General features: G+C 39.1%; 1 protein-coding gene and 1 pseudogene across 2 annotated transcripts; both read left to right on the forward strand.

Moving 5' to 3' along the window:
• The first annotated feature begins 19,074 nt into the window (after positions 1–19,074).
• Positions 19,075–93,457, forward strand: CUL3 (cullin 3). Of its 2 annotated transcripts, none has more exons than XM_029933696.1 (15): positions 19,075–19,272; positions 39,527–39,640; positions 60,237–60,397; positions 61,360–61,474; positions 63,973–64,201; positions 68,554–68,699; positions 69,441–69,617; positions 70,803–70,973; positions 71,576–71,683; positions 74,835–74,959; positions 75,326–75,422; positions 76,825–76,959; positions 84,255–84,441; positions 88,199–88,344; positions 90,919–93,457. In XM_029933696.1, the coding sequence occupies exons 1-15, from the start codon at positions 19,075–19,077 to the stop codon at positions 91,048–91,050; spliced, it is 2,241 nt and encodes a 746-aa protein (XP_029789556.1). In that variant the 3' UTR covers positions 91,051–93,457. The 2 variants fall into 2 exon arrangements, with proteins under 2 accessions (XP_029789556.1, XP_029789557.1); XM_029933697.1 differs by lacking the exon at positions 19,075–19,272 and adding an exon at positions 20,513–20,594.
• LOC115287368 lies at positions 58,307–58,944 on the forward strand (annotated as a pseudogene).
• Positions 93,458–123,375: the final 29,918 nt, after the last annotated feature.

Raw genomic sequence — 123,375 nt, forward strand, 5'->3', positions numbered from 1 at the left:
GCCGCCCTCCCGAGCCGTTCCCCGCGCCCGGCGCCCCGCACCCGACGGGGGACTGCTCCTCCAGCCGACCCCGCGGCCGGCGGGGCGGGGGTGGGCGGAGGCCCTTGGCCGGCCCCAGCACCTTCCCACGTTCCTGGGGTGTAGGCCCGGCCCCTGGCACTCCTCTCCCGGCTCGCTTCCCGGGACCACCGGACCCGCGGGGGCAGGGGACTGAGGAAGTCCTTGGGGTGTGTGTAACTTTTCACGTGCGGTCTCGCTGCGGTTTCACAAATCCCCCCTAGCCTCAAAGATGGCCAGCCAGACCTGTCGGATGATGAAGGGGACTGTCTTCTCCCTCTCGCTGTCCCTGGGAAGGGCTCTGCCACCGACCTGTCCCCGCCGCACTGACAGTGCTTCCACGCCGCGCGCGCTAGTTCTGCACTAACAACATCAGGTGTATTTCTGGCGTCTTTCATCCACAGGCTCCCGACTCACTTTACAAGACTCACTTTACAAACTCTCTTGTGCAGGAATTGCCTCGCCACTCGTGGGAGGGTCGAGGGGAAGCCAGAGAAAACGCACGAGACAATTGTTGCCCCCTTTCTTATTAGCCTCGGAAGCCCCAAAGAACGGGCCATCACCGCCCCGGGTCGCTCGACTCTGTAGGTTTTAGTGACAGCAATCGTGTTCTGTTTAGAAACTTTCTTTTTGAGCATTACGTTGAGTCATACACGCGGTGTATTCAGTGTACAGGGTATAAGCCTGGATGTCAGATCTGATTCAGATAGCCAATGGCGAGCAATTAAAATGTAAAATGTGTTGTAACAGAGAAACTGGACATACTTGCTCATGTCGCTACAGTAACAGGTATACGTCAAGGTAGACAAACTATCAGTTGGCCAGAAGACGTTAAAACCCCAAAACTGGAGAAAGATCTTCAGGGTCTTAGAATCCTAAACACGTATCTTGGGAAGGGGGGGTAGATGTGGTTTGTATTTATTGTTTAAAGCGTGCTGTTTCTAAAGTGTAATTCGAAATGAGGGAGGACTTTCTAACACAGAGGTCCCAGGGGAGTAAGAAGTCCACCCAGAGAATTGGAGGACTTCCCTGAACTCTTAAAAACGTTAAAGAAAGAACAAAATGCCCCTGGTGTAGAGTTCTGAATCTGTAGTAACTTGAATGGTAATGTTGATGTGTAGAGACTTCTGGCTTTATGTAAATGTAGGATACTCTCAGGAACATTAAGTGTTTGATACACTCATTCAAGGGATTTTGAGTTTTTGTTTTTTTCCCAAGGAAATATGAGAAACAACAAGGAAACAAATGTTGACAGAAGAGAACTAATGAAGTCTATGAGCATGTTTTTACCTCATAATGAAGTGGGCTGGGTTTGTAATGGGTCCAGTAATGTTAATTTTGCCACTAAATCAGTTGTGAACATTTTTAGCAGGACATAGAATTAATAAGAATCTTAAATAGTTTTATACAGTATATTTTCCAGGAAATTTTGCTCTTGAAGTCCTAGTTTTTCTAAATCAGATTTGTTAGTAAAATGGGTAATAACTCACATTTGACATTAACTCACTTCTGTTAATACTGTGATTCATCACATGTACTTTTAAGTGTGGTCAACTTTTTCATCTCTTTAGGTTTACTTGTTCCTACCTGGACTTCATTTCATCACTCATTGAGTAAATACTACCGTAGGCCATACACTGTTCTAGGGGCTTGGAGGATGTCAGTGCAGCTTGAAGAATCCAGGGCCCTTCTTGCTGGATGTGGTGTTACTGGAAGAGGCAAAGGAGAATTTCATTATCCCTTTAGCAGAGGACTGTAGTGTAAGATACGTTAGCACATCGTACTAAAACCGATTTTTTCTGACATTGTATTATGGTTGTGATCTCATATGCGCCTTTTCTGTCCATAACTTGTTGCCAACTAAGATTTTTTAAAATCTTTTAATGAAGTTTGTAAATGACAGGTGTTTGAGATTCAGTAGTTTTGTTTATTTCATGAGTCTTCATACTCCTAAGTAGTTTTCATTGAAAAGAATAATTTTTTTAGTATATAAATTTTTAAGTCATAGTTCTTTGAGTCTTCATTAAGATGTATGTGTGAGTGGTAAGGTATTTCACTGACTTATCCATTGGTGAATGTTTGAGTATTAAATTTCTGTTTTCTTTCAGGTTTGCAGTCTTCTAGTAGTAAATACATAGTATTCCTTAAAAAGTAGTATTTATGTGTATACATATGAACAGTACTTACAGATACTGTATTTTGCATTATTTGGACATGCACCATAGGGACTGCAGTTTAAGAAAATTGTAGTTTACCAGAGGTCTCAACTGCTCATTTCAGATCCTGTTTTAAAAATTGATGTGGAAAATGTAAAATGTGTATTGAGATAGTTTTGTTATCATTGCAGAATAGAGTGGTAGGTGGGCTTACAGGTATTTAATAGATGGGGAAGCCTCCTGCTACAGTCCCATCAGTGAAATCAGGTTCTTTTTAGTGTTTTGAGTGCATACTGTAAGTGCCTTCATCGTTGTTCACAGGAGTAAAAGTTGTGCCCTACCACAGTTTTATACACAGTTTACATTTTAAGTAGAGCTTTTCATGAGATTTTAAGAGAAGGTATTAGTTTTTTAAGATGGAAAACAATAAAGGACTTTCTGGATTTATAAATTGTTGATGGAGTTAAAGTTTATCCCAGTTCATTAGCTTTCCTGCAGTGCACAAAAATATTTGCCATTTCACACTTTTTTTTTTTTTTTTTTTGGTACCCTAAATAACAGCAAGGGCCACAGATCTTTTTTAAGGAGGGAGGCTGGAGTGGATTTGGATCGCTGTGCTGCCCCAGGAAGTTGCTGCTCTTCTTTCCTGGCCCTGGCCATGCGTCTCCTGAGCTTTTGTTCCGCTCTGTAGGATTAGTTGCTGTCAGGTGAACCTTTTGTTCTTCTCTCCAAAAAGCCATTCCTCACCATCTGTACTTTCTACATGGGTTTTGTCCAAATGGGCTTGAAAAGTTAGATTGGATTGGAGAAGATCTGTTTGAATGAAAATACTGGCCTCTCTTCTCGTAGGTTTTTTTTTTTTTTTAGCTTAGCCTTCAGAGTAGGAATCATGTTTGGAAAGTGATGGTCTTTAGAATGTGATCTGGAAATGGTTTCAATTATTAGTTTATAGATGCATGCTAAATCATGATGAAGAATCTCTGGTTGTGCTGTCCACACCATAATTCTAGATGAGCTTCGCAGGGCTCTATCTGTGGCGTGAATAGTGAGTGATGTGGAGGTTATTGTTAGATGAAAAGCACAGAGTGACATGAGAGATGAGTTTTAAGATCATTTGTGATGTACTTAAGAGCACAAGAGTTAAGTGCAATTGGGGACAGTTAAAGTTTTTGTTTTTCCTAGCTATAGTAAAATTGGCTAGATTTGGCGAACAGCTTGATTGATGTTCAAAATAGATTTCCCTTCCTTAGAGAAAGTGGTCATTTTCTAGGACTACAGGACTTTATATACAGGAAAGCTGAATGACGGTCTTGCAGATCGCACAGGATGGGGAATTAAATTAACTACATTTATTTTTCATTCTCTAGTATAGAGAAATTATGGAGTAAGGTGTAACAGATTTGTTGAAGTATCACTTACACTGATTCTTTCTGTTTAAAGTTTTAGGACAGCCAGCCGTGTTGTATGTTAGTACCACTCCGACTTTAGAAATTAAAAAACAAAAGCATAGAGTAGATATCTACAAGTGCTTCTATGTGCATTATCTTCCTAGATAGCCCGTCACAGGATCCTGGAAAATTATTAGTATCAATATTGAATTTGACACTATTTTCGAGTGTAGAAAACAATGTAGAAATTGGCCTTTTAAATAATACTTTAGTCACAAGGTTCATTCGTTGAGACAAAATAGAGAAGGCTTCGTTTTTTTGTACATCATTCATTCATTAAATGTAGCTAAGTAATAACAGCATGTCTCCAGTTCACGAGGATTGTATAATTAAGACCAGAAAAAGTAGTATGCCTTCCCTTTGTACTCTAAGTTCCTCCCAACTGTCCCCTTTTGAGATAACTTTTTGCTGTTACTTTCATTCGAGGTCATCTGATGTTCATCAGCAGTTTTGTTAAATTTTTGTAAAGGTTACTCAACAATTTGTAGTTTCAAATAATGCAATTTTGAAAGTTCTCATTTGTTCAAATGAGTAAATGTGACAGAAAAGTAAAGGTATTACTAGTAAGCACAAATCCTTGAGCTATAATAGGAATCGCAGTTAGTGTCTATCAGTGTATTGGAAAACCAGTCAATATCTGTCAAAGCAGTGAATTCATTTTTGTAGACTTTCTAATTATAAAAGTGATGCATAATCATGACAAAACATTAAGTATCTAAATTTATAAATAAGGAAGTAAAAATCACCTCTAGCTCTACTGCTTGGACATAAGCAATGTTCACATTTTGATGTGTTTTCTTTTAATTTTTCATATACCTATGAACACCTGGTAAAATTGAGGTACTCCAACATTTTATAAACTTTTTTAAAAAAATGTAATATTTTCATGTTAAATATATTTGTATGATTTGTAAAGAGTAATACTCTATGGTACTTCAGTTTGCTTAACCATTTCCCTACTGCCAGGTATTTTGATTAATTCCAGTTAGTTCATATTTTCTCTGTTATAGATAATGCAACTGTGATTATTTAGGCACATAAATATTTGAGCCTATCGATGATTATGGAATTACTGAGCCAAACAGAATTGGTATATGTTGTCAAATTGACCTACAGTAAGGTAGGAATTAATAATAGCTAACACGTAGTGAATGCTTAACATGGTGCCACACGCACTATTTTGTATTTTTTACTGTGCTTTTTATGTGTAAACTCATTTCATTTGCACAACTGTACGGAGTACTATCATCATCTGTTTTACAAAAGAAGCCTTGAGAACCTAAGAAATATGCTTAAGGTCACTGTACTTGTAAGTGGCAGAAGTAGGATCCTAATGCAGACTGTCTGGCTCAAAAGTGAATGTTCTTCAGAATTAATTATACAAGTCAAGGTTGTAGCACTGTTTTTCTACTGTGTAGCAGTACGTTAGCTAACATTTTATCTTTAATTTCATAGGTGGAAAAAAAATAATACTTTAATGCTTTAATTTGCATTTCTTTGACGACTCCTCAGAATAAAACTATGGATGGTCTGTAGGGAATTTTCCTTTGGTTTTACTTTATTCGACGTGTGTGTTAGGAGTCTGACTAAAAGACCGGGAGCTTACTAGAGTATGGGCTTTGGACTACCACATTTTGAGCATCGTTTCTACCTTATTCTAGCCGCATCATCTTTAACAAGTTACTTAACCCCTTCTAGCTTCAGTTTCCTTTTCTGAAATGAAAATACTAATAGGACCTACATTGTAGGGTTGTCGTGAGACAGAATAAAGCATTAGGGCACTACCTAGCTCACAGATGTGGTAGTGGTATACCACTATTTAGCCGTGATTATGCTACGGTTTAAATGTTAAGATTGAATGTTATTTTTACGGGTAGTTATACTGTAATACTAAATGCTCATTTTTGTGATGCTGCCATTTTTTGGGTACAGTTTTTAAAACTTATATTTTGAAAAGCCTGCATGGCCAGTTTGAACCACACTAAAAGTCAGTCCCAAAGAATAGGAGTTTGGTACGGTTGGGGCACTTGCAAAGAGTGCTACTGGCTTTTGGTGTAGATTTGGAAAAGAAGTTGTGGTAATGATTCTCATATAATCATTGGAATAAGTGCGGCACCTCTTAGATAACTTTATTGAAGGAATATTTAATGTACATATTAGAAAGTACACACCAAATGTTGAAAGATACATTTTGCTTCTCTTCATTTCTTCCCTTTCTTTTCCATTCCCTTGTTTTTTTGTTTCACTAATGAACTAGATTGTGGTCCCTGCCCAAAGCTTATATGTACAGACACCCTTTCGAACTACGAAGCGCTTAGCATAGTGTTAGACACTGTGTGTGAATGGTTAGGGAATGATTGATTAAATGAGAAACTAGTCCTTTAAGTTAAACCATAGTAATTGATTAATTAGGTAAGTTGGAAGTACTACTCTGAAATGTTTGAACTCTCTTTTCGACTAAAAGTCTTAAGATATAGTTGGTCATTCATGATTTTGTGGCACTTCCTTTGAAGGGTAGTCAGCCTAGTCCCCTGAAACAATAATGACTTGAAAGCAGTGGTAGTATCATGCGCTGGTAGTAACCTTGGCGTGAGCTTTCGAAGACCAAACCTGTAGTCCCGTCTTCTCTTCTCTGTTTGCCAGCTATACTGTGCGGTTTACTCCCACCTGCACGAGTTTTTCTTCTCAGCCTCTTAGCTTTCCACTGTGATCCCCCACTTTCATTGCAGGCGGACTCTTCTGTATCCTCAGTCTGTTCTCAGAATTCTTTGCCTTCTTTATATCTGAAGCCTGGCTTTGCCCTGAGAGTCCAGGCTTATCTCCATGTCTATTTTCCTTGTAGTCCTTAAGTCGTTGGGCCCAAAGACCATTTATTAACCACATCTATCAATCATCCTTTTGTGGCTCGGGCCCTTGTGAACTGTTCTTTTTTGTACTACCTTTGACTGTCTCCTAACTTCTTAAACATGTTCCTTTGGTCACTGAAGACTTTCATACCTTCCTCACATCTTTCCATTCAGATCTTAATTGTATCCAATACATGTGGCATAGTCATTCATTTATTCCATTTAAAATCATTTATTACGGTTCCTCCTGGGTAGGGGTCAGGATCAAACTGGATGATCAGACAGACCTGGCCTCTTCTTATTACAGTGGTCTTCACTGTGTCTTAGAGCTTGTTATTTTGTTGCTTTAGAAGTCTTAAACTCTGATATTACATTCCATCCTGGCTTCTCCATTGGTTAGATGTAGTAAGTGAGCAAATCACTTAACTTGTTTCCTCTTTTGTAAGAAGGAGAAAACAGTACCTACTTTGTAAGAATAGTTCACGCATGTAGACCTCTTAGGATAGTTGTCTGGCACAAAGTAAGCGTTATGAATAAGTGCAAGTTGTTATTGTTTAATTATTCTGTGGTACTTGTTGCTTGTTTTCCATCTGACATTAATGTGCTCTTGGATCTCAAGAAGACCCCTTTCATTCTTCTAAGCCATGGTGCCTACTTACTAGTTGCTAGACCAGCTGCCACTTCTTTCCTACTACCCCTCCAGAGCAAGGGCATAAATAGCACACAGTGTCTTGAATCATTCCACCCATCTTTAAAATCCATCTGCCTTCACTGCTTATAATTTTTAGGCTGTGTGTACTCCTGGGGAAAATTGGAACATAGTGATACCTAAGCTGGACTCCCAGGGCCTCTGGGCAGATTTTTTTTGTGTCCCTGGTAAGCTCCCGCTCCCTTTTTTTGCTTGAGCTATTCCAGACTTTAATCACCGTCCTTAAGCTCTTTATTGAGAATTCTCTTATCTGTCTTCTTCCAGAAATTTAACTACTGCTTCACTGTGAAAACTAATGTTATCTTGTATAAGTTCCTTCAGCTTTCTTTCCTTTCAGTTATAGCCTTTAACCTCTGTCTTTACTCATTCTGTGCACCTTCCCTCGGGGCTCAGAGAAGGAAGTTCTTTTCCGGTCTTCCCTATCATGGTAACTAGCTATCATACAGTTTTTCTTTATTTTTAGAAGTCTGCAAAGTATAGTCCCTATCTTCTTTATTAGAACATGGTTTTCTTTAGAGGAGGGATCAAGTCTTTTTATATTGATCTTTGTCAGTGAAGCACCATAGTATACAACAATGTTGAATGACTGAATGCACTCTTGGTTTTTTTTTTTTTATTATCTTTAAGATGGGAAACTATAACGGTCTTTCTCATATTAGTTGTGAGAAAGTGCTTTCTAAGAAACAGTGGTGTCACTGAGACATTTAAAAGAATTGCTTAATCATAAAGTCAGAGTTTTCAACTGAAAGTAATTCATTTCATGTAGGACAGTCATTTTCACATTTTTATAGGGTCTCCAAGACGTAGGAGGTATAGGAGGAGTGGAGTAGGTGTATCTTCAAAAGCCTCCTTCTCTTATTTAAAGCCGTCTGTCGTTGCCATTTGTATAAAAGATTTCATTTTAAGAAGTTCTATTAACCACTGCTTTAAAATCACTAGTCATTTATTCCAGCCTTTTTAAAGTCAAGGAGAACCCTACTACCCCAAGTTGAGACAATTAGTAACAAATTGAGAACTGAGCCCTTTAGTTGGCCATAACCCCTTATCTGGAGCTTTTGCTACTAGAAAGCATTCCTTCTTTATTTTTTTAAGCCAAGTCAAAAATGTAGTTTAGTAAAACTTGTTAATTTGACTTTCATTCATTTAGTACTTGTAATCATTGAGAGAGGAATGGACCCAAATTTACTCTGTAAGTAACAAAAGTTACTGCTAAGCAAATGAAAAAGACTTCAAAGTAATGTCTTTAACTACTTTAAGAAAATACAGGCCTCTTTGGAGATCTTTTTCTATAAAAGCAATCCTTCATTGCTAAAAGGAATTCTTTTAACACAGTGATTGCAAGTCATTCTTTTCTGAAGCGACCCTTGGTCTCTTCTCTTTGTCCTATCCTCTTGAAAGTAATCATGATAAATTCTTTTCCTTTTTTTATTTGAAGTTTATAGATAGTATGAGAAATTGCTTTATAAGATTAGTTACTACAACGTGTTGAATGTCTGCTTTGTTAGGCTATGTTTTAGGTACTTGGAACTATAATTATCTCAAATCCTTTAGATGTTGTTACTGTTTTAAATCTGTTTAGGTCTGAGAGATACCTGGTAAGGTATGTATGATAGTACATGTACATCTAAGAAAGGGCAGAGCCAGGATTGAGATCCCAGATCTGATACAGAGATTCATATTCTTCCCACTGTACTACATTGCCTGGTTGTATTCTTTTAAGCATTTGGTAGATTCTGAAATATGTACCTTTTCAATAGGAATATATTGGAAAATTACTTCTAAGATTGCTGTTCAAATTATTAACCAGGGGCAGGTCCAGCGGCCTTAAAGTTTATACAGTGCAGTACCCATATGAAAAAAAATTAAGGAGCGCCTGGGTGGCTCAGTTGGTTAAGCATCCAACTTCGGCTCGGTCATGATCTTGCATTTGTGGGTTCAAACCCTGCGTCAGGCTCTGTGCTGACAGCTCAGAGCATGGAGCCTGCTTCAGATTCTGTGTCTTCCTCTCTCTTCCTCTTCCCTGCTCATGCTCTGTCTTTCTCTGTCTCTCAACAATAAATAAATGTCAAAGAAATAAAAAATAAAAAGAAATCAAAGTCAGTTTTTGGCCATTGGAAGGAGACTTTGCAAGTATAAGCCTCCCTGGATTCCAGGTAAATGCACCTCTCCTCATAAGAGAATAAAAGTTACTAAAAAACTTTAAATCAGTGGAAATACATATTCAACAAAATTTGTGTAGATAAATTGTTTGAGGGTATCCTTGTGTGTATTGACTTGAATTAAGCAAAGTCCTAACCTATAAGAAAGACATTAGTTGACACATTTGTGAGTTAGCACTTTCCTTTTTAAACTAGAAGGCTGATAGCACAACTTTTTTTAATACCCTTTTTTCAAATTACTGGACATTTATCTTGTTAAGTATATGTTTAAAAAAAAGGGATTCTTTGAAGTTAGCATGTTATAATACTTCAATATAGTCCTTAATTTTTTTTCTTTGAGAATATACTAAGAAGTAGGTTAAACAGTAACATGAATTTTGAAGCACAAAGAGCAGGTACTTTAATTCACTTTTCCTCATGGTATATGCAAATGAGACATGAAAGAAGTGGGTATTTTTTTTTTTGATGAACGCTATCCCTAGCCAACTAAACAAGTCATTTATTTGTTCCTGTTTTTATCCACTGTAACCACAGAGAAGCAGGTTAAACAAACATCAACCTCAACTTTACATTCAAGTTTAAGTCATTAACTAAGGCTGTACGTTCGTTTTGTGTAGTAAAGAGAGAAACCAATGTATTAAGTGCTCTGTGCCAGCTGCTTTCACAGACTTCTTTGCCACACAACACACCACCTCCCATTTCTCTTGCCACATGCATGTAAGGAAAGTAAATTCTGGAAAGTTAAAGAACTTGTCCAAAATTTGAATGTATACCATTGTACTGTTTTCCTTAATACTTGAGTTTTTGATTGTAGTTTTGATGGTTGAGGTTGCTTAAAGATTAACTGATGGATAAATGGGATTATTGCAGACGTCATAAATCACCGTGTAGTCACTGGTCATCAGATAAGACTCATCATCATCAATAACTGTAACTGGACTAAATTCAAGTCATATTTTTTGAAAGTCACCTAGGCATTATGCCATGTATTATATAAAGGATACAATAAAGTAAAGGGGAGAGACTTTATATTACTCTAAGGTGCTTATACTCTGGGAGGCAGCTTCCTTACATAATTTATGGCTTAGTTGGGTCTGACTAGCATATTCCTCAGATGCTTGTACCAGAGCAACTTTTTTTGAGGCTGAAGCTCAAAATTAAGATTAAGCATTTTTCCTTGTTTATTTTTTTCTAGCTGTGTCATTCTGAATTGCCTGGAATTTCAAATTCTCACCCTTTCCCCCACCCACCCTGTTCTAAATTTCTTGTCAAAAATAATTCACAGGGGACTAAAGACTTCTTGTGCTTTGTATACAGTGGATGTGAAGAATACAGTTCTCTTCATTTTAGTTTTAATTGGCTCATGCTGTAGTTCTCTCGAGCTCTTGGTAATTACAGAACCTTCAAGATGTGTAAGTATATAATAGACCGACATCCTTTCAAATTTGGACATTTTAAAGATTATGTTTTTACATCATTTGAAATCGTGTAGAACAATAACCAAAGATGTTTGTGAAAGAAAATAAAGACTGTTAGGGTTATATCTGTTACTGATACTTACTAATGAGAGAATTGTAATGCTGGATTAGGAATATGCAAGGGGGTGGAGGTCATTTTTAAAAATTAAAGTCTTGATTTGTTTTTTAAGTCTCATTAAACCATAGCATTTAAGAATACTTAATTATACCTTTCCTTTTAAAAAGAGCCTTTGTTTCTTTTCTTGATAAATGAATTTACCTTCCTTGCTGATCTCTTTATAACTTGAACTTGTTGGAGAATACTGTATATGCCTAATAATTAGCAAACGTTAGATTTGTGTGTGTGCATTTCATTATTTTAGTGTTTCGTTGAGGCATTGTTAACATTCCCTCCTGAGTGTATTTGCAATTAATGGATCCTAAGTAAATCAGTTTTATCAATGAGATCAAAATTCTGCTCGAATAAGTTAGAGTATTACTTTAAAAGAATGTTATTGTTCTTTTTAAAAAAGTACACAGTGTTAAGGCCTTTAAGTTTTTTATTTAAAAAATTTTTTTTTAAATGTTTTATTTATTTTTGATACAGACAGAGACAGAGCATGAGAGGGGGAAGGGCAGAGAGAGAAGGAGACACAGAACCGGAAACAGGCTCCAGGCTCCGAGCTAGCTGTCAGCACAGAGCCTGATGCGAGGCTTGAACCCACGAATGTGAGATCTGACCTGAGCCGAATTCGGAGGCGTAACCAACTGAGCCACCCAGACGCCCCAAGGCCTTTAAGTTTTATGACTCTGAGTAAAGTATAGATGGATGTTTTTATGGTTAACATATTGATGAGATTTGGGATGCCTGGGTGGCTCAGTTGGTTAAGCATATGATTTCACCTGAGATCATGATCTCGCAGTTTGCAAGTTCGAGCCCTGAGTGGGGCTCTGTACTGACAGCTCGGAGCCTGGAGCTTGTTTCAGATTCTTTGTCTCCTGTTCTGTCTGCCTCTTCCTTGCTCACACTCTGTCTCTCAAAAATAAATAAACATTAAAAAAAGAAACCCCACACAATATATTGATGAGATTAGAGGTTAACATTTAGTCCTTTTAACTTTCATTGGCAGTTAATATTGTATTCTTTACCAAGGATGAGTGAGAAATTGAAGTTCTTCAGTAACATAATTATTTTGCCACTATTACTGACATGTTCATTAGATTCCAAGACTAAAAGCATGCATAGATAAGAATCTGCTCTTGAAGCCCATTTCCTTTTGTTTTCAGAGTTTCTTGATTTAAGGGAAAAATTGTAGCTTCTGTGTCCTCTCCTGAAGGGTCTTTTCTACCAATGATTTTCCTCCTAGTTAATATTTATTAATAAAATTAATGATTAAGTAAAGTGAATAGGAAAATTTGAAAATACTACCTGATAAGTGAAATTTGAGAGTTTATTGCTTGCATATGGTTATACTTTACTTGAAAAGGACATTTGATTAAAGTTACATTAATTGCAGTAGATAAGCGCATTAAAATATTTTTTCGTATCTTTATGCTTACTAATTCAGATGTTCATGTTTTCAGAATTGCATTAGTACAATATAGGTAAATCAAAATTCCTTCATCAGGCATTTGTTTATGGCCTTCTAAGTGACATTGAAAAAATATATAACCCCTTAAGTATCTCATAGTCTAGTGGAGGAAAAAGATGCATAGATAGTTATGTAGCAGTATGAAGTTTGGTGACAGGTATGACCTGAGTATTATGAAAGAGCTGAGAAGGAGTCAGCTCTGCTGGAGAAGGTCAGGGAAGGTTTCCTGGGATATAGAGGACATCAGAGCTGCGTTCAGAAGCTGTGTTCAGCTATGTAAAGAATCAGATATAGAAAAGGTAGAGGAGGGGGCTTTAAAGAAGACATTGGGAGGGTAGGGTGCCTGGGTGGCTCAGTCGATTGAGTGTGTGACTCTTGGGTTTTGCTCAGGTCATGATCTCGCGATTCATGAGTTCAGGCCCCACACTGGGCTCTGCATCTGGCAGTGTAGAGCCTGCTTGGGATTCTCATATTCTTTCTCTCTTTCTTTCTCTCTCTCTCTCTCTCCCTCTCCCTCTCCCTCTCTTTCTCTCTCTCTTGGGATTCTCATATTCTCTCTCTCTCTTTCTCTCTCTCTCTCCCCCCCCTCCCCTGCTCAAGCTGTCTCTGTCTCTCTCAAAAACAAACATAAAAAAATCTTTTTTAAATTAAAAAACGACGTCATGGGAGGGTGGTGAATGAGGGGGAGGTGTGTCGCTGGGTGGGAGTAACCAATGACTTAATGTTGTTAGAAATAAATGTAGAATAGCTAGTAGTGAGTGAAAGATGGAGTTAGAAAAGTAGGCACAGACTAGATTTTGAATAGTATTAAAGTATACTTTTAAAGTACATCCTTTCTCCCTGTTATTAATGAGAACTAGGTTTTGAACAGGGACATGATGCTCATGTTTGTTTTTTAAATGGGTATTGGAGTTCATGATAGTTGGAAGGCTGTCACAGTGATCTAGAGGGAAGTTTTAGAACAGTGGTATGCAGGCTGAAAGAGTGGGAGCATTTTGGAGAAATATCGTGGGCCTACTGTTAGCGGCACCTGATGGTTGGATGAAAAGGGGATGAGAGTAAAGAAGAAAAGTTACACGTATTTAATTCACAAACCAGCTAGTTATAGGGGCGTCTAAACGAGCTGGTTTGTGAATTAAAGAATATAGGAGGAGGGTAGGTGTGTGTTTGGAGGGTCAGTTCAACAGAGATTTTGGACATGGTAAGTTTGATCCATGTCTGGAGCATTTGGTTTGAGGTGTCCAGCAGGCTGTTGAATACGGTAGTTTTAGGCTTTGGAGGGACATCTGGGCTGGCAGTACAGATTTGGGAGCAATTAGCATATAAGCCAGTAACTTATTCTTTGAGATGTGGGCCAGACTTCTTGGGAAATCAGAAAGAGCTCAAGACTTTCATCCAGAAAAAGAAAATGCATACAACAGTGTATTTGCAAAATTTTGCATACACTTTGAGGAAGCTCATGAATTCCTTGCTAATCTGGTGTCTTATAAATTTTTGAACTCTAATGTATTGGTGGTGATTGTAACCATATCGGATGGAAATGCATAGTGACCCAGTGTAGAAATGAAAAGAGCTAAGGACAGAACCCTGGGGATTAAAATGCCATTTAAAAATGGCACTGGAAGAATAGGAAACTTCAAGTAGGGAGTACTGTTTCTTAAAGAACGCTAATAAGTTATACTGATTTGCATTTAGCATAGTTGTATGGTTAAGGTGTTATTGTTTTGGCTCCTCTTTTTTTTAATTAAGCTTGAAAAGTTTTTTTTATTTCCGACTGTTAATCCCATAGATGAGGAAACTCTATTCCCATAGAGTTGAAGAGATTTTATCACTGGAAACTTTTGAGGGATTGTGCTGTGTCCTCTGCTGGGCTAAACTCTTCTGACATTCTTCAGTCTTCATGATAGTCCTTTGAGATAGATACTGTCACTAAACCTTCTTAACAAGTGAGGAAATGAAGATTTTGAAGCGCTAAGTAATTTTCCCAACGTCGCATGGGTTGTTAATTTAGCAAAACCATGACACAAATCGAGGCCTTTTGGACTGCAGAACTTAACGTTCTTTACTAATACACTACACTGTGTTTACCAGGATAATCAGTGACTCAAACTGTGGTATTACAGTACTGTGTTAGCACAATGGAATGTCACGTGAGTCCAGTAGTTTGGACTGGATTTGGGGATATATAAGTTCTAATCTCTGTGTTTTGGGGTAAGTCATTTAGTCTCTCTGGGTCTGTTTTCTTTTCATTTACATGAAAATTTCTATACCTAAGCATTGTTATCCTTTGGCTCCATCTCTACTCTGTCTATAAAACATGAATACTGAAGAAAGTACTACATACAGTCTTGGATTATAAAATATCTCTTGGTTTGTATATGTGAGACATTATTTGTTATAACACAAAGTACATTTCTACAGTATTTGAAGTCTCTGATTTGTGTTTTTAAAAATTCTTTAGTTTTTTTTTTAAACTTTTTTTTAATGTTTTATTTATTTTTGATACAGAGAGAGACAGAGCATGAGAGGGGGAGGGGCAGAGAGAGAAGGAGACACAGAACTGGAAGCAGGCTACAGGCTCTGAGCTGGCTGTCAGCACAGAGCCCGACGCAGGGCTCGAACCCACGAATGTGAGCTCTGACCTGAGCCGAAGCCGGAGGCTTAACCGACTGAGCCACCCAGGCGCCCCAAAAATTCTTTAGTTTCTAATAACAAATGTTGTAATTCATGATGGGTAGAGATATTTTTGTTTGTTTTCTAGCTTTCATGGGATCCTATTTTTTTTAGAGCCTGAAAAGAGCATTTGAAGTTTTGCTCAACTATTAGCGGTATAGTTCTCTCTGGAGTTTATAGTTTACATTAACTTTGGTCTTTTTCTGGAATTGTTCTGAATGTTCTGCTTTACTGGTTGGTTATTTAATGTCAAGAGATACTGTCTTAGTCTGCTTTTTAATAATCTCTGTATATGCTGGCAGCAAACTAAAACCACATTGTACATGCATGGAGTACTTGAGGCCATCATTATCACTTGGGTGTTATGGACTTGGGTCTTTTATTTGTGGGAACTTATGACCAGCTACATCTTATTTAAAATATTTTATATGGATGGCATCCTGTGTATCAGGATATGTGATAAAAAATAGATAGTTTTGATGTAGCAGTAAATTCTCTTAAGGCCATTTTGGAAAAGTTTCCACTAGACCTGGGATTTGAGTAAGATTTTTTTTTTAATGTTTTATTTGTTTTTGATACAGAGAGAGACAGAGCATGAGAGGGGGAGGGGCAGAGAGAGAAGGAGACACAGAACTGGAAGCAGGCTCCAGGCTCTGAGCTAGCTGTCAGCACAGAGCCCGACGTGGGGCTCGAACCCACAAACGTGAGATCTGACCTGAGCCGAACTCGGAGGTTTAACCGACTGAGCCACCCAGGCACCCCTGGACTAAGATTTTGAGTAATAAAAAAGAAGTTGTTCTGGTAAAGAGTTCCTTTTTAAGCACTCCAGAAAAGATTAGAAAACTAAAACTCAGTTTGAGTCCTCTGCTTGAGAATCCTCTGTGATTGAGGGTTGAGCTGATATTTTATTGCTAGAGTGACAGAAGGAACTGTTTTGCCTACCTGGGTTCCTTACTCTTCCACGTTCGTACCCATTGGACACAGCTTGGAAAGGATTGTGTTTTTTTCCTTAAACCACTTTATTGAGGTGTGCCCCTTGAATTTGTAGGTAAGTATTCACCTGTGAAGCCTTCACCATAATCTGTGCAATAAACATATGTATCATCTCTGAAAGTTTCTTCCTACCTTCTTTGGAGAGGATTCCATTAGCTCAGTAATTTCTGTCCAGTTCAGGTCAGAAATATGTGTGAAGCGGATGAGTAATTGTTGCCCTGTTTCCCAGGTTGTGAATGCAGAACATGTGGGTTATTTGTGGCGTAATAACAGTTCCTTAGAGATTAGTAGAGAATCATTCTGTCAACAATTATGAATGTCTGTTGTATGCCACGCATTGCTTTAGTTGGTGAGGGATTCTACAGTGAAAAAAATCCCTGCCTTCATGGAGTGGACATTTGTCTGGGAAGAAGGAGGCCAGGAAAAGAAGTAAGGAATGTGGTATTGGAATTGGGGGTCACTAGTAAGAGAAGACTGCTATTTTAAATGGAGTGAACAGTTAAAGCTTCTTTTTATGGTGATGAGCAGTGTTTTGAGGTTGATAAAGTAATTGAGCCATGGAGATACCCAAGGAAAGGACATTTGAGAGACAGTAGAAAGTAGCAAATACAAACACCTCAAAGTGAACTTGTTTGACACATTCTGAAGAATAGCAGAGTGAGTGAGGAGGAAATAGATGAAGTCCGATGATCAGCTTGAATAATATTTTGTAGTTTGTATAAGGACTTTCACTATAACTCCAAGTGAAATGAAAAGTCACTTGAAGATTGTGAGCAAAAGAGTGATATGATAATGTTTTTTAGGGGGTCACTCTGGTTGCCCTGTGATGGTGGGCCAACCAGTTAGGGGGCTACTGGAATAATCTGAGAGATGATGGTGATTTGGATAAGGCCAGTCGTAGTGGAAGAGGTGAGCGGGAGTTAGATTCTGGGTACATCTTGGAGGTAGAAACAACAGGATTTCCTGTTGGATTAGAATCAAGGTAAGGGAATAAAGGGATTATAAGCTTTTTGGCCTTGGCAACCAGAAGGATGGAATGGACATTTGCTCATTTGGAGAATACTGCAGGGGAAGCAGACTTCGGGGCTAAGAGCAGGATTTCTGTTTTGGACATGGTTAATTTGAGATGTTTAGTAGGTTTTCACGTGGAAGCATTGAAAAGGCTGAATGTAGGACTCTGGCATCAAGGGGAGAAGGCTAACCAGAATATATAAATTTGACATTAACTTACAGCCGTGAGTATAGATGAGACCAGCTTCCCCTGAAAACTGAGTTGTGGCTAGACAGAGCAGTTCAGGGTTAGAGGTTGCTGTGAGGAAGAAGGACCAGTAAGCAGACTGACAAATAGAAGCTAGAGGAATAGGAAGAAAAACAAGAGATTGTAATGCTTGGAAGGCAAAGTGAGGACTTGGTTTCAAGGAGGAGACATGATCAGCTGTTTCATTACCTGCCAGATGGGTCAAGTTTGATGAGAATGAAGACTCTTACCATTTAGATTTAGCAGGATGGAAGTCTCTGGTGACCTTCTCAGATGGTTTCAGTAAAACAGTAGAGATAAAAGCCTTATTGGAGTAGCGTCAAGATAAAGGGGGAGATGGGGCTTGGAGACAGTGAATGTAGAAATCTCCCATGTCTTGTGATTTTGCTATAAATGGAAAAGAGAAATTAGATGGTACTGGAGAAGTACAAGGGGTTGTGAGGATTTCTTTTTAAGATTGGCAAACTGATGATTTTGAATGTAGATGGAAATTATCTGGCAGAGAGGAATGAATGTGATGATGAGGAGCAGGGAGATTGATAAAGGGGTTTTTTTTAATAGGTGAGTTGGCATGGAACTAAAACTTTGTTCTGCATAGGTATCACCTGGGTTCAAAATGCTGATTATGGTTCTGTAGGTCTGGGATGGAGCCTGAAATTCTGTATTCCTAGTAAGTCTTTTTGATGATGCCTGTTTCTAATCCCTGTGCTATAATTTGAGTATAAGAACATGGTACTTTGAGCACCAGAACTAGCAGAGTATATTGAGACATAATTCTATAGATTGGTGGATATGGTTGGGGACTGTACGTTGTTTCTTCACATTGTTTCTGTTTTCTCAGTAGAACAGGAAGTCATCATCCTAGAGTGAGGATTAAGGAGATGGTGTAAAATTATCTACTTGGTAGAGTTAGTAGTGTAAATGTAGGATGGTGAGGTTTTACTCTGGGCCCACTTGGAGATAGTGGTTATGAATGTAAACTGAGACACATTGAATATGGGTGTGTGTGTATATGTTACTCATTTACTTTCAGCTACACACATGGGTGCTTGTGAGGAGTAGGGGTGAGTAGATGGGGTTTAGAATGGTAAGTATTTTGGAGGGGAGAGGGGCAAGTGATTCATGGGTATATACAGGTACCTACAAATGATGGACTGTGGAATCTGAACTGGGAAAGGAAGAAAATAAGAGAATGCTAGGTTAAACAGAAAATGTGGGGTTTTTTTGTTTGTTTGTTTTGTTTTTAATTGCAGGTCTTCTTCCAATCTTTAATTTGCAAAGGAGCTCTGTAAATCTTCAGGAGAGGAAAATAGTGTTCATGTCCTCAGTTTTGTTTTTAATCAGGGAACACTTTCTGTCTCAGCATCTCTCTGAGCTTCTATTCCACCAAATAAACTAAGGAAAAGATGTCTTACACCTTTGGGTAAAGCCAAGTAATTAACATTGGGGATTATGATTTCATTTAAATTGGAGGGTTTTGATGCGTATAGGAAAAGAGGGAAGTCTTAAAGGATTTTTTTAAAAAATTGACTTCTGTCAGCTCTAAAAACTATTCTTATGTGTATTTTTTTATTTTTGTTAAAACAGACTGTTAACATCCTTATTAAATAATGCAGATTTATAATCATAGCCATATAATAAAATAATTACTCTGTGGGCAAATACAGAAAGATTTTCAACCATTGGTATTTTTTTTTGTCTCTTTTCTCTCTCTCGGATATTACAGATGACCATGGATGAAAAATATGTAAACAGCATTTGGGACCTTCTGAAAAATGCAATTCAAGAAATCCAGCGTAAGAATAACAGTGGTCTTAGTTTTGAGGAGCTCTATAGAAATGCTTATACAATGGTTTTGCATAAACACGGAGAAAAGCTCTACACTGGACTAAGAGAAGTTGTTACCGAACATCTCATAAATAAGGTATCCAACCTTAAAGGACTATTGCTAATTCTATGGAATCTAGAAAATCCTTTATATACTATATAGTACTCTGACTAGAAGTGTTAGTTTTAAAGGCTCTAGGAAGCCTAGAGCAATAATAATTAGTAGCCGTATTATAAAACCTCACTCAGAATTTTTAATCCACTAAGTCACAATTTTTGATAATTGAGGGAAGATGAAATTTGTGATTTATGATAAATACATTCTTTGTAATCATTAAGGAAACAAACTTTGATTAATTTATAAATGCTTGTTTATTAATGATGATTATTTTTTTCTTGAAATGCTTATCAGTCAGCCCATTTTAGCTTTCTCTACTTTCTCTGTATACTTGCAAGTAATAAAGCTACATTGTTTAAAAAATATTGTCTAAGACTTTTCACCAGTTGAAATTGACTATATTTTAACCAAGTTCTATAGTAAACATGAATTTAAAAAAATGTAAATTAGTGTTGGGCTATTAAAATCAGAAAATTTTTCTTTGGTTCTAAAAAGATATTTTTGTTTTTTTAGAATACATCTTTATATAGAACAAACTTTTCTATTGCAAGTATGTCTTGCTTTAAGATTGTCAGATGAAATGTAAAATACCACAGATAAATAAAAACTTCTCAAAGTTTTTGTGTGGTAGTAGGGTGTTCATTTTTTAAATACTATTTTGAAAAGAAATGGAAAAGTTGCACCACATAGTACAGTGATCTCTTGTAGATTCACCAGTCAACATTTTGCCACATTTTTGCCAATCTTTCTATTGATACTTCTTGTTATTACTCTTATTGTTATTATTATTATTGCTGAACAATTAGAGAATAAGTTTTAAATTCATTTACCCTTAAATACTTTGGGATGTTTCTCCTAAGAACAAGGAATTCTCTCTCTTAACCAAAGAGCATGTTTAAAATTAGGCAGTTTAACCTTCCTACAATACTGTTACCTGATATAGTCCATGTTCAAATTCATCAGTTGTCCTGTGTAGCAGCGATGTCCTTAGAGAAGTTTGTTGTCTGATCCAGGATCCAATCCAGGATCACAAACTCAGTTCCTCAGCTTTTTGTCTTTCAGCACATTGACATTTTTGACTATTATAGGCCAGTTGTTTTGTAGATTGTCCCTCGGTTTTTGGTTTGTCTGATTGTTTCCTCATGACTAGTTTCAGGTTATGCATTTTTGGCAGGAATAATACATAAGTGATGTTGTGTCCTCAGTGCATCACATCAGGAGGCACATGATGTCAGTTAATCCCATTATTGGTGATGTTAACTTTGATCACTTGGTGTCCGCCAGATTTCTCCACTGTGAAGGTACCTTTTTTCCCTTTGTAATTCATAAGTAATTTGTTCAGATATATTTTGAGACTGTATAAATATCCTGTTCCCCAAGAAACTTTCATGTGATGGTTTTAGCATCCATTGATGATTCTTGCATGAATCATTATAACTGTGGTGGTTACAAAATAGTCACTTTCTATTTCTACTATTCCTTCCATAATTTCTTTCTCTTATGTGGGATTATATAAGCAGGTAGCTAGTATTTCAAGAAGCACAGTGATTGTGTTCTTCATGCAATGAACCGGTTTTTTTAGTGCCTGCTCTGCACAGCTTTCTAGGAAAATGCAGTGGATACAGAGGGGTATGATACCCTTGTCTTTACTGTGATGTGAGAGATGATGCAAACATTTGGATAACAGTGTAAGGCATTATATAATTAAGTGGCAAGTGAGTTGAATGGGCAATAAATGGCTTAGGAATTCATATGAAGGAGAGATTATTTTGGGCTGTCAGATTTCATGGGAAGCTATCAAATTGAACTGAGCCATGAAAAATTTGGGATATAAATGAACAATGTGGAAGGCATTCCAGGATGGCAGACGTCACGCAATTGATTATACAGAAATAAATTTGGTATACTTATTGTGTACTAAAGGTGGTAAATAAGAGTTTGAGGTATATAATAATTTATGGGGATTGGTAGATTATAATGTTGCGAAAAGGTCGTTTGGGAACAGATTGGAGAAGGATTTGAATATCAAGCTAAGGAATTTGGACTTAACAATGGAGGTTTATTGGAAGTTTTTAAGTGGATGATAATGTGACAGAATATTTTAAGAAGATTTGGATGAAGATGATATATAAATGTAGAATTGGGAGGTGGTTTGCTAGACGCAGGGGAGGGCCTGGAAAGTTTTGAGTAAAGTGATAGGCTAGGAATGAATGGCTAGGGGAGATGACAAATTTTTCGATAATATTAGAGATTGTTATAGTTAGAAGCAACCTTAGAAATCATTTCCCATGTGAGAAAATGGAGCGTGAGATCATCACAAAACTATTTAGAGATATATAGGCTTAGAGCCTGAGCAGGAACTCAGAACAAGAGATCAAGATTGGACGTGTGGTAGCATGTACTGAGGATTAAGAGTTGGAGTCCAGAAAACAAAAATCTTAGAGCCAAAGGACAAGTCTTCAAAAGCAAACTATGGTACGTAGGTGTGGGAAAAGAAGAAGACTAATTTAAGAAACCTGGAATCAAAAGAAAGAAGAAATGTGGAGTGGGAGAGTTTTGCTTCAAGCTATTGAGGTGGGGAAGACTGGAACACGGAGTTCTTGGATATGGAGAGCGTGTGGAATTGAGAACAACAGAGAATTAACGGTAGAGCAGAGGCATGTTCTCAGTCGCCAGAGATTCCGTAGTGAACGATGACTGGGTGCTGCGTGCAGTTCTGGAGCATTGACATGTGTTAGATCTTGGTCACAAACCAGTGAGCCAGATACAGTTCTCTCTGTTTTACAAGTGGGGAAACCAAGGCCCAGAGACTTAGTAATTTGACCAGATGCACATAGCTAGTAAGTGGCCAAGCTGGAACAGTGTTCAGGCAGTGTGGCTTTGGGCCGAGCCCTTGACTTCTCTGTAGATCTGCTCTTGAGGCATAATGAATGCATCAAGGTGCAGTGAACACACTGAAGTTGAGGGTGACAGAGGGGGGTTCAAGTAATTGCCTCAGTGTTTGCAAAGCTGTAGTCCTTTAAATTCTAGCTCTTGATTCATTTATAATTAAAATGGAGCTAACAGTAATATCTCCTGAGATTCTTTAGTTCTAAAACTATTACAAATCTAATAATTAAACCATGCATCTTCTGAAAATGAGGTGAAGAGACTTGGAGTAGCCCTTTTTGGGAATATACTAAGGATTTGCCAAGTGAGGGAAAAAGATCGCTCAGGAAGAGTTGACCTGAATGTACGATTTGCTGATTTTGTGAAGCACTGCTTTGCAGCTTGGGCACAGATGCAGAAAAAACATCTGTAGTTATGTGCTGTGTTGAGAATTGGCTCATCCAAAAAGTAAGGGGGTGGGGGACCAGAGTGGGAAATTGTGTTTAAGTGATTTTTTGACTCTGAAACATGGTTAGGTAGAAATTGAAGTCATGTGAACATTACTCTGTGCTAACTGTAAGAGCTTCCGCATGTTTGTGAGTTGCTTAAAGTGGTCGCCTACCTAATTAATTAATTAATTAATTGAAATAACAATTGTTAATTGTTATTTCAAAATATAGGCAGTTAGTTCCCTGTATTATGTTCCAGAGAACATGTAGTCAAGTTAATTGTGCTGAAGAAATTACATATGCTAAGTTCTTTTTATTTCTCTTACATAGGCATTAATGATACATTACAGCATCTGAAAATGTTCTTCAATTTTTTTTTCCTTGACACTCATTTGACAGGTTTAAACTAGGCAATTTCTGACTAGGAAATGAACCAATACCAGTTTATCTCGGTATTCATTTCTTGATTTCAGCTGAATTAAGTCTTTTGACCTTTGCTAATATCTATGCTTTCGTTTTTGGGTTTCTTATTTGTCTCCTTTCATTATTACTCTTAACCATACAAATATAGTCCTACTGCGTGGAAGGGACACAAGCAGGGCCATTATACTGTAGCCTAAATGTGCCCTGATGCAGGAAGTCGCAGTTTTTCCTACTAAATGGGGCTTACGCATGTTCCTAACATAGTGTGCAAAAGTGTAGCTTGCACGAAAATTGGTACTACGTGTTTGTACCTTGCACTTTCTGACAGGAAGGTGAGGGAGTGGTGTAGGGTTCTGTGGCCGCAGAGTGACCATCTTCAGGCTCACAGAATGTATTTCTTTCTGTGGTTCTAAAAGTCTTACTGTGTGGTCTAGTCCTCAGGGGTTTTTTGCTCACTGTGCTTTTAGCAGATTGCTGAACTGCGTAAGCAATAATATTTTTTTTTAAAAGCAAAGTTATTATCTGCTCAAGTGAGCATTTCAGTGCTATGGTACAGGCAGCCAGAACCTATTTTTTTCCCGTTGAAGGATGCAGATGAAATACATTTTGAAGGAGAATCAGGGCTGGTTTGTCATAGTTGCTAGGACCATGGTTTTAAGATGAGAACAGTAAATATCTGAGCAGTATCTTTGGTAAACCAGAGAGGCATAAGTATACTCTCAGGGCACATGAATGGAGGTACTTCCTTGAGATGAAAGTAACTGATTCTTGGCTTTAGAAGCAAGTTCACAAAATTGAAGCAGACATAGAAAAGTTACGTGCTTTTCTCTTACTTGGTTAGTATATACTTCCTAGCTCCGGAAGAACGGTCTCTGAGGAAACGGAGATCCAGAGGAATTCAGTAGATTTCTCTAGACCATGTAGCAAAACTTTGAGTGTGAAAGGGCTCTTGTGCCTTGCCATGAGAAAAAAATCTGGTCTTATTTTAGAAAATATGAAAACATTTCAGAATTCACAGATTGGCTTTTCCTTAACATTTATTTCTAAATAAAACATCTTTAAATGCATTATACTGGAGACAAACTGGAGGGGAAAAAAAGTTCTGCTCCTTTCTAACTTAAGGATTTTTAAGTTGTAGATCATTTTGTAAAAGCCTCAAAAAGAGCCACATGAGACTTACCATTACAGAATTCAACATTCCAAACTGTGTTACTTGCTAGCCGCTGACTTAGGTGTAAAAAATAAGTTGGGATGCATTTGATCCCTGCACACGTAGAATAGATGAACAAGTGAACAAATATTTAGTTATAAAACATAGTGAAGAAAACGGGCTATGGTGAAAAAGAAAAATGGTGAGGGTAACTACGGAGGCCAAGAAAGGGGTCTCTGTGTAAGTGATACTTGTAATGATATTTAAACTTGGACTTGAAGAATGAGAAGGTGCTCGTGACAGAAGTGGGTTGAAGAGTATTCCAGGCAGAGGGGATGGCTGTGGAATATTTTTTCTTGAGGACCAGATCGTCCATATTTTCAGCTTCTTGAACCATGCGTTTCCTGTCGGCAGTTCCTCAGCCCTCCCCCGTCGGAGCTCCTGAGGAGCAGGAGACCGAATGCAGTGAATGGATGCGGCAGTGTTCCAATACAGCTGTATTTTAGGAAGACAGCAGGCCATCCTTTGCCAGTCCCTGGAATAGAGAAATTGAAAACAAAGCCTGTTGTGAATAGGGAATTAAGTGTTGGCAGTGGGAAAGAATGGGACAAGATGAGTTTTGGAGAAAGGCATTGAAGCTGCGGTGTAAGGGTCATGCTTAATTAAATGTGCATTAGGAAGTCATTGAAGAATTTTAAGCAAGACAGAGACGTGATCCGATGCAGATTTTTAAAATATTACTCTGGTTGCTGTGTGGTTACTAAATCTGAGGGCCCAAGAGTTGAAGTCGGGGGCGGGGGGTGGGGGGGCGGGTAGGAAGGAGTAATCAATCCAGTAATTCAGGTGAGCGATTAGTGGTGATTTGCACCAGCGTAGTGACAGTGGGTACAGAGAGATTTCAGATTCAGGATACTGTGACTGTAGAAAGATTGTTACTTCTGAATAGATTTCGTAGGGAATGAGAAAGAGGAATTCAAGATGACTTCTAGGTTTTTGGCTCTTGAACAACAAGGTGTTTCCATTTTTTAACATATGTTTGGGGTAGAAAAAGGAGTTTCATTTGAATATTCTAATTTTAAGATGCCGATGAAATTAGATATGCAAGTCTAGTTCTCTGAAAAATTTTGACTGGAAATGTAAATTTGGGAATTGTGGGCATGCAGATGCTACATAAAGCTTCGGAAGTAGGTGAATTCACACAGAAAACGAATGGTGACTTCAGATTTAACCCTGAAGAATTTAAATATTTCATGTAGATGTGAGGATTGCAGTGGAAAATGAAAAGTGACCAGGTAGTGGTTCTTTAAGACTCAGCTCTAACCTTAAGTTATAAAATCATTTTACATCAACATTTACTTAGCAGTTTTGGTTTTCATAATCATTTTGTGTGTGTGTGTGTGTATATTTACTGACTGATAACTTTTAAATTTAAACATAGTGCCAATCAGTTTTGTTACTTGTGTGCAGGGTTAGGTAAGGTTAGGGCCATCTTTTTTTTTTTTTTTCTCCTTCAGCTTTATTGAGGTGTAAACAAAATTGTAAGATATCAATATGTTTGGGTTTTTTGGGAGTCATTTTTACAAGATTGTTGTTTGGGACTTAAACTTGACAGAATGTCTTTAAGCTTAAAGTAACTGAGGACTTCCTTTTTCTTCTTCTACGCATTATTAAACATTCTATATTTAATAATACATAACTTAGAAGTAGCTGCAGTGGAAAAAGTACTGGCTGGAAAGAAAGGAGAACTGGACTTTAGTCCTAATTCTACCACTGACAGTCTTGAACAAATTACTAGACTTTCCTGGACTTCAGATTATTAATTTATAAAATGAAATTGAGATTGTTTTTGTTAACCTGAAAGAGCTTTAAAATTATGTAATGACTGTGTGCCTTGATAATTTTGGTTTATTAACACTTAGGAAGATTATAGTTTTAAAGTTTACCATTGTCCTTAACTGTGCCAAAATAAGTATATAGAATGGGGCGCCTGGATGGCTTAGTCGGTTAAATGTCTGACTTTGGCTCAGATCATGATCTTACAGTCATGAGTTCAAGTCCCACATTGGGCTCTGTATTGACAGCTCAGAGCCTGGAGCCTGCTTCAGATTCTATGTCTCCCTCTCTCTGTCTGCCCCTCCCTCTCTCACGTGCACTATTTCTTTCTCTCTCTCTCTCTCTCTCTCTCTCAAAAATAAACATTCAAAAAATTAAGAACAAAATAATTTTATTTAGAATAAAAACATTTCCTTTAAAAATTTTTTATTTATATTTGAGAGGGAGAGAGAAAATCCTAAGCAGGATTGGCACTGTCAGCACAGAGTTGAACATGGGGCTCGAACTCAAAAACCATGAGATCCTGACCTGAGCTGAAATCAAGAGTCGACACGTAACCGACCAAGCCACCCAGGTGCCCCCCTCCTTTTAAAAATGTTTATTTTTGAGAGAGAGAGAGATAAACATTTCCATTTTTAATTGTTTCTTAAAATCGGAGAAACTTTGATTTTAATGTGGCAAGAATTTTATTCTAATTTGTAATGTTAATAGTTCCTTATGCTTAATTTCCCCTTCTCTCAAATTATTAACTCTGTAGTAAGAATTGAGTAATGTGATAACCTCATAAATGAGCTAATTCTTGTGCTTTGAAAGTTTGAACAAAGAAGATGTTGACTTTTTAGCTCTACTAGAAACAACTTCCTGTTGCTTTTAAAAGGACATTTATTTCAGTGGTTTTTAAAGGCTTTCTGTGAGCACTGAGTGTTGTATGTAAGTGATGAGTTACTAAATACTCCTGAAGCTAATATTACACTCTGTGTTAACTAACTGGAATTTAAATAAAAGCGAAAGAATAAGAAAAAAAGGATTTGTCCTGTAGATATATCTAAATAATGTATATAAATTATAAAGTATAATCTAGCATTGTATTTAAGTGCTAAAAAGGCTGAAAACTATTTCAATGTTCACAGTAGACTGTTCAATAAAATGGAATTATATCCACACGATGGGAAAAAAAAAAAGTATATCCATATAACCTGTTCTTCACATAATATCTTACTTCGGAAGGAAGGCAGAATTCGGGAGCTGCATACCGCTCACTTTTCATTCATTTAGAAAACTCCCTGCTGAGGACTTCCCATGTGCCAGGCACTACTCTGATAAGCATTTGCGTCATATCAAAGGTCCTTGCCTTTGGGGAACTTAAGTTTTGGACTTAAGCACTTGAAAAACCAAAGCTTGAAGAATAGTTTTAATTTAAAAAAAATTTTTTTAATGTTTATTTTTGACAGAGAAGAGAGACAGAGCATGAGTTGAGGGGCAGAGAGAAAGGAAAACAGAATCCGAAGCAGGCTCCAAACTCTGAACTGTCAACACAGAGCCTGATGTGGGGCTTGAACTCATGAACTGTGAGATCATGATCTGAGCTAAAGTCAGACACTTAACTGACTGAGCCACCCAGGCACCCCTAGTTTCAATTTTTAAATAGCTTTCTTGTTTGAGGGTTTTTTTTGTTTTGTTTGTAGGTTTGGTAAATTGGAAAGTCTTTTTGTAAAGTAACACACTGCTGTTTATTTTTTGTATGTAGGATTTCCTTTCCTGAAAATGGTGTCTCTATGTAAACTACTCTTTGAGTATATTGATTTTTCTCCCCATTTTTAAAGGGAGAATGAGAAGAGCTAGAATTTTAAATATTATGCTTATTCACCAGTAAATTAAATGTTTCTGTGAGGATACTAACTGCATGTGAAATTGAGGTTGGTATTTCCTGGTAAGCTCTGGACTATTTTATAAGTCCATTATTTAAAGAGACTTGGCTTTTTATAAGAAAGCTGTTTTAGTGCTTTTCTTTCTAGGCGAATGTTTTTTATTTTTAAATGGCATTTATGTACAAAATATAAATGCAACGATTACAGTGATTTACAAGAGGACATTGATAGGAATAAGATTTTCGTTAGCACAGACATTCATTTCGGAGGCCCACAGATACTGAGTCTCTTGTGTTTCATCTACCAAAAAAATAATTAAGACACTATGCCTGTCAGCAAGAATCTCCCAGTTTTAGTGAGGTAATCAGATTTGAAGGAGAATTATTTTGCCTGGGGAATTCAGAGCAAAGTAGAAAGAGGAGGTCATTTTTGATGAGCCTTAAAGGATTATTAAAGATTCATCATGTGAACAAAGGCAAAAGATAGTGCAGAAAATGGTTTGAGTTAAAAAAGGCAGGTAGGTATAAGCACAGTCAGGTAAGATCAGTGTAGATGGAATATAAAAGGTTTCAGATGCATTTTTTGGGGAATGAGAGTGGTAAAGTTTGGACTAGGTTTTGGAAAACATTGTAGGGGACTTGGTTTTATCCTGTGGGTGGTAGGAGTCCTTGGTTTTAGTCTTCCTAAAGAGACTGACGAAAGTGAAGACAGAGTGAAAGGTTTAGGAGGCGTGCCTTCTTCAGTGCTTCATTGCTGCCTATTTCGTTCGCCTGCCATCTTGTCCTTTTTTCTAACTGAAAAGTTGTTGAAAGAAACCCATTACATTGAATTTTGCTTACGGTGATGACAAGGAGGAAGGCTCTGCCTGAGCCAGAGGTACAAAACCCTTAATGAATATGATTTGGAAGAGTGGCTTGAATATGAATAGAGTAATCCCCAAAGAGGAAGAGATTATTGGAGATAGCACAGAGAACACTGGGGAGTCCGGAGGGTGGCAACCATGGGATATGAGGGGCATAGGACATTGAGTAGCTACTACTTTGAAAGGATTGGCAGAAAAATGATATTGGGGGAGAGCCAAGCTTAAAGCTTGGCCAAGGTTATTTGGTAAATTCATCCATGTGTTAAATACCAGCTATTTCCACTTAAATTGGGAAGTAGCCTGTAAGCACTGTGAGGGCAGGTGCCCTTTTCTACTTTTTTTCTCCTGTTATATTGTCTAGTGATGTTTTTTAAACGATTTATAAAATAAGCGAATGAGCAAGCGTAGGGCCTGTTGTATTCATCTTCATGTCCCTTCTCCTCCCTACAGTTGGCTCTCAGTAATTGTCGATTGAAATGAATCCCTGAGAATACTAGCAGTCAAATGGAAACCCTGGTTTAGATCCACGAACTGCCAAATTCTGTTTTGTCTTCCGCGTATGCAGTGATACTTCGCACCTACCCAGCTTAATTGTTGAACCCGAACCCTGTTTAAGCAGTGTATCTCACCATTTAAAAGCACAGTGTGATTTCTAGGCCGTCTCTCTCTCATTTAGAGATGGTTCCGCTGACAGCCAGCCGGATCGCGTGATCCTGTGGAACCATGGACTTTTTCCTCAGTGTTACTCAGTAGAACAGAAAGACTGATGGCCACATTGCCATGCTTTGTATATGTCTTACTACTACCTCTGTGAGTGGCCTTGTTGTTCAGAGTTTAATTATGGTACTAATGCTATAATGGTTTTTAATGTATATCTTCTGTCTTAACCATTGTCAAGAGAGTACTTTACAAATGTGTGATACTTCATGTCCTTCTGTGGTAAACTGTTTAGGTGCCATTAGGTAAAACAGCTACTAGTTTTCATGGTACTACTTTATACCCAAAGAGAAATCAGGATTTTTCTAAGGTGTATTTTTTTTTTTTAGTTAATAATATTCGGACTATGAATGTGTTTTTTGAAAATGAAGCCAAATTTAGACACTTTTTTACTTAACATGTAGCAAATATTCTTCATGCTTGAAATTAAAAAAATACATTGTCCTAATTCCCACTCTGTGCCCCTGCTTTGAGCCTCATGATTCTCTAGTGCTTCCCATTGTGCTCTGCTTTGTATTAAGGTCATATGAATGCTGATGTTAGGCTTCTCTTTTCTTCCTTCCCCCATAGAGATTGTGAAGTGGCCGAGTGCATTTTGTATCCCCCATAGTGGCTTGCACCCTGGTTTGCCTGTTGGAAGTAATCATTAAGTATTTGAATTGATAGTTTGAAGAAAGATGCTTAGGTATTCTTTTGAATTAAGAGTTTCATTTTGACTTACAGAGTAAGTGAGGGAATATTGCTGCTAGGAATGAGTTTTATGTTGAAATTACAAGTAATGTGCTCTTTGTAAAACGGTTAAACTTACATTACTATGTATACATTAGTAAAATTACTTGTAGAAAAACCTTCTGATAGCGGTCAAGACACAAGTTTTCCCTGTAGTTAGCTTTCTTATTGTTTTTGTCAGTGATACTGGTATGCTTCCTCTGATCGAGGCTGCCACTTTCATTCTAAAAGTTAGTGAAAATAATGAGAAACAACACTGTCAGGCTAGGAAATAATGAAAGGTCAGTGAAGTTTTAGATCATTCAGGAATTTCTTGTTATTAGTGAGTTCTTGGAAAGTTTAAGATCTCTATAAAAGTTAAGATTAATTCTCCTAACCTTGATAGAAGTTTGCTTTGAAGTATAAAACCTTAGATTGTTATATGTATTATGAGAGAACATCTATTCACCAGCCTCATACTGAATATATAAATAGTAGGATACTAGCTGCATCACAAAATCCTCAACCTGTAAAAGGAAACCTTCTTGTTACAGAGAAATAACTGTATTTTACAAGAAAGGAAAGCAAGAATTGAGTGGAAATTGAGGTTTAGGAAATAAAAGTATTTAAACATATGTATGTATATATGTTTTATGTTCCGCGCTTTCAAAATTCAGAGCACTTACGAATGCAGATTCTGATTCAGTAGGGCTGACATAGGACCTGAGATTGTGCATTTCTTTTTTTTTCTGTTTTTAATTTTTTAATGTTTATTTATTTTGAGAGACAGAGCAGAGGAGGGACAGAGAGAGAAGGAGAGAGAGAATCCCAGGCAGGCTCCATGCTGTCAGCACAAGCCCGATGCAGGGCTTGAACTCGTGAACCGTGAGATCATGACCTGAGCCAAAACCAAGAGTCAGGTGCTTCACCCCTGAGATTGTGAATTTCTAATAAGCGCATAAGTGACGATGGTAATGATGAATCTTGACCATGATACTGCTCTGTGGACACTTACAGAGTAGCCAGGTCAAATATCTATGCAAATAATATTATGAATATGTGATATAAGTAGTACTGTGATAGTAGCAAATGCTTATATGGTATTTACTGTGGGATGGCCCCTGTCTTAAGCATTATTTGTATATTAATTGATTTTATCCACATAATAGTTTTTGCAGGTGCTGTTACTATTCCTCGTTTGTAAAAACTTGATGCACAAAGAAATTAAGTTGCTTGAAGCCACATATCTTTTAAGTGTTGGATCTGTAATTTGCATCAGGCAGGCAGGCTTTCCAGCCTCTGCACCCCTGTGTTGCTACTATTCACTCTCTGAAACTGTTCCATAAAAATAGCAAAACGTTACACTATGTCTTTTTAATCTTTTAATTCAGGAATTCTCAGGAGAAAGGAAAGAGCTGTGGAGCTTTTTAAAAAGCTGTTTGTGTCAGATTAAGAGAGATGTCTTCTGTGCTCCATGGTTTGGCTTCTATGGAGATCACTTCTGTGGGTGCCACTTTTATTGTAGGCTTATGTCACATCACTCTGGTGCGATTGAAAGGTTTTTGAGATCTTCAAGACTACCTCTTTAATGACATCCACTGGAAAAATAGGGTTTACATAACAAGTAAGATTTGTAAAGTGACAAGCCCCCACATCACATATGTGGGACCCTGGAAAAGTTTGAATGTTGTAAGTGGTAACTTAAATGCTATTTTTTGATCCTCTAAGCGATGCACATTTATGTAAATAGTTCAGTCAGATTAGATAAGCAGTATTTGTTTTAGAATTTAGAGCCAGAGAGGTACTTAGCAGACATCCTGCGGCTCTCAGGTTTTTTCCCCCCAAACAGTGGGAAGCCCCACGTTTAGAATCATACAGAATCAGTGTAAATCGTATTTCCTCAGTGAAGCGGAGCCCGCCCTGCAGTGTACTAGGCAGGACATCTTGGAGCGGGATGCGGATGTTCTAGTGAACTCTAGTGAACTCTAGTTAACCCGGGGTGGGGGAGTAGGGCAGGGGAGCGGGGCTGTAGGCCAGAGAGGTTAGGTGAGTGCTTCAGAGTCCTGGTTCCCAACTGCCCTCGAAAGAGGTTCAGATACTAATTTGATTGTCTTATCTTAACTCTTGGGTGATTGTTAAAATATGACAGATTTCTAGAAAGTTACAGCTTTTAAAGTTAAGTTTCTCTGTGATATTTTTAGAATGTTCTTTGTGTAATTAGCTAGCATGTGCTCTATGTTATTCATGACCCATTTTGTGTTTCTAATACACAGTGTGTTTAAATGCAGAATAGTGCTAAATACAGTTTTCTGTACTTCAGAGATTTGTCTGTATTCGAAATTGACCTGAATTTTGAGACTTTTTAAAGAAGGAAGTCATTAATTTTCAGTAGTCCATATCATCATCAATTATATGGCTCAGTTCTGGTTTCAGTGAACTTTAGAGCTAAAATCTTTATAATTAGTGTTAGCTGATGAATTTCTTTGTATCACCTAAACATTTAATTAGGATTGGCTGGCTGGGATTTTTACCCAGGCATTGAAATTTCAAGGGCAGAAAATTTTTAATTGAGGATTGAATTGTTAGTGTGTGTGTGTGTGTTCGTGTGTGTGTGTGCGCGCGCGTGCACAAGTGTGCTCCCGTGCATGTGTTAGGGGGTGGGTAGTACTGTGTTAGATCATTAATGTCCTTTGATTCTCCTTGCAGCCAAGAGTCGCTGGCCCAGGGATGGCCTCCTTGTCAATCCATGAAGGTATCTTGATAAGAAAACTCAAGGGCAAAGACTAGGAGCTCAGAGGTCTGCTGGCCTCTCCTGTCTTCCCGCTTTCTGTCCTCCTCTTCCTTTCCCAGTAATTTGATTGATCTGAGAATGTGTTTCTGGCAACTTGGACATGAATTCATCAGTGAACAGATTTTTATCACAATGTTGAAAAATAAACATTTTCTTTTGACTTAGTAATTCTACTTTAATCTTTGCTAAGGATATAATTAAAAGGACAGGAAAAGTTATGTTCACAGAACTGAAGAATGTAATATGCCAACACGCATTATTCCAGAGTCATTCATAGATTGACAGTCTTGAAATAATTAACAATTCTTTCATTGTTTGGCATACAAGTTGGGTTTTTTTTTTTTTAAAGAGATGATTCTTTATTAGAGAGAGAGAGAGAGTGTGTGTGTGTGTGTGTGTGTGTGTGTGTGTTTGTGTGTGCACGCGCACTAGTAGGGGAGAGGTGCAGAGGGAGGGAGAGAGAATCCTAAGCAGGCTCCATGCTCCACACACAGTCCAACGCAGGGCTTGATACCACAACCCTAAGCTGAAATCAAGAGTTGGATACTCAACCAACTGAGCCACCCAGATACCCCTCAGGTTGGTTTTAAAAAAAAAGTACGTGGCATCATAGCTTGTGTTTATGATGCATAATAATAAAATGGCCCGACTTGAGAATTATAATTGTGGCAGGTTTTTAAAAAGTCAGTATCAATAAAGTTATGTACAGTTCTATGAATTACAGCCCATGTATCCATATAAATGCTGTCATGATCAGTACAGAACGTTTTTTCACCCAAAACACTCCCTGTTGTTCCTTTATAATCACATCTTCCAGCCATCACCTGGCAGCCGCTGATCTGTTTGTCACGATAGTTTTGTTTCCTCAAGAATATCATGTAAATGGAGTAATACAGGCTATAACTTTTTGAGACCAATGTCTTTCAGCATAATTATTTTGAAGTTGAACCAAGGTGTCTGTATATGTCAGTAGTTTGTTCCTTTTTATTGCTGAATGATATATTCTATTGTATGAATGTACCAGAGTTTACATGTCCATTTATGTGTCGTGTATAGTTTCTATGATTATGAAGAGAGCTGGTGTAAACATTCAGGTATAGGTTTTGTGTGAAAAGAAGTTGTCATTCCTCTAGAATAAATATCTAGGAGTGGGATTGCTGGGTCACATGGCACGTGAATATTTACCTTCGTGAGATACTGCCAAACTGTTTTCCTGCCAGGCTGTACCATTTTGCATTCCCCTAGCAATGTATAAGAAGAGTTCTAGTTGCTTGGAATCTTTGCCAGTACTTGGTATTGTTAATATATTTTATTTTAGCTACTATTATAATGGAGGTGTAGTGGTATCTCATTTTTAAAATGTTCATTTTCTTAATGGCCAGCATTGTTGGACAGCTCTTTTCATGTGCAAAATTGCCTTTATGTAACCTCTTTGGTGAAATGTCTCTTCAAGTCTTTTGCCCATTTCTCAGTTGGTTGCTTTCTTTACAGAGTTGTAAGAGTTCTTATCTCTCTGTGTATCTCTGTATATGAGATATGTGAGAGATCTATTCTGGATACAAATCAGTGATATTTTCTCCTAGTCTGTAGCTTGTTTACTGCTTTCACAGTGTCTGCAGAAGTTTTTAGTTTTGATGAAGTTCAGTTTATTCTTCTTTTAAATCAGTTTTAGATTCATTGTAGAATTAAGTAGAAGGTGCATTTTTCCTGTTTCCCACTGCCTCCCTCACTGTCAGCATTCCATACGAGAGTGGTACATTTGTTACAGTGATGAACCTGCATTGACCTATCATTATCATTAATCATTATCATTATCACCCAAGGTCCCTAATTTATATTAGAGGTCCCTCTTGGTGTTGTATATTCTGTGGATTTTAATGAATGTATATGATGAAATGTATCCACTATTAGAGTAACATACGAAATAGTGTCACTACCCTAAAAATCCTCTGTGCTCTGTCTGTTCATCTCTCCCTCCACTCTAATGCCCACTGATCTTTTTTAGTCTCCTGAGTTTTGCCTTTTCCAGAATGTCGTGTAGTTGGAATGATATCATAGATAGTCTTTTCAGATTGTGTTCTGTCACTTGGTACTATGCATTTAAGGTACCTCTGTCTCTTTTCATGGCTTAATGGCTCATTTCTTTTTTGTGCTGAATAATATTCTATTGTCTGGATATACCACAGTTAATTTTTTCACCTACTGGACATTTTGATTACTTCCAAGATTTGGAATTTATGAATAAAGCTGCTGTAAACATCTTTTTTTTTAAATGTCTTTAATTTTGAGAGACAGTGAGAGCAGGGGAGGGTCAGAGAGAGGAGACACAGAATCTGAAGCAGGCTCCAGGCTCTGAACTAGCTGTCAGCACAGAGCCCGACACAGGGCTCAAAACCCACGAAATGCAAGATCATGACCTGAGCTGAAGCTGGCGCTTAACCAACTGAGCCACCCAGGTGCCCCTGTAAACATCTTAATGTGGGATTTTGTGTGGACATAAATTGTTAACTTCCTTGATATTTATACTAGGGAGCATAATGGCTGGATCATATGGTTGGAGTACATGTAATTTTGTAAGAAACTGCCAAACTATATCATTTTGCATTCCCACCAGTAATAAGTAGAAGAGCTTGTTTACATCCTCCTCAGCATTTGGTGTAGTCATTGTTTTGGATTTTGGCCATTTTAATAGATGTCTAAAGATATCCCATTGTTTTAATTTACAGGTTTGTTTTTTGTTTGTTTTTATGATTTTATTTTTAAGTAACCTGTACACCCAATATGGGGCGTGAACATACAGCCCCAAGATCAGGAGCCTCACACTCCACCAACTGAGCCAGCCAGGTGCCCCTCAACTTGAAATTTCTTAATCAGAGGTTGAAGGTCTTTCAGAATGCCATCTGGTTATCTTTTTGGTAAGGTCTTTTGCTGGTATTTTATATTGGGTTCTCTTGTTGAGTTTTATGAATTCTTTGTAGATTTTGGATAGTAGTCCTTTACCAGATGTGCCTTTCACAAATATTGTCTCCCAGTATGTGTCTTGTCATCTCATTCTCTCACGCAAAATCTGTTGCTCTTCACGTGATTCTAATGCTGTCAGGTTTGTGATCTGCTCTCAACCACTGTCTCTGTCTTGCTCTTTGCAAGGCCAAGGGCCATGAACAGCCATCAGGTTTCAACTACTCATTGTCAGCTGGTCCCATCCTACTCTGTTTTCATAGCTTTATTACTTGTTTTTCCTTGTCTCACCCTTAAAATTCCATCCCTTTATCTGGATAACCTTCATGTAGCTTTTCTTACTTCATCGTGTTGGACGTACATGATCTGCAGGCCCACTTTGGACTATACCACCTCTACAGCAGGCTTTCTTCCTGTTTGCCTTTGCTGGTGAAAAACTAATGGTGGGCGTGTTAGGGAGCAAGATTAACAGTGTTATTCACACACATCCTTTTTACTTCAAATTTTCTGTATTCTGTTAACAATTGTAAAATAAAGGTTAAATCTTTTTTTCCCCACTTAATGTGTTTTTTTATTTGTGTGCAAATGTACCTTCTTTAAACCCCATTTTAATTTTCATAAAGGTTGAATGTTCATCTCATTCCTCCCTTTCATTGTATTTATTTGAACAAATACTGGCTCACTCATGTCTCAGAGTAGAAATATATTTTTCTGAGGCAGCATTAGCGGAAGAGGTTTTTGCTCACAGAGCGATCTGAATGAGAGGAGAATGCAGCAAATTTATCTAAGACATTTTATGTCTTCTAGTCTTGTGTGCGTGCACGTGCGTGTGCATAGTCATTCAGAAATAAATATGAGTATTCTGAAAAACAGGAGATCTTCTGGGACACCTCTTAGAACTCCCATTTCCTGTGATAAAAGTTAATTATGAATGTATTTAATACTGCTGAACTTTACACTTAAGAATTTTAAGATGGTAAAGTTTACATCATGTGGAAGTGATGAATCATTTCTGCTTAGGTCATTGGCCAAACCAGATCCATGGCCACATCTGACTTCAACAGCAAACAAATCAAATACAACAAAATTAACTTCATAGCAGACATTTTCTACTAAGCAAAATTCATTGTTACACTTGTCAAGTTTAATTTTTTGAAGTATACAGATAAAACAATTCTATAATTTATGACACAATGTGCTCATTGATCACATTTTTATTTTGTAGAAAGGCATATAGAAGTATGAATATTACATAAGTACTTGGTATATTTTATTTTGGAATGTATATAAGTCAGTGAATTTTAGGAAATGTCTTTTTTTAATAACCTTAAATTTTTTAATTGACAACTTTTTCATTCATCTAACAAATATACCAAGTACATTTTTGCATTCCAAATTTAGGGTAACTTTAATATAGTTAAATGTAATCTGATTTTATAACAAAGGGTCATACCAAAGTTCATTTAAGTCCTTAAGAATAATTAATTGCTAGATATTCTGATGTTTGGAATACCTACATTTTATTTTTGTTGTATAGTACATTTTATCTGGTATTGTCAGTATTTTAATTTAATTGCTATTCGAAATTTGGTGTTTCAGTGAAAGAATATGAAGCTTGGTGAAGAATTTTGTAAATAGTCATATTCTCATTTTGTAGTTTTTTTAGCGTTAACAACCTTGGGAGTTTGCATCTGACAGGTGGTAGGCTTAATAAGTTAGAGTAAATGATACATTATCTGCTTTACAAAAAAGTATTTGTTTAACACAGTACTGTCTATGAACCTACAAGTGTTTATCACTTTTGATATAGTCAACATATTTATGGGTGATACAGTTTGAAGTCAAGGAACTTAGTCTTGTGAAGGAAAGATTATATAATAAAATTCTAAATTATGTAGTATGGGCTGGTGGTTTTCATAAGACGTGTTACGTGTTTAGTAGAACAGACATATTCTCTCATCACTAAAATCTCTTAATGGCCATTTTCCCTCTAATATATAATAAGTGATAAATTAGATAACATTTTTCTCAATTTGAACTTATTTTCTCATATGTTGGAAATAGTCTGTTCTGTGTATTTTTTTCAGCCTTTGACACTTCCACCCATTTGCTTATACTTGGTTATACTAGTGCTCATCCACAGTGACGTCTTATTAACTGTTTATAATGCAGGTTTATAGATCTCTGTATATCCCAACACACATATTAAATCAGTTCTCACAAACCACCATGACTTCAGATTCTCCCCAACCTACAAATGTTTAACCACTGCTGCAGATGTTTGGAGACAGAACATGTCTGCTGAGGCTGGAGTTACGAGTTGAGCTAGACCACAGAGGGCTGGGTGGGTTTGCATGATTCGAGAGGTTGGCAGTGTGGTCCCGAGGTGTTGTAGGAACTTGGAGAACGGGCACACTGCTTCCTCATGATAAAGCTAGAACTAGAGTCTACATTCTGTTTTCTAGTCTGTAATCTTCCCATTGGACAGATCGCACGGCGGGAAATGGCAGTGCTTCGGAAGCCCGTACTGGAGCAGGGGGCAGTGTGCCTGTAGACTGTAGGCTTCTTGATGGCTGAGTTGTCCTAGCAGGTTTGCGTTAGGATGGCATTTCAGACGCCGGGCAACTTGATCTGTGAAGGCAGATATCCTGGAAAAGCTTACGACGTTGGAGGTGGATAATGGTTTCGAAAGGCAGGATGAGCGAAGTAAAGGGTCTTACCGACGCCAGGCACTGTCCGAGGTGCGGGAGGCACACAGGAACTGGAATCCCTGCTGCCACGGATGTGACATTTTGGTGAGAGGGACAGTATGTGGATAGTAAGTAGGTAATTGTGTGATGGAGTAGGTAGTGACAAGTACGGTGAGGAATAACTTAGGGTTAAGAGTGGAGATAGAGGCTGTTGTTTTGAAATAGGGTGATTGGGGAAGACCTCTCTGCGGAGGTTAAGCTTGAGCAGAAGAGAGGGAGCGAGCTCCGGGAACCGCGCGCAAGGAAGGGCAGAGCACCGCTGCTGCGTGCGGCTCCGCTGTAGCTGGAGCACAGTGCGTCGTTAATAGTTGATGCTCAAGTGTTTGCTGAGTGCCAGGTGCTGCTCTAAGTGTGTTGCTGCTATTTCACATATGAGGAAACTGAGGCACAGAGATAAATAATTTATACAAGGTGACACAGGTAGTCAGGGAGCTGGGATTGGAGCCCAGGTAGTTTGACTGCAGAATCAGCATGCTCAACCATTCTCTACAGACGGGGGAAAGGGAGGCGTAGTAGGAAATTTAGTTGGAACAGTAGCCTGGGGCCAGTTATGTGGGGCCCTGTAGTGCCTTATACATATATAGGATTTTATTTTTATTGTGATGTTATGTTGTTGGAGGGTTGAGAAATGTCCAGGAGGTTGCTTTAGGATTCTGGAGGTCAGGAGATGGGTCTGGACTATACAACACATTTGTTAATTATCTGTATATAGGTAATAGTATAGCTTAAAATAATTCTACTGGTCTAATAGGTGTTTCTTTGATTTAAAACTGAAGATTTCCACAGATTTGTGCATGTGTACATACAAGAGTGTTTATGTGTGTAAACAAACTGAAATGAACTCTTCTGTTAATAGGTGCGAGAAGATGTACTAAATTCATTGAATAACAACTTTCTTCAAACGCTAAATCAAGCTTGGAATGATCATCAAACAGCTATGGTGATGATTAGAGACATACTAATGTATATGGTAAGTAGAGTGTTTTTGTTTTTCCTTTAAGAAGTCCGGCATTTCAAAACACAGTGTCTTTCTGTCACATTTGGTTGGATGGCACAGGTCAGTGTCGAATGTTTTGCTTTTTTTTTTTTTAAGAAGCAATATTTCCTTTGCAGGGACCTACCTTAGTTTGTATGAAGTAAAATCTTAATTGTTAATATTTAATGATTAGAACAGAAAACTGAAAGAGATTTTATTTTTTCCCTCAGTATCTAGCACTTTGTATTTCGAAATGGAAAATACTGAAACCCTTACCGACATCTCTTTTTGCGGAACAGTGGTTGAATGACTATAGAGCTATGAAAACTGAGTTTTCTCTTGCAGGTTTTTAAACGTAATGTCCTTGTATCTTCGATGATGGGGATGTCCTTTTATACAAATATTTTTGTAATAATTGCACTCTAATAGCTGCTGTCTTCATAGTAAATCTTTGCAGTATATATGTTACTCGGATATATATTCCATTTTTTTTATCTATTATGACTGTTTTATATTTTTATCAGTCAAGGAAAAGTATCTTGTTCAAGAAATTTGGAAAACATTGACTCGAGCTGTTCATTAACTTTCAAGGAGATTAAGCTGTCAATCTTTTTCTTACCTTTGTGTGTTTATGGAAGTGAGCTACATTCATCCAGCTTAATTATTGTGTCACCACAAAATGATCAAGTCTAATGACTTCTCTTGTTACTTGTGTTTATATTTGGGAATTGGACATAAGATTTTATTCTCAGGCTTTACTCTGCTTTTTAAATTTTTATTTTCAGCTTCTTTAGTTTGAGTTTGGCTGTAGTGGTGAGAGGATGTCCTAGTTTCTTTCACTTGATAGAGTAAAAGCGATGGTTGGAAAGAAGACCCCGTGAGAGCAGACGGCTGTGCAGTGTTGTGTTCCGCTCAGAGTCCAGGCGGCCCTGTGGCCCCTGGTTTCATAGGGCTCAGTAGCAAGACGGTCAGGGACAGGCCACTTCACTTTTCAGGGCTTTGATAAAAGGTGCAACATATTGAGCCTTTCTGAACCTCATACTCCTCTTCAGGATATAGAGTCATCTTGTGCTGACATTTTGAGGTAAATGAGATCGCCTGTGATCGTACCCGGGAAAGCAAACCTGAATGAGTTAGCTTATACTGTTCTCATTAAGTTCTGGGTTTGAGGAGTCTGAATTTTAGCACAAACACTAAGCTAGGAAACCACTTGCAATTTCATGGTCCATTACTCTATTGATAAAAGAAGTATTTTAAAATTATGCACACACTCAACTCTGACATAATACTATTTTTGAAACTTACGTTTTATTTCAGTTCCTTTTTGGGATAGGGGATAGAGGGGAGAGCGTTCCTAAGTGAAATCTCAAGCCTTGAATCCTGGTATGTGACCATAGTCCAGAAATGAATTCGTTTATTCCTCAGCTTCCTCATTTATAAAGTGAGCGTACTGTTGTACCCCGGGGGGTAGTAGGGTGGCTTCGAGGCTTGAAGGCGCCATTCATGTACAGCCCTCACAGCGCCTGGACCGTGGTGTCTGGTGCTCCGTCAGAATTTACTGGGATTAATATTTCTTGTCCCTCTAATAGTGCCACCGCCCTGGTTAAACCCAACAACCTACCTTTCCTGGGGCTCTGCCAGAGGAACTCCCACCCGGGGTGGATCAGTGCCACTACCTGTCCTTTGTCACAGGGCTCCACTTGACCCTTCACACTGCCAGGTGTCGTCTTTTCCCTCCACTTCTCTTCGGACATTCGGCTCTCCTGCTGGCCGCCTCACTCTTAATAAAGGGTCTTGCCTTCCACCTTCCAGAGAAAAGAGCAGGAAGCATCAGGGAGAACCTGTGTTCATTTCTTACCACTCTATCTACAATTTTGTCTGCGTTTTCTTCCTTTTTGTGGTTTTCCTTTTCTCTCCTGTTTTAATGGAGAACAGTGTCTCTCTCCTGTCCAGTTTGTTTCCTGTGCTAAGAATCACAGTCCTTTCTATGTTGTCAAAAACCTGAAGTATTTTCAGGGTTCTGCCATTTTACTGAGTCTTACTCATGAGCGTGAGACATCTTCAGGCCACTCACATCCTCAGAATAAAATGGAACTAAATTTTCTGTTGGACCCCTGCACTGCCTCCCAGGGTCTCCCATGGTCATTCACAGCCAAGTGTCTCCTAAGAAGTGTTGACACTTGCTGCCTCCCTTCTCCTATCTTTCGTCACTTTGACTGTGTTCCAGTTCCAGCTGCTTCCTCAACTGCGCAGTCTTGCTCTTACTAGAATCACCACGTCTGCACATCTCTGAAGGCAGAGCACTGTGAACACTCTTGCCCCTTGATTGTTTTCAGCAGCGTTTGGCACAGATAACTACTCTCTTCTTCCTCCCATGCGCTGGGCCCTTAATTTCAGTGACGTAGCACCCCCTTTGGTGTGCCTCCTACTTCTGACTGTTTCTTCTCAAGTACTTTTCTTTCTCCTTTGCCCCTTGAATAGAGGCATTCTTGGGGTTTAGTAACCTAGACTTCCTCCTTCTGCCACACCTCATATACTGCCATAGCTTCAGTTAGCGCCTCTGTGCAGAGAATTCCCACATCTTACCTCTAGCCTCATTCTCTGAGATTCAGAGTTGTTACATTCATTTGTCAAGTTGATGGCTACCTCTGTTGTCTGAGAGGTACTTCATAGTTGACATTTCCAAATGAACATATTGATACCATTACATTTTTTTTATGCCGGAAACCTGAGAATTATTCTCATCAGTATCTTCCCCCATTCTCTGTATATCACGTATTTCTAGAATCTGCACCGTTCCCACTTCTGTAACTGCCCAGGTTGAAAGCGCCTCTATTTCTCTCTTGGAGTATTCAATAACTAGTCTTAGAACATTCACTGTGTCCCTTGCTCTGCTCTTTTCCATATTCTTCCTGGAGTTATTATTTGAAAGCACATGATCACGTTACTGCCCTGCTGAAATTTTTATCGCTCATCTTGAAATCTTCACATATGTCTTCTGTCTGGAAATGTTTCCAGAATGCTTCCTCTCTTTACATGATTTGCTCCTACTTATCCTTTAAGTCTTAGCTTAAATTTCTGGGACACTTTCCCTGAGCTGTGATGTGCACTGTCCACTGACTGCAGTTGCTCTCTGTGTGCCCAGTGCTGTTCCTTTGCAGCATTTGTCATGATTATTATGAACTGTTTAGGGCCTCATTTCCCTGCCAGACCGAACTTTTTTTAAAATGTTTATTTACTTTTGAGAGAGAGAGAGAGAGCATGTGCAAGTGGGGGGTGGGGTAGAGAGGGGAGAGAGAGAATCCTAAGCAGTCTCCATGCTGTCAGCTCAGAGCCTGATGTGGGGCTTGATCCCACAAACCGTGAGATCATGACCAGAGCCCAAATCAAGAGTTAGATGCTTAACTGACTGAGCCATCCAGGCGCCCCATGCCAGACTGAACTTGATGAGCAGGGGGCCAGTGACCCCGACACCTCGCCCAGCTCTTGGAACAAACCAGGCACTCACATGTAATTTGAATAAATAAGTGCATACAGATTGGTTTTTAATAGATTATAGATCTGCTTTTGCAAAATGCTTTTTAAAAATAATGCTGCTTTCGATTTGCAAAGAAAGTGTTGATAAGATATCTTCACATTCTACAAGATAGAATTCTTCTATTTTCATAATCTTCATTCTCTTTGTCTTCTTATGTTTAGTGTCCAGGCTTATTAACGAAGTGCTTTTTAAAATTAAGGTAATATTTATACATTGAAATGTGCAGAACCAGAGTGCATAAATTATTTTTGACAAATGTGTGCATTTATGTAACTTCTTGGGTCAAGAAGTAGTAATGCTTTTAATTTTCCAAAAATGCAAAGATTTTTTTTCTCTTGATGTCTACATTATTTTCTTTGAAGATTTTTACCCTCCGCATTCCAGACTTCTCAGGTGACATTACCTGCTAGATAGGGCATATACCTGCAGTATACTGGCGATACTGTCAGGGATCTTAGGTACCCTCTTCCTAGGAATACTGGCTCTAACTGGAATTTTAGATCTCAGCCTCAGAGGGGAGGAGGGAAGATGCTTCACTGGCTACCCACCTACCACCTACTCAGCCAGCTGACTTTTACTCTTAACGAGGGGGCGTTTGGGTAGAGAATGTCGTGCTACAGCCTGGATGTACAGAGACTGTGGTGCACACTGACTCTGGAAAATGAAAACAGAATCCTTGGTTACACGGAGGAGCCACCAGTCACAGTCTATTCCACGTAACTTGGTTGTTTGGCAGGTGCGGTGTTTCAGAAAGAAAATCGTACATGTCTCTAGGTGGAGCATGTGACTTCTAATTTCTGCCACCTCACCCCTTCCAAGCGTTTGAAACTTGCCATGTTGAACTTGTAAGATTGGTTTGAGGCTGCCTAGTAAAAGTTTCATTTTCAGTTGTAATTGTTTGAAAGATTAATGATTAGGGAAAGATCTGAGTGTTTTATGGAGAAAATTTGTCCTAGGTCTATAATAGCTTTGTGAGTATAATCCATAAGTATGTATACTATTCAGTTAATTTTTTTAAAACCATAAAAATGAATAATAAAGGAAAGTAAATCTATGGATGGTATTCTGTAGGCTACTTTTGAGCAATTAGAATTAATGCCAAAGGAAATAGAAAAGCATTTCCTATTGTGATATATAGGGTTACTGAAAGGTTAATATGGAAAATTTCTGCATAAAACTCTATGGCTAATTTATTTTCATATTTTTACTTGAATTTGTCCATATTTCCAGTCATTTTCACAAATAGCAGAACCGTAGTGATAGTGAGGCTTTCCTGAAAGGTTAGAAGCTATAAATTCACAGGCATAGCTAGAGAGTTAACCCCAGAAAGGAGCGTCTCACTGCTTCTTTGAGCTATGTATTTGAAAAGTCACTGAAGATGAGTAAAGAGATCAAGCACAATGTAGCAACAATTTTGTGAGGAGGAGAGAAGCTGAGGAACTTTTAATGCTCTTAGTCTCCTTAGTAAAGTAGAAAGCAGGACCATTGGTTTAGAGTAACCGAAGTATGTGAGGTATTCAAGAATGTGGTAGGCTGAATAATGGCCCCCAGAAATGCCCATGACTAGTGTCTGGAACCTAAGGATTGTTACCTGATAGGGCAGAAGAAACTTTGCAAATGTAATTAGATTAAAGATCTTGAGATGAGGTTGTCCTAGGTTTTCCCAGTGGGCCCCGTGGATTCACAGGGTCATTACAAAAGGAGGGTCAGTAGGTGATGGAGTGATGTGATGGCTGAGGCAGGGTTTGGAGTGACGCCCTGTGAAGATGGAGGAGGGGCTACAGCTAAGGAATACGGGTAGCTTCTAGAAGCTAAAAAAGCCAAGGAGAACTGGGCTTCCCCCCTCAGATCCTCTAACAGGAACCAGCCGGCTGACATCTTGATTTTAGTCCAGGGAAACTGATATAAGTCTTCTGAACTCTGGAACCATGAGAACGTAAGTCAGCTACCAAATCTGTGGTCATTTATTCAGCAATAATAGGAATCTAACACAGGGACAAGTTTGGAATATCCCCTGTGCTGGGGTCAGCTGTGTGTAAATAAATGGATCATCGGTGGTTGTGAAGAGATAAGTTAGGTGAGTCGGCACAGAGTTTGCATAGTGGAGGCAGTCAGCGGAGTTTGTCCTTTCTCCAGGTATACTTGGCAGTTCCAGACGAGAATGTTCAAACTGAGGAAGACCTGCTGATAGAATTCGTCTTATTGGGTATGGGGGAGAACTCTGAGGTAGTAGCATTGTTGAAACGGTTGATTGCGGGTCTGTGCTGTTTAGTAAGTAGTCCACTGAATCATAAGATCCTGGGAAATAGAAGTATTAGGTGTCCGGGATCAGTAAACCTGGAGACCCAGTGAGAGTGAGGAACAGATTCCTTTCAGTGTAACAAAGTAGGAAAGGTAGGAGGCAAAAAAGATCTTCAGTGCCAGCGATCTTGGTGACTTCTTAATGATGAGGTTCAGGGTGCGCCCACATCAGTATGGCTGGAGAGAATCAGGTGAGGGGTGAAGATGTAGGCACCTGTGGAGTGTGTCAGAGTGGGCATTGCTGTCAGCGCTGGAGGGACCGATGATAATAGGTGGCAGGGAACCGAGGGGAGAGAAATGAGTAAGCTGTTTGCCGAAGCTGCCAAGGGTTTGTGTGTGTTTGGAGGTGTGATGATAGAATGAGAATACAGAGGTGGTGGAATTCGTGTTCATGTATTTTCTGGTAGGTTTTGATGCTTTAGGTCCAAAAGCCGTGTCTTCTCGATGGTATTCTAGATTGCAGTTAGAGAAGTTTGAAAATAGCTATATTCTGGAAGAACACAGATATGTTGCTTAAGAGTCTTTTTGGCACCTTCTTTGATTTTAAAATGACATCTTAAATACAAAATAATAGAAAATAGGATCCAGTGGCTTTGAGATTATTAAACTTCACACCTGTTCAGTATTTTTTCTGACTCAGGAAAGATGCATTTTACCCGTATGTGCTGTAGTTTTCACGTTTGCGACCGACAGTATAAATACCGAGGCATCCTTTTCTGGTTAGAGCACAAGCCAGGTACTGGCCTCTGTTATAAAACCAGGCCATCGTCATGAATACTGTAAAGGTCAAGAGTGTTGTGCTTGATAATTAGGATTTCTCTCTTGCCTTCCATCTCAGTTCCTGTTTCTAACAAATCAATAGACCCATAAACGCCATGATGTCTGTGCCGTGATGACGTAGCAGTTCGTGCCGCTGACGTTAGGGAGGCGAGTATTAATTCAGCATAGAGGAGGCCCTGTGGTGCAGTCAGAAATAGAGCACATAGTTCTTGAGGTAGTAAAGGAAATTAAACGTGTGTGTGTGTGTGTGAGTGTGTGTGTGAGTGAGTGAGAGAGAGAGAGAGAGAGAGAGAGAGGGAGAGAGGGAGAGTGCGAGCAGGAGAGGACCGGGGGTGGGAGGAGAGATTGGGACTGAGAGAGAATCCTGAGTCGGCTCCGTGCCCGACACAGGCCTCGATCACACGACCAAGTGATCATGACCTGAGCTGATACCAAGAGTCGGATGCTTAACTGACTGAGCCAACCAGGCTCCCTGGAAATGAAATTTTTGTTCATAAAGTGGACTGCTTCCATATTTTGTGTGTGTGGGGGGGGGTTTGTATAGGAAATTTGGAGAACTGGAGAAAAAGTATTTAATGATGGATTAAGAGCTGTTCCACTTTAGTTCATTTGTTGTCATTAATTTGTTTAAGTTATTTAACTTCTCTGGGTAAAACTCTGGTTTCCTTATTTGTAAGGAAAATAGCTATATTACATAAGAACTCTGGTTTTTAGCTTTTTGGGGTTTTAGACCCCTTGGAAGAATGGTCAGGATTCACGGACTGTCTGCTAAAAGTAGACATCTCTGCATCTACCGACCATAAAACACACTTTTATATGCAGTTTCAAGTGGTGTATGGGTTCCCTGTGGCCTGTCTGTGGGATCTGGTGGAGGGTGTTTTGGTTAGATCATTTTTAAGTTTTCAAGTTCTTTTGACTCTGAAGGTTTTTTTTTTTAATTATTAACACTTTTTTTTTAATGTTTTTTCACTTTCTGAGAGAGAGAGACTGCAAGTGGGGGAGGTACAGAGAGAGACAGAAGGAGACACAGAATCTGAAGCAGGCTCCAGGCTCTGAGCTGTCAGCACAGAGCCCAGTGTGGGGTTCAAACCCATGAACCGTGAGATCATGACCCTGAGCCAAAATCGGATATTTAACCAATGGAGCCACCCAGGTGCCCCTATACCATTTTAAAACTGAAAGTGTGCAGCTACCTGCGTTGTCTGTAATGAAGGGAAAAGCAGGAGGTGGGAGTAGGTTAGTATTAAGCTGATGACAGTTTCTTTAAGAACTCTTAAAGTGGGTTGATAAAGCCTTGATTATCTAGGAGTCTCCTCATTACTATTCCCTATACTAGCACATAAGACTGTCAAAGCCAGTGCCAGGCACTATTCTGAGCATATTTAAATATATTTCATTTAATCCTTAGAATATTTTTATTGTTATTTTTAAGCAATAGTTTGGGAAAGCAATAAAGCTTTTATTTTTTTATTAAGAAAATTTACATTTTTAAATTTCTTTTAAAAATAAAAATAGTTTTCTGAATACACGACAGTGCACACTGTTTACTACATGGCTATCTCCCTGTGCTAAATGCTTTAAATATCTGACCTTCCAGGTGCATATTATACTCTCCAATTCATGAATGAATAAACTGAAGTTAGAAAGATTAACTAACCTGCCAAGATCATACAGTGAACTGTAATACTGGAATTGTGAATACAGGGCTTTTTTGATTCCAAAGCCCATGGTTTTCACCACTTTGCATGTACCACCTCAGTTGAGCTAACATTCATTCAGCTTTGTGCTTATAAGAATAAATTCATTCATTCAGCAAGTAAGCAGTGAGTGTGTATTATGTATCAAGCACTACTCTAAGCAGTGGTTCTTTCTTTCCAAGTTCTGTCATTGGGCAGTTTTATGATGTGGACATCCATTTGAGCAGCTAATCCTGGTTCTCTAAGCCTAATTGAAAAATAGTGACTTTTTCCATGATCCAAATGTAAGCTTTTTTAAAAAAAATTTTTTGTTTTAATGTTTTTTTATTTTGGAGTGCAAGTAGGGGAGGGGCAGAGAGAGAGGGAGACACAGAATATGAAGAGGCTCCAGGCTCTGAGCTGTCAGTACAGAGCCCGTTGTGGGGCTCAAACTCACGAACTGCAAGATCATGATGACCTGAGCTGAAGTTGGACACTTAACTGACTGAGCCACCTGGGCGCCCCCAAGTATAAGCTAATTGAAGCATATTGGAATAGTATTCTATGTTTCTTTTTTCTTTTCTTTTTTGTTTGAACCTTTAATTGATATTAAAATTTCCTTGAAGTGATTTGGTCTAGGATCTAGATTCCTAATTGTCATCAGAAGTTACTTAAAACCGAAATTACTGGAATACTTAGAAACTCACCCAATATATTAGATACTCTAGTGGTTATTTCATCTACTTGATAGAACACTGGCCTTACAGTGTACTAATTTTTCTCCTCTAATTTTTTCTGACATTTTTGTTGATATATAACATAAATAAAAGTACACAAGTCTTTTTTATGCGTTTTTTTTAATGTGAGTTTTCTAGGATTTTTGTTTGCTTTTTAGTAATTTGTGGGAGCTTTTTATGTGTCCTGGGTAAAAGTTCTTCATAGATAAATGTTTTATAAGATACTGTCTTCCATTCTGGGCTTGCCTTTTCTTCTCTCTTTATGATGTCTTTGAAGAAAAGTTTAAACATTTTTTTTAATGTTAATTTTTGAGAGAGAGAAAGAGTGTGAGTGGAAGCAGGACAGAGAGAGAGGGAGACACAGAATCCAAAGCAGGCTTCAGGCTCTGAGCTGTCAACATAGAGCCCATTGCGGGGCTCGAACCCACAAGCTGTGAGATCATGACCTGAGCTGAAGTCGAATGATCAACAGACTGAGCCACCCGGGCGGCCTGAAGAGAAGTTTTAAATTTCAGTTAATTTCAGTTTTTAATCTGTAGTTGTTGAATACAGTGTATAAATATTTGGTCAAATTTATTAATCATGTTCAAATTTTCCACATCTTTACTAAATATTGTCTGCCCTGTTAGCTCCTGAGAAATGTTAAAATTTTAGATTTGATTATGATTTGTCTTTTTCTTCTTTTAGTTTTTATATTTTGAAGTTTTATAAAATATAAATTTAGGGCTATTTTAGCTTCCTGTTGGGTTGACTCATTTTATGAAATATCCTTCTTTATTTCCTGTAATACCTCTTGCCTTAAAGTCTACTTTGTCTAGTATTACTCTGTGAGCTTGCTTTCAGTTTATGTTTGTATGGCAAATTTCTTTCCTTTCTACCTTTTTCTGTCCTTGTATTTAAGATGTCACTTATGAACACCATATAGTAACATGCTTTTTAACCCCGTCTGGTAATCTTTGTTTTTAAATTGAAGCATGTGGTTTATTTATGCTTATATAATTATTAATACATTTGGGTTTTAATTTGCCATTATGTTGGGCTTTCTTTATTTATCTCACCTGTTCTTTATTGATTTTCCCAGCTTTCTTGTCTTTTTTAGGTAAATCAGATATGTTTTATTATCCATACCCTTTCCCCATTAGCTGTTACTTACATATTCCTTTATTATTATTATTGTAGTGGTTGCCTTAGAGATTATAACATAGATTCTTGACTTATACTTACCTTACATATGTGTATATTTTAAACCACTTCCTGGATAAGAATCTTAGAATACTTTGACTTCCTGGAGTTTTTTCCCCCTTGGCTTGTAGATATTTGATCCTGGGGTGTTTGTTTTGGTGTGGGGGGGGGGCAGGGCTGGTAATTTTGTTAACATTGTATATAAAAAATTGGGGAGGTCCTAGATGGTAGTATCTTCCTTCAAAGGAAATGTAATTCCTGCAGGCAGGTCCAGTATGGTTAGATCACCGTGATCTAGTTGAAGCTGGCTTTTTGGCTTTTCTGAGTTTGTCTTTATTTCCAGGGCATCTCTTTGCTCATAGGGAATGGCCCTCCGGGATCTAGAAGCCTGAGGTGTTGACGAGGTTGCTCTCCATGTTACTATGCCTTGAATTCCATCTTCTGTCTCCTCACCTCTGGAAGTCTACCAGGAGTCTCTGTTGAGCTCTTTAGCCTCCCAGTGCTGCTTTGTCTTCAGTGTGTTGGTGTCTCGCCCATGTTTGGGTTGTATGTCAGTAAACATCTTGATGAAAATTACTTGCAGAATTTCTGGTTCTTCTTTACATTTCTTTCCTTTTCAGACTTCGGCTTCATAAGTCCTAGCTGCTTGATAGCCAGCCTACCTGTGACTTTCTTCTTAGCCCCTGATTTCCAGTCCTCCAAATAAAACAAATGAGTGAAGGGGAATGTCAGTCTCCTGTCAGTGTACTTGCCTTTTCTCCAGAATCTTGGCGCTGCAGATCCAGGTTGCCTTTGTTGCTCTTTGATGCTTTTAAACAGTTGGCATTTTTTTTTGCTTACATTGTTATAACATGCACATAACATAAAAATTATTATCTTAACCTTGGTGTGCAGTTCAGTGATCCTAAGTATATTCATACTGTTATGCAACCAGGTCCTCTGTCCACCTGCAGAACTTTTCATCTTGCAAAAGTAAAACTCTGTGCGCATTAAGCAGTAACTCCCCATTCCACTCTCCCTTGAGCCCTTGCACCAGCATCAGACTTTTATTTATATGAACTTGACCACTCTAGATACCTCATATAAATGAAATCAGAGTACCTGCTTTTTGTGGCTCAGGGTTCATCTTTGTTGTAGCGTGTGTCAAAATTTCCTTTCTGTTTAAAAAAATTTTTTTTTAGTATTTATTCATTTTTGAGTAATAGAGTGTGAGTTGGGGAGGGGCAAAGAGAGAGGGAGACAGAATCAGAAGCACGTTCCACACTCTGATCTGTAGGCATAAAGCCCATTGTCGGCCTCAAACTCACATGATACCATGACCTGAGAAGTAGGATGCTTAACTGACTGAACCATTCAGGCATCCTGTGAATTCCCTTCGTTTTTAAGGGTGAATATTCTGTTGTATGTGTACCCGAATTTGCTAATTTATTTATCTGTCAGTGAACACTTGGGTGGTTTTCATCTTTGGGCTATTTTGAATAATGCTGCTAGGAACATGGGTACACAAATATTTCATTAAGACCCTATTCTCAATTATTTTGAGAATATACCCAGATGGTGAAATTGCTAGATCATATGGTATCCATTTTTAATTTTTGAATAACATCCATGCTGTTTTCCATAGCAGCGACACCATTTTACATTCCCACCAGCAATGCACAAGTGTTCCAATTTCTCATGTATTTGTCAGCACTTGTTATTTTCTGTTTTTTGTTTTGTTTTCTAACACCAGCTCTATTGATGGGTGTGGGGGGTGGTAGCTTTTTATTTTCATACACCTTTCATAGTTGTTCTTGCCAGTGGACTTGGTCTTGTAAAAGCTTTTCTTTCGATACTAGAAATGAAAGTAAGTACAATAAATAGCATTTTAAGGTAGATGTAATTATGAAGATGAGGAAACTCAAAGATGTTAAAGTCACACCTAGTAAATAGCTGTGATAGGATTGAGATAACCCTTCTGGTTCTTAAATCTGAGCTCTTTTTTTTTTTTTTTAAGTTTGTTTATTTGAGAGAGAGAGAGCTAGAGATCACGTGAACAGGGGAGGGGCGGAGAGCTAGGGAGAGCAAGAATCCCAAGCAGGCTCTGCACTGACAGCCCAGTGCAGGGCTTGATGCCATGAACTGCGAGATCCTGGCCTGAGCTGACATCAGGAGTCAGACATTTAACTGACTGAGCCCCAGGCGCCTCTTAGATCTGAGTTCTTAACCACTGAATTATGTTGCTTCTCTAATACGGGTCTTCTTTCCTGAAGTCTTCTAATCTCATTGTTCCAAGACCTTGAGGGTAATTACTTCTATCATTCTAGTAGGAACTATTTTCTAGTGTTGATACTCACCCCACCCCCAACCTTAAGATGGTTAAAATTTAGAATAGGGGGCATGTGTTTATTTTATGATTTGGTACAGTTAACACACCTTTAGAGAAACATGACTAGGGTTTTGATTTGTCGGATTGCCTAGGATACAATTCTTAAATGAACATTACTTACATATATAATATGTATATATAAAATATGTATATAAAACATATATATATATATATTTAGAGAGAGAGAGAGAGTGTGCACAAGTGGAGAAGAGTCAGAGAGAGATTGGGAATCTTAGGCTGTGCTGGGCACAGAGCCTGATGTGGGGCTCAGTCCCACAAACTGCAAGATTGTGGTCTGAGTGAAAATTAAGACTTGGGACACTTAACTGACTGAGCCCCAAATGTTATTTTTAAATAAAAAATTTTTAAACTTTATATATATTTTTAATACCATGACAGCCATGAAAGAGAGATTTTTAAACTAATTTTACAGTGGTGGAAACTATGACTTTGAGATTTAGTCATGGAGCTAAATTTTCAAGCCAATTGTATTCTGTGCTTTTCCTTGTTCTTTACCCAGTAACATTGTTAAATGCAGAAAGGTTAATCTGTCTGCAGTTTAGTATTTCATCTCTTACTAGTGCCCTCTCAGCAGTATAGTCAGGCACTAGCATTGTGGAAAATATTGGGACAGTTCTTTAAGGTTTGTTCTAATTAGACTTTTTTTTAACTATAACTCTGCACTAGAAACTTTTTGTTATTCTTCTGCGTTTTGTTTTGTTTTTTAATTTTCTATTTCCGTATTCATAGTGTTGTCTTTTTAACTTGTATTTTTTTCATGGCTTGAAAGTGAACCCTATTTGAAAACACTTATATTTATTGCTTGGTGATAGAAGATTGCCTAGTGGTTAAGCTTGGGAAAGCGGGTTCAGGCATGTTCTAACAGACCGTAGCTACTTGTTAGAGTTATTTACTTTTTTTTTTTTTAAATGAGGTAAACTTTTTAGGGTTTATCTCTACTTTATGATCAGGACAAATATTTACTGTTTATGAAGATTTTTAAACCTGTTTACATTCCTCCTCCTCCTAGGCTATTTTTTTAAAAATAAAAAAATGTTAAACTGGTTAAAAATATTTGAGCTATTTCTTGCAAGTAAATTAAGTAGTAAGGGTTAGTGTTTATTTTTTGAACTTCATTATCAATTTGTTTTTTTATTTCTAAGTGTGTTTAATTTGAGAGAGCACGCATGAGTGGGTGCGGGCAGAGAGAGACGTGCAGGCAGGCTCTGCACTGTGGGGGAAAAGCCCGACGTGGGGCTCGATCTCACAGACCAACCACAGAATCATGACCTAAGCTGAAATCCCCCAGGTGCCCCAGTACTTTTTAATTTCTGACCAAAGTTTTGTAGTTGTTCTTGGCAGGGAACTTGCCTTCCAAAAGCTATTTTTTCAAGACTAGACATGGAAAGAAGTGGGATAGCCTTGTGAGGCAGGTGGTGTGTTGCGGTTGAAGTCAGATAAGAAAAAAGCTGTCTGGCCTTTGCCCAGGTCTGTGAAGAGAGAGGGACAATGAGATGGTCGCATCATTAGTTACTCCTCCTCACCCTTGGGTTCATCTAGTTTAGCTTGTAAGAGTCTTGCTGATTGTAGATTTGCGTGGCCGAAAATAGCAGCCCCTGAGAGAGAACCATAAATAAAGACTTAAAATGTAATTTATCTCGGTGGTGATGAAGCTCATATCCCTTTAGTGAATGTAATGTTTGGCTCAGACATTAAGCTTTCAAACATGTTTTTAGAACATTTTATATTTAAAACACTATTTTGGCTTAAAAAGACAAATAGAAGCAGCCACCAACTTCCTATCTCTGCTTAGCTTTCTTCAGTAGATAAATGACTAATGTTGAACTCATACAAGCCATATATTGGTCAAAAAACCTGAGATTAAAATATTAGTTTTAGGTTATTCTTTAACATTTTTGGTAACATTTGGTATGATTTTATCTGTCCATCCTTTGAGGTTGTAGTCTTAGCTAGTTAGAGGGTAACTAGTGGTGGGATTTTAAGTAGATCTTTTAAATTAAATATTTACATAGAAACATACACAAAATGAAAGTCCTGCAGTGACTTAAATGATTAGAGCTACATTAGTATTATATTGCATAAATTTAGCCACTTATTAATTAAAAAACCATCTCTTAACGTAATCTGTATACCCAGTGTGGGGCTCAAACCTACAGCTCTGAGATCAGAAGTTGTATGTTCCATTGACTGAACCTGCCAGGCACTCCCAGCCATTAATTTTTTTGACAGAGAAATTCCTGTTAGAATCTATTGTGAAAATGCCATTGTGTACCCACAGGCTGACTTCCTTCTGATAGTACTAGTAAGCAGTAACAAGATTCAGCATGTGTATTTAGCTAATATTTTAATATATATTATGTACAGATCATAAGTTTGTGAACGTGTGCATGCCTTTCCATTTAATGTATACACATATTATAAACACTTGAGTATGCATAGCTCTAATTTTTCTGCTTGATGGTAATTAATCATACATGCCAAACATTTAATATAAATGACTAGTATTACTAATTTAAACAGCCACACTCAATTTTGTGGGTTTTCTCTTTTCTATTTATTAGCTCTCTGTTATCTATAATCAAATTTCAGGGTTAACAGGTTTTCTTAATACTATATTTCAATTATAATCATTATATACACCTTGACAGTCTCACATTAAAAGACAAACTTTGAGGTCTTAACACTGTAACATCTGTATTTCTTTGGTCTCCAGTCTTCCATGGACTTAAATGCTGTGTGCCCTCAAACACTCGAACCATGTGCTCCCATCACACTGGCTTCCTTTGTTTCTTGTTTCTCCCCATCAAGAGTATACCTGAAAAATTCCATCAGTGGAACCTGACCTGGGTTCCCCCCCGCCCCTCCCCATTTTGCTTTTTTGTCAGGACCTGAGTTAGATGGCAATATAGGCCATAAGGTTATTGGTTTACCCACATCACTGTGCATAGGACTGAGAAGGAGGAAACCCAGGCCAGGGATACTGGTAACAAATAGAAAGGGGATAAGTAATAATTGAAGTCTGTTTTGGTCCCTTGTATATGTTAACTTTTGATCAGAGAGTAAAGCTTCATAGGAAATCATATTAGAGTTTGAGATTATCTTTACCAAACTTTTGTGTTACCCAGAACCAGATTGGATAAATGATTTACTCAAGGTCACTCAGCCAGTTAATAATGATATAGCCAGAGCTTCTAGGAAAACTTCCTAACTCCACATCTAGTATTTTTCCATTCAAAAATCTGCTGTAACTGATAAGTCCACTTTAGAAAAGTTTAGCAATTTCTGTATGACCCAACACTTCCACTTCTAGAAATCTGTTTCAAGAAGAATGAAAGCGTGTATCCACCAAAAGGATTGTCACCTAAGTGTGCCTAGTGACATTACTCACAGTAGACAAAAACTGGAAACAGCCCAAAATATCCATCAGCTGGTCAAATAAACTAAAGGTGGCATATCCATACAATGAAGTACTATTCAACACTACAAAGGAATGAAATTCTGATAAATGTTATCCCATTAAAGACCCTTGGCAATTTTATGCTTAGTGAAAAATCAGATACGAAAGATTACATACGGTTCAATTACATTAAATGACCAGAAAAGGAAATTTGTATAAAGAGAAAGCAGGTGTGCTGAAAGTGGGATTGACTACAATAGGCCCAAGGGACTTTTTTGGGTGATGGAAATAGACTGGAAGTAGACTGGGGCAATGTTTAGCAACTGTAGAAATTTACTGTAAATTATTGAACGGTACTCTTAAAATAGGTAAATTTTATGGCATGCAAATTACATTGCAGTAAAGCCAAAAAAGGGGAACGTTAAACACTTTCACTCTAAGAGAAAAATCTTCTCTAAAATTCAAAATTTATTCTGAAGATTACATTGTATGTGCCTTTTGTAATTCGTACAGGTAGTGTGCCTTTTGCCAAAAACAATAAAGTCTGACCTGATTCTTTCGACATTTCTCTTTATTAAGAACACTTGATTTCTTAAAGAAGTTGAACTTGCTAATGTCACATATATGTTGTATATGGTATATCAGTGTATGACTGCCACACACCCACAAGTCCCGAAGGCAGGAGGTAGAGATGGAACTTCCTGTGCTTGCCGGAATTACCAGTATTTTCTGTTCTAGCTGTGAAACAACCCGATTAAAACACTCCCTCGCTGCTGTTTCACTACTCTCAGTGTATCTTCTCTGTTGTGCTCTCACCAGTTGAGCTTTGTGGTTACTGAGAGTCCGTTGCATTCATTTTCAAACCTATTTATGCCACTTGTACATAATTTAATATTGTGTAAATCAATAAAATGGTGCTAGAAACAATAGACTTTCTTATTAGTAAACTAAATTGAATGTCAGAAAGACTTGACAAAGGCTAATCACTAAATATTGGTTTGAATTAAGTGTGGGTAATTTAAAAGACTGGAGTGGGGAGTGTAAAAATCTCAAAGGACTGTTTTTACATTCATATTGCTTTACAAAGGTCTCTAGTTCATGCTCCATTGTAATGAAACAAAGTCGAAAAAAGTTTATTAGGTGAGGGTATATGTAAGAAAAGTAACACTGAACTTCATAGAATTCGTGTTTAAAGACAAAAGTCTTGGTATCTGTGAACATCTATTATGTTTTAAAGTAAACATTTTTAAGATGCAGATATGTGTGGGTGTATTTGTTTCTTTTACTACCTGTCTCCAGTTAAGCAGCCAGTTACTGGTTTTGATCCCATAGGGTGAGAGTGAGTATATGGTACTACTCAAAAATATAAACATCAAATTTATAAATAACAATGTGATAGAGTATTTTGATAAAGGAATTCTTGTGGCTTTTTAAATTTTTAGATTTATGACCATTTTTATTGGATGTATCTTGTATTATTATTTTTTATGTTTATTTTTGAGAGAGGGTGTGGGGGAGAGGCAGAGGGAGGCAGACAGAGGATCCGAAGCAGCGTCTGTACTGACAGCAGAGAGCATGACACAGGGCTCAAACCCATAAACTATGAGATCATGACCTGAGCCAAATTTGAATGCTCAACCACCTGAGCCACCCAGAGGCCCCGAATGTATTTTTTTTTTTTATGCTGAAAAGTTAAGCTGGAATCAGGATGATAGTAGGAGAGGAGTGAGCCTGCAAGGTACTAGAGTAAAGAGTAGCTTCAGCACATACAAGGGGCCACCAGAAAGGAGGAAGGGTACAGTTAGGGGAGACTCAGAATTTAAGATTTTGAGATGGAAGTATGAAGCTTAAGAATCTACCAGAGAGATGGGGCGCCTGAGTGGTTTAGTCAGTTGAGAGTCTTAGTTGAGAGTCCCACTTTGGCTCAGGTCATTGATCACAAGGTTCCTGAGTTCAAGACCCACGTTGGGCTCAGTGCTGATAGCTCGGAGCCTGGAGTCTGCTTAGGATTTTGTGTCTCCCTCTCTCTCTGCCCCTCCCCTGCTCTTGCTATCTATCTCTTTCTCTCTGTCAAGAATAAAACATAAAAAATTTTTTTAAATAGAATCCACCACAGAGAGAAAACACCAAACGAGGGAAGAAGCGGGTTCTGCCAGAGGGCCCCTGGAATGGGAGGCTGCAGTGGCTCCTTGATAGGCATTGGTGGTGGCGTTGGGGGTTGGGGTCACAGTGGTGGTTGGGGTGAGGCCAAGGCCACAGAGCTGGTGGAAGCAAGGCTGAAAACAAGGAATGGATCCCCATCACCACGCTGGGCCACCTGATCAAGGACATGAAGATGAAGTCCCTTGAGATCTGTCTCTTTTCCCTGCCCATCAAAGAATCTGAGATTACTGACTTTTTCTTGGGAGCCATCCCATAAGAATTAGGTTTTGAAATTTTTTTTTTGTTGTTTTTTTTTTAATTTTTGATACTGAGAGAGACAGAGCATGAGAGGGGGAGGGGCAGAGAGAGAAGGAGACACAGAACTGGAAGCAGGCTCCAGGCTCCGAGCTAGCTGTCAGCACAGAGCCCGATGCGGGGCTCGAACCCACAAACGTGAGATCTGACCTGAGCCGAAGCCGGAGGCCCAACCGACTGAGCCACCCAGGCGCCCCAAGAATTAGGTTTTGAAGACAGTGCCTGTGCAAAAGCAGACCCATGCTGGCCCGTAGGCCAGGTTCAAGGCATTCATTGCCATTGGAGATTATGATTGGACACCTTGGTCTGGGTGTTAAGTGCTCCATGGAGGTAGCCACTGCCGTCCGCGGGGCCAGTGCTGGTCTCGCTTTTCAGCTGTCCCTGTGTGCCAGGGTTACTGAGGGAACAAGATCAACAAGCCCCACACTGTCGCATGCAAGATGACCGGCCACTGTGGCTCTGCCCTTGTGCTCCTCATCCCTGCCCCCCGAGACATGGCCATTGTCTCAGCCCCTGGGCCAGCCCAAGAACCTCGTGATGATGGCTCCTGTTGACGACTGATACATCTCAGCCAGGGGCTGCACGGTCACCCTGGGCGGCTTTGCCAAGTCCACATCTGATCCATTTCCCGGACGTACAGCTGTCGCCCCCCTGATGTCTGGAAAAGTCTGTGTTCACCCAGTCTCCCTCTCAGGAATTCACTGACATCTTGTAAAGACTCAACAACCAGCATCTTTGTGCAGAGAACCCGGGCTCCAGCCGTGGCCACCATGTCGTTTTATACAAGGGAAAGAGTCCAAGCCTGTTAAAAAAAAAAAAAGAGAAGAAAGAAAGAAAGAAGTTACCGGAGAGTCAGCAATGACAATTTTGAACCTACTCACTTTGATGCATGATTTTGAAAATATGAGCCTGTGCCGAGATTATATAGAATGTAGAAATGTGCACAGCGAAGATACTAATCACAGAGTGGCTTTCCTTGTAGCCATTAGGTGTGTACCCTTGGGTGAGCTGAATGGAATAAGGTTGGAGGAGTGATGTCACATGCAGAGAGTGCTACTCCTGGAGAATGTAGTTAAAACTGTTTGGAGGACCGGTCAGTGCCATTTTAGTTGCATCGCTAGTATGGTGGAACTCCTGTTAACAGCTGGTGGCTTTGTTTGGTGTTGCTTGCAATGATTGAGTTCCTTTTAAAAGTTCCAGGACCATAGTTTGCAGTGGTTCTTAACTGGTTTTCAATTACAAATGCCTTTAAGGACCTGATGAAAACTGTGGGCTCCATTTCCAAAGTACTTCTGTACCAGGAAACACAGTAATTTTATCATAATTTTTAGTTCTTCAGAGACTCACCAAAGCCCAGAGAGATCCTGGTTAAGAACAGAAAGGAATTCTCTTGTTAATCCTTTGTGAGTTAAAACAATATTCCAGTGCATTTTGATATAAATGTGGATTTTCAAATAATGCACAAAATAGGACTTTTATAGCCAATAATTCAGATTATATGTGCTCTATAAAGTGAGACACTTGTAATCAAGTTGGCAAGAACTTGAAAATAAGATGATTTAAAGTAATCTTTTTGAAATGACAGTAACTAGAAGTGTGTTAATGATGTAATGCTACTGTACTGTTAAGTATTAGAGCCTTTTAATATTTACCAATAAGTAGTCAACTTCAGTTGCATGGATCTGTATTTCTTTTGGCTCTTAATTTAACTTCAGAGAATATGATCCAAGTATAGTATTTAAGAAAGCAGGACTCATGTTTGGGCATGGTATAGCTTTAGAGAGAAAGGAAGATATGCATGTGCCTACTTTGCTGTCTTTCTCCCCCTGCTTTCTGCTTACCTCCCTCCCTGGGGGATGGTGCTTGCTTCCCTTGACCCCCCTTTTCTCCTAAGGTTAAATGGGCTACCACCGCCATGTAAGCAATTGTTTGTAAATTGTAAAGACCAACTTTTATGTATGTTGGGAGGTGCTAGAAAAATTCCCTGTTGCTTAAGGTAGTTTGAAATGTTCCTCACCTGAACGACCGACTGCTCTGGTAACTTTAGGTCCTGTATTATTGTCACTCGCAGTGATTATTTTTATGTTTGCAAGAGTTGTGCTCAATGTTTCCATTATTTTGTTTCAACTGCAGGACCGTGTATATGTACAACAAAATAATGTGGAGAATGTCTACAATTTGGGATTAATTATTTTTCGAGATCAAGTTGTACGTTATGGGTGTATTAGGGATCATCTACGACAAACGCTATTGGACATGATCGCAAGAGAGCGGAAAGGAGAAGTTGTAGATCGGTATAATCATCTCTTTCTACTTCAGTGTTTGGTTTTTTAGTGGTTATATCTTGAGAACCAGCTTACTCTCATAATCTTATTAAAATAAAAGTTTTATTGCCCAGCACATTATGAAAATCCTCAAAAACCTTTTCACAGTTAATTTAAGAATTTAAGTTAAAAGCACGAATCTATTTTTAGAAGACACCATCCTAAACTTCTTTTTAAATTTACTTATAAAGAACAAATCAGCAGTCTTCTCTTTGGATTTTTCATTTATTTTTTATGCTGGCATTTTGTTCTTTTGCCATGTGATAATATTTTTTGTTTCTTCTCTTTGTCTTTTTCTTTAAAAGGCTCTGGGCTAGCTCTCATTCTTAACGTATTTGAAGAAAAAAGTTGAACATCGTGTAAAATGACTGAGAAATACTGTGCTCCTTCTGTTAAGTCACGTTCCCTCCCCCTTTCTTACATGATTTTTGTGACACTGCAGCTAGAGTGGCTTGAAACATAAAAGGTTGCGTTCTCTATTTCTGTGTATTCAGAGAAGCTATGAGAGGAAGACTTGTCAAGTTCTTTTTATTTCCGCTCTGGTGCTTGGTCAGAATTGCCCCAAAGCCACCGGATACCAAAAAAACGATAGCGCCTGGGAGTACCTCGCTGCCCATGTCAAGTGACCTCCTGACTGCTTTCGCATGGTCCTTTTGTATTCTGTGTCTTTGCAGACACAGCAATGCTGAGACATTTTAGGCATTTTTTCCCCCCAGATTTTAAAGTTGTAGCAATATGAGAACAACCTGAGACCAGGAGCTGTACAGTCAAGATATGCTTTCTAAATCCTTACATATAATAAGTTGCTTATGGGAGATGGGTCATTTTAATTTAAAAAATGTCTTAAAGTTTTTCTAACAAATTCTGTTGCATTTTTTTTTACATTAATTTAATGTAATTTGATTATCAAGTGGTTTAACTTCTTTTGACAGGGGCGCAATAAGAAATGCTTGCCAGATGTTAATGATTTTAGGTCTTGAAGGACGATCTGTCTATGAAGAAGATTTTGAGGCTCCTTTTTTGGAAATGTCTGCAGAATTCTTTCAGGTAATCAGTGAAAATATGAATGCTCTTTGAAGAGATTCTCAAAGTTACTGAATACAGTTACTGATTTGAATATTTGACCTTTTTCTGCGGAGGCCCTTTTAGGAAAGAAGGTACAAAAAAATACCCTTTAGTGCACTTTCTCCCCACCTACTCCTCATTCGCACATTCTAGGGAAGGAACCCATTAGAGGAAAAAAAATGGAAAGAGTTTGGACTTAGACACATGATTCTTTAAATTATGTGTTATGAAACACTCAAACTTAGAAATAACTTTAATATTCTATTATATTTATATGTTACAAATAATTTATCATAAATTCACAGGCAAGTGCATCACTAATGAAATCCCATTATTCAGACTTTCATGAATATGTTAGTGGTAAAATAAGTATAGAAATACGCACAATCGTGTGTGTGTGTGTGTGTGTGTGTGTGTGTGTGTGTAAAAAGCTTTTGATGAGGAAATTAGAGGTCATAAGTATAATTGATAGAAATTTGTAGTAGTCTATACCACCCAAACCAGCTGAATTGCCAAAAGTTAAGTTAAACAAGAACTAATTTGTAATGAAATCACCAGAGGTAAGGACAGTATTTATAAGATAGTGATAACCATGCATCCTCCTGAAAACCTCATTTATATATAGTAGGAGCTTTATAGTGTTGTTAAAGCAAACTTAGTTGAATACTAACTTAAAGTTTTTACTTCAATAATAGGCTTTTAAAAAAATAAATGAATCAAAGTTATAACAATTCTTTAGTTCAGTAGGTCATTCATAAGAGCCATTGGATGTATATAAAGATGGATTGTGGAGAATTTTGGGGTCCTTTACACATAAGGAAGCAAAGAATGGACTTGCTGCCCTTTCTTTTTTTGTTCAAATTAGTATGTAGCCCATCAAGACCACCTTTGTGGCCTGCACTGGTGAACCTGGACTGTGCTTTATGAACTGTTAATTTCATAAAGTAGGAAGCAGTTTCTATTTTCTAATGATACAGCAACTAATTCTAGGTATTTTTGACAATGTTTTTGACCTGTGCATTCGTTTCCATTTCCTTCATCACATTGAAGACACACCAATAGAAGGTTGATCATCAAGATTCCCAGATGTGCCGCAGTAACATATTTATATACACGGCACACACTGTTGTCAGCAGTGAGTGGAGAGATGGTCTTACCAGAAGTGTCATGTGGTGTGTTAATGTCTAGTCTTAGAAACTTGATTATTTTCAGAGATTAAAACTACTTTGTGTCAAAAAGTGGACTGTGTTATTAAGTTTTGTATATAATTTATGTCAACATGTCTTCTGATTTGTAATTTTTTAAAAAAATATTTTATTGTCAAATTGGTTTCCATACAACACCCAGTGCTCTTCCCCACAAGTGCCCTCCACCATCACCACCACCTCTTTTCCCCCCTCCTCCTTTCCCTTCAACCCTCAGTTCATTTTCAGCATTCAGTAGTCTCTCAAGTTTTGCGTCCCTCTCTCTCCCCAACTCTCTTTCCCTCTTCCCCTCCCCCTGGTCCTCCATTAGGTTTCTCCTGTTTTCCTGTTAGACCTATGAGTGCAAACATATGGTTTCTGTCCTTTTCTGCCTGGCTTATTTCGCTTAGCATGACACCCTCGAGGTCCATCCACTTTCCTACAAATGGCCATATGTCATTCTTTCTCATTGCCATGTAATACTCCATTGCATGCATATATATATATATATGTGTGTATATATATATACACACACACACACCACATCTTGATCCACTCATCAGGTGATGGACATTTAGGCTTGTTCCATGATTTGGCTATTGTTGACATTGCTGCTATGAACATTGGGGTACATGTGCTCCTATGCATCAGCACTTCTGTATCTCTTGGGTAAATCCCTAGCAGTGCTGTTAGATGTATTTGTTAATCCTCCTATCAAATAGGTTAACACCACCTGGGTTAACATTTATAATTTACCGGAACTTTGGTAAGGCTGCTGTTAGCAGACAGGATTGAGAGTTACGTAAAAGCTCTGTTGCTCAGTCACCACGTTACATGCAGATGCACACACTCCTTCTGGATTGGGAGTGGGTGGCAGCTGGACTTTAGTGACTAGCAGTATGTGAGCAAAACTGTATGATAAACATGAAGAATCTTTATAGGCATAATTTATACCCATTAAAATAAATCAAACAAGAATTTCCCACTCTGACTTGGGGTCAGATGCTCCATGCTATACTTCTGACCCTTACTAGCATGTGCTTATTACTTTTTCTGTTATTGGAAGTATATTGGCAAAGTTTCAAAAACACTACTTAAGGATAATGTATTGATTTTCCTTCTGTAATCATTGCTTTAAAGCATGTAATTCAGCCATGTGAGATAAGAAACTCTATAAAATGTTAATAGTGCTAATGTTAGATTGGCTTATAATGAATATTACAGAAACCCAATTAAAAGAAGAAACACATTTTGCTCCTACATTTAAAAAGAAAAAATCATGCTTCTTTTTTGCAGATGGAAAGTCAGAAGTTTTTAGCAGAAAACAGTGCTTCCGTATATATAAAGAAAGTAGAAGCTAGAATTAATGAAGAAATAGAACGGGTGATGCACTGCCTTGACAAGTCAACCGAGGAGCCCATAGTAAAGGTGGTTGAGAGGGAGCTCATCTCCAAGCACATGAAAACGATAGTGGAAATGGAGAATTCTGGGCTAGTACATATGCTGAAAAATGGAAAGACAGAAGGTAGGTATCAGCAATTGAAAAATAATTAAATGTTTTTAGTTCTACCAGGTTCTTAGTGATTATTTTTTATTTCACTATAATGAAAATAGATTATGAATGTTAGTCTTCAAGTTGTGTGCCATTTATTAACTGCTGTTACCTTGATAGGATTTAACAGTAAAGCTTTATGCGTATTAATGTGGAATTTTGGTATCTCTTGTTAATTGGATGGCTTTTTTCCCCTCTCTCTTCCATCTTAGTCTCCCTCAGTTTTTGTGTTTTTCTTAACCCAGCTGTCTGTATTATTGGGAGACCACTGAGATCCTCATCTATTACTGTCCTTTTTATATACAAGGGAATCGGACTCTTTATACTCTCTAGTGTTTGTGATTCTCTTAAAATTTGATATTCCAATCATGAAATTTGTATAGGCTTTCCTTTGGGTTAGTTGTGATAAGGGTGCTGAAAATGCAAAAACTACGTGTCTTTCATGTGATAGTTTAGATAAATTTTAGTAGATTGGTTTTGAGAACTACAGAGTGACAGACTTTAGAGAAAGGAAAACTGTGTAAAAGTAAAAGCACACAATTTTGAGATACCTGTAGCATTTATTCTTGTTGACTATTTACTTTTTCTTTTCAATTTTTAAAATGTTTATTATTGAGACAGAGAGAAACAGTATGAATGGGGGAGGTTACAGAGAGAAAGAGGGAGACACAGAATCTGAAGCAGGCTCCAGGCTCTGAGCTATCAGCACAGGGCTCGAACCCATGAACTGTGAGATCATGACCTGAGCCAAAGTGAGATGCTTAACCAACTGAGCCACCCAAGTGCCCCCTTTTACAATTTCTTTTAAATGTTTATTCATTTTTGAGAGTTGCTGGTTGGGGGGAGGGAAGGAGCAGAGAGAGAAGGAGATAAAGAATCTGAAGCAGGCTTTAGGCTCTGGGCTGTCAGCACAGAGCCCAATTTGGGGCTCAGACTCACGGCCCGCAGGATCATGACCTGAGCTGAAGTCGGACATTTAACTGACTGAGCCACCCAGGTGTCCTTACCTTTTTTGCCTGAAAGCAATATTTTGTGATAAATACCCTAGGAGAAATTATAAATAAAAGAGTAACAATTATGTTGTCCTTAATCTTAATTCTAAAGTTTTACTTTAAAGCTATGACTTTAGGAATCACTGATCTGCTATTAAAAAATAAGGGTGCCTGGATGGCTTAGTCAGTTAAGTGTTTGACTTCGGCTCAGGTCGTGATCTCTTGGTTTTTGAGTTTGAGCCCCTTTTGGGCTCTATGCTGACAGCTTAGAGCCTAGAGCCTGCTTCAGTTCTGTGTCTCCCCCTCTCTCTGCCCCTCCCCCGTGTGCACGCTCGCTTGCTCTCTCTTTCAAAAATAAACATTAAAAAAAATTGATAAACATGGTAATCTTGCTATTTTCCTGCTTCTTAGATGATCTCTTAGCAGTATTTTAGGCAAATTTATTATAAAAAGAAACACATACTGGCTTGAGATTGAAGCTTGTCAAGGAATGAAAAAACAATAGTTAAACAAATCACTTAAGGAAGAGGTGGATGTAAGAAGAGAGAAAAGTAAGATGGTAGGAAAGGAGGTTTTCTGTGCTTCCTTTAGTGTAATTCTCGGTTTGTGTTTTGAGATGCTTACATTTCTATGTATTTCCTTCTGAAAGTTGTATGTAAATTTGTTTTTATTAAACCAGAGAAAAGACCCTTCTGGTAAACCTTTTCTTTTATTAACCCCCCCCCCCAAATCATTTTTAAGTATGTTTGTCATGTTTTCTAAACTAAGCTATCCCTGAATGTGTAAAGTCTAAGTCAACAGTTGGCAAACTTTTTTGTAAAAGGCCCATATGGTAAACTACTCATCTCTTTTGTAATAGTGAGAAGGTAGGCATAGACAGTCCCACAGATGGGTTACCTGGACCGCGTTTCTGTGAAACACTTGAGTTTTTTTTCAACCACTTAAAACTGTAGAAACCATTCTTAGTTCATGAGGTGTATAAAAATAGTGGGCTATATTTGGTTCAGGAGCTATAATTTGACAACCCCTGATCTAAATGTCATCTAGAGTTAGTGTTTTCTTGTCTGCTCTGGGGGGAGGTGGGAGAAGGTGGATTAAATTGGCTGGAGAGATGGGCTTTAGGGAGTGTTTGGAGAGGTTGTTGGGTACACCTGTTGGGTACAGGGTCTCAGAAATCTGCATGGAGACTTGGGTTAAAGGCGTTAAGTTTGCCTGACAACATGGTGCGTGCTTAATAAGTACATGAATGAAGAAATGTCGGCATTCTTAACCATAGTTCTCTAGTACTTCATGTTTTCGGCAAGTAAACAGCTAGGTATCTGTGATTCTAAATGAAATTTTAAAACGCTGGCTTCAATTTTCCTGACTTCCCACTAGGAACCTGATCGCAAAATGTCTTCATTGTGTTAGGCCCTGCTCTGGAACGGTATGTCAAGAATATGTCAGAGGTGCCACTTAACAGTTATGAAGCCAAACGTCTCATAAATCAGAAAGTGAAAAAGTTTTCTGACCATGAACGGAGGATGAATTGTATGGGTTATTAGGTGCAGATAGCGCTATGAAATTTAAGTTCGAATGGCATTTGATTTTATTACGTTTGATTTTTCATTTTCTCTTTCACGTTATCCACTTCACCATACATTTATATATGGTGAATTAAATACAGTGAAATTATATTAATTTCTATACAGTTAAATATGCAACATGTAATTAAGCAAAACTGTAACAACAGAGAAACAAAATAGACAAGTTGGGAACCATTTTGTTAGAAATGTGTTTGATATGCTAAATTTATTATAGTAAGTGTCCATAAATTGCTGTTGGATTTTTAATACCTATTTTTAACATGGGGGATTTGATTGTAATTTATGCCAGATGTGATTATAAGATTTGTTGTGTTTAAATGACTTTGGACACATATTATTGCTGAGAACTTAGTGTTTAATAAAACTTGACTCTGAAAATCACTGAAACAAATTTTAGAAGCCCCCTTTATTTTTTTTAAAACTTCTAAGTAGTTCTCAAATACAAAAAACTTTAGTATTAGGATCTAAATAGCTCTTAAAATAAAGACCAGCGTTATGTAAATTACAGTCTGTTCAAGCTTGGCCCACCAGCAGTTTGTTTAGAGCCCCCCCCCCAAAATCTCAAGAAAAATCATATTTTATTGCTTATGAAAATTACATAAATTTTTAGATATCAGTGTCCATAAATAAAGTTTTATGGGAACACAGTCACGCCCATTCATTTATGTGTTCTATGTGGCTTCTTTCTTGTTGCAGTGGCAGAACTGAAGTAGTTGCAACAGAGACCATGTGGCCCACAAGTCTATAAAATATTTACTGTCTGGCACTTTTCAGAACAAAAATTTCCCAGCCCCCATATAGAAGGTGCTATTCTAACTTCATTTCAAAAGTTCTTGATGATAAAACTTTTTTATATTATTGTATAGTTCTGACACTTAGAGTCTCTCAGTAAGTTTCAAAGAAACCCCAGACATATGGGAGAACATTTTACCTCCACATTTTAATCTTGTCAAAAATGATATAAAAAATGAACTGAATCCAGAGTTTTCATTCTACATAAAAGCACTATAGTGAGATACCAAGTTTTAAAATACACATATTGGCCTAGGATGTTACCTGGAAAATGTTAGGGATTGCTCTGAGGAAAATACTAAGGAATAGGAATATATATAGCTATAAATCTTATATCCTATGTATATATAGTATATATACATATACTGTGGTGTGGAATGAAATAAATACTAGTTTATTTTATTTTAGTTTTTTATTTTATGTTTTTTATTATCATATTGTTTGAACTTTGAGATAGACATACCTAAAAATATCTGTAAGACTTTACACTGATTTTTAGGTCTCTTATTGTGTTGACTCCTAATTAAAACCATAATTAAAGTTGTCCTTTTGATAGACATTTCATAGTAGATGAGTGGGTTCTAGATGAAACTTGTATAGGAACTCAAAATTGCAGGGTTTTTTGTTTGTTTTTTGTTTTGTGTGTGTGTGTGCCTTTCTTGTTAACGCTGTATGGGCATATACCACGTAACCTGAAATTGGCTGAGACATCTTCTCAAAGCATCTTTTCTGAAAGCTGTATTTCATAAATTACGATAATAACCATTAACCAGCCTAATTTTTTTCCTTTTGTCTGTTTTGCTGGATGGTTTTTAGTAATTTTTCACATGCTCAGTGAATAGTAGTGATGGAGAAATAAACTTCTTTAAGTTTCATAAATCAGAATGAACAGAGATTCACATTTTTTCCCCTTAATCTTTAATATAGCCGATTTGTGTGTTCTTTCTGGTTGCAGACCTTGCCTGCATGTACAAGTTGTTTAGTCGTGTGCCGAATGGCTTGAAAACCATGTGTGAATGTATGAGCTCCTATTTGAGGGAGCAGGGCAAAGCCTTGGTTTCGGAGGAAGGGGAGGGGAAGAATCCTGTTGACTATATCCAGGTGAGTGACTGCAGAAGAATGTCTACGTTTGCAGTAATTTGACATCTACTAATAGAAAGGTCACTTTTACTAAGCTGTAGGTCTTAGTGTTTTTTACCTTAATTGTCCCACTGGGAAATTAGTATGTGTACTTACCCTCAATACTTTAGAATTTTGCAAAGTGTATATATATATTTATATCAGGGAACCAAACCTACCTGCTGCTTTTCATTTATTATTAACCTGCTTGATGAAGATCTTATTTAGATGGTCTCAAGAATGAAAGTTACTACTTTTATCTGTGCTTTAGTGTTCACACTCAGGGTATTAGAAAACGTAACTTTTCAATTAAATACATTTTGTTCTAAAATGTTTGCTTTCAAGCAATACTGTGAATAGATTATGCCTCAAGGTTTTCATGTTTCAGTATAAATAATAAGCTTTTTGGTGCATTTTTAAAGTTGACTTTCTTGGGCTTTATCCATTCAGTCAAGACAGAGAAGGATGTGGAGAAACCGTGCAGAAGCTCTTAGCTTCAGTAGAGTAAAATGTCAATAGAAAATAGACTGCTTCCCTCATTGCTGACATTTTGAATACAGGATTAGGTATAGGCTTGAAGACAGTGATACGAACCTGTAAATTTAACATTGAGCACACACATTTATTACCTGCACACTTAAGGCAAACATACCTGATCATATGTGTATTGTATAGAAAAAAATTATTATGATCTATCCTGATCTCTTTGTTTTTATTTGGAAGGGCTTATTGGATCTGAAGAGTAGGTTTGATCGCTTCCTCCAGGAATCGTTCAATAATGACCGGCTCTTTAAACAAACTATTGCGGGTGACTTTGAGTATTTTCTCAACCTCAACTCCAGGTCCCCAGAATACCTCTCATTATTTATTGATGATAAGCTGAAAAAGGGAGTCAAAGGGGTAAGTATCCATGCACTTGAAAACACATGAAATTTTATTTGTAGATTTAACATTGTATACAAAATTAGGAAACAACAAAATATAAAATTGGGGAGTTTTGTAGACATAAAATAAAACCCTAGCCCTTTGTTGTGCTTAAATGTGTGCTGTGGTCTTTGAAAAAGGATTGCTTAAGGTTTTTGAAATGGTCCAAAGTACTTTGACATTTCACTGGATGTATAATTTATACCCAAACCAAACAACGATGCGGTCACAGTTGTCAGACAGTCTCCATGGACTGTGAGGGTTAGATGCGCGGGGGAGATGAGCGGCAGCAGGAAGACTGCTGTCCACACCCTGGGGCGTTGTTGTTGCCACCTTGTTCTGGGCGTTGTGCATCTGACAACACTTGGGTGCCCAGAATTTGAAGGAGTGGATTAGAACAGCTTTGAGAAAACAGTTTGAAAGCCTTTATCATATATGTCAGGGGTCTTGGAAGCTTACTACAGAAAACCTCCTTAGGCATATTGTGGTCCCACATCCACTGATCTTTTTAACTTCGTGTTAGAATTTGTGAGACAAGGGAAAAGCAATAAATGCTGCAGGTTGTCCAGGCAGCTGTAACGGAAGAACAAGAGGAAGATGACCACAGGAATGCCGACATCCATATAGTCTTCCATGTTTTTTAATATATGCTCAATTGGCTGTAAAATCATCTTATCCTTACTTAAAAGATGAGGGCAGGGGCCTTCTTAGTTTTTGAGTTACAACGAGTTATTACCCTCTTGTTTGCACAGTTTAAATTTTAAATGACCCTACATCAAAATATCTGTCTTTTGCCTATATAAATTTCTGCCTAAATGCTATAGAAAAGCATTATAATTATCTTTTTTGTGATTAAAATTTCATTTGTGCTGAGTCATCGTTTAATCCAGCCCTTATCACCTCATTGCTGCGTTCAGGGGTGGCCCTGTCTGGAGGGGAAGGACCCGCTCCGGCCCCTGGACACGCTGCACGGAGGAGGGTGTAAAAACGGGGCTGTTCTGTGCAGGAGGCGTGTTCTCACACTGGGTCCCTCCTTCTGGCAGCTCTCAGCCAGACTGCATTGTTACTGGTCTTCTTTTTAAACTGCAGATGACCTGTGGTGCTGTTTTGGTAGAACTAAAATTTTATAATTATTAAATTGTCTTTTCCTTGACTTTGCAGCTAACAGAACAGGAAGTAGAAACAATATTGGATAAGGCAATGGTCCTTTTTAGGTTTATGCAAGAAAAAGATGTATTTGAACGTTATTATAAACAACACTTGGCAAGGAGACTTCTCACAAATAAAAGTGTTTCCGATGACTCAGAAAAAAATATGATATCTAAGTTAAAGGTAAGGTGTATATGCTGGAATGAAGTGCACCTAACCGGTGCCAATAGGTAGATGGAATGAATGCCAATAGGTGATTAGAAAATATTTAATTGATTTAAAGTATTTGTTTCTATAAATTAATAAAGCTAGATTTTTTTTGAGCTAGGGGTTTCCCTTAGATTTGCTTAGGTTCTGGGACATTCAGAGTTTGCTGGAGTTTCTCTTAGTGTGGCAGGATGTGTTCATGGAGATTTGGGGGAGGATTAGTGCAAGGAAAATACTAAAGGGAGAATCACAGTGTAGTATTGTTTCCCAAAGTGTGATTCATGGACCGTGTGTACTCGGGTCACCTGGAGTGCCTGTTAAAAACTTAGAGAGCTGGTCCCTGCCTGTGATGAGGTGTATTGGACTCTCCGAGCGAGTCTGGGAACCTTCATTTTATTCTTGGGCTACTCTTAAATACAGTGTTCTCAAATCCACTGAAGTTTGGTACCCACAGGCTTTGAGCAACTATTGGGAAGATTTAGAAAGGATGTCAGTAACGTGGAAGAATTTATTTCTTTGTACATTTCCTCATAGAAGAATCCATAGTTTATTTGTGTGTATTTGTTATTCTTCCACAGACTGAATGCGGATGTCAGTTCACATCAAAACTGGAAGGAATGTTTCGGGATATGAGCATCTCAAACACAACTATGGATGAATTCAGGCAGCATCTACAGGCAACTGGGGTAAGATTCTCCCATTAATTTCTTCTTATATGTGTGTATCTGTGTGAAGTCTTTTGTAATGGGCATTTTCATCCATGTATCAGATAACTGCTGGTGTCATTTCTCCAAATGTTATTGTTGGCAACATTTATATTGTCTGTGCTTACTTTAAAATCTTTTTCTGGGGTGCCTGGGTGGCTCAGTTGGTTAAGCGTCTGGCTTCAGCTCAGGTCATGATCTCACGGTTTGTGGGTTCGAGCCCTGCCATCAGTCTCTGTGCTGACAGCTAGCTCAGAGCCTGGAGCCTGCTTCAGATTCTGGATCTCCCTCTCTCTCTGTCCCTCCCCTGCTTGCACTGTCTCTGCCTCTCAAAAAATAAATAAAAACCATTAAACTTAAAAAAAAATCTTTTTCTCCCATATAAGCATTTTTTAAACTATTACTGTTAACAATTTTTTTCTTATTTTCCTCAAACTTAGTTTATTCTCTTTCCTTGAAGGAACATTCTGAAACTTCGATAGAAAGACTTCACTGTTGTAACCATTACAGATTGTGAAAAGAATATGGGACCTGGGCAAGCTTGCTGAGTTTTATACTCTACCTCTCACCTTACCCCCAGGGTTGTTCTTTCTTGGAATCATTGCCTGACCTGCCTATACCTCAGTATTCTCATCCGTAAGATCAGCATAATGGAGACAACAATTCTCAGAGCCCCCGAGGGATGAACAAGAATATAAAAATGCTGACATTAGTGAGATATAAATGTGGTTTTGTATCATGACTCCCGGAAGACAGAAAAACTGCAGCTTTTAAATGGCTTTGGAGTCTGATGGGGTTTTTGTGAGGGTTTAATGAAGTTCAGGATCCCTCCTTCCTTTCTCTCTTTTCTCTCTTTCTTTCTTTTTTCTCGTGACCTTACACAACTTTGTAATTAGGACATGTGACGGCCATGTGAAAAATTTGGAGGTCCTTTCCTCTGACGTTTGGAGGAGACATCACTTCTCTTGGTCTCAGTCTCATCACAAACCAATTATGTGAAAATATCTAATTCTGTAGAAATGGACATTTATATACATTAAAGCATTCTGACTTGGACTTCTGGTCTCTCCTTATTATATACAGTTGTATGATCTGCCTCAAGGTTTATTGTGGAGAAGGGCCGAGAGCAGGAAAGATACACATCTGTGACAAATAAATATCTGGTTGGGCAGGAACTAAAGTGATTATTCTAGATCTTTTTTTCGTTTTAAATTACAGATTTATGCTTAATTCTGTCTGATACACTAATATATTTTCATGAGATAAAATTATTTTTCCTGTTTATTTTCTTTCTTCCACTAATCTTACACATACATGTTTTTAAATGTTCATTTTCGAGAGAGAGAGTTTGTTTATTTTTGAGTAGAGGAGGGGTGGGGGGGGAGAGGGAGGGGGTGTATGTCTTAAGCAGGCTCCATGCCCAGCACAGAACCCAGCGCAGGGCTCGATCCCACAATTCTGGAATCAGTACCTGAGCCAAAATCAAGAGTCAGATGCTCACTGCCTGAACCATCCAGGCACCCCTTCTGTGTTTTTATTTTAAAAACAGACGGGGCAGGAAAAACAGACTTGCTGTTCTATTTCTATTTGTTTATATCAGCAAGTCACGTCCTATCCCGATAGCTGTTTCTGGTGCTGGAGTCTGTGTGTACTTGCCCCTGCCACGCCCTCTCTTTGAATCGAGGCAAATGTCTTCACAATATTACTTACTAAGAAAGCGAGGAGGAGGAGATACAAACCACTAAAGGAATAGTCCTTTGAGGTTCTTCCTCCCTCCCCCCCCCCACTTAATAAATAATTCATTAAGTGCCTTGTGTGTGAAGCATTGTTCTGGGCACTGGGGATACAGCAGAGAATGGAACAGACAAAAATTCCGTTCCATGATGAAACTTACTTTCTAATCTGGGTGACAGATGAAAACAAGGTAAACACAAAGCATAGATAGGTAATAGAGTAAAAATCTGCAGTGGCAGAGTGGTCAGGGAAGGCTTCCTTTAAAAATGGCATTTTGAGGAAAGATTTCAGAATTAGCAAGGTGTGTGGGAGGAAGGGAGTAGAAACATTGTCTTGGGTGGATTGAACCAAGTTGTGACACCATTACTGCCACTTCAGATGCACCACGCCCACTGCAAGCCTCTGTTCACCGTCTGTGAGTCTCCTGTGGTCATGTCTCCTGTGCATACTGGGTTCAGCTTTCTTAAAATTGAGTAGTTCTTTGGTAGGTGCCTGTGAAGAGATCTGAGTGTGGCATACTTCTTGATATTTATGTAGTTTATCCCCTTAAAAAAAAATCTATGTCACTAAGTCATCCAGGTTAGGTAAATATGGAATAATGATTTAGAACAAACTATGAATACCAATAATAGCAATATTTCACCCATAATGAGCCACCTGAGTGGCTCAGTCCGTCAAGCGTCCAGACTCTTGGTTTCGGCTCAAGTTACGATGTCGCAGTTTGTGAGTTTGAGCCCTGCATCAGGCTCCGTGCTGACAGTGTGGAGCCTGCTTGAGATTCTCTCTCTCCTCTCTCTCTGCCCCGTCCTGTGCTCGCTCGCGCTCTCTCTCAAAAAAACAAAAACCAAATAACGTTCCTGTTACCATGCATTCATAGAGCACACATGTAGAACGGGATCTGCACTGTCTTAGGCAGATGCTCTTAAAAACTACATGTGAAAACATGAACGTTCTGACTGAAATAGTAGAAATGTGAATGGAATACTAGAAATAGGTTGTTTGTGTGCTGAGATGATAAAAATATTTAAAAGCTTAGATGAAAGATTTAGAATTTAGAATTTTCTCTAAAATGATACTTACGACCCCTTGATACTGTATCTAAAAAGGCATAAAGGCCAAAACGTCACACTTCTCAGTGATACCATTAACACCATACTTACATACTGAGAGCTCTCCTTTGGTCATTATCCTAAAGCCAATATCTTAAGCAATAAATAACAGATATTTGCCAGAATAATTAAAATTTGGGAAACACTGATCTAGACTTTAAGAAGTTGTTTTATTTGCGAGATAGTGGGCATGGAGCGAACTCCTTGGATAATGCTGACGCAGTGTCTGTATGGAACGGAAAACAAATCCTGGTTAATTTGTGGAGGACTTCTTCTTACGTTTTACACAGGTGTCTTTAGGTGGTGTTGACCTCACAGTCCGGGTGCTCACAACAGGATACTGGCCCACTCAGTCAGCCACACCAAAGTGCAACATCCCACCAGCACCAAGACATGCGTTTGAGATATTCAGAAGGTAAACATAGATCAGACTTTGTAAGTCCACATAATTGTTCAGAGTTGATGTGTGCGAATGAGTTGTATGAACTCCTTTCAGAGGGCCAGTTTCCTAATATCTTTTCTTTAGCCTTCGTGCCTGGTTAGTATATTTTGTGCTGTTGCCGTCTACCCCTGGCTTAGAACAAATTCATTATTGGGTTACTGTGGAGAAGAGTGGGCTGAGGAGCAGCATCAGCTGAGCTTCAGGCCAGGGGCAAAGTGTACAAATAGAAATTAGTATTTCCCTTATACATAGATGCTTGTTAAGGGTTATTATCCTATCATTTATAATTTCAAACGTGAAAGCTACATGATTTTCTAAAACCGGTTTGATTTGCTCAAGGTTTTACTTGGCCAAACACAGTGGTCGGCAGCTCACGCTCCAGCATCACATGGGCTCTGCAGATCTCAACGCCACCTTCTATGGACCGGTTAAAAAGGTAACTGTCGCTCGTTTGAGCATACGTATGTAACTTAAAATTAGCTTATAGAATTCATTTCTGAGTTTTGTTGCCCTGGATAATTTATGTTTTTCTCTTATTTTCATACCTATTTGAAATATTCAAAGGGGGAAACTGGCTTTAACTTACTTACTTCTCTCCGTTGCTAACTTCATTGGACAGTATGAAGACTCTATCTTCCTTCAGGAATGTAAAATAGTATAATTATGCAATTTATTTATAAGATTAAATTTGATAATAAAAGTTGATTTCAGAGCAGACAGAGCTGTTAGTCCCTTTTCAGAATTCTCACATCTCCTATAGTCCTTGTTTCCAGTAAATCAAAACCAGGAAAATGAACACGAGATTTGTGAGATGTACAAAATGTTACCAAAGTGTATTTACTTTAAAAATTAGCAAGACACTAGCGAATTGCCTTTGTTTAAAAAACGTAATCACTTTTTTACATCCAGAATTGTGAGGTTTAGACTAATTACTTTCACTGCTTGGGTTTCATTCAAATCAGAATTACTTGCTTTCACATAAAAGTAATAAATCTTCTAGAAGAACATTAAAAGAAAAATACCTAAGTTGTCATTGAGGCAGCAGATAACAGTTTATAGTCCTGCTGGTTTCATGTAAGTCACTATTGACAACCCCCCCTTTTTTATATTGTTAATATCTACATCTGTTCTAATTTTTATGCTTAAGTCAAATGGGAAATATTCATTACAGTTCATTTACTTGAATAGTGATTGACACTATTACATGTTTGAGTGTAAGTAGTAAAGTTACAGATACTAAAGAACTCAGCTTTTGTTTTAAAGGAGAGGGTGTTTTCCTAAATAATCATGCTTTCTTTTGAAGTTTGGTTAAACAGATCAGTGGGTCTTAAAAACAATTCGTATATGTTAATTACTGAAGGCTTAACGTTCTACTTTGTACTTAAATCATAGAGCAGGAACGGGCTTAAGGATGGCAGAGATTTTTTCCTTTATCCTGTGCTGTTGTTTGATCTTACTGTGATCAGACCACACAGGAAGAAACCCCTATTACTTTTGGTAGTAATATGATGGCAGTGTTGTCTTTTAAGTCTTTTATTCCATCCTGAACTGTTAAAATAATTCTAGCTATAACTATAAGGAATTGTTGATTCATTACTTGCTCAGATATATTAAAATGTTCATAATGGGGGGAAAAGACAGTTGTAAGTAAAGACTGTGTGTGTGTATGTGCACACGTACCCATTTTTTTTAAGTTACATTTCCTTTCTATGTAGGAATAAGTTATATAGTTTTACTAAGGGTACAGTTGGATGTTACAGTGCTTCTCTTTCTAACATACTGTTAAAGTTATCATTAGATCATTATATCTTGTTTATATTTTTTAAACAATGAAACAGGAAGATGGATCTGAAGTTGGTGTTGGAGGGGCACAAGTAACTGGCTCTAATACACGGAAGCACATACTGCAGGTCTCCACTTTCCAGATGACCATATTAATGCTCTTCAATAACAGAGAAAAATACACGTTTGAGGTATGTGTTGGTTATATAAACTTTTAAGCAGTTGTATTGTTTCTGATTCTCCTCTGTTACCTGGAGTCTTTCTTACTTGAGTAACCTTTAAAGTTATTACTATTTGAGTATTATGTTTATTAAGTAACCTTTGAGTACCATTAGAGAAAATAGCATAAAATTAGGCTATGGAACTATATTGGGTCACATTCCATTTAGTTTTTTTAAAAACCAGCTTTATTGAAGCATGAATTTTATGTGATAAAACATATCCCATCTAAGTGCATAATTTTGAGTTTTAACAGATCTGTGAACTTGTTTAAGTGCCATCACAATCAGGATACAGACTATTACCCGCTAAATTTGTATGCTCCTTTGTAGTCTGTTCCCTCTCCCTGTCCCCAGATTGCCAGGGATCTGCTCTTTATCGCTGTAGATGAGTTTTGCCTTTTGCTAAAATGTCATATAAATGGAATCATAGAATATGTGTTGCTCTTGTCCATCACGTATTTTTGAGAGTCATCCGTGTTGGTGTGTGTATAGTTTTAGTAGTTCATTCCTTTTTATTTCTGAGTGGTATTCTTTTTGTATTGTTTCTTAATGTTTATTTTTGAGAGAGAACAAGAGAGAGTGTGCGAGGAGGGGGAGAGGCAGAGAGAGAGGGAGACACAGAGTCTGAAGCAGGCTCCAGGCTCTAAGCTGTCAGCACGGAGCCCCATGCAGGGCTCCAACTCACACACCGCGAGATCATGACCTGACTGAAGTCAGCCGCTTAACCAGCTGAGCCACCCAGACGCCCCTGGAGTGATATTCTGTTATACAGATTTACTGTGTTTTCTTTGCCCACTTACCTATTCATGGACACTTGGGTCATTCTCAGATTTAGGCTGTTAGAAATAGAAAGATAGGTTGAGCTGTTTAAGAGACGGTGTCCCAAAGTGTTCTGCTATTTCACGTTGTTGTCAGCAGTCTAGGATAGCTCCAGTTGCCCCCTATCCTCTCCAGAATTTAATAGTCTTTTACATTTTAACTGTTTTATTTGCTGTGTAATTGTATCTCACTCTGTATGTAACTTGCTTTCCTCAGCCTGTGGGCTCCTGGGCCACTTGCACATCATATTTGGTGAAGCTTCTGGTCCTGCCTTTACTGGGTCAATTTGCATACAAATCCTCTGTCAGATCTGTGTGCTGTGAATATTTTATCACAGTCACTTGCCTTTTTATTTTCCTTAAATGATACGTTTTGAAGAGCAGGAGTTTTTAATATTGAAAAAGTCCAGTTGCCACTTGCCTTTTGTAGTTCATGGTTTTGATATCCTGTCTAAGAAATCATTGGCTGCCTTGAGGTTGCAGACATTTTCTTATAAGCTGCTTTTTCGTTTTAGCTTTCACATTTAGGTCTGTGGTCAGTTTCAAATATTTTTTTTTCTATAGTTAAGATTAAGGATTAATTCTTTCCCTGCTTGGAGTGGCTGGCTGGTCATTGGGAGAGCATGCAGCTAGGTCTGTGTTGTGAGTTCAGGCCTCACATTGGGGGTGGAATTTACTTAGAAACAAGTAAAGTAAAAGTTAAGAATGCTTTCCTCCCACACACTGATACTCAGTTGTTCATTCCATGGTTGTTTATCCAAAGCATTGTTCTTTTCCCTTTGAATTACCTGGCACCTTTATGAAAACAATCAGTTGACTTTGTATGTGTGGGTCTGTTTCTGCACTCTGACCAATCAAATCTGATTGATTGATTTCTACGTCTAATGCTAGTTTTACAGTATCTTGGTAGTATCAGATTTCTTTTTTATACCCATCTTTTTTTCTTTCCTTCCATTAGGACATTTGGCTACATTAAATTCAATTAGTCTTTTCCCATGCTATTAAAGGGTACGTTGAGTCGAAATAAAGATCATGTGATTCTTTTTAAAATTTTTTTAAATGTTTATTTGTGAGAGAGACAGACAGAATAGAGTGGGGGAGGGGCAGAGAGGGAGAAGGAGACACAGAATCTGAAAAAGGCTCCAGGCTCTGAGCTGTCAGCATAGAGCCTGACTCAGGGCTCAAACCCACAAACCGTGAGATCATGACCTGAGCTGAAGTCTGACACTTAACCCACTGAACCACCCAGGTGTCCCAAGATCATGTGATTTTAAGTTTAAATTTAAAACAAAAGCTGTAAAATTATTGCTGAATTTATTCTTAATTGAAAGCCAGTTTTCAGATACTGTGAACATAGAAATAAGTTCAAGTTTGAACTTTGGAGCTAACTTGATTTGTAGGTTGTTGTTTTTTGGGGTTTGGTTTTTTTTGTTTGTTTTTTGTTTGTTTGGTTTTGGTTTTTTGTGTTTGTTTTTTATTTTGAGAGCGAGGGAGGGAGAGAAGCTTAAGTGGGCTCCACACTCAGGGTACCAGCACTGAGCCTGACACAGGGCACAATCTCATGAGCATGAGATCATGACCTGAGCCAAAATCAGAAGTCATGTGAGCTACACCTAGGCATCCCTGTTAGCCCTATTTTAATACCTACCTTCCTACTTCCATGTAAGAGGTTATTGTTTTTATAGGAGACACCTGAAGGAAATGTTTTGAAACTCCAGTGTTTTCACTCTGGTGGCTAAGTCAAGAGGTTTTGGTCTTATGTATTTCTAGGTGTGTCTTACCTAGGGCGTCACCTTAGCTGTGAAGCACAAGTTACACATGATTTAGTCCCAAAGATATTAATTAAGCAAGTATTGAGTAGCTTACTCAAGTTGTAAGCCTTTTCAAACAGGTGGAGTTAAGTGATCTCTAACAGTTTGAATGTTGTTATCTGCAGTGCAGCTACCATGGGTAACATATTTTAAGCAAAATAAACTGCTTGATAAATGCTAATTAATGTTGGTTTTCAATCCTACTTTGTAAAGAGCTGGCGAAAATAATGAGATAAACAAACTCATTTTCTAAAGTCGTTATTAGAATTGCTAGTAATTTCAGTGGTTTAAGCTTACTCTTCACTCTTCCCTTTTCCTGCTGACTTGGAATCACTGATACTAGTGAGCATCATTAAGTATAAAAGTAAAAATAAGCAGAAAATCCCTCTAATATTTCATATTTTAGCTAAGTAACAAACCAGAGGCCTGAGCATAAATGGCATATGTAGAGTGCCATTCCTGGTGTTCCAGAGCCTTCTGGCTGCTGCCATCTTGAACGGGGGGCACTGTGAGAAGGCATTTGCCATTTGTACTCATACCGTGTGTTACACTGTAGTGTGCTGTGAAAGTACTGTTAGCCAGCTCTTTTACACAGATCACCTCCACAAATTAGGATAATTTAAAGTAATACTTTTAAAGGAAGCTGATTTTTTAACTGAGTATTCTTTATGAATTCAGTAAAACGGTATATTTGTTGTTTAATGCTACATAACATATCTCAAAACTTAGTGGTTTAAAGCCTCTAACACTGTATTACCTTTCCTGGTTTCTGTGGGTTAGAGGTTGAAGAGGGGCTTATTTGGGAAGTTTTGGCGCAGAGTTCCTCATGAGGTTGTGAAGATGTCACCTTGGGCTTCAGTCATCTAATGTTTGTCTGCATCTGGAAAATACATTTCTAAGCGCTGGGAAGACGCTTCCTTCCACATAGCCCGCAAGTTTGTTTCGGCTCCTGGGTCTTCCCGTGGCCCTCACCACAGGGCTGTTCACTTGTCCTTGCATTCCAGTGGACACCTCTCCCTAACGCGAGCCATCCGAGAGCCCCAGGCAGAACCTGTTGTGCTTTCAAAGTCACATACTGTCACTTACTACTTGATCACCCAAGTTAGCCCCGTTACTGTGAAGGGATCACGCGAGGTTAAAACGTACCAGGATCATTATGGGCTGTCTCAGAAGCTGCCTGCAAAGGGTGGCATTTATTTGTTGTGTCACATTTCGTCCATGGTAATTAAGCTCCTGAAGCTTTTTCTCTTTTTATGGCTTTCTTTAATGAATACGAGTTTGTGTTACAGTTTAAAACAGCTAAAGGGGCGCCTGGGTGCTCAGTCGGTTAAGCATCCGGCTTCACCTCAGGTCATGATCTCACAGTTCGCGGGTTCGAGCCCCATGTGGGGCTCTGTGCTGACAGCTAGCTCAGAGCCTGGAGCCTGCTTCAGAATCTGTATCTCCCTCTCTCTGACCCTCCCCTGCTCGCGCTGTCTCTCAAAAATAAATAAAAAACAACTTAAAAAATATTAAAAAATAAATAAAACAGCTAAAATCAGGAAATACGTAAAGTGGTAGTCTCTAACCTGGATTATAGTAACTAGCATTTGGTTTTTGAAAGGAATATTTAATTAACATATATATTTTTGAATGTTCTTTATTACAGTTTTTAAATTTTCTTGTGTCTGAAATATAATAACTAATTATGGATAATAGCAAAGTTAACATTAGGCAGTAGCACCTAAATTGAAAACAATTAAAAATCAGTGATCATTGATACCTCATGAAGAAGTTCTAACAATCCTTAATGACATAATTTCACAATATATACAGGAAGGTGTTTGGAAATACAAAGCGTAATAGATAATTTACAATCATAGAAATCCCTCACAAAGTCCTGACTGACCAGACAATGAAAAAGATCTTCCAGAAGATTTGAATAACATAATTAGCAAATTAAAAAAAAAATTTTTTTTAATGCTTTTATTTTTGAGAGACAGAGAGAGAGAGAGAGTGCGAGCAGGGGAGGGTCAGAGAGAGAAGAGACATAGAATCTGAGGCAGGCACCAGGCTCTGAGCCAGCTGTCAGCACAGAGCCCGACACGAGGCTTGAACCCACGAACTGTGAGATCATGATGACCTGAGCCAAAGCCGGACGCTCAACCGACTGAGCCACCCAGGTGCCCCCATAATTAGCCAATTAAAATTGAAAGCTGTATATACAGAGAACTTTGAACTCAGAAAGTAAAATACACCTGTTGCTCTTGGAAATAGGTGAGGCTGGTATAACCTCATTACCGAAATAAACAAGGAGAATACAAAAAAGAAAAAGCTGTAGGTTATTCAACTTTAAATGCACAAATCTTGGGGTGCTTGAGTGGCTCAGTCATTTAAGTGTCTGACTCTTGATTTTGGCTCAGGTCATGATCTCATGGTTCGTGGGGTCAAGCACCGCATCAGGCTCCTTGCAAATAGCTATTTGCACCTGGAGCTTGCTTGGGATTCTCTATCTCTCTGCCCTTCCTCTGCTTGCTTGTGCTCTTTCTGAAAATAAGTACACTTTAAAAAAAAAAAAAAAGCACAAATCTTAAATAAAACATTAGCAAGTCATACTCAGCAGTATATTGAAAGAGTGATTCAGTGTGTCCAAATAGGATTTACCCCTGGAATACAAAGGAATTTGTTAATATAAGTAAGGTTTGATAATAATAAAGTTAACCGAGCACTTGGCTGTATTGCCAGACCTTTGAAGGAGAAAAATCAATGATTTCTACCGATCTACAAAAAGCATTTGTAGTAGTCAGTCTCCATTTCATACTTACAGGATATGGGGACTCTTAGCCACCTAAGAAGAGAATGAAATGCCCTTAATGTCATGAGGTTATATCTAACGAGAGACCTAATAAGCAAAGCAGTAGTTAGGAGTAAAATACTAGACTTCTGCCCATTAAAGTTCGGAACAAGTTTTAGGATATCTGCCTAATTATTACTGTTATTCAGCATTGTTCTGCAGGTCCTAATGCAGTAAGAAAACGTGAAGTTTATAAAATATCAGGAGCTGACAAAATTTGTAGGCAGTGTGATTGTCAGCTGTGATAATCAATTGAGAACATCCTCAGAGAAGAGTTCAGTTGAAAAATCAACTTCTCTCTAAATTAGTTAATCAGAAAATGACCTGAGGAAAGCGGTATTTTAATAAGAGTCATAATCTTTTCCTAGGAGTCATTCTAGCAAGAAAGGTAGAAGACTTCTACCAAGAAGGTAACAAAGCAAAAGAAAATGAAAGGGTGAATGTGCCTGAATGGGAAAAGTTATAGAGGAGGTATCCCATTTATGGTTAGCATTAACACTGTTGTATTCATGGGTGTGTTCATGTACATACACATGTGTATGTGTTTGTATTCCTGTGTGGATATGTAGATGTATAGGAAAAGGCATAAAGGATGCACACTGCAATGCAGTAGTCACCTCTGGGAATGGTCTGTAATTGTAAAGTATCGCCTAAGAAAGGAGTTCTAGTTTTCTTTGAGTCTGATTAAACAATAGAATATGTGATTAAGTCACTTTTCACATATAATAATAATTATAATCAACATTCTAATTATAGCACCTATTTGCTGGGGCTAACATGTATAGTGTTCGAAATGGCTACAGTAGGTAGACATACCTATTTTTGAGGCAAAAGAATGTGCCTCATCATCACTGAAATTCCCATTTCCTTCAGTCCTCACTGATAGTCCTTTAGAGAAACCCAACCTGTTGCTGTCAGACTCCTGTGAAAGAGAGAAGGACTCCACATCAGTTACCAGTTACACCATAAATATGCCTGTTCTTCCTGAGCTGCTTTTGAGGAAGAATAGCTTTTACACAGGAAATCAAAGCCATCTGTCCTGCTGTAAGAACGTGGTGGCCTCACACATCTGTAGACACATAGGGACATCGTATACATGCATACTTCCCTTGCTGTCCTGTGGACTGAAGAGGAGCATAATGAATCAAGAAAATGACACATTCATTCTTCCCCCAGCTGCTTTTGTTTTTACTGGTGTATTTTATTCGTACCACAGTAAGTGGCAAAAATTACCACCTGGACGTCAAAACATTTCTTACTGTTTCTCATGATTAGTAGTAATTACCAGGCATTTAATTTTTTTTTCATTTGGTCATACAGACAGTTACATGGTCAACATGGATTGTGAATTTTGTATGATAGAAGGTCTTAGCTTGGGCTGACTTTGCTTCTTTCTGTGAAAGAAGTTGCTGAGCAGAAGTAGCATGGATCACGTTGGAAGGAGGACTGTAGAGTTTTTCTAAAATCAGCAACCATATGTTACTAACACTTTAAATTTTTTTACCAAAGCAGGTGCCCAATAATCTCTGCTGGATGACATTTTTTAGGCGAGGCCTTACATCTCCTGAAATAAAAAAGTACTTGTCTTTTCAGTGTTTTGTTTCAGTGTTTGATTCAAATCACCTTTTCCCTAGTTCAAATAAGTGAGATTTTAGTGAAGTGTCCTAATAATCAGGGGATTCATTATTGTAAATTATTGCCTTAATGTAATTATCTCTCCTGCTCGGTCAGTTTTACTTAGTAATTAACGAGTCTACTTTAATCTTTCAAAGAGTCTAATTCTGTCAATCTGATACATTTCAGGAAATTCAGCAAGAGACAGATATCCCTGAAAGAGAGCTTGTCAGAGCCCTGCAGTCTCTCGCCTGCGGTAAACCGACTCAGCGGGTTCTCACAAAAGAACCCAAGTCAAAGGAGATAGAAAATGGTCACATATTTACAGTTAATGATCAGTTCACATCCAAACTACATAGAGTCAAGATTCAAACAGGTATCTGGAATTACATTTTTCCTCTTACAAATGGTTTTTCCTCTAAAGAAATTATTCTCTGTTGGATTTCTTTCTTTAAAAACAGTAATGCTTTTCTGATGCTGCCTGACACTTAGGCTTAAGGAATAAAGCAGCTTCTATTCATATGTGTTCCCGTCAAAATACAGTTGACTCCAAGTGCAGTGAACATTTAAAAAAGTAATTTGTAACATGAACAAGGTACTTATATCCATTTGGTTTTCAACAGGTAAATATAATTTTGTTAATAGATGAGTATTTATAAAATAATTATATTTAACCAGTTAACTAATAATGGGCATCTTTTTTAAACAGATTTACAAATTTCTCAGACTTGGGGGTTATCTATCGAAAGTTTGAGTATTAGGTGCAGCTATTTATGTTTTGATGGATATTTTTTAGGTTGCAAAACCTTAAAAACCCATATTATCTCTCTAATTTAAAAGCTTAGAAATGACCCTATTGTGAACAATTTGTGATGTATTTGTTTTTAATTATTAATGAGCATCCTATTTTATTATATACTTAACATAATGTACGATGTGTGTTTTCTAAGTACTTAAGGGGAAAAAAGCACTTTACCTTTGCACCTGTTTAAAACTCGAATAAACCCGTTCCCTCACTGCACAGTTACGATGAGAGGGCTTCCCAGGACTGGCTCGGCCACTCCGCCTCTGTAGTCTTCGCAGCAAAACGGCATTTTAAAATAAGTTTAAAATGACTGTAGTTACTCTGACTTTTAAAAAATTGTGTTTATATCATACATTAATAAAAGTATTTTAAAAATTATTTTAATATTAAATCTATAACTGATTGCCAGAATACATGAAAACACATACGCGCCCTTGTGCTGACCTGTTTGGCCCCGGTTGGGTCTGTGTGCCCTCTGAAGCGGGCGTGTAGGGCGTCGCCTGCTTCGTCCCGTGTTTGCAGGCCGTGTCGTCGTACCTCCATCCCCAGAATAGCCCCACGTTGGACACAGATGTAAATTGAAAATAAAAATAGAACTGTGCTTTAATCATGGAATAAAATATCTTTTTGCCCCAGTTCAGGGCAGAAGACTTACAGGTTTGGGTGGATACAGGTTCTGGATATCAGGACTTGTTTGCATCCTAAATTTAGAGGAAGATGTATGGTGTTTTATATCTGAGTTACCAAACTTCACCCTACTTTACCCTAAATAAGTAACTCTTTGTAATCCTTGATTCCATCATGTCCAGCAGTAATAATAATGTCACATACTACTGTTGTTATAAAAAAAAAAAAGTCTTCTCTCTGAATTTTTAATTTGGGATGGTGGTGGTGATTGTGTGGGGGGGTGTATTTTAGATCTGATGAAAATAGAATTTTTATTTTTGGTATCTTTTATATGTGTGTGTATATAATACTTTAACTAAAATAGGAATACAGTTATATATGACAAGAAATACAGCTAGATGATCTCTTAAAGTTCTTGTCACCTACTAAATTCTATGAAGAAATAATATTTTCATTTAGATTATCATGGCTCCTAAAAATATTTTGTAGAAGTTAAAAGTTTCTTTCTGGTGGTATGTGACCACATGAGTTTTTCTTAAGTTGTCAACAAAATACATCCTTGCCTTTTGGCTCATAATCAAAGATGCAGAGACTCTTTCCTAACGCAATTATGCTGCTCTTATTATAGTCAGGAATCGAAGTTCAGACAAAGAAGTTAAACATATTACTCAAATAGCACAACCTTTGACAAGAATTGGATTCAGTGTAATCTACAACAATTTCCATAGTCAGCAGTTTTCCCCATCACCACACCCCCTTTTCCCTGACCCTTTCCCAGATATAGCTAGATTCATCTGTACTGTACCCCCCTGACAAGCGGGTGCCTCTGTTATGTTCTTCTTAGGGCAAGGACATCGTGCCAGGCTGTGAGAGTGAGCTCCTGCCCTTAGGTTTTAAAAAACCTCCTAATCCAGTGGGATACACAGATACTTGTCTTCTGATGTATCTTGGAATGTACCTACTTAGGTGGTCTCATGTAGCAAAACACAATAGGTTGCTTTTTAAAAAGTATTCTTTCCTCCACCTTTTTAAGTATTTTCAAATTTGTTGAAAAAGTGAGAGACACCATAATTTTTGAGTCATTAAACTTTTGTCCCATTTGCTCCGGTGCCCTTGACCCCAGCCTCCCCCTTCATATATGTATATATTTGCTACAGCATTTTAAATTAGTCTGCAAACATCACACACCCATACACCCTGACACGTAAGCATACTACGTGTATCTCCTTAGATAAGGTATTTTCCAAAATAATTGTAATATTGTATCACACCCAAGAAAAATAATTCCATAATTTTATTTGTATAGATAAATATTTTATACCACCCCTACTTATTTATCCACAGTTGCTTCAAAAATGCCTTTCTATGGGCACCTGGTGGCTCAGTCGGTTAAGCATCTGACTTCAGCTCAGGTCGTGATCTCGCAGTTCATGTGTTTGAGCCCTGTGTCAACTCTGTGCTGACAGCTCAGAGCCTAGAGCCTGCTTCAGATTCTGGGTCCCCCTCCTCTCTCTGCCCTCCCCTGCTTGTACTCTTGTCTCTCTCTCAAAAATAAACATTAAAAAAAAGTAAAATGCCTTTCATATCTTACACTTTAGATCCAGGATTCAGTGAAGGTTTCCCCATTACATTGATTTTTATTTACTCTTAAGTCAGTACCTTTTTTTTTTTTTTAATGACATTGGCTTTTTTGAGGAAAAGCATTATTCTTTCTTAGTAGGTCATTTTAATCTAATTTTACTCTTCATGTTAAGGTATTGATTATCTTGGAAAAAGATACTAAAAGTAGAATTGTTAACCAAGGGATTCTGATTAGATATGCACACCAGAATGATCTTCTGAGTTGCAGAATCTGCTGTGTCTTGGGTTTGCCCATGCCGACGCCAGCAGTGTCTTAGGTGGTTCTTTGTAATTTTCTGATTTCTGCCTCCTGAAACTTTATTATCTATTTTTACTGACCACCAAATAAACAAAAAATTCGTTACTTTTCTTTCTTTGTTACTTCAGAGCAGAGTTTTAAGAGAAAGGGCCTTCTGTATTTCATCCTGAGTAGTTGCCTTGAAGGCAGAAGGGAAAAACTGTAAGCCTTCTCTTCTCCAGAAGGTTAGAATATAGTATGCACTAATGATCATGAGACGGACATAGTAAGACCTATGATAAATTGTTGAGATAATCTGTGAGAGGAGCAAATAAATTACTTTTTATGGAGTTCCTTTAACTGACATCCCAGTGGTACGTTCTGATTATTTAAATTGAGCTAACTACATCTTGGCAGTGTATAACTTTCCTCCTCTTAAAATATCTCGGCGTCATATTGGTAAAATACTAGGTGACCTCTGGAAATCACAAGCCATGAAAATTGTTTACTGACAAGTTTTCTATAAAACATATCCAGCTACCATGTTTCTTTCAGCAGAGGAATCACTGTATTTAATAAAAACAAATTTGGTTTTATTATCTCTGTAAAATTAAATTCCTAATACTTAAGAATAAGCAGAATTTTTATATCCGTGATTGTTAACTTAATTAAATATTTGTTAAACGTTCAAGTAGGCCCCTTTTGAATGTTCACTTGAATTAGTAAGTGTGTATACTCAATTTGAAATTGGCCTTTCTGGGTGGATAATACTAAATTACACTTGTTTATGAACTACATTTTCCATTACGTGGTAATTACATGGTAAACGACTTTGTGTTTTAGTTGCTGCCAAACAAGGTGAATCCGACCCCGAAAGGAAAGAAACGAGGCAGAAAGTAGACGACGACAGGAAACACGAGATAGAAGCTGCTATCGTGCGGATAATGAAGTCCAGGAAGAAGATGCAGCACAACGTCTTAGTAGCAGAGGTACGGGCGCCGCGGGACTAGACCAGGGTGGAGGACGCAGAACAGTATTAACGGTCCAGATTTAGGAACGAACTGTCTTCAGGTTACTTAAAGTCTAATTTCAGAACAAGGGAACTATAGTCAGGTAACATGCACGGTTGAAAGCGTGGCACTTACTGGATAACTGAGCACCGCAGTACCATCGGATACATGTACACTTTAAGAACTAATGTCCTTGTAATAAAAATAATATTGTCCCATGAAGAAAAAAAATTTTGCTGCTACTTAATACTTTGATGTTAAACAAGCTACTTTTATTTCCAAAAACAAATAACTTACCACTTATTGAGTGCTTACATATTATAAATTTGGAAACCAAGGAGGGGAAGCCTGCTTGAAAGGCCATTAAACTAGGTAAGAAATGAGGAGAGCTGAATAAGAATTGGTAGAGGATAAAGACAAATGGGTGAAGACAAATCGGAAGTTGCCATTTACTGGCTCTTCATGGGAAATGAGAGGAGGTTTCTGACCAATGAGAAGGAGGGACGGTGTGCTGCTGTGTCCTGCCTGCCCGTTAGCAGTGTTTTGCACAAGCCGACTTTGTGTCATGTGGCAAAGGAAGAGAATTACAAGAGTGATTGGTCAGTTATTTCAAAAATCATGATTTAAAACGTCAAACACTTAAGACACGTTGGCAATTAGGTAATTCATGAGTTTTCCCAGACATTTTTCATTGCTCCGGTAGAGTGGACATTTGATGGCCGGAGCAGGAAGAGTCCCTTGTCCTTCAGGATCTTGGCTCATGGGAAGGACGCAGAGCAATACTGGAGGACTGGGTGTTGAGTTGAGGTGTCCTGGATTTTGTTTTTCTGGAAGGAAGATATACCACATGTCTGTACACTGAGGTTGAGGAAGGAAGGGAAAGAAGGTGGGATTGAGGGACCGCTGGTGTGCAGAGTCTAGGAGAGGAGAGCGAGCTGGAGAAAGAGCACAGGCGGGTGGTAGACGCGCTAGCAAAGATGCTCCTGAATGTGCCTCTCTTGGGACCCAGGGCAGGGTGCAGGGGGTGTGCTAATCAAGGGTGGGCAAATGTGTATGAATGAATAAATGTGTATGTGTAAGGTGGTGGGAGTCGAAGGAATTGCAAGCTTAAGTCTACTGTCTTCCCTCCATGAAACAGGATGTGAGATGATGGTGCTCAGGAACTTGCTGAATTAGAACGCATGAAATTTGTGTTTCCAGTGTATACCAGAGATTGGCAGCCTTTTTTTCTCATGGCCAGGGGTAGTGTGAAAGCAGCCACCAGTGACAGTTCAGTGTGACAGTGTTTCAGGAGGAGTTTACAGAAACAGGCTGTGGGGCTGTATTTGGCCTGTGGGCTACATCTTGTCGACTCCTAGTCTGCCCAAAAGGTGTAAAAACAACTTTACTTCCACAAGGAACTGGGTAGTGGATTTTGAATGATGTCGTGAATGTGGAACGGGTATCTATGGATGAGAACCAGAGGAATCTGGGAGTTGAAGGTTACTGTTGACAGCGTAGTTGAAGTGATCTTGTATATAGTCTAGACCCTGTCAAATGAGGTCAAATGAAGTTATTAGTAGCTCGAAAGAAGGAGTCAGAGGATGAGAGATCTCGGGCTGGGAACAAGTTTGTTGATTCTGGAGTGATAATACTGGATTTTAGTTGGAGGGGGGAACGTACTCAAGTTTCAGACACCAGAGAATTGCCAGTCCATGTGGTCTTGGGAAATGATCCAGTGGGAGTGAAAGGAAACTGGCTCGTGGACGGGTGGGTGTTCTGCAGGAGAGGCAGCGTGGCTCAGTGCGGACAGCACGGACTTCGGGGGCACAAAGGTTTAGATTCTCCTCTCTGTCGGTTTTGTGTACTTTCAGTGTATGTCAGTCTTGCTGCCTGGCTATTTTCCTCACTTTGCGGGGTTTAGTGCATTAAATAAATTAGCATACACAGAGTAACTGATGCATAGTACACAGACTTGGCTGCTGCTGTAGTTACTGTTCTGTTATTACCGACGTCACCATCCCTAGAATCCTGACAGCAGTTGGAGAAAAGGACGACAGCGGTAGCATTGACAGCAGGCCAGACATTGCCGTTAATTTCATGAGGTTGGGTTAATTTTCCCAGGGTCCCAGTGCTCCTAAATGGGAGAGCTGGGATTTGAATCTAGATACTCTGAGTCTGAGTCCAGAGTCTGTGCTCTTAAATACATGATGATTCCCAGACTGTGAAGTGGCAGAATAACCCAGAAGTTAGTAGATGATAGTGGCTAAACCATACTGGGTGTACATTCCTGCTGATCTGTTCCAACTAACGCAACTGCTCATGCCCTTCAGCATTCACATTCTGGTGAGGTATGTTCTAACCCATATGCTTGTTACATTTTCAAATAAAACCTGTTTTGATTTTCAAAGTCAATTTTTGACTTTAGTAATCACATTACTAGAGTTTGATATGAATCTTAAAATGACACATCAGTTCTGTTCAAAGATTAGAATTTTTATGTGTCTATATGGAAATGTTACATATTTTTTTAAATTTCCTGATAGGAATTCGTTGTTCTACTTTCTCTTCTAGGTAACTCAGCAGTTGAAGGCTCGATTCTTACCAAGTCCAGTTGTTATTAAGAAACGTATTGAAGGACTTATTGAGAGAGAATATTTGGCACGAACACCTGAGGATCGCAAAGTATACACATATGTAGCATAAAATGCGTTCAGAAATTTGATTTATTCTTGGACTGTACTCTTCGCATGGACTGAGAAGTTCTTTTAAATCATTAAATATTAAGACGACCATCTCTTCTATTAAATTACAGTACCTGTTCTAGACCGTTCAGATCGAGCCTTTACTCCCGTGAGAGTTTTCAGCGTCGGTTGATTGAGCTTAAGGCTTTACACCGTTTATCCCTGTAGAGATCATCTTCACAGTCCTCGGGAAAATGTGAATGTGCTGCGCTTTGTTTTCAATACTGTATGAAAACAGGAAAAAAATAAAACAAAAATTTAGAAAATACAGCTCATTAAAAATAAAATTGTTGGATTTCATTTCCCCAGGTCTGCAGTGTTGATGTAAATGTGTTTTGTAGCGTTGCTTAGCACTTTGCGCATTGTATAAGTTGGGTAACAAAAACGGTAAAAGAAATGACACAATTCCCCATTATCTTGCTCTGCTTAAGACATTTCTGTAGCGAGTCTTGTTTCATTTAAAAGTTTGATAAATATACAAAGACCCCGGCATACATGTGAGCATGCTTTTATCCTACCACTTGGACTTACTAATCTTACAGCCTTATGACCAGGAACCTTTATTTTGGGCTCCATACACTCCCTGATTTGGTTTCTTCCCTGTTGTAATTTGAGATTCCCCAAATTAAGTCCTAATGATTAGGTTTTGTTCTGCGTTCTCTCTAGAGAGAATATTTTAGTATGTATAAATTGTACAATAAGTTTTTGCTGTTGTACTCACTGCTAATAGTGGATTGTATAGGGCAGTGTTTTTATTTCATTTATTGTAGACAAAAATAAATGATTTAGTATACACACACCCACTAACTCAAGTATGTCACAGCACAAAGTTGGCAGCTGGTTGTATTTAATTCAGACCCTTTTGAAAAGCACATGCAGCCTATACCTTGTTTATAAATATCTTAGGTTGCCCCTCTCTTAAATATATATTTTGGTGAAGCTGGGGTGCACTGTTAATTTTCTGTTCTGAAATGCATTCTAAAGATGCAATAAATATGATTACCTTGATATTTTTTAATGAGATCTTCAGTTCTTGCAGCTGTGTTCTGGGAAGTGATAAGCAATATTTTTCAAACCTGATGATTCTTGGGTATTTAGCTCTTGTCCTCCAAAGAGTCATCGTTTCATGTCCTCAAAGATGTACTTTGTGCTGAAGATTCATGTCAGTTTTCCTGTGCTTCCAACTTTCACCAATGTTTTTTTACCTGATTGATCCGCCAAGGATTGTAGTTTGCTTTAACTTCAGAGTATTTTTATCTTCCAATTTTATTTAATTTTGTTTCATTTTGTTTTCATGAGACAATGTTTCAGCTATGTAATTGGGGCAAACCACTGTAGGTTTCTGTCTGATAGAAAAGTGAAATGTTACTAATGAGTTCAAATAACACTCTTGGTTGACTATCAGTACTGTTGATCCATTTATTAGAATGTATGTCTCAGAAGATGGTTTCTGTCTAAGTTTATGGTCAAATTACAACAACTGAATTCTAATATGGATTAAAAACTCCACATAAATATTTTTCCCCATGCGTCTTGGGTTATAATTTTCCTTTTAGCCTTGACAGTGCATTTAATTCTGTCTCCACTTGTACTGTAGAATTATAAGCCTTACGCTCTTAATCTCTACATTTTCCACTTTTACGTGATGCAATTAAGATGCAGACAAGAACTATCATGAACATTATTCTCAGGATACTTTTACCATACTTGAGTGGGAGTAGGGGAAATGTAAAATGGAAAGCCGGCGGGTCCTCCTCTCTGAGTTTTACATAACTGAATTTCTGTAACGGAAGACGTTTGCAGAAAGATACTGGTACTTCAGAGGTCACCACTTTTTTTTTTTATTGCTTTCAATTCCCAAAGAATTATAACATGTTGGGAAATAGAACAACTAAGATCATCAAGTTAATAAATATGAAAGGTGTAAAACTTCATTTGAAATCTCAGTAAACAAGAGTTGAAGTGCCATTTTAAACTACTAAAACTCAGTAGAGTTAAATTGGTTTGGTCTCAAGTATGGATGTACAGATCAAATTTAGAGCTTAGAGACACTTGTTAGTTTGGGAGCACCGGCTTGATACTCTAAATGCTTATAAATGTATTGAAACACATTTCTAAGCTACAGTTGAGTTTACTGACTGGAGACTGATAACTGCATTGAAAAACAAAATTGGGCCACCTAACAGTTTTCTGTTTTGGTTTTTAAGTATTATTTTAGCTCGTAATGGTACATACTGACATTGCTTTCTTTTCAGCAAGAGGTCATTCATGCTGTTAATTTCTGGGTTTTAATGTCTTAATGTTAAACAATAATACATCCTAATTATTTAATCCTGTTGATGTGAATAAATTTTGATGACTTACTTGAAGAATTTTTGAGGGTGGATACATAGTTTTCTAACTACAAAAATGATGTAATCTTTGTTCACTTGCTAAGTTGTAACTCTGCCATCATTTTGAAATCCAGGACAGTGTTTCTTTTGAATTGTTACATAGTTATATTATTTAAAGATTGAAAATTCATTGCAACTAGGGAACACAGCCTCACAAAATAAAATGTGGTTGTGAATGCAAGGATTTTTTTTTTTTAATGTCAATGAATTTTAAAAGGGGATGGCAGAACAGGTGTATGTCTCCCTGAAGGATATATTAGAATCCCTTGTGTAGACTTGTACACACAGTCAAGTACCACTCCCAACCCCCCAGGATGCTGACACACCTTCTGGGTAAGAATCCTGGTCATGGTAAAGCACTGTCGTGGACGGTCCACTCCCCGCTGGTGTGTGTGCAAGTAGCAAGAAAGGTTTAGGAGACAACCAGGGGCCCTAAGATTACACCTACATCCCTAGGAACCTACTGTGTTGGTGTCGTCTCAGCCTTTGAAACACTACTTCATTCCTCAGTTTGGAATTTTAATATGTTAGACCCAGATAATGCTATTTTTGTTTACAGTTTTAGAGACTCATTTTAGATAGGATTTTATATTTGCCTGTCTACTAGAACTTAAGGCCATTTTTAAAGCCCAATTTTATATAAGCTGTCTGGCATTTGCTGCTATTAGATTGTCTTAGTTTGGGGAGGAAAACTGTTAGGTGTCAAAATTGAAGATCACATATTTTATTTATATGGTGCATAGAGTCTGTAGGTATTTTGTACTCCATGGATATGATCGTTGCAACTTACCAGGTTAGCTGAATTATTATGAATTATTTTTATTCTCCGAAGCATGGATAATTAGAAGTGTTAGGCAAACAGTTACAAACAACATTGAAGTCCTTATTGCTATGTGCCAGACACTGTTCTGAGTGTTTTCTGCACATCATTCAACTTAGTTGTCCCGTCAGCTCTGTGAGAGGAGCACTGTACCCGCGTGGTGCAAGGTTATTGCTGGGAAATGGCAGAGCCGCAGAGTTGGACCTGGGTTTGCTCCTGTGTTCTGACTGCTGAGCCTGTATTCCGTGTTGTCGATGGACATGGCTTTCTCTGAACTTCCTGGTTTGCTTCAGATCTAATTCACATGAAGGGAAGTTAGAGGATGTCGGATGAGAGAGACACGAAGCCTCTCCGTGGAATTTGAGATAATTCGTCTTCATATTGTTTACTGATCATCAGTTTTGGTAGGAAGGGAAACAGGAGGTGATACCTCCTATTTTCTGGAATCTTAGTGGATGTTTCACATACTTCAGTGGATGACATGGATAGATGTCAAGTTGTGAATCCTAAAGAACATTTTCTTTACTGTGTGCCTTCCCTGTACCAAACCAATTAGCCAGAAATAAGGCGAGACCTAAGAGAGACCGTGAATTTAACGAGTGAGATCAGTCATGAAGCTAGCTCTCGGGAGAACATGAATAGCTAGAAAATTCTGAAAAGTCACTGGAAATTTTGAGAATTAGCAAATTTGTGATTGTGTCCTTTAAATGTTGGCTCCTCTAATATTAGGGTCTTTAGTTGAACCTCCAGCGAGCCTTGCGAAAGTGGTCGTGTAATTCTGAGGAGCTCCAAATAGTCCTGTACGTTTTTTACTGACTTCTCACATTTGAATAGTTGGATAACAAGGTACGGTTCAAACAATACATAAAACTAGGGGTTCTTGTAGTATGAGAAAATTAAATTCAATCTCTCAAAGCTTTCTGCAGTTTCAATTCTTAAAAAGCCTCAGCACGTCTCCCATGTGGGGGGCTGAAGGCACTCGGTGAGTCTCAGATGAGGTGCTTAATGATCACTAAGTGTCTTAGAAGACTGTTTTTAAAGAATTTAACTTCATAAATTAAAATTTGTACTGCATTATTGGAAGTTTGACAGTATTCATAGTATATGCATATTTTTTACTTCTATAAGTGGAAATGGTTTCATCTTTGGTTTTCAACTAGGTGAAAAGCGGAAAGTGTTGACTAATTGCTGGGTTGTTCAGATGATATTTAACGCCAATTTTAAAGCCCTCTTGACTCCCACAGCGCCCAATGAAAAAACTCACACTGAATAATATAAAAACTCATTCAAGACCCTACTAACAGTTAATAGGGTGTGGGGATTTGGGCCCAAATCTGTCTGACTCCCAAACCTATGCTTTCAATGAGTGTTATTGTGTCCCCGTTAACTGGTTGATATTGTAAACTGTGGGCAGAACTTTATAAATTGAATTGGAATCAAAGATTTTTTTGCGTGTGTATTCTGGCAGAAGTTTGATTTATTAGAGAGTGTTCTTGGAGAATTTGATATCGTGAAACATGGATTGTGCATAAGAGAAAAATTGGTATTACTAGCTGTGGGTAGTGGTATATATGGTATATGCAAATTATTGTGTTTATAATAAGTTTATAAAACTGATGTCCGATACCAGTATCTGTAGAATTAATCTTAACTCTTATTTCCTATATGGTGCTATCCTCTGTATGAAAAAATAACTGCTGGACTAATTTTTAGTGGAACGGGTTTGTAGGCCACAGGAGACTGAAGACCGATCTGAAGGGCATGGGACCCAGTGGGGAATAGGATGGAATCTGCATTTTTGCCCCAGTGTAGCGGTAGGCCACCAGCGTGTGGAGCTATAAAATAGTCTGTTGAAAACCTGTTGTAACTTGAACATCTAAACAAAGAAGGAGAAGGGAGAGGAATGAATGGCCTTCTAAGTAAGAAAATCTATGCACACTGTGTTCATCACATTTTAAAAATTCTCTTAATGTTCGCCTGCAGACCCATTTTGCAATACTCCTAAGGAAAGCATCCTTAACGATTGACCAAAATTGATATTATCCAAATTTGTAACAAGGCATCCATATTCACCAAACTGACTTGAGCCAATTAAAAACTAATGCCATCCATTCTCAAAGAAACGAAGGACTGTAATCATGAGGGTCACACATGAGTGCTACAGAGTTTTAAAAACTGTTCTAGAAGAGGAGTGGCCAGTGCCCTAGTGTCTTAAAGCCTAGGTGCACACCGGAACTTCCTAGGGAAGCTTTCAAAGCTAATGCGTCTTGTCGATTTTTTCTCAGTAGGTCTGAGGTGATTTCTTTTGTTCAGCTAAATTTGGGAACTGTTACTTTTGATTATAGGTATTAAAACATATAAATTCCCAATTTGACTAAGAAGAGACTTCACTTGCTGTGCAAGTTGTGAGATTTTCTTTAACATCTTACACGTACTCGTTAACACCTCAGCTGGTTTAGGTAACATGTTGGTTGAGCCAAGAGATTTGATTTCAAAGTCAGGCTAGTTAATTTCAAGGGCGTCGTGGTCACAGATCACAGTATTAATCGCAGCTTGCCCGCTGTCATCAGTGGGTCCTTATAAAAGTGAGGATGAGTCAGTAATACTGTCCTCATAGTTGAAGAGCAAACAGTGGTCTTAAAGGTTCTAATCAGGCCTTCCCACGGGGAGAAATTGAATCCAGAAACCAACTATTCAAAGTTCAGGTGCCTATAGGCCACGAGTCTAAGAACCATTAGCTGTGAAGCAGTTTAGTGAGATCTGGATGACAAATACCGGTTTGTCTGTGCTGCCAACTTTGTGAGGTCAAAGTATAAGCCATAGTCTTGGCTACTTCAGTGTGATCCAAGTGGTGTGGAGTGTTCCTGGTGAAAATCTTTGGTCTGACCATCATCCACTCAATCTGACATGAGGTGACTCTCAAGAACATGATACTCCCCAATTCCCTAAATGCCCAAATCTGACTTTGGGATTATTTCTCAGTAACAAGCTTTCATAGAATCATCCATCTTCTCTATTTCCTGTACTAGTAATTAAACAAAATACATGTTTTTACTTGTTTTTCCTCATTGAAAACAAAATTAAGATCCATAAAAATAGCTCCATCAGATTGGTGTGTAGATTGAGCAAGATTTAAGTATATAAGGAAACAAACCCACAAGCTCCTTTACAGGCAAACCCGATTTTCAAGGTTGGTAAAACGAGGAGGGCCCCCTTCTAGCCTGTACTTGGGTCTCTGAAAGTATACTCCAGAGATCCTCACTATCGCTGTTGTGCTCATGACCTCGGCCACGATTACTGCTGCTTCAGCCCGGGTGCAGATGCAGTCTGTCAATGTTCACTTGTCTTTGTAACTCTTACTTCTCCATAGGCCTCAGCTCTGACTACAGGGGTAGATCTGGGTGACAAAGAGCATTACTGCTCCTGAGGGAGATTTGCTCAGTAGGGTCTCTTGGAAGATTTGGGGCTTGAATCAAGCGAAGGAGCTGCTGGTAGCATGCTCTCACAGTAACAGCTCTCACATGCCTGTTACTTAGTTCTCAGTAAATGCTAACTTCATTCCAACCCATTAGTAACAATAGCATACCCCCTTCCGTAGTTAATAGCCCTGCATATTAACCCAAGCTGTTACATGAACCTTATTAAGTAAGTCATACTCTCATCAACTTAGTTTATTGCCTAGAAACTTTCATTTATAAACTAAATTAGTTCATACTATTCTCCCCTCTCCTTTGAGCCAGTGTAACTCCTTAAAATATAATGGTTACTTATCTATTATGAACTTCCTGCAGCCTTTCCTTAAAAGGCCCATTTTTCCCAACTATTTTTTTGCAGTCGGTAAGACCGAAAAGCGAGTTACTAAGACAGTTACAATCTAGTCACACTGTTGAAACCCAGTTTTGTGCAAATGATCTGCACATGTATGTGTGCACATGGATATGGGCGTACCTGTGCACGTCTGTGTGCACATTTGTATATGCATGATGAGTGACATTGGATCTTAGAAGCAAGAGATAGCTGTTCTGTAGACTGGTAACTTCTGTTATAAATTACTAGAGACATAGTTTATCAAATGGGAAACAACAGTAATAAAATGAGTTTAGCTTGTTTTACTTCACGAACTTTGCTGAGAAACAGTGTATTATTAAATATCACTAAAACTATGTTAGGCAAAAAACATACACGTACATGCCAGCCTACATAGATGGGACTCTTTAGGAAGTTTGTTGGCCTAGAAACAAAGTTGTATTTATAAGTTAATTCCCCGTGGTTAAGTGTGTCATTGTCAGATATAATAATGTAAATAACTCCCTTCTTTGGTAAAAAAATGTACTAGAAACACATAAACCTATAACGATGTCTACAATGTATACAAAAATGCTATGTTTATCTAGAGCAGCTAAATATTTACCTAATTTATATTCTTTTTGTAATTTCAGATGTCAGCTTTCTGCAAGTGTCACACATGTCTACAACTTTTTGAAAAGAGTTGGGTACATATGTCACCTGACCTAATGACTGGATCCATGGGCATCAGCTACAGTATTTCGAGTTCTGTGCCTTTTGGATCATCTGGCTTCCCAGATGTGAGTCACCTCCTTTTTCAGGGTGCCCACCTCTAACAGTCCCCTTGCTTCCCCTGTACTGGGGAGGAAACAAAAGAATTGCAGAGCACATTTGCTGTCCAGGAGTGAATGAGGCTAAGACACGAGTTGGGGAGGAATAAAGGCTTTGTGAGAGTATGCCTAGATGTTGGGTTCTGAAGTGTAGGGGAAATCTAACCTCCAGGATAATGACAGAGAAGCATGTAGTGTGAAATGGCCTCTGTATCTGAGTTCTAACCCCTCAGAGTTCAGTCATTCCAGGCTTACTAAGAAAACAAACCACTTCTTTACAAAGAAGTGAAGACGTTGAAAAGCAGCCATGGAGGATACAGAGAATACTAAATCCCACAAAGAATTCTAGGTCATTCCTTGATATACTCAAGACAGAATGTATGCAAGCAATTTATAAGATCCACATCTTTTCAGAAGTAACTGGTATTTGTGGTGGGCACTCCCATTCATCCACAGGTGGGGCTGGAATGTTGCTGCTAAATGAACATTCCCCATCTGTTCTGTAGTGTATATGTTATGTATAACCTACTACATTTAAAGAATGTGAATGTAATGTTTAGACTATATTGAATAATATTTTTTCACAGAATTCATTTGGGTAGCCATTTATTATATATCTTTAAATATTTAACCATATTTAATATGTGTCTTTATACGTATTTATCTATATATCTTCTATGCGCCAGATAGAGTTTTAGGCACTAGAGACTCAGCAATGAATAAAAATAGACACACGGATTTGCCCTAAAGAATACATTGGGGAGAATTGCCAAATATGATAAATTATAGAATGTGCAGACTCTGCATACTATGAGAAAAAATAAGGCAGCTCAAGGGCATGAGGAATGGCATGGTGAAGGGAAGGTAATACTGCATCTAACTAGGACAATGAGCAAGGCCTTCTTCCAAAGGTTACCGATGAGCTAGATGGGGCCTGAAGGAAGTGAAGGAGCGAGCAAGCCCGGCCACCAACAGGAAAGGAAGCTCCAGGCCAGGAAGTAGGACAGTTCAAAGACCTGCCCAGAATGTCCAGCAGAGAGGAGGCTGACGTCACTGGTATAGGGGGGAGTAAAGGGAGAGAAGTGGGAGATACTGGGAGCCCAAGGGGACGGGAACCCACAAGGCTCTGCAGGACTTTGCAGAGTGGCTTTTACTCGAGGGGATTAGAGAACTGTCACAGGGATGTCAGCATGGCGATGACACAAACCTCGCTCACTCACAAGATGGCTCTAGCTACTGTGCTTTATGGCTCTTGCAAAGGTCCCAAGGTAAGGACGGTGAGAGCATGGGCCAGGGTGGTGGACATGGCTGTCCTGAGGAGTGAGCGGATTCCACATGTGTTTCTGTATTTCACATGTAGCATCTGAGGAGTAGCGTGTGGGCTCTGAGAGAGCCGTCCCCAAGGCTCTTAGTCTGAGGAACTGACAAGACAGACTTCCTAATACCTAGTCGGGGTGAGTAAGGTGGTTTTGTTTCATTTTTTTAACGTTTTTGACTTACTTAGTTTATTAATTACTAATAGTCATTTTTAGAGTAAGTTTAGGTTCACAGCAAAATTAGTCATTTCATCTTGAAGAAGGGGTAAGCTAAGTTCCGTTAAGAGACTGTTAAGTTTTGGTGTCTAGTAGACCAGCCAGTGTGCACATCAAGCAGGGGTCGGATCTGCATGGCAGGGGTTGAGGGCAGGGGTGTGGCTGGAAATACGAATTTCAGAGTCGTCAGTTCTGTGGATGGTATTTTTAGCCGTGAGACTGGAGGAGCTCTCCAAGGTCACGGCCAGTTATCGACACCTTGTTCCATCTCTGCCAGCAGATCTGGGTCCTTGGATGCTCTTCCTTCTCCAGCGGACGCGGTGTGGGGCTTTGTCTGTGGAAGGCACTGATGATACATCCCGGAGGAGTGGTTTCCTGCCCTGGGTCAGGGGTTCATCACCAGGTTTCGGGAGGGCACTTTGTTTTTTTCATCCACAAACCCTGCTTGCCTGGCTTTTCCAGTGCTCAGTGTCCCAGGGCCTAGCTCTCCCCAGCATTTGCCTCCCCCCAACTCCAGTGCTTTCTTAAGCCCTTGACCTAGGCGTGGCAGCTTGGCTGGGAACCCCAGACACCGGGCCGGTACTATAGCACAGACCACTGCTACCTCATGCCCTCCTCAACCTACCCAGCCCATGAACCCATGCTGGGAGACATGGCGGCCTTCCTGTGCAGGAGTCTAGCCCTCTGGACTGAGCGTGGCACAGAAGTGCACCAGGTCCTGGCAGAACTGGCCCTTTCCAGCTTCCAGCTCCAGCAGTGGCTGGTGGCCCAACCCCCTCTGCACGCCCAACCCCCTTTGTCCTATGGAGTCCCTGTTAGCCCTTCATCAGCCACAGCTCACTTGCACCCGGGGGTTTGTTTCCCTTGACCTTCCCAACATAGACACCCAGCCCCCAAAGCACACGTACCCTCAGCTCACCTGCATCCGAGAAAGCTGTTCCTGCTTTCCTGGTGACAGCGGGCCAGCAAACTTCTCTTCCTTCCAAGGGGCTTCAGCCTCACCTTCTTCAAGGAGGGCTGAACCCCTTCCAAGCCTGTCCTCCTTCAAGCACTCTCCCTTGGGCTAAGGTGCCCATTAGAGTTCCCTTGAAATCTTCAGTCTTCCAAAATGGCTTCCTGATTTCTTATTTGAAACTTCTTTCACTTAAATTATTGTGTGGGATCCATCACCAGAGTGGAAGGAAAGGTCAAGAGGTTTGAGCTCTGGGGCACCTCGCCATTTAGAGGTTGGAAAGAGGGACTTGGATGAGTTACGGTAAACAAGTTTCCAAGGAGAGAGGAAAATCAAAAGAATGTGGCACTGTATCCCTGGAGCCAAGTAAAGAACACGTTTCCAAAGAAGGAAATTACCGACTATGTAAAAAACTGCTAGTCGTGTATGATGAGAAATGAGCGTGACCATCAGGATGTAGCAACATAAACATCACCAGCTGTCTTTCCAAAAGCAGAAACATTAGAGGGAATCTAGAGAGTCTATCTATCAACCTGATACCCAAGGTAAGACTGCTTTTGAGGTGCACTTGACAGGTCTTCTACCTAATAAACATCCTAATGTGCTTGCAATTATCACTCTTTAGTGATACTTGTTTCGGGAGGGCACTTTGTTTTTTTCTACTTGCCCTCTTTCTACTTATTAACTTTAGGGCTTTCTATTATTTTCAAATAATCAGAGACATCAGTTACATAGAAAGCATAGAATATTGAGATGTACTCTAGTGCCTTCTTACATGTATTGATTTAATATTTATTGAGTACTACTGCACTGCAGGTATTAGTCTAGGAACTGGGATATGATAGTGAAATAGCAAAGCAAAGTGCTTGCCATCATGAAGTTTCCATTTTGATGGGAGACACAGGTAATAAGCTAGTGAACACGTACATAAACTAGGGTGTTTTCAGAGCCATATATGCAATGAAGCAAATAGAACAGAGTTCCAGAGGAGTAGGAATTGTATCAGTGGTTAGAAAAATCCTCTGCAAAGAAATAGCATTTGAGCTAAGATCTAAACACGGAGAGAGTGGTGAACAAAAATCTAGACAAAAGCTTTCTAGATAGAGTGTGTGACAAATAGATAGGGAGAAGGATGTGGATTCAAGGGGTAAAGGAGAGTAAGACCTCAAACACAGTGAGGAATCTGGGAAAGAAGTGGAAGATAAGGTCAAAGACAGACAAGGGGAATTCTAGTTTCCATCCTGATGGATCAACAGGAGTGAGATTTACACTCCAGCCCTAGGCAATTAGAGAACTAGACAAATTACATATTAAATACTGGTTTTCATATTTTGGAAAACATTCAGTTATTAACTGTGGTCCTTGAGAAAAGGGAAAAAATAAAGTGATCCCCACAATTGTACTAGGTTATGATGGGGAGGCAGTTTCCAGGCTTAAGTACAGAGAGAGAGGAACCTCAACAGACCCTGGGAGTCTTTCTAAGTTGAAGAGTCCAAGATCAAAGTTTAGGGTGGTCAAAGATAGATGGAATTTTTGGGTCATAGTCTAGAGGAGAGAGCCCTGGACACCTGCAGAGGTGTCCTATCGAGTCTTTGGTTGAGTATTGGCCTAAGCATTCTTGAGAGGAAATTACCCAAAGCTAAAGAAAGAGCCACTAGAAAGGAGAAGGTAGACGATTCTCAGAGCCCATACAAGATTGGGAATCATCTGTGCCCCTATCAGCCAAATGGGAAAGTATCACAAAACATGAGGCATTGGATAGAATCCTCAGAAGGGTGTCAACTTAGTAGAGAAGCAAAATTAGCTGTAGACTAACAGTTGCTCTGGACCTACACCAATAGAGATAAAAAGTAAACCTCAAAAAAATCCAACTGAGTCCAAGTACCTTAACTATGAACCAGTGTGTAAAGGAGTACAAAAAAATTCTTCAATCAATACATGAAATTCACAATATCTGAGATTCAACAAAGAAATTACTAGAGGGGTGCCTTGTTAGCTCAGTCAGTGGAGCACGCAACTCTTGATCTCAGGGTTATAAGTTCAAGCCCCACATTGGATGTAGAGATTACTTAAAATCTTTAAAATTGTTTTAAGTTTATTTATTTATATTGAGAGCAGCATAGAGCCTGATCTGAGACTTGAACTCATGAACTGTGAGATCATAAGATAAACCAAAAGTTGGACATTTAACCGACTGAGCCACTCAGGCACTCACTTAAAAATAAAATCTTATTTTATTTTATTTTTAATGTTTATTTTTGAGAGAGAGAGAGAGAGACAGAGACAGAGACAGAGACAGAGTAGGGGGGTGGCAGAGAGAGAGGGAGACTCAGAATCTGAAGCAGGCTCCAAGCTGTCAGCACAGAGCCTGACATGGTGCTTGAACCCACAAACCATGAGATCATGACCTGGCCAGAAGTTGGATGCTTAACCAACGGAGCCACCCAGGCACCCCAAAAATAAAATTAAAAAAAATTACTAGACAGGCAAAGAAATGGAACAATGATCATAATCTGTAGGGAAATAAAAGAAAGAGACTCGTAATGTGGAGATGTTGTAAGTTGTGGACAAGCACTTTAGAAGAGCTCTTATAAAAGTCCATGTATTGGGAAAGGAGAGAAAAAGATCATAAAGGGGAGACAAATAGATTATGTGAAAAAGACCCTAGTGGCTTTTAGAGATGAGAAGTACAGCATCTGAAATGAAAAACATATTGGATGAGATTAAAGCAGAAAAGCTCAACTTTGAAGACATAGCAGTAGAAGCTATCCAGGAAGCATGGAGATATTAAAAACAAAACAAGAGCAAAGCATCAATGACTCAGCACAATATTAAATGATCTAAAATATGTGTAATTGAAGTTCCAGTAGGAGGGCTGGAGAGAGGGACTGAAAATATACTGAAGAATCAACAAAAATTTTCATGAGGCCCAAATCTGAACTGATGACTACTTTTATAAATAAAATTTTATTGGAACACAGCTATGCTCATTTACTATCTACGTGTTATGATTGCTTTTGAGTACTTGCGAGAGAAGCTGTGTGGGATGCAAGGCCTAAATTCCTAACTATCTAGCCCTTTCCAGAAAAAAAACTGCCAAGGAATTGGGAGAGAAGATTAACTGTAAAAGGATCAGAAGGGAACTTTTTGGGCTGATGGTATTATTCTAGATCACGACTGTGGTACACATTATGTGATCATATACATTTGTCAAAGCTCATTGAATTGTACCCATAAAATTAGTAAGTTTTATCATATGTAAATTATGCTACAATAAAGCTAATTTTTCCAAATACACTATGTAAAGGGCTAGTTCGATGTCTTGCAGCCTTTGATAAAAAGTTTGGCTTCCTTGCATTTTAAGTGGGATCAGCAGGAGGCCAATGAAGAGTTTGAATCAGAGGAGGGACAACTTGAAATTTTAAATGGAAATTTAAACAGTAGTGTGGTGAATGAGGGACAAGAGCCTGACTTAAAGGGTTTCGCAGGATTCTCTGTAAGAGATCATAGAGGCTTTGAACTTGGATGATGAGGTGGATTGGCGATGTGCTTTTGAGGTAGATCGCGCACTCTTGTTGATTAGAAATGGAAGCCAAGGCTGGAACCAGACAGAATTTTAAGGGCTTGGACAAGGAGGAGGGTAATGATGCTCTTTACTATGAGGGTAAAGACCAGGGGCAGGCAAAGTCCAGAATGTGAAAGCCAAATTTCTTCTGATTCACTGTGTGTGTGCCAGATAAATGATGTTTTATATACATGCTTCCTTTGTTATGGCAGTTGAATTCCGGTGTTCCTAACTTAGCAGTAAGATAAGCTCACTCTCACTGTAGCCTACAAATGCTTTCAGAGAGAAACCAGCATTTTGACAATAGACAGTTGGGTAAAAAATGAGAGACTCCTCTTTTAGATCTAGTACAGACCTAGATCATTGTGAACTCTTGACATAATTCCTCTTCCCAGAAGATATTTAAAATTATGTTGAAGTAAAATTAACACATCAGTGAGGAGGCATCGAATGGCAAATCCACTGACTATAAAAATAATCTGTAAGGAGATTAAGTAAGATAATTTACCTGTGTTAATCATCAGCAGTTCACTTTCCTTTCACATTTTAAGTTCTCTTATCTCCCCAAACACCTTATTACCACAAAGATTTTGACATTCAAACTCTACCCTTTGCATGCTCCTTGTCTTTAATGGTCTGCTAATTGTATTTGGAAAAATGGTTAACCCACATGAGTCCTTTTAATTTTTATAATGAAAAGAATTTGCTTATGAGCTAAATGTATAGTATGTATGTTATTAATTAGTCACACATTTAGCTTTATTTTGGGACAATCAATAGCAGCAAATCAAGTTCTTAAAGGTTAGAGGAATCTCTCCTTTATATGTTTGCTCTTTGAAGATGAGTTCTGCTTTTCTCTCCAACCTTCTCCAACCTCCCTCCTTGGCAGCAAAAGCCCGTCACCAATTACCTATGTCTTCTCGGGGTGTGGCCACACAATTCACTGAAGCAAAGCAGAACCAAGAAAATTAGTTCCAAGTCTACTGGTGTCTGGAAGCAGCTTGTCACCTGGAGGTGGAGCCCTAAGTGATGAGTGTGTTAGGTTCACCCCAGCCTGACTCCAGCTTGGATCCTTCAATTCCGTTTCCAAGTCAGATGCACCCCTTCATCTTACGGGGTTCCTGATTGCTTCTACCACTCACCTGATTAAACCCTCCCAGTAGCGTTTCCATACCTCAACTTTCTCTTGCTGCTCCTCTCCTTTCTCCTACCTGTTGAACTTGGGGTAATGTATATTTCTTTGGTCTCCAACTAGAAGAAGAAATTGGTGCTTTTTAAGGGAGCTCGCTCCCTTGCAAAACATCTTCTGCATGCTAGACATGTCCATTCTTACCATTCAAAAGCAAAATCGAGACTTGACAGTGTAAAGGGGACAACTGTCAAGTGTAGTCTTCTGGCCTCCAGCTCTGAGATTTGACATCTCAACCACATTTCATTCTTCCACTAATTGGCATTTTCCTTTAAAAATTCTGATCTATCGGGGCACCTGGGTCACTAGGTTGAGCGTCTGACTCTTGATTTCCATGATCCCAGGGTCATGAGTTTGAGCCCTGCATTGGGAGCATGGAGCCTGCTTAAGCTTCTCTCTCTCCTTCTGCCCCTCTCCCCCATTCGCAGTCTCTCTCTCTAAAATAAAAAAATTTAAATTCTCATCTACAAAGAATCACAAATATTTGCTTTTTCCTTGATCTTAATTTAAGTCCAATCATTATAAATCAACTCTTTTTGGTTGGATCTGAGTACTTTCCTGATGTAGAATCCAAGATTCCTGGAAATCTTCTAGTCCTTCCCCAGTAGACCTTCAATTTCTTGGAGTCCCTGGATCGACTGCACGTATTTTCATGTGCATGCATGTGTGTGCACGTGCTCGCGCGCACATGCGTGCACACACACACATCCTTTGTCATTGTTTATTGTTGTTTCCTTCATTTCAAATCCATCTGTTCCAGAATGAAAGCTACTATTACTAAGTGGATTGTCTTTGCCTGGATGTATGAGTTTCCTATGGCTGCTGTAATAAACTACCTCAAAATAGTGGCTCAGATTTATGATCTTATAGTTCTGGAGGTCAGGAGTCTAAAATTGGTGTCACTGGTATAAAGCCACTGCACCAATAAATTGTGTAAAAAAAAAAAAAACAGAAAAAAGAAAAAAAAATAAAGCCAGTGCACCAACAGGGTTGTATCCTTGTAGGCACTAGGGAAGAGAATCCACTTCTTGGCCTTCCCTAGCTTCTGAAGGATGCCTACATTCCGTGCTGTTCTTTGAAATTCCTACATTCCTTGGGAGAGACTCATAGTCCTTCACTTTCAAGTCCAGCATGGAAGATTCTCAACACTCTCGCCTCCTCCCCCACTCCGCCTATTATCTCATCCCTTTGTCTCAGACTCTGCCGTCTCTGCTTCCCTCTTACAGGGAGTCTGTAATCACATCAGGCCTACCCTGATGACCCAGGATAGCCTTTCCTCTCAAAAATTTAAAAAATTTTCTAATGTTGATTCATTATTTTTGAGAGAGAGAGTGTGAGTGGGGGAGGAACAGAGACAGGGAGACACAGAATCTGAAGCGGGCTCCAGGATTTGAGCTGTCAGCACAGAGCCTGAGGTGGGGCTTGAATCCACAGGCTGTGAGACTGTGACCTGAGCCAAAGTTGGACACTTAACGAACTGAGCCACGCAGGTGCCCCTCAAGTTTTTAACTTAATCATATCTGCAAAGTACCTTTTGCCATATCAGATAGCATATTCGGGGCACCTAGGGGCCTCAGCTGGTTAGCAACTGACTCTTAGTCTCTGCTCAAGTCATGATCTCATGGTTTGTGGGTTCCAGCCTCACATAAGGCTCTGTGCTTACAGCACAGAACCTGCTTGTGATTCTCTCTCCTCCTCCTCTACTCTCTCTCTCTCTCTCAAAATAAATAAATTAAATCTTTGAAAATACTTGGAAATTAAAAAAAAATATTCACAGGTTCTATGGACTAGAATGCAGACATCTTGGTGAGGGGTGGGGAGGCACTATTCAGCTCCCACACCAGTACACTATTTCATCTTTTTCTTCAAAATATACATTATAATTAGTTTAATGGCCTATAGGTCAAGATTTCTTTTCTTCATGGATAGAAGACCAGGGAGTTTAAAGACCTCTACAGCTCTGTGATGGGTGTTAGGTAGAAAGAACACAGAGGGGCTGGTAGATCCCCTCTATTTTTTGGTTGCCTTGACTAGTTCCTTTCCTTCGGTTACTCACAATATGAAACATTACTTCTGAATTCTTGAGAGGCCGTCCTTTAATTGGGCTGAACAATTCATTTGAAGAAGGCTGTGTAAAAGTGTTTTGCCAGTAGAAAACTCATGTGAAGATAAGCCCAGTGGTATAATTTTGTGTCCTAATTCTTTCCATGCTGATGGCAATGTATTTGCTAATTTATCATCTTTCTTTCTGAAATATCAAAAGCAATTTGAAGAATTGGTCTAAAGTTAGTCTGATCTAGCTAGCTGCCATCCTGAATCGACTACATGCAAGGAATCTAACTACCTTAAAGAACGTGCCATGTATATGAAAAGACAAGACAGATCACACAACTACTTAGCAACGCGGGGAGAGGGGAGTGCAGGCATTACTCAAGAGCGAGCCAGCACATCCAGAAAGCCTCCTATAGTCTTTCCTGCTCCTTCAGTAAATTTCACTTGGCTCAGTTTTCACTTAGGAAAAATTGAAGGAGAGTGGGTAGGAAAGCATCGTTTTGTTTTGCTTTTAGTTAATAGACTGTTTTTCATTGCTAGAGTATTTTTTTCGGAGCAGTTTTTTATGTTTGCAAACCATTTAGCAGAAAGTTCAAAGAGTTTCCACATATCCCTTCTTCTCTGCATACAGGTTCCCTGTTATTACCATCTCGCATTAGTGTGCTACATTTGTCATAATTAATGAACCAATATGGATGTGCCATTATGAACTAGCATCTGCATTTTACGTTAGGGTCTACTCTGTGTGCTTCGGTTCTGTGGGTTTGGACACATGCTTGCTATTATGTAGCCAGCATTCCAGTATCTTACAGAATAGTTTTGCTACCATAAAACTCCCCTGGGTTCCATTTATTCATCTCTCCCGCTTCCCTCAAACTTCTGATGGCCACTGAGCATTTTATTCTCTCTACAGATTTACCTTTTCCAAAAAAAAAGGTCATATAGTTGGAATTCTATATAGCACGGAGCTTCTTCTGACTGGCTTTATTCATTTGGCAGTATGTATTTAAGTTTCCTCCATTTAGGTCCTTTCATGACTTGAAAACGAATTTATGTTTATCACTGAATAATATTCCGTTGTAGGGCATGCTTCAGTTTGTCTATCCATTCCCCTATTAAAGGGCAGCTTGGTGGCCTCCGGCTTTTCACAACTATGGATAAGGCTGCTATAAACCTTCTTATGCAGGTTTTGTGTGGACAAAAGCTTTCAATTTGGGGGGTGAATACCGAGGATTTCTGGATCCTGTCTTAAGACTGGGTTAAACATTGTAAGACTCTGTCAAACTGTCTTCCAAAGCGGCTGTACCATTTTGCATTCCAGCAGCAAAGAGAGTCTTGCTCCTCCACATTCTGGCAGACATTCGTTGTTAGTTTTCGGGTTTTAGTCATTCCAAAAGAGGGAGGAGGATCAAGACAGTATGTGTCTAGACTGCACTCTTTTAAATTTTTAAATTCTTTATTTTAGAGAGAGAGAGAGAGAGAGAGAAAGAGAGAGAGAGAGAGAGAGAGAGAGAGAGAGAGAGAGAGGATATGAAGCAGGCTCTGTGCTGACAGCCGAGAGCCCAATGCAGGACTCGAACTCACTAACAGTGAGATCATGACCTGAGCTGAAGTCAGACGCTTAAGCTACTGAGCCACCCAGGTGCCCCAGTAGGAGACAATTTAACAGTATTTAAACAGCAATAGTCAATGTTGTCATTAGAAAGGACTACTTACAAAAAAATAAGAAAAATTTCTTAGAAATAAGAAACCATAATTGTCAAAATTTTTAACTTATTACAACCACTGATGGGGAAAACATTCCCCAAGATGGAAATAATGATTTAGAAGGGCAAATAGTTCCTCCAGGGTACAACACAAAAAGACCATGGAAAAGAATTTCTAAAAGAAAGATACAGAGTAGACCAAAGAGACCCCATATTTGTGAATAGGAATTGTTAGGAAACCAGCCAGCAGATAGAGGATAAGCAAAAATAAAACAAGTACCTAAAGAACATTCCCCCACTTTTAAGAATTACATGAATTTTGAGGGCGCCTGGGTGGCTCAGTCTGTTAAGTGTACAACTTCAGCTCAGGTCATGATCTCACAGTTCGTCGGTTGGAGCCCCACAACGGGCTCTGTGCTGACAGCTCAGGGCCTGGAGCCTGCTTCGAATTCTGTGTCTCCCCTTCTCTCTCTGCCCACTCGTGTTCGGTCTCTCCGTCTCTCAAAAATAAACGTTAAAAAGAAAGTAAACAACAACAAAAAGAATCATGTGAATTTTACTCAAAATGCGTCACAAATGTTTGGCGGGATTATTGAGAAAGTGGAAACAAATTGAAAAACATAGATTTGATTTCTAAGGATAAAAATAAGCATTTTCCAAAATAGATACAAAATATAGTTTGCCTGCAAAGGAAAGAGACTCAGCCTCCCATGTGAATGCTCACTCGAGCACCAAATGCCAAAGACAGTGAACAGCAAGGCTGGCAAATTTCTGGGGAAGAGTTTCCCACAAGTTCCATAGCAGGGAGGGGGCAGGCTCCCTTCTGTTCCAGCTGTAGGTCAGCGATACCCCCCCACAACCCCTGCCCGCTGTTCTGCTCTGCACCCCCCATCTCTGCGTGCCTGACCCGGGTGAAGGCCCCAGATGCAGATCCTCCTCTGCATCTCCGTGCTCAGGTGGCCCTCCCTGCACCTCCGGCCCCTCCCCCTGCCTCGGGGGCGGGGCAAGAGAGACCCCACCCCCATATCCCTTGTTGGGGCATCTCCCACCCCAGCCAAACCAAGGCTTGGAGAGCGACTAAGACACACATTTCACTCCCTCCTCCTATGTCCCCCCTCCCCATCCCAGCTTCTTCATCTTGCTCTTCCAACTGTTCCCCAGGACCAGGACAGACGGACAAACTCCGCTTTCACTTCCTCTATTTAAAGTCCGCCAGCTTGCTGGTTCCAGCTTCTCAGCTAATCCCTTCTGGTGGACAAAACTATTTTCTATGAACTTTGGGAGAATTGCTCTTTTGTGGTCCGAGCTTAGCATTTGATATATTAAGGGGAAGCAAAGGAATTTAGACGCGTCTTTGTTTTCAACAGACTTTCAAGCATATTTGCCTATTGTCTTCTTGCGAAATGCCATTTAAATGTCAGCAACTGAAAACCTTTTGTTCTCATTGCATTTCTTCTCTAACAAATGAATCTACAGAATTCTTTGTGACATCTCTTGATGGCAGACGGACACCTAGGGCTCATGTCAGTGGAAAAAGGCAAAAGAGAAAGTATGCGAATATTTTTAAAAACATTATCGTCATTTTGCTGCATAAACTTTAGAGTTAAGCAGAAAGAGTTTTCATAAGGTAGTTATGAAGTTTAAAGGCAAACATTAATTTTTCAAAGAGGAGAGGCATACTATAAAAATCCTTTCAGTAAAATTTTACAGCTCTACTTTCTCTGATGTTCAGTGAAGCAAGGTTAAGCACTAGTAAATAAAATGATGACAAAAATTAATCCCATTGGGAAAGTTAAGGCTCTTCTAAGTAACGCCTGTCAGAAAGAAAATCAACATTGAAATTACCAGCTCTTTAAAATCAAACAACAACGGGAATATTAGATATTAACTGCTTTGGGATTTGGCCACCATCACACACTGAAGAAAATGTAGGATTCGGTGCTTCTACTCTTTGATAAGAGACAATTCATACACATAATAAAAATACCACAGGGGCGCCTGGGTGGCTCAGTTGGTATGTCCAACTTAGGCTCGGGTCATGATCTCCTGGTTGATGAATTCAGGCCCCACGTCAGGCTCAGTGCTGATAGCTCAGAGCCTGGAGCTGCTTTAGATTCCGTGTCTCCCTTTCTATCTGCTCCTCCCCTGCTCTCACCCTCTCTCTCTCTCTCTCTCAAAAATAAATATTTAAAAAATAAATTTTAAAAAATACCACAAAACAAATCAAAAGGAAGGAAAAGAAAATAAATGTGAAACTATAAATTAACTGATAAACAAATGGATGTAGAAGTAAAGGATAAAACAAAGTCTGAACATTGGTGGGAGTACATGGATTAATGACAGATACATGTTTAGCAAAACAAGTTCATTCTCAAGTTCATCTGAAAGAATAAATGAAGACCATTCGTTAAAGATACCAGATTGGACACACATATTCAACCTCCACCACCTCCTAAAATACTACGAAAATGAGAGGAAACCTGTTTTTCTTTGTTTGATTTTTACAGAATTCCTCAAGACCAGAGGACAGAAAAAGCAATAGCCAGTTAGGATCTGCAAAGCAGGCGGACAATGGCCGCTGACGTCAGAGCTCCTAAAAATCCTAACCTGGCAGAGGAGAGAATCAAGAAGTGATCTGATTTACACTACAGACCCCTCAAAGTCTCAGGATTGGGACATATCAAATCTATAAAAGTGGATGAAAAAGTGAAACTAAAAGCCAGACAGGACTAATCATTGGCCTGTTTAAGAAATTAGAACTCCAAGGGTGCCTGGAGGACTCAATTGGTTAAGTGTCTGACTCTTGATTTTGGTTCAGGTCATGATCTTAGGGGTGTGAGATGAGCCCAGCGTGGAGCTCTGCACTGACACACCAAGTGTGGAGCCTGCTTGAGATTCTCTCTCTCTCCCTCTGCTCCTCCCCCTGTTTGCCCACGTGCTCTCTCTTTCTCTCTCAAAATATACAATAAAATAAATATTAAAACCAAAAATTACAACTCCAATATGCTCTCCACAGTCTCCATAGAGCCTTTTTACTGGCTTTCTCCCACCCCCCAAATTGGACTAAAGTTGTTTGTTTTCCTGGAAAGAACAAAATAGAAGGTACCAGAACATGTTGAATGTGGGGCTATTTTGCTGTAAACAGGGAACGTAAATTCAAGTTAACACAAAGGATAGATGGCTTTCAGCCTTCTTCTGTGCCTGAGTCCCCAAAATGCTGGCAGCCAGACAGACATCCTCTGGGTAGGACAGACTGGACTCCTCCAAGCAGGAAATGTACCCACCAAGAGAAGAGACACAAAGGTATTGATGTCAGGGGTTTTCCTAAAGAAACAGCTTAGCTGGAGCTTCTCAAAGGGAAGACCATGGTCGACAAGCTTCATATAGGCATTCAGAGCTGCCAATCTGCTTTTAGTTACATATTCTAACAGCCAAAGAGCAAAGCCTAGAATATGAGAAACCAAAACAAAGAGGGACAAGCTACTTGGAAGGCATGGGATGTCAAAAGAACCATCAGTATCCTCAGAGGACTAAGAGAAGATGCACTACTAACAGAGTAAGAACAGGATGTGCTAAGAAAAAGAGCATATCAAGAGTAAAGAGGATTTCTTAGAAATTAAAAAACCATCACAGAGGTGAAAGACTCAATGGAAGGTTTGGAAGACACAGTTGAAGAAATTTACCAGACAGTAGGGAGAAAACGAGAGAGAAAGATGGTTAGGAGACTTGCCCAGGAGGGGGCTCTAAACGAACAAAGACGAGGGAACACTATCAAAGAAATAATCCAGAAAAACCTTCTTAGGATTGGATGATACACCTTCTCAGATAGGATGGGCTGACCAATGGCTCAGAATGGATCTGATCCAATATATATATGCATGGAATGAAATTTCAGAATGCTGGGAATAAAGAAGAGAGTGTACAAGTTTCCAGACAAAGAGAGAAAGGTTTCACACAGAGATCAAACATCAGAATGAATTATATTTCTTCACAGCAACGCTGAAAGCTAGAACACAACAAAGGAGTGCATTCCAAGGTCACAGAAGAAAGAGAGTTTCTCAGTAAATATGCGAAAAGTTGCTCAATATCAGTCATAAAAAAGAAAAATTAAAACAGCAGTGCCTATTTTCCATCTTTATAGTGGAAAAAGTAAAAAATATTGATAATGTTCAGTGTTGCTAAAAATATAGGAAAACAGACACTGTGCGGTTGTTTGGAAAAACTAAACACACCTGGGTCCACACTTCCCTGTTGGAAGTTCTAAAGGTCATTCTGGCGTCAAGTTGTCTTATTCTGGATCTGGTATTAGATGTGGGAGCTAGAAAATCCAACACTCACTTCATTCCTTCATCACTCGCCTAACAAACTCGATGTATTTAATGCTTTGAGTGCCAGGGAATATGCCAGGCTTGTGATGACAGGGAAGACTCAATCCAACCCTCAAGGAGATTTTGAATTCGGGCTTCACTTACCAGATCTGTAAGATGAAGGCATCAGGCTTAGAGTTAGAGAATTAGATGGTTTCTAAAGTGTCTCACAGTCCTACCATATGACATTCTTCGATAGCTCTTGTATGTGTGTTTTGTAAACACTATCACACCAAACAGACTTTGCATGCTTACAGAAGTCTTACTCATAGGCAGTAGGCTCCAGGTCGCATGGTGGCGTCCGAGTGATTCGTCCCGTCCCGTCCACCGGAAGGTTGGCCTTGCTGAGCCGTCTGTGACTGGGAGATGTTCTATGGAAAGAAAGTTTGTGTCCGAATTCTGACATCCGTTCTTTGAGAGAAACAAGTAGACTTCTCTAAATCCATATGATTTTGCCTGCCAAAGTATAACGAGGTATATCCAATTAGAAATCCAGAATCAGGGGGCACCTGGGTGGTTAAGAGTCCAACTTTAGCTCATGTCGTGATCTCGTTGTCCGTGGGTTTGAGCCCCACATCGGGCTCTGTGCTGACAGCTTGGAGCCTGGCACCTGCTACGGATTCTGTGTCTCCCTCTCTCTCTGCCCCTCCCTACTCTTCCGTCTGTCTGTCTCTTTCAAAAATAAACATTAAAAAAAAATTTTTTTTTAAATCCAGAGTCAGGTAATTCCTGCATTTGATTACCTATTCTAAATCCAATAGAAATATACCAAGAAAAGTGAATGGTAATCTTTTTCCCTAAGTTCAGAAGTGTTCCTTGTTGCCATATTTTTAAAAAGAGATTCTAGCTTGCAGACAAAACTATTTCTGATCATTAAATAAATGAAAAAAATCTGTTAGATCTTTTAATCAAGGAGAAGGCTGTAAATGAAAACCTGTTTAAGAGAATTTTAAGTGGCATTTTAAAAAATGCAAACATTGGGGCACCTGGGTGGCTCAGTCTGTTCAGCGTTTTGGCTCAGGTCATGTCTCATGGTTTGTGAGATCAAACCCCACATCAGGCTCTGTGCTAAACAGTGAGGAACCAGCTTGGGATCCTCGGTCTCCTTTCTCTGCCCCTCCCCTGCTCACTATCTCAAAATAAATATATAAAATATATATTTTAAACACATAAATATATATTTTAGACATTATATATAATTATATATTATATGTATTATATTATATATACATATATATAAACAGGAACAGGGTTTATGTGGGGAAAATATTCATTTCAACAATGATTTTTTTTTAATGTTTTTTATTTATTTTTGAGAGACAGAGAGAGACAGTGCTAGCAGGGGAGGGTCAGAGAGAGAGGGAGATACAGAATCTGAAGCAGGCTCCAGGCTCTGAGCTGTCAGCACAGGGCCCGATACAGGGCTCGAACCCACGAGGCATGAGATCATGACCTGAGCCGAAGCTGGACGCTTCACCGACTGAGCCACCCAGGCGCTCCTCAGCAATGACTTTTGAAGCATCATCTATGAGCTACCGTTCTCAGAATTACCTGTGGCGCCCTGCTGCATCGACTTCCCCCCCATACCACTGATTTCTAATCTCTGCAGGGTGGGCCTGGGACCCTGCACACTGGACAATAGCCACGAAGTTTTGTATCGTACAAGAACATTTGCAGACAGCTTCTTAAAACGACTAAAGTTTGTATGTAAATGTCATGGGTGTCTGTACGTGGGTATTTGTACATATCAGAGTTTGTATGTACACATCCTTTTTTAAACTGGAGATACTTTTGAGTCATTGTATAAAGTTTGCATAATTTATTTCACATTTAGTGACTTTTCTTAGGCAATTATTTTAAGCCATAAAAAAAATTAGGGGTGGCTCATGGGTTGAGCGTAGAACTCTGGACTTTGGCTCTCAGGGTCATGAGTTCAAGCCCCTGTTGGGCTCTGAGCTGAGTGTGGAGACTGCTTTCTTTCTCTCTTTTCCCCTCTCCCCTGCTCACGTGCTGTCCCTCTCAAATAAATAAATAAATAAATAAATAAATAAATAAATAAATATTTTAAAATATATGCATACATTTATATAGATGTATATAAATGTGTGTGCGTATTTACATTTGTACAAGTACACACATATGCATAGACACTATTCGTGAAATTTCTTATTCTGCCACCAAGTGTTGGCAGGAGTTTGACTGGCTGTGAGTGACACTATCGACAGGCGGCAATGGCATGTCAAGGGGGGGCGGGTGAGGCGAGGCTCACAACCAAGCACCCCACGTTGGCTGGCACTGAAGACTGAACCGGGGATTTGCCCTGGGGAGGCCACGCTCTGTTTCTTCACACTCATACCAGGCGGGGGAAGTCTAGGGCTGAGAATAGGAAACCCTTCATGACAGCAGCAGGGCGAGTTCCTTGAACGGCACAGTGAACATCAGAAATATGGTGGTTGGGGCACCTGCATGGCTTAGTCAGTAAAGTGTCTGACTTTTTTTTTTTTTTTAATGTTTTTAATTTATTTTTGAGAGACAGAGAGAGACAGGGTGAGCAGGGGAGGGTCGGAGAGAGAGGGAGACACAGAATGGGAAGCAGGCTCCAGGCTCTGAGCTAGCTCTCAGCACAGGGTCCAACGAGGGGCTCGAACCCACGAACCGTGAGATCATGACCTGAGCCGAAGTCGGACACTTAACTGACTGAGTCACCCAGGTGCCCCAAAGTGTATGACTCTTGATCTCAGCTCGGGTCTTGATCTCAGGATCCTGAGCTCAAGCCCTGCCTTGGGCTCCACGCTGGGCCTGAAGCCTACTTAAAAAAACATATGGTGGTTAGGATGGAGGGAATATGGTTGGGACTGGCAGGCTGAAAATTCCTGATTTAACATGGTAGGTAATGAGCAGTCGCTGAAGGTTTGAAGCAGGACATGACAGATCCTGGAAAAGAATTGGATAAATAAGTTTAAATCAATTAGGAAAAAAAAAAAGAATTGGGGCACCTGGGTGGCTCAGTCGGTTGAGCCTCTGGCTTTGGCTCAGGTCATGATCACACCGTTTGTGGGTTCGAGCCCCGCATCAGGCTCTGTGCTGACAGCTCAGAGCCTGGAGCCTGTCTTTGGATTCTGTGTTCCCTCTCTCTCTGACTCTCCCCTGCTCACGCTGTCTCTCTCTCTCTCTCAAAAATAAATAAAACATTAAGAAAAAGATTAAATGTCTTTTAACAATTAGAAGTAAAAAGTAATCAAAATATCCTTTACAGACATGTAATTTGGATTTTTCCAACTTATTTGGACAATGTATTTGCTGCTAGAATATCAGAACTGTTGTCACTTTTACATGATTCATTCTTATTCTAACTATGCCTTCCAGTTAAAAATGTACCATCTTGAGACTAGTTTCTGATTTTAAATTCTTAAACCTCCTGCTGACTGAATAAAAAGGCAGGGAAAAATTTTTTAATTTGTATAAAATTTAATGTTTTAAAATAATGAGTTTCTCTGTGCTGTGTCTAAATATATAGCACAAGGTTTGTACTTAAAACACAGACATGAAACATGAAATCCACTTAAGCATGAATATTTTTTCCCATTGGGTTTATCCACAAATGTCTAGCTTGATTTAACAAAAATAGCCCCTGATAGCATTGTTGAGTATTTGCTACATTTTGGGGAAGTAACACAGGATTGTGGAAAAAGCATTCGTTATTAATTTACAAATCAAGTTAAAAAAATTTTTTTTTACTGTTTTTTTTGAGAGACAGAGAGAGTCAGAGCACAAGCAGGGGGAGGGGCAGAGAAGGAGAGAGGGAGACACAGATTCCGAAGCAGGCTCCAGGCTCTGAGCTCTCAGCACAGAGCCCGATGCAGGACTCCAACTCACAAACTGCGAGATCATGACCTAAGCTGAAGTTAGATGCTTAACTATGCTTAACTAACTGAGCAAACCAGGGGCCCCTACAAATCAAGTTTCCCCAGAGAGAGGGGAAGGTTGGGCCAAACTGATTGGGTCAAGCTGTCACTGTGTGTTTCCTGTGTGTGTGTGTGTGTGTGTGTGTGTGTGTGTGTGCGCACGCGTTGTGTGTTGCCAACATTTTTTAAATTGAGTTTATATGTCTTTGATGGAGCCTACATTTTCCAGTGCTATCATACACAGGGTTACTTGATACATTTATATAACGTGTCTGACGCCTGAAGGCATTTGAGTCTGTGACTCCTGGAGTGAGATCTACTCCATCTCCAAAAATTGCAGTAAAATAGGCACTTGCTGAATCCACCAGGGGTCAGCACACAGCATTATCACTCCAATAGGAGTGCCAGTTAAAACCAAAATAAAATAAAATAAAATAAAAAGCTTAGAGAAGCCAAAAAATCTTCTGAAATTTGCATATGCCCATAAGTTTAAAAAAGGAAAGAAAAGAAAATTTCTTTTCAGGCAGGTTGCCATAATTGTTTCCTTTGACCTGCTTTGATCCTTGCCCTTGAGGACCAGGAACTCAGTAGCCAGTAACTGTGATTTCTAGCCAAGATGACTCCATAAATTAACCTTTTCACTCATCCTCCTTGCTTCCAAACCCATAGCAAGGACAGACTGGCCATAAAAAGGAAAAACCATTAAGATGGATCAAAAACAAAATACATTATTTCATGGGCCAGAAATGGATCATAAATGCAAGGCTATGAATAGATCCAACCCCATGCAAAGACCGTCATGGAAATAATTGTTAAAGACTAGGGATTGGCAGGAGGAAAAAGGAGTCTAGAGGAAAGATATGGAATCCAAAGAACAAGGGAAGCCGGGAAATGGATAAAGTAAGCAAATGTTTATCAAATGTAAAGAAAAAAAATCTTAATTTTTGTTTTGTTTCAAAAAATGCAAGACTAAAACTCTGGATAACAATCAATGGAAGAGAAAATGTCCACAGCAGTTAAAACTATTTTTGCCACTGTTTTGCAGAAAAAAAATTTCTGAGCATTTTGGATTATTTAGAAAACTATATGGTCTAATATGGATGTTAAAAAACCAAAGGTAAGCAGTCAAAAAATGAAAACACTGTCAATAGCTTTCTAACCAAAGAGCGGGAGAATATAGAAAGCTTTCTCAGATCAAGAGAGCACAGGAAAGGAGGAAGAAAAGAAACGAAGACAAATGACAGTGAATATAAAATCAAAAGGGAGTAGAAATAATTTTAACTCAATCACTAATCCACAAATTTGAACATGGAGTAAACTCACTGTAGAAAAAGAGATTGAATGATGAAATTAAACTGTAGAAATCTAGTCATAGTCTCATAGAATATGTACACAAAATAAAACCAAGGGGTAGAAAATCTTGACCCAGACCAATAATAAATATAAGAACCATGGGGCACCTGGCTGGCTTAGTCAGTGGAGTGTGTGGACTCTTGGCTGTTGTGGTTTTGAGCCCCACGTTGGGTGTAGAGATAACTTAAAAATAAAATCTTAAAAAGAAAATAACCCTAAGAATGGCAGTAATCAATTTCATGTAAAATATAAGCTATGGCAAAACATATGGACCCAGAAGGGAAGAACACAGTAATAAGAGGAATAAATAGTACTTATGAGCTTGTGTGTATCTAAAAATACAGCCTTGAAATCCAGGAGGTAAAAATTAACTGACATAAGAAAAGTGGACAAACCTATCATCGTAGTGTATTTTTAGCACATCCCTACAAGATACTGACTCGTTACATTTCTTTTTTTTTTAAAGTGCCAGGATGTAGAATAGAAAATGTAATGGATTTCGTTTGATGTAACGGATTATTTTCAACAATGTCTTCAACAACTGATAAAACAATAGGCAACAAAGTCTAAACAAACTTTAGAAAAAGCCATGACAGGAACCACATTCAATCTCTGGCGACAGTGAAATTAGATGAGAACTCACAAATCAAAGATAGCAAAAATAAATAAATAATAAATAGAAGTACTAATAAATAATTGGGGCGCCTGGGTGGCTCAGTCGGTTAAGCGTCCAACTTCAGCTCAGGACGTGATCTCACGGTTTGTGGGTTCGAGCCCCCTGTCGGGTTCTGTGCTGACAGCTAGCTCAGGGCCTGGAGCCTGTCTTCCAATTCTGTGTCTCCCTCTCTCTCTGACCCTCCCCTGCTCATGGTCTCTCTCTCAAAAATAAATAAAAACATTAAAAAAAATTTAAAAAGTACAAATAAATAATATGCACACACATCTGGAAACTCTCTACTTTGTTCCTGAATAATTGTGAATTACTTAAAAAAGAGGTCATCATGAAAACTGCAGCACATTTAATACCAGAATGATAATAAATTTACTACCTATCAAAATTGGTGGGATCCAGCAAAAACAGGTATTAGAAACATATTCTGTAGAGAGATGTATGTTAAATGTATGTTTTGGAGAAGAAATTTTGAATTTGAGGAAATGAGGAAAGCGCTCAACTTAAGCTGGCAAAAGAATAGTAAATATAAGAAGAATAGAAAGCAGGAATTTTAAAGAATAGGAGCAGAAAGTCATAAAGCATAAAAGAAAGAAACAGCAAATCGGTAATCGAAAGATTCTGGCTTTCTCCCTTTACCCCTTCAAAAAACCACCAGGCCAGATGATTTTCCATAGGTGGGAAAACCAAACTTTCAAGAAATTTATTCTATCTTAAACTATTTCAGAAAAGAGAGAGAGAGACAGAGACAGAAGTTAGCCAGCTAATTTTATGAGACTCATATAACCTTAGTTCCAAGACAGGATAAGGATAGTACAAGAGAAGAAAGTCATAGGCAAACTACATGTATAATTTAGATGTGAAATACCTAAGTAAAATACTGGCAAACCAAATTCAGAGTTATATATATATCTACGAGGCCAAAGTAGAAAGTTGAGTGCTTTTTTTGACCTGGCCTCAGAAATCACACAGAACTGTTTTCTCTTGGTCTTGCAGGCAGCCCCGATTCAGTGCCCTTGGACAGGGTGTCCCTCCTTCCGTTAGAGCGAGGTACCCCTGGGGACAGGCTTGGGGGCCATCTACCACAGCCAAGTCCCTAAGAAGTGCCACTGTAAAGTGTTTGATTTAAAAAAAAAATTTTAATGTTTTTTATTTATTTTTGAGAGACAGAGAGACAGTGCGAGCTGGGGAGGAGCAGAGAGAGAGAGGGAGACACAGAATGGGAAGCAGGCTCTAGGCTCTGAGCTGTCAGCACAGAGCCCAACGCAGGTCTCGAACCCAGGAACCGTGAGATCATGACCTGAGCCTGACGCTTAGCAGACTAAGCCACCCAGGCGATCCTGGTTTGTTTTTTTTTAAATCCAGCATTTTTCTAGTCCTTATCTGTTTGACACGGAACGCTTGTATTCACCTAACACCCTCTCCTTTCTCCACAGGGCACTTTGGAAAAGGCTGCGTTCACTGTTTACTACTATCAGACGTCACTTTGTAAAAACGTGAACTTTTTGAGCGTTCCATATGTAAGGGAACATCTGGTTTGTTTCCTGAGGCTCTGCAGTGAACACCCAATGGTAAGTGATCTGGCTTCCCTTTCTGTGTGGGTTTTATAAAAGGTGGTTCATCTGTTTTACAGTTGAAGTCGGGTTTGATTCTCTAGGGGAAGCCTTACCAGGGGGCTTCTGGAACTGGGTGGGAAGGAGAGTCAGCAACTCCTAAGAGGCTGTGATTCCAATCCAAGGCCCTCAGGCTCTCCCTCCCCATCCCCTCTCTGGCATCTGCTTTAAGATAAGTCAGCACTTTGAAGCTGGGTGGTCCTCCCTTTATCACCTGATGTCACTCTAAGAAAATTAATACCCCCGGTGAGGCTGGCCGTGCTTTTCCTATGTGTAAGGTACCCAGGAAACAAGTAACCCCTAAAGTTAGCTGCCTTCAAAGAGGTGCTCAGAGGCCGTGAGATCACCTCAGGGACCCCCGCCTCCCAGCCTCCGAGAGTCCCAACCCCTCCCAGGAAGAAGACTTCCGGGATGGGGGCGAGACCGGCCCGGGGTGGGGGGGTGGGGGGGAATAGGGGATATTTCCGGGGCAAACCTGCAAGACCACAAACCAAAGAAGGGCTGAAACCCAAACTTCTGAAATGGGTTTTTAAAAAAAATTTATGTCATGGTTAAAAAAGTAAAACAACTTTTTTGGCAGGAAATCTTCTCTTGGAAAACCGTAGCCTGCCTCACCTGCTCAGGGAGAGCAATGGGAATGCTGGTGTCTGCCCAGTGCCCGGTGAGAAGGAAGGGAAGGAGGGACCCAGGAACGACACCAGCCTAAGCAGAACCGGGGTGCCGCGTGGGCGGGTCCCTGCCGCGCAGGGGGAGTTCGCGCCGGGTGCTTTTAAGCTAGCAAGCTGCAATGCCCTTCCTTACAGGCTCTGGGGGGCTCCGGGAGGAAGGGGGCGAAGGGGAAAACCCGAAATCGGGAGGTTCTGAAAGCTGCATTCGTTTTCTGGGGTTTTTTTTTTTTTTTTTTCCCGAGGGGAGGGAGACACCGTGAGCTGCAGAAGCGTTCAGGGGAGGGGCTTGCAGCGAGAGGGGTCGTGGACGCCGGGTCCCAGTGCGGGGTCCCTGGGCAGCGCTGAACCCTGCGGTTCCGGCCCCCGCAGCAGGTGGAGGCGGGCGCCAGACGCCCGAAGGGCAGCCGCCGAGCCGGACCAGAAGCTTTGGGAGTGACTGGGAGCCACAGGTGGTTCTGCAGGAGCGTGAAAGGGAACCGGTGGTACGTGCGATTAGTGAGAAAATAAACGTCGTGAGAAGGAGAAGAGCAGGCCTATTGAACAGACTAAGCTCCACCTAGAGGAAGGGCTGGTTTCGTCCTCTAGGCTCCGCGCCTCCAGGAAGCCTTCCCGGACGGAGCCCCTGCGCCGCGGGCGCCCTCGCAGACTGGGTGGATGGGGTCCCCAGGCGGCCTAGTCCCCGCGGGGCCCAGGCTCTCGCTCTTGCTCGTGGGGGGAGAGGGGGGGGAGGCGGTAGCCCCCGGAAGTGACCGCGAACGGGCTCGGGGACCTCGGCCCGGCGGCGGTGGCCGTGCGTTGGGGACCGGGCGGCACAGCTCGGGGGGCCCGAGGAGGGCGCAGAGCGACCGCGGGGACCGCCCCAGCGGAGCCGGCCGAGAGGCGCACC

The sequence above is a fragment of the Suricata suricatta genome, chromosome 3 (assembly GCF_006229205.1).
Source record: "Suricata suricatta isolate VVHF042 chromosome 3, meerkat_22Aug2017_6uvM2_HiC, whole genome shotgun sequence".
NCBI classification, from domain to species: Eukaryota; Metazoa; Chordata; class Mammalia; order Carnivora; family Herpestidae; genus Suricata; species Suricata suricatta.

Coding starts and splice junctions, on each gene's coding strand:
- CUL3 (XM_029933696.1), top strand. CDS start 19,075: ATGACCATGGATGAAAAATATGTAAACAGCATTTGGGACCTTCTGAAA. Junction 64,202..68,553: donor GAAAAATGGAAAGACAGAAG/GTAGGTATCAGC, acceptor TTCTGGTTGCAG/ACCTTGCCTGCATGTACAAG. Junction 75,423..76,824: donor TCTATGGACCGGTTAAAAAG/GTAACTGTCGCT, acceptor ACAATGAAACAG/GAAGATGGATCTGAAGTTGG.